Source organism: Molothrus aeneus, chromosome 1 (genome assembly GCF_037042795.1).
Source record: "Molothrus aeneus isolate 106 chromosome 1, BPBGC_Maene_1.0, whole genome shotgun sequence".
NCBI lineage: Eukaryota > Metazoa > Chordata > Aves > Passeriformes > Icteridae > Molothrus > Molothrus aeneus.
The window spans coordinates 43157890-43302068 of NC_089646.1; the positions used below are offsets into that span (position 1 = coordinate 43157890).

The 144179-nt window shown below is 40.5% G+C and overlaps 2 protein-coding genes across 3 annotated transcripts; one reads left to right on the plus strand and one right to left on the minus strand.

Annotated features, from left to right (window-relative positions):
• Positions 1 to 2928: 2928 nt before the first annotated feature.
• SH3BP5 (SH3 domain binding protein 5) lies at positions 2929 to 54216 on the plus strand. The gene is made up of 9 exons (XM_066555878.1): positions 2929 to 3063; positions 5231 to 5293; positions 15340 to 15468; positions 34292 to 34456; positions 42566 to 42696; positions 46560 to 46602; positions 48497 to 48716; positions 51818 to 52078; positions 52764 to 54216. The coding sequence occupies exons 1-9, from the start codon at positions 2983 to 2985 to the stop codon at positions 52943 to 52945; spliced, it is 1275 nt and encodes a 424-aa protein (XP_066411975.1). The 5' UTR covers positions 2929 to 2982; the 3' UTR covers positions 52946 to 54216.
• Positions 54217 to 55308: 1092 nt separating this feature from the next.
• Positions 55309 to 87540, minus strand: CAPN7 (calpain 7). Of its 2 annotated transcripts, XM_066555855.1 has the most exons (21): positions 87415 to 87540; positions 83347 to 83455; positions 82548 to 82705; positions 80235 to 80302; positions 78902 to 79102; positions 78414 to 78500; positions 77591 to 77717; positions 77177 to 77262; positions 75421 to 75514; positions 73703 to 73849; positions 71954 to 72060; positions 70301 to 70421; positions 69896 to 70040; positions 68288 to 68387; positions 66494 to 66629; positions 65957 to 66032; positions 63577 to 63722; positions 62785 to 62847; positions 60305 to 60435; positions 59038 to 59130; positions 55309 to 58957 (listed from the first exon to the last, which is right to left on the minus strand). In XM_066555855.1, exons 1-21 carry the CDS (start codon positions 87514 to 87516, stop codon positions 58813 to 58815), a joined length of 2442 nt encoding a protein of 813 aa, XP_066411952.1. In that variant the 5' UTR covers positions 87517 to 87540; the 3' UTR covers positions 55309 to 58812. The 2 variants fall into 2 exon arrangements, with proteins under 2 accessions (XP_066411952.1, XP_066411961.1); XM_066555864.1 differs by lacking the exons at positions 63577 to 63722; positions 66494 to 66629.
• Positions 87541 to 144179: the final 56639 nt, after the last annotated feature.

Consider the following 144179-nt stretch of genomic DNA (forward strand, 5'->3'; position numbering starts at 1 on the left):
TGGCGCATGTAGGGCCTGTGGGGGAAGGAAAAGGTCAGCATGACTGGCTTTTTGGGAGTGGGGTGGGGCTGGGGAGCAGTCTGGCCTTCAACAGTTAGTGTAGGAGGGATTTACTGGGCTGAGATCACTCATGATTTGGCAAAAGTAGCACCCAAATGCCATCTACTGCAGTTCACTTCTTGCACAGGATTGACCTAAGCAGAGCATAGAATGGTTTGGGCTGGAAGGGACCTGAAATATCCTCTAACCAGGGGAATCAATGGCTTCCATTAGACCAGGATGCACAGAGCCCCATCCAGCCTGGCCTTGAACACTGCCAGGGATGGGGGATCCATAACTTCTCTGGGCAACCTGTGCCAGTGCCTCACTAGCCCCACAGTAAAGAACTTCATCTGATACGCCGTTCCAGAATGGATCATAGTGGGAGAATCGCCTCCGTTAGCTGCTGCTCGTGCTTCTCTTGATGCAGCTGTCCTGGACAGCAGCCCAGGATGTGGTTGGATTTTTAGGCTGCAAGCACACATTCCTGAATCATGTTGAGCTTCTTGTCAACCAACACTCTCATGTCCTTCTCTTCAGGGCTGCTCTCAGTACATTCTCCACCCAGCCTGTATTTTTGCTTGGGATGCCCCAATCCAGGTGCAGCAGCTTGCACTTGGCCTTGTTGAACTCCAAGAGGTTGGTCCAGACCCACCTCTCACACCTGTCAAGGTCCCTCTAGATGGTGTCCCTTCCCTCCAAGCTGTCAATCTCACCACACAGCTTGGTGTCACCAACAAACCTGTGGAGACCATGCCCATGTGTGAGACACAGGTTTGTTCCTTGGGTATTTCTCGGGTCCTGCTGCCCTTTGCACAGGACAGCAGCTTCAGCAAAACCCATTCCATGGCAAAGAGAAGAAAATGAACATGTAAATAATAGCCTTGAGTCTCTTATTGATCTTTATTGTACTGAATAGTCTCCCTTTCATTGTTCTGTCAAATCTTTTCCTTCAGGCTACTTTTCTGTTAATGCCTTGGTGATGTCTGCAGGAATGACAGAGGTGCATTTCTTCACTGAATTTATTATATCCAGATCTGCCCAACGTATTGGCTTGATATAAAATGATCTCAATGGCCTCGGGGCTCTATGAGAGATTTCAGATTCATGGGAAAAGGGGCTTGTGTATCCACACCATCTCTTGCACAGTGCTAAGCTCTGCAGGCAGCTCTCCCAACTTTCTGAATCTAAGGAGAAAGACAGCTTGCTGTGCCTTGATGGTGGCAGATTGAAGAGTTTGGCTGGATGTTTTCGAGCTGCAACAATTACAGGGATTGTCACAGTGGTAATGGAAGAAGAGGGTCCTTTGTGCAAATATAACAAATCTCTTTGGGAGAGCACCTGTGTGCAGGAGCCCTTCTGTACCCCAAGCAGTGGGCAGTGCTTTTTGTGACATCGCCATGGGTCAGCCTGTCCAGGTTTTGGAGGAACAGGGCATGGCTGGAGTGAATCTTTTACATGGTCTTGTTTTTTAGAAATCAAAGTGATAACAGCAGGATTGTCCACACTAAGTCTTCCATGTGCAGCTTTGTGTTTTCTGTGCTGTTTTAGGATGATGGGAGTGTTGGATATTTGACCACTGCAGTTAAATGAGCTTGGCATGAGCCACAGCACACCAGGGAAAAGAAACGCCAAGGTCCTGGGAACCTCTGGCTGTGTGTACACACTGGAATCCCTTAACAGACAGCAGTAAGAGCAAACACTTGGCTTTGGCTAATTTGGTTTTTGGTTTGTTTTTATTTTTCTCCCCCCCTTAACATGATTTTTTTCTGCTGTGAGCAGTGAAGATGTTGCAAACAACCCATCTGCGTTTTTGCAACACCTCCTCTGTTCCTTGATTATTTTAGTTTGTTGGTGTCACTTTGCATGTTTATACTATTTTCAAATGTTTATGTCACTCTCTTCCCATATTTTGTTTTTTTCCCCTTGGTTGCTTTATAGCATTTGGAAGAGCTTGACTGCTTTTCTTTTGCCTCCTTTTTAACCTTAGTTACTTTAGCAATGTTAATTTTTCTCTTCTTATTTTACCTCCCTCTTATTTCTATCTTATAAAGAGATATGAGATTCTTTTTCACCTTCAGTCTCACAAAGGATGCTCCTTTCTTCACTACATCTAAACTTTGAATTTTTTTTACTATCTTTTGGTGATTTTTCAAACAAAAAAAAATGGGGTTAAATTAATAGTGATACTTCAAAGGTGGAAATATATTCCTCATTTGTTCAAAATTACTTGTTATCCACCCCTATGATTAGGGAGACACTAATCTGAAGTGCTCTGCTAGACATGGGCCATGCACGTACATATTTCTTGTACAAAGTTCCTTTTTACTGACAACAAAAGGATGTGTCTTCAGTATGTCTTTTTCTACTGCATGCAGTAGGTACAATAGTTGCCCGCTTAGCTGCCACACAATAGAAATCTGGGGTTCATTTGAATTTTCAAGCTTGTTGAAAGTGCCGTTAGTATTTTTCTCTTTTCCCTTTCTCCCTTTTAAATTTTTTTTCTTTCTCTCCATGGGCATGTCAGCCTCCAGCAGAGCTTGAAAAAGAGGAAAGAAGAAAAGAAGGAGGGGCGGAAAAAAAAATAAATTAAAAAAGCCAGCAAGGTGTCCTTAGCGTTTCCCTGCACCTGGAACTACTCATCCTGCTTTCACGCAGCGCCCTTGCGGGGGGGACCCAGGAATGAGCAGGCCAGAAAAAAAAAAACGGGGCGTGAGGCAGCGTTAAAAGAAAAAAAAGAAAAAGAAGGGGGAAAAAAAAGGAAACCCCGCAATTTGGCGCTGCTTTGCCGGCTGCGCTGCGAAGGCACAAAGAGACGGGGGCGCTGTGGGGAGGGAGGGGTTCCCCCGGAGGCGGGGCCGGGCCGGGCCGGGCCGGGAGCGGCGGCAGCGGCGGCAGCGGGAGCGGGAGGCGCCGGCAGCGGCTGAGGGAGCGGGAGCCGCCATGGAGCCGGGGGGCCGGCGGGGCCGCCCCGCCGAGGAACCAGCGCGGCCCGAGGACGAGGAGGTGGATCCCCGCATCCAGGTGAGGGCCTGCCTGCCTGCCGAGGGGCGGCTGCGTTTCCTTAAGTTCGTTTCAATATGTGTGTTATGGCTGTATGAAGCAATGTAATGTAATGTATGTAATAATGGTTGCCTTTTATTTCATTGCTTTTGCTGCGTATGTGCATACATACATATATATACATATATGCATATATATATATACACATACATATGCTCACGCATACGTCAATACATACACACATATGTGCGTATATATATTTTTATTTTTATATTTTTTTTTCCCGGGTGTCTCGGCGCCCGCCGGGAGCGGGGAAGCGCCCCCGGAGCGCCCCAGCCCTTTGTTACCCCGGGCATCGCTCCGCGCCCGGCTCTTTTGGGCGTCCCTCCTTCTCCTCCTCCTGCTGCTGAAATCCCCCCCTCCCCTTTTTAGTTTTGACCATGACAGCGTGACCTTGCTCGTGGAGCGGGGCTGGTGCTTAGAAATTCATAAATGCGGGAAAATGTGGGGTTAAAATTTTGTCTCATTATTTTTATCCGTATTTTTTTGTTTCTTGTAAAAAGCAGCTTTAGTGGAATATGGTGCTTCCTCTCAGTGAATGCCTTCTGCAATGGTTTTTATTCTTGCATGGTTTCTAACAAAGCTTTTCTCCCCAAAATCGTGTCTCGACCAATAGCACGGTGCAAACTTGCAGCACGCTGTGGTCCCCGAAATTAAATGTATTTTTAGGTCTCTGCAGATTTATGGCTTTTGCCTCCAGCATTGCTGGTACTGTTTGTCATGAATGAATATAACACGTGTGTACAATGCTGAGAGGATCCTTGGCGTAGGTCCCTGCTCGCTGTAATTGTCATTCTTTTCTCCATCGTGAGCATTTTGTTTTCCAGGGCTGTGCAGAGCCATTGCAAAATTCCCAAAACATGGTTACACAGAGCGAGGCCCTCAGCCAAAAGTTAGCCTGGTACTGCCCTGATTTTAAGAGGCTAGGCTTGGTTGGCATCTATTGGTCTAATTTTGGCCTTAGGTTCTTCAGCTTGCTACTTGTTTCCACGTATACGATTTGTGAACTGTTGGCAAAACAATTGTTTTTGTTCAGTTTTTTGTTTGGTTTGAAAAACAAGCTGCTGTGTCTGCATCCGTGAGAGCCATGAGGTTTTGAGCCTTACAGTAAGAGACAATTAGGTAATTTTTGGATGAGTGTTTGTTTCAGACAACATGGATACCCAAGTAGGTGTTTTCCAAGTCCTAGGACTAGGAAACGAAATCTGACCGCTGAGGATAAGAGAGCTAAACTGTTGTAATGAATTCCTTTCTGGTTGTAACCAGAGTCATTCGTGTAGTCCAGTGGGAAGCTGCTCAAGTGACAATCAATTTACAACGTTTGGTTTGTACAGCAAAACATTTCCAGGCGTGTTCTGTTACACTGGTTGACAATTAAATAATGTTTAAATTGGAGAACACTCCTGTTAAAAATCTTATAATCATGTTGCCCAGATAAAGAAAGCTACCACATCTCCTCCTGAGGGTTGCTTTTTGAGGCAAGAAAGTCAGTAAGAATGAGCTTTATTTTTACAGTAACTTCATTCATGCCAATGCCACTTCTACTACATATTTATTCAAGGGATTTAACACCTTTGTTTCTGCTGTTAAGGGATCAAAATGTTGTCAGGAAGGCAAATTATGTTAACATAATTGTATGTCCCATGGACTGGACTTGGGTTAAGAAATGGTTTGCCAAAATCCAAACTAAAATACTTCTCATGCAGCAAGATGTGTTTCTTATCAGCTCTGTCCTTTCACTGCGTGTCTCCTGTGATAGTACAAACTTTGCTAATCTTCTAGGGTGGGTGTGTCTGTCTGTCAAGTACCTCGCTGATATTGACTATATTGATTAATGAGACAGAGCTTACTGTACCTTGTGTTTATTTGTAATAATGAAGAAGTAACCAGAATAGGAAATGTGTTGCCTGTACATAAAACTATAGAGCTTCTCTGATTATTTTTTCTTTTAAGTAGCTAAGTAGAAGACCAGTGGCAAAGTTAAGCTGGGCATCTCAAGGTTTCCTCTTTTCACTAAATTCATTAGCTGCAGCCCTTGTGAGCTTTCAGTGGGGATGCTGAATGAGCCTTCTCAGACATGTTTTTTTCCCTGATTTCTTACTATGTATCTGACTTTCTTTCCTTCTAGGGGGAGCTAGAAAAATTGAATCAATCTACAGATGATATCAATCGCAGAGAGACGGAGCTGGAGGTACAGAATCTATCCTTGCATTTTCCTTTTGTGCATGTTAGATTTTGTGAACAAAAGTACAGTGTTTTTGAGTAGGTTGCCTTCTGAATTTGTGCATCCTGAATCGTAATTTTGCAGCAAGAGTCTGGTGATGATGTTTTTAAAGGTATGAATTGACCTAACAGCTAAATAGAAAGGGAAAAGGTAGAGGTATGTTGACAGTGTAAAAACCCTGTGTGGAGAACCTCACACACAACCACTGCCAGAACCTATTTTTAGGTTTTGACACTAAGCTTAGACAAGTTTTATTTTTACAAGTCACTGTTTTGCATTTGTTGATTATAGACAGGGAAAGTTATTTGGTTAAGAGGTTTTTGCCGTACAGCTGTCTGCCAGGATCTTCTCTTTGGTGGCTCTTTGGGGTTTTTTTAGATTGTTATCTTTGCCTTTTTTGTCATCACTTCCTGAGCAAGGAAGGTGATGAAGGAAAGTTGGAAAATAAGACTTCCTGGTTATACAGAGAGATTTTCAGGGATACTTAAGAATCTAAAGCAAGTTCTGAAGAAATTGTTTCTAAATCCCCAAATTTGAGCTTCATCTACTTGGTAGTTATTCTGGAAGGATCAGCATTATTGATTTAATAGTGAAGCAAAACAAACTATCTTGTGTGTGTCTGAATTTTCTTTTGTTTGCAAAACAAAGAAGATAAACACAATGAAAATATAGGATAAACATGCTGCTAAAGAAAAACTGGCATAAAATATGACTTTACATTCTAAATAATTTTGATATCATTACAAAGTCTTGAATACTGTATTAAAACATTCTGATATTGCAGTGAGGAACATACTATAAAAGTACATCTGTAGATTTCTGTCTGTACCTTCAAAATATCAAAGTATGGTTTGTTTGTTTGTTTCTTTTTAATTTTTTTTTCCTCTTGTATGTCTTTTCATGAGATGGATACCTCAAGCATGGGGTGGTTCTTGGTAGAATTTTAAAATACTGGAGTATCCACTGAAAGCACTGAACAGAAAATGGAGTTATGATCTTTGGACAAGCCTTGTCTTGTAGCTTTTTTCTTATCCCCACTTGTTTGCATATTCTGTCATTGTGGTGTGTAGATTATGAATTCATTGGTTAATAAGCTTAGTTAAATGGGGAACTATTTGCTATGCATAATGAAACAGTATTTTTGCTGTGAGAACTGTTCAGTGTCACTAGCATGATTTAAATTTTATGAGTGAACTTTAAAAATCAGTATTCTAGTCTGCAACAGTGGCAATTAAATGGACTTCAGGAATCTTTATATAGATATATTGAAAAAAATTATCATCCGTATCTTTTCAGTCTCCTTATTGCATGCCGAGGTACTGAAATTGAAAGATGGTGTTATGGATAGTTGCCTGGATTTCATTAATTTTGTCATAACCTTGCACTGAGGACATATTATGAAGCAGATGGAATAGTAATAATAATGCAAAGGCATCCTCATGAAGTAAATCCCAGTGACTTTAAGATGGGATTTTGCTGCTTGATTAAAATTATTCATGTGATCAAGTGTTTGTGGAGCCTGCAGATTTGTAGCTACTGTGTGTGTGGCACATGCTGAGCTGTAGAGGCTGAAAGGCTCCTGGAAATATAACTGTAAATAAAGGAGCAGAATTTCCACATTAGCTTGGTCTTACATTGTTGCTTACTCAGCCTGGTAAATAGCAGGTGTTAGATAGGTAGAAAATCATATAATCATTCTCTGCACTTTGCCATTAAGTGTTTACTGCAGATCTGTCTGTAGTACCTACTGTAAGCAGTTTTTGATGGAATTAAGGTGAAATACCACCAAGAGGATGCTTTCTTGAATGTTTCCTCTTTGCTTTTCCTCCAAAAATCCTATTATTGGATGGATGCCAGTTTGTGGTATCATGCAACTGCATAATTTTTAATCTGTAAAGATTTTCATTACATTTATCTGCTTAAATATCGTCGATAAATGCAGTTGGATGATGTAAGCAAGGCTTAATTTATATACAGGTTGATAAATGCATTTTAAATGGACTTAAAACCTTTTTAGGGGAAAGGAATAAAAAATCCCACCACACCCAACACTTGTGGTTAGTCGAAAATCTCTGCATTCATACTCAGCACAAGAAAAGAAAGATTTGCCAAGCAGCCTTATAGGAAAGTTTGGAAGGAGGAGTTTGGAATTGGGATCATTCTGCTTCAAAGGCTTCCAAAATCCATGAATGCTGTTGAAAATGTGGGCTTCTAGGAGAGCCATGCTGAGTTTCCCTTTGAAGATTTGCACTTTTGCCTCTTATTAGCTGCTTTGGGTCCCTCTTGCTGCCCCTTCCTAGTTTGTGGTGTTCCTGCTATATTTCATTGGAAGAAAGATGTGTGTGGGTGTTTTTTAACCAGACAATGGAGTTATATTTATCCTGTTTTGCTAGCATAATTTTCTTTATCTTTCCAATATCTTTAATGGGAACATAGATGTATCATTACATTATTTCGAGCACAAGTTGCTGACGACCAGCTTCCTGTAATGTTACTTTGTGGTCCATAGATTCCCACTGTTGATTTTTTTCCCAGAATAATCTGGAAAAGCAATGGGAGTGTTTGAGTAGAAGGTATATTTCTTTGAAGGAAGTTCAGAAAAAGACACCCATGTTTTTGTGACTTGATGTACTGTCTGATAAGCAGGAAGGGTAACCTTATGGCATCTGAATTCTGCAAGACTTTTCTGGACTTCCTGTATGTAGCTTTGCATGCGTTGCTCTAATTGAGAATGCTGGCTGTCTCCAGTTCCCATTAACTGGAAAAAAAAGCTGTTAAATCTTTCTAAACCCATGTTTCTGTTCTTGCTGTGCCTCAGGTCTGCTTCTGCAGAATGGAAGTAATAATGCTGTGTTACCCAGTGGAAAATGTTATGGGGCTGAATTCAGTGGAGGCTTCTAGGATTTTGAGGCTGCACTGGCCTGGCCTGGTGTAGCCACAGGAATGTCCTTGTTTGAGCAATGTAGAAAATACTGATGTCTACTGCTTACAGAGGTGATAAAATGGGGAATTCTGTTTTCAGTTGACCAGCCTGCCACTTCTTTAAGTTCTGCACTGAAACTGCTGTATGACCTGTTTTTAAGTTGAACAGCCTGGGTTTTTTTAATCTTTTAAAATAAGTTCTGCACCCATACCGCCTGTGAGAGCACTGGATATACATGCATGGCATGACTTGAACAGATACATTGAAGTTGGATGCATATATTCTTTCACTTGGAAGAATTACTCATTTTTTGCTCTTTTGACCTATCCTATTAAGCCCTGAAGAAACACCCTGACCTGCTGACACTCACTGCCTGTTCAGGAGCTGCAGAGCTGCTGAAGGGCACCGAGTGGCTCGTAGTTATATGTTGCGTTAATGTATTGCCTGTTAATGAATCTTTGATTAGACTTGATTTAAAATCCATAATGCTGCTCATCCTAAGTGCAACACTGAGCATTACTGACACAGCAGAAGGGTGATAAGGGTTCTCTGAGGGATTTAACACTTGGCTTCGCTAATGTCCCTGTTTATGTTTGAAGTGTCTGTGAAGGGCTGGGGGAAACGTCTTGCAGGCGAGATACAAGTGTGTTTTGGCCAAATGCAAGAGGTTTTTTCCTGTTTATTGGAAGTGCATCTCCATCTGAACTCGCATCAGGAGCTTGAATGTCCTTAACAAATGTGCAGGATTTGTCTGTCCAGCCAGCTCACAGAGGGCTTGGACTGGCACTGAAAGTACAACTCAGCTGTAACAAATTAACCCGGGGACCCTCTGGCAGCCTTGTGGGGAGGGGAAATGCAGCACATACCATTAAAGTTACCACTGGAATCCCAGCTATCCCAAATGTGGTTTTTGTTAGAGAGAGCTTTTTGTGTTGCTGGAGCTACAAGCTTGCCAGTGTTTGTTCATGGGAGATACTGCACAGGAAAACTGGAGCTGAACAGTGCTGCTTTCAGCCATGCCCTTATCAGAGGGCCTGGCTGGGATCCTTCTTGTGTGCTTGCCTAGATCTTCTAGTCCTGATTTGCTACACTTTAGTCCTGGGCTTATCATAAAGGTCACCCAGGGTGGTTGTTGGATATAAGGGAAGGGGTAGCTGTGGTGCTCTTTCACTGGTGAGCCTTGTCAGCATTTGAGCCCCTCTCAGAAGGGGAAGGACTTTTTGTCATGGTTTAACCTCAGCTGGCTGCTAACATGACACAGCCCCTTGCTCCCTCCCTGCCTGTGGGGCAGGAGAGAGAACTAGAAGAGTAGATGTGAGAAAACCCATGGGTTGAGATCAAGGCAGTTAAGTAAAGCAAAAGCTGCACACACAAGCAAAGCAAAACAAGGAATTAATTCTCTACTTCCCACTGGCAGGCAGATATTCACCAGTTATTTAGAATTGTTTCTTACTTCTTCACTAAAATACTTGGTTTTAGGAAAAAAACTTGAGCTGTTGACCCTGTCACACATAAAACATGTAAGCAGATTAAAAAAAAAAATCCTCTATCTTTCAGATTTTAGAAAAATGACCTCTCAGTGTCTGGAATCTCATTCTGAGCATGCCTGCTTGGCTTGAGGAAACATCTATCTGTGGAAACATCTGCCACCTTATCAGTATCCCTGTGCAGCATTTTCCAGTGTCCACAAAAGAATGCAGAGATAAAGGCAAAGCAGCTCACTGCCTGGTGCTCCTGCTGGCTTTGGGAGGAGGATGTACATGTGTGATGGATTTGTCCAGCACTATCAGGACAAATCTTTCCACATTTCTTTATGATCTACTTGCTTCCATAGGAAATGGCTCCTGTGTGTGAATTCCTTGTTGTTTTGCCTTCTGCTTTCATCCAAGGATGAGTAAAGGAAGGCTTCTTCCTCTGCTGTGGCTCTGGAAAGATTTTGTCAACCAAGTGAGTCAAAGGGCTTTACTTGATTCATGTTCTTGACGTACAGATGGGTTTCCAGCCTGAGAGAGGAAGGGTTAGGTGGAGAAATCTTGCTTTGGGAGGAGCACCCAGTACCCTTCCATGCCTGCTTTCTTCTCTCTCCTTCGAAGAGAATTAAAAACATTTGTAGTAAAAAGTATTAGTAGTCTCAGTTTGTAACTGTCTGCAAGCAGGAGGTTAGAGCAACATTCAGGTACTGATTTTTTAATTGTTCTTAGATGGCAAATTAGTATCTGCCTAAAAAAAACCAAAGGGAAGGCTTTTCTTATCCCTTAAAAATGGAGATACTGCTTTCCCCCTTCCTTGCACTTTGTTTTTATGATTTGGTTGCCAGTCTGGCTTACTTCAACTGCTCAGGTACCAAAGAGACATTTAAAGTGTCTTTAACTGGTTTGATGCTTGAAGGTGGGTTTCTGAGCACACCTTGTGCATCTGTTTGGCGTGGATGTATGATGCTGATGCTGGTTTAGCTTGGAGATGAGCTTTTGCAGCTGGTAGGTCTTTGTAGCAGAGGAGATGGGTATGGATCTTGTCAGCCTCTTGGAAATAGATGAAGGCTGTCTCTCAGCCAGCAATTCCATTTCCATGCACCTCCCATGCTTGCCAGAGGTTTTGCACACCAGACAGGCAGAACAGTCATGAGACAACCTTTGTAAATGAAATTTAGATGTGCTTGGTACTAGGATGATTCAGACATGGTTGATATGTAAAGCTCATTTTAAAAATAAAATTGTTTGAAAATACATGTTTAGTTTGATGGGCAGAAATAGTTATTTACTTGTCATCTGGCATCTAACACCAGCTCATCACCATCACTCATGAGTGAGGAAAACAGGCATGCTTTTTTCCTCTGACAGGTGCAGTACAGGTTGAAAATTGTATTTTAGTTTTTCAGTTTTTTCCCCACATTTGAGAATGGATCTTCAAAATGCTGCTGTAAGGATGACCTGTCCTTAAGTGTGGTCCCTCTTTCTGGTGCAGTATCAAAAAGCTGCAAAACAAAGTCTGCTTTTAATAATGAACTATTGCAGCAAAACCATATATGGGGTAGAGGTCTGGCATGCTCCTTAAGACAGTGCTAGTGAAATCTCTTTCGAAAGAAAAGTGCTAAGGATTTCCAGAAAGAAAGCTGATGAGCATGGAGCTCTTGCAGCCATAGAACAAGATGTTGAAATGTAAACTGCAGCTGTCCACGTGCTACACTAAGTGCTCTGCCTGCTATAGTGTGTGTATGACAAACACCTAGCTAGTGAGAGTCTACTTGTCAAGGCTGTAATTTAAGTAAGAAGCTTCTCCTGCTACTTTTTTTTTTTTTACCTTGCAATACACATTGAGGATAAATGCCTTAATCGGCTTTTGTCCAGCTTGTAAAAGGTTTATCATCATCTCATTTGAGCAAATAGGAGGGGAAAAAAACATTGAAAGCTGACTGGTTAACATTTTCAATGTCACCTTTCTATTTCTGAAATCAGAAGCAAGGTGTTCTTAAAAATGATCACATAAGATTAGGAATGAGTAGAGGGGAAAAACACACTTTAAAAATGTCAGGGTGTTTGAGATGTCTGGTGTCAGTTGCGTTGCTTCTGTTAGAGTCTGTGTATGCATTCAGTGCAGTGATGAAAAAAACAAAATGTGTTTTTAAAAAAGAAAAAAACCCCAAAACATAAAAACTCACCCAGAAATGGTGAGTGTGACTCACATGTTACCTAAGGCTGCTGTTATCAATGAATAGCATTTCTGCTGGAATGAGTTATCTTTCAAGAAACTGAAATACAGAAACTGGAGATTGAAGACTGTGCTTGAAAATTTCTATGGCATATGCTGCACTGTCTTGGTTTTGCTCACGACTGCAAGTAGCAGGAATTGACATATTTTCCTTTCTCTGTTATCTGTGTGTGCAAGATAAAGGTCTAAATGAAGCAAGAGTTCGGCAGTTAAATAGTAACACTTGTTTGGAGGGGCAAGTCACACCAGAGGGTTTGATAAGTAGCCTGAAAACGTTGTGGTTGTCTTTCTAACATGGATGTAGGACTTACCCTGTGCTGGGGACCACAAATGAGCTGCAGTGATGTGCTGTTCTGAGCCTCTAAGTTCTTGATGTGAGTGTCCTTACAGAAAACAATGTTAAGAGGATTTATAGCTTTGAACCACTTCACATGTGGGTTGAAGTGTCTCATTAACAGTAACATGGGAAGCCAGACATAAAAAGTAGTGAATTAAATCAATTCCCAAGTTACTGCCTTGAGCATAGGCCCATTCATTTCCGTGAGCAACAGATGTGCTTCTCATGTCCCATAAGGAGTAAGTGCAAGCCCAGTCCTGCTGGCTGGTGCAATTGCCTTGGTGCTTCTGACCTCCCCGTTTTCACATGAAGCATAAAATAACTGCTGCACCTGTAGTTCTCACTCAGACTTCCCCAGGGTTATCTGCCAGGGGAGTTCTGTGCTGTCCCAGGCGTGAATGTCTTTTGCAGGTGCTCTGTCAGCACGTGGCAGGGCCCACACCCTGGACCAGGAGCGTGGCTGGGTGTTTGCAGGAGGCAGCTGTGACCCTGCTCTCAGGAGGAGCTGCCGTAGCTCCCAGGTCAGAGGCATGGCCAGGAGAGCCGGGTCAGTTTGGTTGAGGAGGCTGGGTGGTGGGAAGGCGCTGGGTTCCCACAGGAGCACACACATTTGCTTTTGTAGTGTAGTTGGGGCTGGTGGAGTGCTGAAGTGGTGTCGGTAGGGCTGCAGAGGGCGTGGGTTTGGTATCCCACCTCAGAGACCTCGGCATCCTGCTGCTGGGTCTGAAGGGGATGGCTGGAAACCTTTGGTGGCGAACTAATACCAGCAGAGAATTGAGCATCTGCTTGTTCTGTCGTGCAGAAGGCGTTGGAGCCTGCAGGCTTGTGTTCCTGGCAGCCAGGAGCCTGAGAATAAATGTCACTAAAATAAGTTGTGATGGGTGATACAAAGTTCCGGGGTGTTTCGGTTTTCATTATGGTTCTTCGCTGCAAGAATGAGGTGATCAGACCTAAAGTAAGCCTTAAAAGAAGAACCAGTCATCTTTGGAGGAAAATGATAAACTGGGATTTCACATCAGTGTGTTCTTCAGCTGAAGCTTCCTATTCTGTGTAACTAACCACTTTGTGGAGTGGAGTTTGCTCATGGGCAAATGTCTGTTTCACCATTTGTAAGACCTGTGCTTCAGGCACCAGTTAGAGGAGCACTTGGAGTTCAGTAATTTGTATATGCTTCAGAGTTAAAGGGAGATGAATGGGTACAGAAGTTGCTGTTAATTTGACTGCTTTGTTCTTAGTGTCCTTTGTTTTCTTTTGTTTTGTATTTTTAAACTCCAAGTGGGGACTAGTCATCTTTTTCCTATGGGATAAGACTGTGTATAATTATTACATGAGTAAATTTAGGGTAGGTCTCCAAGCACAGATTTGTAGTGATGGTTTCTTTGTTCCAAGTGATCTTACAAACATGGGAACTGAACTTTTGGATGAATCACTGCATAGGGATTTTTTTACTTAAACTATTTTGCCTAACTAATATCCTTAAAGGCAGCTTTCACAAAGAGAGTGAAAAGAAATCTTTTGGCTCATTCATTTAGAAATGAGCTTTTAATTCTGTTCCTACACCTGCAAAGAATTTTTCTCTTTGTTAAATATACTTCAGTACTTATTATTTTTCTTGCAATATAGTCATCATGCTTGGAGTCTTTTTTCAGTTACTTATGAAACTCATTTTGAGCAGTGAACCATGTATGGTCCAGTAACTTAATTGGAAATATTCAAATTCTTCTCACTGAGAAAATCATTGACTCAATAAATATTGTTTAAATGATACATTTCAGACTTTCACTGAGAAATGAGATTATTGACTGGATTTGAGTTAATGAAATAATAAGTTAATGTGCATTTAATTCTCCATTTTTGACCTTGTTACCCATTTAAATAATTCCTTAGAATAAATTGGAGTACCTTGAGAATCTAAAGCTATTTGGCCCGGACTAAGATAATGCTGATGCTGGTTCAGGTTTTACATAACACTAAAAAGGAAGCAAAGAAGCTTTTACGGAAGTATATTGCTTTTTCTGCAAAAACTGATGTATTGTTGCTTTTTTTTCCCACTTCTGAGAGCATAGTGGCAGCTTGCAATGTATTTTAAATCTTCCAGTGAATAAGCAGTTTTGCATTCCAGAAATCGTCAACAATAATGACAAAACCCTCCTGAATTAGGGCACTTCTTGAAGCCAGCTGCTTCCTGATTATCAACATGTCACTCCAGCAGCCTGCATAAATGTTGCACTCTAATTAGAGTTACAAGCCTTGTTGAGAGCTCACATGGCCCTTCCTCTTCATCTCCTTAAATCCTGGGCCAGGTCCCAGCCTGAATTTGCATCAATCTGCAGTAATTTCATATATTTAGAGTCTGTAGTGGATTCTGAGATTGAAATCAGAATCACTTTGCTTACATGTGTGGAAATTTCAGTGGAGCAGAGAAAATATTTTAATTGCTTTAGCTAATCATGTAAGGAGCACAACTCATCCTGTTTGGAAGTGGCTGGGTTTTTTAAATATAGAAAATATTAGCAGTGAAGTGGAATGTAGGTGTCCTTCTCCATTGATAGAAACCACAGCTGAAAAGATGGGTTTTCTGTGCCAGTTCCAGCTGATGTGCCAGCCTGCTGTGGGGGTTTGGCCTGCCTGCTAGCACCATTCTAGTGTTATGTATGTGAGATGTCTTTGCCATTGAAGTCCCTCTCAGAGTTTGTTACACTGCTGTTTGCCTCCTCACAGAGTGAGTAATTTACAAACAATTCCTCTCTGAGAAACCCTGCCAGAGGTAACATCTAGAGCAGGCTGTTGTAGGCTTTATGTAAAAGCTGTCACTGAAAGACAAAGATTTGGTGTCCAGGATGCCGGCTTTAGGATTTGGCTCTGGATTCCAGGGATCCCTGCTGAAAAATTCTGCCTTAATCCAAATGCCAGTAATTGTTCTGAATGCGTCAACTCCTGTGTGAATCTAAAGAGGAACCTGAAGGTAGGAACAAAGAGGTAGAAATAAGTTTTAAAGCTCTAATCTGCCTTTGTCCTTTCTTTCCTTCCTGCAACATTTTGAAGGATGCACGCCAGAAGTTCCGCTCTGTGCTGGTCGAGGCCACAGTAAAACTGGATGAGCTGGTCAAGAAGATTGGAAAAGCTGTAGAAGACTCTAAACCTTACTGGGAAGCTCGGAGGGTGGCCAGGCAGGTAAGAGCTTTCTGCCTTATAAGCTGGAGGGCACACACTGATGGTGTTGCTTTCCTGCTATTAATAACATCCTAGGCACATGCACTTGGCTGACACTGGGCTACGTCTTCAGTTGCATGTCAGCCATGGGAATCAATAGCAAAATGGATTTCTTCACAGCCACAGCTGCACATGCCCTTCAAACCCAGAACAGCTACAGCAGACACAATAGCAAAAAGACTAGCTCTCTTCTCTCATAATAAATGGCCTTTCAGAGCTCTCTCCTATCAGTAGTTGTACTTATTTGAAAATACAGTGTAGACATTGTGTGTGTGTTTTTTCTTCTTAGAGCAAAATGCTCAGCAGCTAAATGGCTGCAGCTGGAAGCTGCAGGGAAAAAGGCTGGAGTGGGGCAGGGTTTGGTGCTGATTGGGTTGTGCTGAAGTAGGAATGTGCTAAATGTGTCTCTAAAGTGTTTTGGTTTGGGGACAAGCTGAGCTTGGCTTTCTCTGTCATCAGGGCCTTACTTCCCATGCCCTAACTACTGCTTGATTACTGATAGGCCTGTGGAGCTCAGGGAGGCATGAGGTGGGGAGGGAAGAGTGTGACCTGCTGGATGAAGAGAAAGTCAGAAAGCTTGTGACATGTCAGGCAGCATCTCATTTTAGGAAAGAAGCTGCTGAGAGTTGAGCATGTGGTGGCTTAGGCAGTGCTTCTGCTGGGTGTTTGTGGTGGTGGGGCTTGAGGGTTTTTTGAGGGTGAGGCTCTTTGGTTTTTCCCCAAGGGAAGCATGTTCCTAGGTGCTATTTCTGTTTTCTCTTGAGGCAGGAAGAGTCAGGAAGAGCTGCCTAGAGCTGCTACTTCTGTGCTTGGCTGGAAGGATGTGTGGGGTGGCATCTGTGGCTGGGTAGCTGGGATGTGACTGTGTTCAAGGGGAGAATGAGAGATAGGGTGGCATCTGTGAAATCCATGAAAACTGCAGAAGGATTTTGTTCATAAAAGTAGGTAGAGGGATGAGAGGAGTCGGTGTGTGCCAGGAGGCAGAGTAAACTCTCAGGGTAAGAGAAGGGGAGGGAGGAGAATGTGTCCTCAGAACAGCACACCGGAAAGGGAGGAATGAGAAAGCTTCATTCCCTTGAAAGCTGGTGGAGCAGGAACTGGGTTGATGGGATGTGGCATGCAAGGTAATATGTGACTGTGTTGATGCTTTAAATTGCATAGCATTGTTCTGGAGGCCCTGTCTCAGGTAATGGGGATGAGGTGTAGGGGGTATTAGGCTTAATCCTGCAGACTAGAAGCAGTGTGGCAAAGAGGTAAACTCTGCCCTGCTTGTTGTGCTTTGAAGTATCTGCCTCTCATCTATAAGTGCTCTGGAACCCTGCTCTTGAGGGCTATGGGGTGTGCTAGAGATAAACCAGTGCTGAGCTACAGAAGTTAGTGATTGTGTAAACTAGTACGTGCAGTTTGGAAAAACAATCACTGTGACCCTGCCTTGAGCATGATCTTATACTTCTGTTACTATAAATAGCTGGGTAAGGCACAGCATGCATAGGACTTCAAGAGTTACACTTGGAAGAGTTAATGGTACAAGCACACACTTTGCAGTACAAAAAAAAAACCATCAAAAGATCAATTGACTTTGAGGTTTGTAACATCACAAACTCAGAGCAGCGAACTTTGCCCTCTGTCCTGAAGCTGGCAGCAGTTTATGTTCTGGAAATGGAATTTTATATTGTTATGTCTCTGCTACCCCTAAAACCCATTCAGTCATTCTGGTTCAAAGGTACTTTGCAAGACCACTAAGAAACCCAAGCTCCTGAAGGTCCTTAAATTAGTAGAATCACTGCTCCAGCAGTAGGCTTGTTAGAGGGAACAGTATTTTTTTCCCCCAATCCATTCTGTCACTAGCTAGATTTAAATGCTATTTATCCCAGATCTGTTTATTTGCTTCACATTCGTTCACATTCGTGTTTTAATTCCTTGATAGCATTTTATTTTAAAGCAGGAGTTGCCCTTCTAACCACTAATTTCCCTTTTTTTCATTTTGTTTAATGGATCTGGTCATGGAACAGAGTTCCCACTTTGTATCTGCTCAGCAGACAGGGATGGTCTCTGGTTTCCCTTTTGCCCTTTGTCTAATAACATCTTAAAATGGAAAATGTGAGGGCCAAGAGGAATGCAAGCTTTGAACAATGGATCTATCTGAAAGCTGGGAGATTGGAAAGATTGGTGCCAATCATCAGTAAAGCATCTGCCTAAAGAGTTTTTCTAGTTTTAATTTAATCTAGAAAAGTTCCACATAACTGGGAGCAAATCCACTGTGATAGAGCATGGAGAAGGGGTGAATAGGTAAGGAAATATGAAACTGAAGGAATGTACCAGAGTATTAACATGGTTAGGTGCCAGTTTGCATTTCTCTTTTTACTTTGATTTGCAAAACTGTAAAGAAATAATGGGAAGAGCTTGTTATTATTTTTTTAATTTAAATTAATAATAACATCTAGCCTGTGAAGAATTGTCTTCCTCCTCCTTTCTTTACACTTATTTTAGAGCCATTAGGCTGCCTCCAGAAATACAGGAACAAGGTTCTTGAGGGCTGAAAGAGCTTTAATTAAACAATAAGGGAAAAATGAGTGACTCTACTGGTAAGAGAAAGGGAAGTGTAAATTCCTGTTCGTTGTTCTCACTAAAGGGAAGTAAAACTATGACCTTGTAAATTTTAAGCCTTTTGGAAACACAAAATTGCATAATTAATGACTCTTAGTTTGGCAGAAATGCAGGAGTTGTCCAGAGTTACTTGAGTTTAAGATGTCAGCTGCAGGGTAAGTTACCTAATGCAAACTGTAGTAAGTCATATTGAGGAGTTTGCTTTCACATGGCACCAGCACGAATCTCTTTTGGAAATGCATGCTTTATCTATCAAGATAAAACCCATTAAAAAAGTTACAAGGGCAGTGATGTGGGGTCACCAAAAACCAGGTCACCAACTGAAGTATAACACTGGAGAAGCTTTAGGATCTTGAGCCCTTTTGTCTACTCACCCTTATCCCCATCTTGTGCAACCCTGTGTTGGCAGAAGATAGGGAATTCAAATTAACTCTCCTATGCAAAGGTCCTGTAGGATCTTGTTTGTGGAATGTTTGCCAAGAGAGCCACGGCTTGGCCTGTCTCAGGGTGAAACTTTGCTTCACCAGAACATTGGTCCCTTGGTGTTACAATCTGAGTACTTTGCCATCTGAAATGGTGGCACAGGGAGTCAGGATGCTGTCTGTTGGTACCAAAGCAGTAAAATTTGGTTTTTGCTGAGACTCAAGTGAGATCTAGCTCATATTCTTGTTCAAGGAAATTTCATGTAACTTCTGCCAAGACAAAACTGTTGTGATTCCTCATTTGGTGCAGCAGTGGGCCTTTTGATTGCAGACAATACCTTACTGTTTTGGAGAAATTTGATTCCAATATGTTGTTTAATTAAATTTTGAGGTACTTGTGCTGTGAGAACATTTTTTGTTTGGCATATTGTCATTTCATGTTGTTCCTTAACTTAAGCAGTAACGCCCATGTTCAGTGGAAGAACCTTGGCTTGTAGAGGATTGTGCATGTACACAAGCAATGCCCACATTGCAGCAATATGAAATTCCTGTAATCCAGAAGATGGCCCAGGTTCTAAATGTTCGGAAAACCAAACTTCCCATGTTTGTTTGGTTTAGATGGTGGTTTATTCTTTTTTCTTTTCTGTTTTTTTTTTGGGTTTTTTTTCCCCGCTACTAGCTGCTTCCCTAGTTGTCTAGTCAAAGAATGAGACTTTTCTACCCAAAGCTAATGGGGAAAAAGGGTGAAGCTGCCAGGAAACATTATTAATGTTAAGAGAAGTCCTGAGCCTCTGAGGTAAGGAGTGTCTTAAGCCACTGTTGACTTAACATTTTGCAGGGCTGAGGCTGGAAAGTGCCTATGCAATGGTGTTCACAGTAGTGTCTGAGCAAGTGACAGCGCTGGGAAGGGTGCTACCTCCCTGGTGACAGGATGCTGTGCAAAAGCAAGTGTGGTCTAATGCATAAATCACTGGGCTGGCAGGAGCTGATTTTGTGTTGCTGCATGGCACAGATGAATGACTTCATCTCTCTCTCAGTTCCCATGTAAAATGAAGCTGTCAAGCTGCTGTGAAGCTGAGTTCATTAAGGGAAGTAAAAGCACTTTGGGGTCACTGGGTGAGAGGTGCCATTTAAACACTGCTGTCCATACATCATCACTTGTGAACCCGTAGACAAATTGAACAGGAGACGTGCCTTTCTGTTTTGCTTCTGCTGGAAAAATAATCTGATAAAAGTGTATTCCCACCCCCACAAATAAAACAATCCATGTGTTTTTCGTGACCCTAACCTGACTAAAAGCCCTGGGAGTATTGTTTTTAATTGAGCTTCAACATTGTTTTGGTTTGGTTTTGGTTCTTTTTTGTTGGTTGGTTTTTATTTGGTGGTGGGCTGGTTTGGTTTGATTTTGTGGCAGGATGAGGGGTTACATTTTATTGGCTCAGATTGGGAGTGAGGATGCTTTGCTCAGCTTTAGTACTGAGCCTATTTGGGAGAGACATCGTTTTGCTTTGTGATATTCCCTTCACCCCTCTGCCCCCCTACCTCATTTAGCTTTTACAAAAAAGTATCAGAAAACTTGCTTCAGGCAAAAATAGGTGAAGGATCTATGCTGGGTCATACCTGTGTGTGTCTCAGTAAAGGACCCACCTGTACCATGTGTTCATACAGCAGTATGTTGCAGGATATAAGTGTTCTGCTTTCTCTTGGGTCAGTCTTCTAAGTTTTACAACTAATTATTTTTTTTCATGTTGTTGGCATACTTAAGCAGCACTCTTGTATCTGAAAAGGCTTGGAAAAACCCACTGGAATGAGTATTCACAGTGGTTCTTCTCCTTTGATGTCCAGGCATACCCAAGAGAAGTGCAGTTGATAGACAAGTAGGGACAGCTGTCCCATCCTGTTCACTGCAACTTTTTATGTTGTAGAGCTCCTTTCTCTCACCTCACTAATAATCTTTTACTCATGTAGTATTTTGTAACTGAATTGCCACATCTGTGTGAAGAAATCAGCAGAGAGAATAAAGAATTATTCGAGGTGAGCTTTCAGATATTTAGATCCTGCACCTCCATTCTGCTTGTCTTCACAAAACTTAGGGGAGCCCAGTTATCACTGGGAAATTATTTCCTCTCTCAAATGTGAGTTTTGATGTGATTCAATGAATTTTTTATTCGAAGTGAATCAGGATGAAAAGTAGCTGCTGTAATCTTGCAGAACAGGAATGGAGGAGGAACTGAGCCACTTGGTGGTGAAGGTGGGAGGGGTATAAGCAGCTAAGAGCTCACCTACCTAGCTGGAAGAGTCTTCCTCAGCAGATGAGACTGGTACCCTTCTTTGTAGAGATCAAGCCAGTAAATGAACAAAACTTTCTGAGGTGGCCATTGCATCTCAGCTGCTAAGTGTTCAGCTTGAGATGTCTGAAAGTAGTGTGGCAAGTGTGGAAAGTTGCAGATGGTGACTTCCTTAGCTCAGGAAACAAAAGCTTTTTAAGTTCATGTAAATTGGAGGTTCAAAACTGCCGAGCATCCTTAAAGATTAATTAGGAACTGGAAACTGTGGTCTTGCCACTTCAATTCCCACAGCACCCAAGTTTTGTATCCAAATTCCCTCAGTGAGTGAGAGCTAATGGGATCACAGCACCAGCAGGCCCTGCTGGGAGAAGGAGGGCAGCATTGAATGTGGATGACAGCTCCTGGGTCCACCAGTGGTAGATAACCAGGTCTTTCCCTCTGGTTCCTAGACACTAAATGTGTTATCCATCAGGATATTGACTTCCCATGTCATAAGGAATCTCCTTCTCCATCCTCCTTTTAGGAGCTGAAGTCCTGATGCTCATGTTTAGGACAACAAGGAGTTAAGACTGATTTGTCTAATCTGGTAAGCTTATCTTGGCAAAAAAAAAAAAAGGTGGAGGGAGAAGGAACTTGAGAAGCAAAAATTAAATGTCAGCAGAACTGTGACAGACTTGCATTCCTGTTTGGAGACTTGCCATGGAGCTAGTAAAAAGCAAAATTATTGGCACAGTTACAGCAAAGCAACGAGCTGACCTTTCCTGGCTGAAGGAGTGTTTCTGGTTAACTGTTCATAAACCAAATAACTACCCAAAATGTGGATTCACATTTTGAAAGGAAGGAATAGAGAGACTTGAAAATAAACTTTGACAAACCTTCTGCAAATTCTCCCAACTGTTTAAGGAAAAAACCAAATGCCCAGAGCACTTGACTGCTTTCTGTGGCTATAGTTCGGTGCTGTTATTGTTTTTAAGTAATCATACAATCATGAAATGGTTTGGGTTAGAAGGGACCTTAGATATCAACAAGTTCCAGCCCACCTGTCATGGGCATAGATGCCACCTCCTAGACTGGGTTGCTCAATGCCCAAGCCATCCTGTCCTTGAGCACTTCCAGGGATGGGTCATTCACAACTGTTCTGGGCAACCTGTTACAGTGCCTCAGTACTCTCTGAGTAAAGAATCTCTTCCTAACATGTAATGTAAATCTCTCCCCTTTTAATTTAAAACTGCTCCCCTTGTCTGATCAGTAGGAAATTTTTTTTTTGCATTTTGTGTTATTTGTATTTTGGATGGATGTTGCTGCTCTGGCCTTTTGCAATAAGCAGTCTAGGCTGGCAGTGTAGGTTGTGTTGTTTGTGCCCTGCCTGTGCTGTTTGCCCTTTGAACTGAGGATGCTGTACTGCAGCTGCCCTGGTGGCTCTCAAGGAGCCTCTTGGCACTGGGAGATGGGAGGGAATGATGCCTGCATTGGGAAGGTGGGATGCATGAGAAGCAGCTCACTCCCTGGGTCTGTAAATCAGCCATGTGGAAGTGGCTGTGATTTTTAGATTAGTAGGTGGAGAGGCAGGGGAGCAGCTCCCTTCCTGAACTGGGGCTTTTTGGTTGAGGAACCTGTCTGTGGGATGGATGCTGATGTGATGGCCTCGGCTGGTGCTGTGGCAGGCACGAGAGGGAGGCAGGCAGGCACAAGCCTTGCTTGGGAACAGATGACTGATGTACTCTGAAGGGAAAAGAGACATGGAACTTGCTGCGTGAGCAGTCAGGAAGCTCAGTGCTATGAAGAAATGGTAAGGGAAGAAAACGTAGGTGAGCTGTGCAAGAAGTGCCTGAAAGGATGAAGCATTGAGGCTGTGTGTTGTACCTGTTTGCCTGAAGTTTCGTGTGTCCTTTTTACCTTTCTGCTCCCTATGGGCCTGCTCTAGGTCTGAACCCCTTCTTCCCACCAATGTTTTTGGTTTTTTTATTACAAAACACATCATTAAATCTTGGGGAAACCATGTCGATGTGACGTCAGTCCTGTGGTGCAATGTGGAGTTCCCACTGCTGTGATCCCAAAGGGCATTCTCACTGTAATAATCTCCCTTCCCACACAAAGCATGGCTGAAGAGGGCATAAGCCAAGCAAGGGAATCTGTAACTTTATTATTGAGGGTGAGGAGTCACTTCCTGGACTTTCACCAGGGAATCCACTGAATTTTGTAAGCTTTTTCTAAGGCAGGATGTACTTTGGATTCAGTCAGGCAAATGTTTTGCCATGCTCAGAGTTTGATGGAGTGTCTCCTGTCGTGTTTGCACAGTTGGGATCTGAAACCCCGTGAGCAGCGTGTGGGGAGTCACTACCCCGCCATCACTGCTGCTGCACAGAGCTTGTGCTTGGTGTGCTGTTTGTTCCTCCTGAATGCTTAGAACTTGAAAACTGTATTTTAAATCTTGAATCATGGTTCTGTTGCATTTTCCTTCAGGCCAAAGTAGCAACAAAGCCTAGGAAGCAGGGAACTCGATCACTTACCTGGGTGAACAAGCTAGGTTTTGCCTGGTTGACTTATTAACATTATTTATTTACTTAAAGCCTGACTTAATGTGGCTTTTGTGTTCTGGCTCTGTCACCTGGTTGAAGAGTGTGATATTGGACTATGTCAAACTGAGTGTCCTTTCACGGTTGAGAAGATGACAGATGTTGCCTGGTCGGCTATGCCAAAGATCTGATCTTTGGAGGAAAGCTCCTTAATGTGTTTGTCTTCCCATCAACCTTACTAATGGGACAGTAGGTCAGTGTGGCTGGCAAGTTTTTACCCTCTTAATCTGTCCAATGTTTGGGAGCACTGACAACTGCTGCTTCTCAGATCAACGGAAAAAAATCCTTACCTGATTCAAATTTAGTGCTCTGTTGCTATTATTTCCTGCAGAAGAGGTGGCATCTGTAACAGTATCTGCAAGTACAATGTTCCTGGCACATTTGGATAGTGGGAACTAATTTTAACCACTTGCTTGTTGAAATACCTATGTCAGTAAGTTCTGTGTGTGTGCATTTCCCTCTCTAAAAGTTAAATCACCCTGCATTTCTGGTTTGTGTGAGCACTATCCTGTTGAGGGATGGTTGTATAAGCCATTGATATAAAAACTGTTTTCTTATGCCTATTTGCTGATGTGCCTTGAAGGGCTCCATCATGTAAATTTGTTGACTGTGCTCTGTAAATTAGAGGTTCTTCCCTCTTCTGCTTTTATTTGCAGAAGAAAATGCTATTTAATCTGTTTTGAAGGATTTATCTAGGAGAGATGAAAAAAAATACTCTTTTGGTGTCTCTCCCACTTTCTCCAACCCTACAAAGCCTCCATCACTTCTCAGCCATAGTGGATGGCAGTAGCTCAAAGCAAGACAGCTGTTCAACCTCCTCTCCATTAATTGTTGGGAATCAAATGACCTAATTATTTTTCCTACCTTCAAGAATGTTTTTTTTTTCTGTTGTGAAATAGTTAAAGTATTGTGCAAGTAGGTCTGAAGTAATGGAATACTGGGTTAAGTTGGTGTGGAAATACCCTCAGTTCTTTGGAGTAACAAGGAGAAGGCTGGTGCAGAAAAATTTGTGGTTTTTTGCAGATGACAGCTGATTTAAGCAGAAAGAAGTGATACAGGTGGTCTGGCTATTATGTTTAGCCACAGATACAATAACAGATGCTGGAACTGTCAGGAAGGTATAAGCAGCTCTCAGAGGGTGCTGGAATGTGAAGATTTTTTCCTCTGCTGTTGTGTGAAGATTTGAGGGACATCATTTTGCATCCTCTCCAATTTGGAAAAACCTGAGGGATTAGGTTGTGCATTCCTTTGTGTGACTGTAGCACTTGCACAGCTATTGCCAGAACACTGATCTACAGGAAAAAAAGAAAACAAAACAAAACAATTTAAAGGAAAGGTTGCTTTGCTTTGTTGTCTGTCACCATTTTCTCCCCTGATTTTTTTTTTTTGTCTGGCCTCTAGTAAAGTCTATTTCAAGAGATTGTAAACCACAGACAGGATCATCTGTTAAAAATAGTAGTTGGCATTTGAGCCTGGGTGGCTTGAGGTCAGGGTGATATCCTGTCTACCTGTTTTGTGTGATAATTGCTCAGGGATGACTGCTGAAGGCAGCACAAGTCTTGCAACTTCGGGGAATTTTTTCAGCCAACCAAGTATTTCTTGTGTACAGTGGTCTAAATAGATGGGAGTTTATTTTGGAGTGATAAATGCTCATGCTGAGGTCTGCTGCCAAAACAGATGTGATATGGATGATGGTTATTGCCTTCTGGATGTGTTTTGGTATGACTTCTAGTAAAACAGTATGAATTTTGCAGCTTTTGTCTGTTCTTGCTGGAAAAAATTATCTGAAGACTCTAATTTCTGTATTAGTAAATTAGCATGTGGGAATGGCTCTGCATTGACTTAGTTTCTATAAGAAATACATCTCAATTGCAGCAAACAAAAAGTTGTACTACTCAACAAGAAATTTTGCTGCCAGGATGTGAGAGAAATGTCCATCTCTTTTAGCTGTGTCTGGTTGTTTGGTTTCTGTTTTGTTGTTGTTGTTTGGTTTGTCTTGGTAGGTTCTTTTAATTTGGTGAAGTGTGCTAATGGCTTGTTCTCAAAGGAGGATTTTATTGCTGTGAAGTATAATTGACATAGTCCCTATTCCTGCTGCTACCTAGACTATTTCCTTCGAGGAATGGACTGAGCCCTTCATTAGTCCAGGACACCGCCTGCAACATTTTTGGTTAAGTGTAGCAGGTGTTATTCACCTGTGCTGTGGAGTTGTGTAATTTGACTAGGAAAAATGTTGAAGGGTCAATAGTTATTTTCAACATGTCCCTTAGGAGGATGACTGTCTAAAAAGTATCTGTGAGCATGCAAAGGTGGACAAGGTCAGCCTAGAACTTTCTTCCAGAGCGTGTTCCTGGTATTGAGGACAGGCTGTGGGTGTGGGGCTTTCTGGGAACTGGGAGAACATGTCCAGAGCAGCCCATCAGCCAGGTGAAACTCCTACCCACATGCCTTGTCTGTGCTTATGCCAGTATGAATGCACAAGATGTGCTTTCAGAACTAGACTGCCAATCCCTTGCCAGCAGTCTGGAAACTTCTGCTTAAGAACATTGGCTGCTTTGGTGGTGATTGCATGAGACAAGGATCCAGTGTTTCTCCTGAACATGCCTGTTGCATCTGTGTGTGCTGAATGTTGATTATCTTGGATCATTAAAAAAAGCCACTAATGCAGGCGGTGTCTCTCTTCCAGGGTGTATTCATGGGAGTTGTTCCTTGCTTCTATATTTAATTCCAGCAAAGCAGGCTGCTGCCAGGTGCAGATGAGCATGTAGAGCCTCTGTAAACCTGGAAGCCAGCTGTAAGCCCTAGACTCGCTGACTCACTGCCTAAGCTCTCAGGATGCAGGTGCATAGAGCAGGGAGGATTACCTCAGTGTTTTTCTCTCTTAATAAGATCTTCTACCTTTGAAATAAAAACCTGGACATATTCTATCATCCCCTCTTCCAGAAAGCAACAGCTTAATAATTTCAGCCACAAACAACTGCAGAGCTAACAAGCAGATGGCGGTGAATGCCCAAGAAGGCTGTGCCTGGATGGTATTAGACTGAACCATGTGTCATGCTCTGGTGCCACAGACTTGTTAATTAGTGTGAGTAACTCCAAACACACCAGCATCTCTCAACAACCACATGAAAAACAAAGGAGGGGCAGAAGGCTTGGGGTAGTGTCTGCCATGCAATCTCTGCACCCAAGTGAGCATCACCTCCCTGTTCCTGTAAGGCAAGGAGCTACATTGATTAAAACCAGCAAGGAGACCAGCTGGTTTCAGATGACTGACTGCACTGTGGCAGTGATCAGCTCAGAGAGAATATCCTTGCCCTCATTTCTCAAGATCCTGGTTACAACCTAGGTGGGAGCTGCCAGAGAACAGAGAAGAGCTGGCAGCTGATTGTTCAGACCCGTTCAGTACTGGCCTTAACAGTGTTTAAGGGAACTGTGTGTTCAGAAATGTTCTTTCTCATTTCCTTCCACAGCTCCCAAAGAAGGGAGGTGGGATTCTGCCTTGAGGAGTCCAGCTGTCTGCATGCTGGTGAAGGAAGCAGCTAATGAATGAGCTCTTGGTTGTGCCCTGAACCTTCTGGCTCTTTGAACACACTCATGACCCTGTCTTAAAGGAGTTGCACATGCCACCTAACTTTAGCACAGAGCTAGATGTCTCTGGAAGCATGCTTTGTAGGTCTGCTCTTATTTCCTGAGCCTTTTTTTAGACTACATAGGAATGTAACACACAACCAGGAGTCAGGTCAGTTCTGCAACAATTTGGCTGTTAGAAGAGAAGGGGTGGATGCATGTGGGGGACCAAAAAGCCCAGCACAAGAATAAAACACCTAATCAAAAGCAGAGACTAAGCTTCACATGGTTTTAGTGTTCCATAGGCATTTCATTAGTTATGCAGCGGGGAGGAAATGGTTTGTGTTTCACAAAACTCTAGCAAGGCTTGTTTTCACCTTTTCCTCCCCTCTGCCTTCTCCATCCAGTTAAAAATCTTTCAATCTGCTTTTGAAAAAACAAATTCTAACTCATGTTCAATTATATAGCTTTATAATAAACTGCTTAAAGAACTAAAGAGTATTTCAGACTCTTGAGAGACTGTATTTTTTGATGTAAACAGTCATCATGATTATATAGCTCAGTCCTTGTAGATGTGTCAAAATGAGGGCACACCCATGGCCTTGGATTTTAGAAGTTGTTTAGAAAAGTATAGCTAGAAGGGGTTTCTGGAGTGTTTTTACTACTTTTCAGTTCTGGTTTGGATCAGAGTTTTTAGGTTGTTGAGAGAGGGGAAAGAAAGGTCATGGTCCTTAAAAAAAGCAAACAGAACCCTTACACCCTCCTCCCCCTGAGTTGCATCACTAGTCTGTTTATTCAGGAAAATAAATGCATCTGAGTATCTAGGAGAACATTCAGCATCACTGCAAAGTTTTTTCAGAAACGTTCTTCAGATTTTGAGAAACTAGGAAAAATATTATGATATTTGATTGAAATAGTGGTTGTACAGGACCTTTGGAGGTCATCAGATCCCAACTTTCTGCTCAAAGCAGAACTGTCACATTGCTGGATTGCATCAGCCATGGTTTTGCCACGTCTTGAAGACTGCCAGAGATGAGGATTTGAAACCTGTCTGTGTAACCTGTCTGCAGGATTGGCAGCCATGGCTCTCTTAGTTTAGCCTAGGACATGGTTTGCATTACTCCCAGTGAGACTGCACCTTCTCAGCTTTCTCAGCCTGACACCTGTTGTAATGTGCAGGTCCTTTTGACAGGGCTGACCATGGGATTGTTCCACCCCAAGTGCAGGAGTCCACAGGTCTCCTTGTAAAGTGCCTTTTGGCCCAGCCAGGTTTCCCAAGGTCCATCTAGGCTGAAGTTCTGCCTTTTCAGCCACCTCCTCTGACTTAGTGTCATTTGCAGATTTGCTGTGGATGGAGCTGTGCCAGTGCCCAGGTTGTTGTTATTTGTTTGGATGTTGAGCATGATGAGCCCTTGTGCTGGCATCTGGGCTGCTGCTCTTGTTCCTTCCTGCCAGCTGAATTAAAACAGGTTGAGGAAAACTGAAGCTGAAGTAGCAGCACTCAGTGGCTGGTTACTGTGAGCTGTGCAATGAGCACTCAGCTGCCTTCACCCCGGGGGCTTCTGAATCTCTGAATCTGCTGCAGGGCTGGGGGAGATGGGGATGCTGTGGTCAATGAGTGATGATCCTGCTGTCCCCATTCCTGCCAGAAGCTTGTGCTGAGTGCCCTGGTGCAGTCCCTGCACTCAGAGGGATCCCTGAAGACAGGCAGTGCCACAGCAGCTCTGGTGGGCGATTGATGGAGTAAAGTTCCTGTTTCAAAACACGTTCCCTGTTGTACTTTGCACAGCAAATTAACGTGGGATGTTGATACAAGAAGGAAAGGGGGCCAGAATGAAAACATCTGAAACTTGATTCCTTCTGGAGAGTGGGACTGGAACACAGTTAATCATTATCTATTTGCTAGTAAGCAAGTACATGCTTGCTGGTGGCAATTAAACTATTGTTTTAAAGATTAATGGGTGGGAGAACATTGGTTTCACAGTAACAAACAAGTGCTTTCTAGAGCAAAGGCCTTGGGCCAGCACGTGGGGTGCTGCTGCCTTGTTCTGACCAGCAGCTGTGTGTTCCCTTCATGTTCCAGCTTATGGTGATTTTATAAACAGAAATTGTTCGTGTCTTTCATTGGCAATAAGTCAGAGATGCTGAAATAAAGTGGATGTCAAGGCCTTGGCAGTGCAGGATGGGACAGATTCACTTGGATAAATAAGAAGCCAATTTTGAAAATATCTGCTCTTTGCTGACTGATGTTTCTAATGGGAAAATTTCTAGTTGTGCTGTGACGTCCTTTTCATTTAATATCAATACTTGAGGTCTGGTCCTCTGGTGAGGCTGGCCAAGGGGAGAAATTCTGCATAGGCTTCTCTCCACAAAATGAGCCCTCTACATCTATTTGGGGAAGCCTGGCTGGGCTGTGAGCTGTGTGCAGGTGTGTTCACGTGTCAGGGGCTGAGCAGTGCCTACCAGGGGTACGTTAGATGTTGGCTAACCTCAGAGGAATGCTATAGCTGTGTTGTACCATGTTTCAGTGTCAGTGATACTGTGCAGAAACAAAAACAAAAATCAGAGATGAGATGAAATGCGAAATGAGATATGTTATAGGTTCAAGATATATGTGGGAAGGTGGAGAAAAATCTTCTATTAGCAACTGGGCAAGATCTTGACTACAAAGAGGGTTTGGGTCAATAGAAGCTAATGTAGACTAATCAGAAAATTGTATTTCATAATTAAAGAGCGCACAATTTTCTGCTTCGAAAGTGGACAAGCAGATGTCAGTATGTTGCTGGCAGTTCCAGAAGGACTACATTTAAAAAGTGCCTGGTTTTGTTTTCTGTTAGCTTGCCATGGCCTAGTGTTTTTTTAATTTCCAGCTGACAACATAAATCTGTCTGTTGTGCTTGGTTCCCTTCTGTGCAAGGCCCTGGGTAGGCTAAGCAGAGGACTGCCTATGGGGATGCAGCTTTTGTCCCCCAAAAGGGATTTGTCAGGACTGAGCATCTTTCAGCAATATATTAATAGCTTGAAGTTATGAATTCTGCCAGTACCCCTTTAATTTTACATAATTTATTTTCTAAGCTGACACATTTTATACCACAGTGCAGGATTTGCTTCTGTGAGTGCTGCTACTGCATGTCACTTCTGGGTCTTTGGGAGCTGCCTGGGAAGTTCAGGGCTGTGCCTGTCAGAGCCAGGGAGATCAGGGATGTGGATGAGCTGGTGAGGGGAGGTCACATGTGCAGAACAGCACAGGGTGGAGAGCGGTGTAAAGAGAGCTCTTGGCCATGAGGAGGGGGCTGAGTGGACAGAGCAGCACTTCTGCATGTGCTGCTGGTTGTAGGGAAGGGATTTAGTGTCATGGGAGATGTGTTTGTAGCTGCTTGCTTGTAGAAGACTGAGTTGCAGAGGAGGGACAAACACAGTGGCAGGAAGAGCTGATGCTCTGTGTGGACAGTGTGTGCCAGATGTGCTGTGACAGTGGGATTCTCCTCAGCTTCATTCTCTGTGGTTGACTAATTGTGTTTCTTTAGGACTCCCATTTTATATTTTCCACTGATGCAGGGAGTGTCTGCAGTGGTGAAGGCACTCAGCTGAGTTTCCTGACAGAAAGTACTGATCATGAATGACAAGGAGCACTGTCACCCTGGCAGTGGGAGCTGGGGCATGGGTACCCCAGTTCCCAAAGTGTCAGGGCTTGCTCATTTTCAAAAAGAGGCTTCACTGGACTGGCTCTTCTGACTGTAATGAAAGAAATCCTCACTTCTGTATTGGGTCGACTCCATCAAACACCAGTGATATGGTTGACAGGCAGAAAGTTGACATCCGGCTTGCCTCCAACCTCCCTCAGCAATTTTTGTCCTCATCCCTAGTACATTTTCTCTCATTCTACCCCAAGGCTAAGCCTCTCTCAACTCAAACACGAGTTTGTGATGAAAGACAGCCTAGTTTTCAGCCGTTCATTTGAATTTTGGATTTTAGTCTTGAGAGAAACAGCCACTGTCTAAAGTGGTGAAGGTTATGTGCAGTACAAGGAGGCTGGATGGAGAGGTGAGCTCCTGCTGGTTTCTCTGTGGTTTTCAAAGCACATAAAGAACATGGCTACTCTCTTTTCCATCAAATGGAATGACCTGAAGGCTTAGGACTGAGAGCAACCTGTTTGGTGATGGTGCAGAACAACTTGTATGTGCTGGAGGCAGTTTTAAATGAGGGCTAATTATTGGGTAACTGTACTAGAAGACAAAAGAAAGTCTTGGAGTATTCTTCTTCACATTGGCAAAGCCACAAACCTGTTGATGTTTTCCTAATGACAAATGTATCATTCTTTACCTGAGCAGTTGTTTTTTTTTTTTTTTTTTCTTTCTCAGACTTTCAATAAGCTGCTTAAAGTAAAGACTGTAGACTGACTTCAGATAACTGTTGGAGCTAAATTGCTATTTGGACTAACTATGTTAGTCCAACTAACCATAGTTAGTCCAACTATGTTAGCCTAACAGTGTTTACAAATTGCCAGTGCAGAGCAGTGTTCAACAAATGCAGCTGGGAGGGAGTGCTTAGGTGTGATTTTGTTTCAGTTTTCCATTTACCCACACAGATAGAGGGCATGAATCTGAATGGATTATGGACCTACAGTTGTGGGCTTGCCTGCTAACAGCTCCAGCTGTCACTGTCCTACAGGTCCAGGTGCAAGCAGAAATCTAACTAAATTGTAAATTTGGCTTCTGGGTTTTTTATCATAAAGACAGTTTTCCTTTTTTAGAGTCAATTGGCCATTAAGGCCTTCATCAGAAGGGCTGCTAGTACTGCAAGCTACCACTAAGTGTTGTTTTCCATGAAGATTAAATATCTCAGCTCCTAATGCTCTGCAGGCTTTTTGCTGGCTCAGATGTCTTGATCCCTGACCCAGGTATGTGTGCCAACAGAAACTTCCAAGTGCTGATGCATTATGGTGAGAAAACTGCACTTCTGTGCTTGCATTGCCACTGGGATCTGGCTGTACTGAGTTTCCAAAGCAGTTGCTCTCTGAGGAGGTTCTGGCTGTGCTTGGAATGGGTCTCCAGTCTGGTTTTGTGTGTTTGTAACTAATTTCTCACATGGGCAGGCCTGCTCATGCAGCAGAAGCTTCACAGCCTTATTGCTAGAAGCTGCTGGGGCCTGGCTCCCTCTCGTAGAGTCTTCATGAAAATTGGTCTTGCTCTTCCTCCAGGCATCCTCATCATTGTTCTGCAGTACTTGGTGCAGGCTCTCACTGGAGCCTTGTATTTTATTTCCTGTCTTAAACCATCTCAAACTACTTCTATGGAAACTTTTGGCCTTTATTTGTATTTGATTTCTTTACTAGCATAGGTCAAATTTACTGGATGGAAAAAAAAAAAGTTGTGAGATTCTACAAAATTTAGTAGATATTTTGGGGACTAAATTCAGACTTTTGGCTGTATTCAGGATTTTTGATGTATTCTTTGTTGGAAGCCCAGGTTGAGCCTTGTTTAAAGATCCTCAAGATGGCTTTTTGGATTGGTGAATTTTTGTGCTTGCTGGGTATCATGGTTTAGGTAAGTTAGTGGCTAAATAAAAATATTCTATGGTCAGGCTTATTCTGAATTTATAAAATGTATTAATATATTTGAAGCAGGCAGCTGATGACTGGGGTGGTGAGGAGGTGTAATGTGGGGTTTTTTTCAGAAAGGATAAGAGATAAAGAGATAACCAGGATGCTGTGCATGCACTAACCTTGGCCCAAAGGATCTATGCTGCCTTGGAATGTGCAGTTCTGCATGGAAATTAACACTTTTAGTGCCCTGCCTCTTCACAGATGCTGTAGGCAGGGTGATATGGTGTAAACTGCCTGGAAAACAACAAAGGGCATGGTTAGATGAACTTCTCTGTGGAAAACATCACCAGCCACTTAAGAAGGAAATGCATCAGGGACCTTGGTTGGAAGGAAATTACTGCTCTGATTGTGATGATTTTGATTTCCCTCTCCAGCTAGTAAGTGAAGGACCTCTGACACATAATTCCTATTTTTGCATGGTTACCTTGGGGTGAAGTACCTCCATGTGAGAGAGGAAAGGAAGTAAGAAGAGCTTGCTGCTATTTCAGGACATGGAGAGGGAAACTTAGTACACTTTATTTCCTTTTGAGACTTGTGTTTAAATTAGGAGTCATCTCCTCTGCCATGGGGCAGGGAGGGAGGGCTTTTTCCATTACCTTTACAAATAACTGTGGTGTCTCAAGTGTGGAGGTATTTGCAACTGGTATTGAGAGGGTGTAGCCAGCTGTTTGCTGAAGAAATACACTGTTGTTCAACTTAATTTATATCAGGAATTTTTAGCCACTTCCCAAATGACCACCATTTCTTCAAGCTAAAACCTCCTCCTTCATTCATAAGACTTTGACATACAGAATACTACACTGAGGAAGATAAAGTCCTTTCTCATGTTTGATTGTCAGACTCCTTCTGCGTATATCATGATACCTAACGTTTTATTCATTATTTTGTTCTGTCAGCCATGTCTGGTCAAAGACATTTTTCATATGTATGTACTGGGTAATTCCAGTTTATTTTTGAAAAATCATTGAAGTGTAAATGAAAACTCTCTTCACAGTGCTGGATGTTCAGTTGATTGTGTGTGAGGCTTACATTGGAAGGGTTGTATTTCTGAGCAAAACAGCTCAAAAATATTCATTTAAATAAAAAATGAAATACCTAATGTATTTCTGTGAATATACCTAATGTAGAAAAATCAGGTAAAGATTTTTTTTTAAATTCCCTTGGTTATTCTTGTGTCTGTGTGCTGGGGACTTACTGTACCAGTTGTGTACCAGAGATAGCAAAGTAAAAAAACACCCAAAGAATTAAGCAATCACCATCTCAGAGAACTTGTTTATTCTTTATAGCATGCTAATAATTCCAAAATATTTCCTCAGCATGATTAATGGCATATCAGATAAAAATCCACCCTGACTAAACTCAGGGAGTGCTGTTCTCAGTGTATTCTTGCCATGCCACTAGTTTGCTATTTCACTTTCTTTTGGTTTGCTCATCAGTGATTAAACCTGCATCATTTGGTATTATCTCTCAGCCAGGTGCTTATTTGTAAGCCATCAGCTACAAATTAAATTTCTTGGCAAATGACCTCTTTGGGTGGGAACTGCTGCTTTGGCAGGACTTACTGCAGTGAGAAATCTGTCATTTCAAATAAAAGTTTGGGAAACAGTGACGCCGGTGTGACTCTTCATAAAAGTCTTGGGATTTGTGTCACAGATCTTCTAAATGTGACTGTGAGGGTTCCTTTGTCTCTAATCCCAGACTTTTTTTTTGCCCCTTTAGGCTCAGCTGGAGGCTCAGAGGGCGACTCAGGACTTCCAGAGGGCCACGGAAGTGCTGCGTGCTGCCAAAGAGACCATTTCCCTTGCAGAGCAGAGGCTGCTGGAGGATGACAAGCGCCAGTTTGACTCTGCCTGGCAGGAGATGCTCAACCACGCTACTCAGAGGGTAACACCAACTTGCCCCAGCACCTGCCTTTTCCATATTTTGTTTCCCCTGTGGTCTATGAGGCCCAGTTTCTGAAAGACCAGATTTTCCTTTTGGTCCAGATACATGAGAGGTAGGAAATGAAGCCATGGAAATGGTGAAGCCTAAGCCTGAGTGGTCTGGGCCTTGGCTGCTTCTGGGACAATTCTAGTTCTCTGCCTGGTGGTGCTGGAGTAGTGGAGTAGCTCTCTACAGAAAATAAAAAAAAAGCTATTACCATCTATTTTACAGGGATAAACAATGTCTTAAGGCATGTCTGCATTTGGAATTGTGCCAGAATAATTGCATGGGGATGCCTATTCCTGAATATGTGTGTTATGGGAGTGTTTACCCTGGCAAAACAGGGACATGTTCCAGTTTTAGTACAACCTGTTGTTTGTATGGACTACATTGAACAAGTCACTTTGCTTCAGAAATGCGTGTTTGAATGTGGAATTACTCAAAATCGTGTGTTGCATTTTAAGCTTGCATGCTGCTTTATCCTGAATTAACTTTGGAATTTAGACAAGGTCCTACCTCCTTTGTAAAGTCTTCTTAAACCTACAGAAGAGATGCACTAACAAAGAAAGACAGTATTCTTTCTAGCAGATGTCAGGAAGAATTTTCCTGTCATTTGTCTTCTCGCTGTTAAAAGAAACCTTTCTGGCTTTTTTTTTAACATAAAAGAACCAAAAATCCAAGTTAAAAACCTTTGTTCTACATATACTTAATATGCCAGTGAAGCTGAACTTGCTATTCCAAACATGCTATCCTGCCATACAATGCTCATATTGTCTTGCAGCCCTCAGTGCAACAGTTGCTCTGTTCTGTTGCAGAAGCGTCTCAGTCATAAAAAAGCGTCTATTTCAGAGTGAATTTTGAAATCCAGCTGCCTGATGAAGAAACAGGGAAGAGAAAGGATGTTGCCTGTGTGTAGGGGGAGAGATAGAAAACCTGGTATATATTAATGAGAAAATGAACTCCAGGGTACTGTTTGTGTTACTGTCCCTGTTATAATTTGGTGTTTGCAGATGTGGTGACCTCTGTGTTTATGAGGGGAGCCCCACCTTTGCAGTGTGTGTGTGCCAGCTGTCATTTTTCCTGGCTGTAATCCCTACTCCATGCGAACAAAGTCCAGAAATAGATAATTTTTGATTCTCAGAATTGATAGATGAGAAAACCAGAAGTGTCTAAGGAGTTGCTTAGAGCTCCTGACTGCTAAACTGCTGAGTTTTGGTGGACAGTGACAGCAATCACATCTGCCACCTACCTCTCTCTAGCTGGCAGAGCAAAAACTTGTGTTGGGGTAGGTGACAAAAGAAACAATGGCAACTTGAGAGTACAAATGAATTCTTCTTTTCCTTGGATATTTCATAGGCATTCTTGAGTCCGTCTACAACCCTTGATCGTTCCCTGACAGCGTGTGAGAGGTGTGCACCTGAGATGAGCAAACCCAGGGATTCAGAGCAGCAGCTGGCAGTGTTTGGTGGAGTCCTGCTGGTGGTGTTGATAGGTGCTGTCAGTGATTGCAGGACAGCTGCTTGTTGGGGGGCTGGTTCAAGCCATAATGCCTCTGAGTTGTTACAGCTGAACAGTAAATGGGGTGCTCAGGTGTACTCACTGCAGCTGTAAAATCTCCTGGGCACTGAGTGGACTGTGTAGAGCAGCTGAGGGCTCCATGAATGGAAAACTTGGAAAGCAACAATTCCCAGTGCTTAAAATAGTCTGGGCAAACTCAGTTCCCAGAAAGCACCCATCTGCACCTTTGCATGGTGCAGCAGGTTTTGGGAGAGTTCCGTGGAAGTTTGTCTTGTGATTTTCACTGGCTGTGGTGGAGGTCTTAAGGCTGAGGCCAGAGCCAAGAAGGGTGAAAATGCTCTTGGAAGTCCTGACTGAGCACACCCAGCATTAGTTTGTTTGGAGTGCTTGACTGAGTTTTGTGTCTTCTCTAAGAGTGGGGTGAAAGCTTCCCTTGGCTTCAGTGCATGCAATTAATGAAGTGCTCAGTGTTCAGTGAGGCAAACAGAATGATTGGGATCTCAGGGAGGAGGAAACATTGGCATTGCCTACCAAGCTATGGGTGAAAAGAGGTTAGAGAATGAAATCTTTTAGAACAAAAGTTCTCCTTGACTGCCACAGTGTTGATGACAACTCAGATCATTAACTATAAATTACATTAGAAATCACTCATGGAAAAAACTGTTTCTGTGGGTGAAGGCTGAGGGTTAAGAAATAGACATCTTCTACTGGCACATATAAAATTGCTCTTGGAGAAAACTTTTGCACTCTGGTTATTTGGATTTTCTAGCTTTTTTTTTGCATGCATTTATAGATGACAATTGTAGTGGGCAGAGAATAATCTTGCTCCAGGCCTTTTACAGCAAGGACTCAAGTGCAGAAAAGCCCCTCTGAGCTAAATGTTAGAAGTGGGCAACTGATTCATTTGTTTCTCTTCTGATAGAAATGTCAGGCCAGAGTCAAGTGGTTTTATTTGCTGTTCTTAGGCTGAGAGAGCAGGCTTTACTGAATGAATCCGAAACTTGGAACCAAACCTGAGCCCTGTAGCTGCTTGGTAGCTGACAAACACTGTAAACAGAAAGCATAAAGAAAAAGGGTAGGCGAGAGAACAAACGAGAAACTGATTTTTTACACAGCTATGTGTGAAGATGTTGCCAGGTTACTTTTGCACTTCACCTGATGGATATAGACAAAGACTTGAGTTCCAGGGTACCGAACAGGAAATGCTGTTTCCAGACCCTCACTGGGAGGAAATAGAGATAAGGGTTGTATGTTGTAATTGCTTTTTGATGTCTTGATAGTCTGAAAAGCTATTAACACTATTTTTAATGTAACAAGCTATTGGGCTTCTGCAAACGAGATTTTTGTAGCCACTGATCTAGAAAATCATACAATTCAACTGTTGCAAAATGGGACAGTTACTGTAATATTGTTTTTCCTGGGTGAGCTGGGAGCATAATGTGTGGAAAATCTTTCTATTCATGGAACAGGCAGAACCAGCATGAACATGTACATGGAGTATAGGCTATCACTCAGAAATTTCTTTGCACCTCACAGTTTGAGCTATGTTTCCAAAGGAGGCTGGGAGCATAAATAGGAGCTGGATTCCTGCCTACCTGCCTGTGAAGATGCAACTAATCCCTGCAAATGTCTGTGCTTGAGCTAAGTGTTCACCACAGAGAAGCACTGGACTGTGGTGCAATCCTGCAAGTCAGGAGGCTGCTTTGCCCACTTCTACTCTTAACTTGATGTGTATTTTGGGGTAAAGTCCTGTGGGTTTTTTTCCTAAATGTCCATTTTTCCAGAGATCTGAGAAGTGTAATGACACTTAGATTGGAATTTAGCTCATGGTGTCATGTCTGGAACCTGGCTGTGTATCACCATTACTTGCCAAATTTCCATTATGATGAAAGGCGATCTGCTCAGTAAGTGGTGTCTGGAGAGCAATTTGTGTGGCCAGAGGGGCAAGTTCATTAAAAGATAAATTCTCTGTTGATTATAATGGAAATGTAGACAGGCTTGATGAGCTCTTAAGCTGCCTGGGGAGGAAGAGTACTGTTCACTCTTAGCCATTGGCTTACCAGGATTTTGGTAACTGCAGTGTCTCTTTAAAATTTGGAGACGATGTTTTTGCTAGTGGTACCAGCCTGTTTGTACCTTGAGTTGTAATGCTGCAGTTTGGGGTGCAGAGAGCAGGGCTATGAAAGAGAGTCCTGTGACAGGACCAAAGGATATTGAATTTTGGAGGGATGGAGGAAAAAGATCTTCACATTTATGCTTCTATTGAAAATAATTCATAAAGATGTACAAAAAGATAGTATTGACAGATGTGTTGCATCTAGTTTGACACAAGCTGGAGCAGAAAGGAAGAGCATCATGAATTTCAAGAGAAATTGCTAATTTCTAATTGCTGATGCAATCTGCAGTCTTAAAAAGGTTCTGCTTTTACAGTCTTTCCTGAGATATGTTGAGTTCATAAATTCTGGCAGGGAGAAGAAATGTTTTGGCTCTTGATCATGAGACATTTTAAAAAGGAGAGGATGAGGGGAGAGTAAAGAGGGAGGAGGCATGCTCCCTCTTGGATTAATTTGGCTTGTGAAGCTCCCTTTGATATTACACAGTGAAGTACCATCTGTCAGTGTAAAATGTGTGGGTGCTTTCGTGATGTAGAGAGGAGAGAGACTTCCTGCAGCTAGAAGAACTTAGAGGAAAAAAGGGGAGAAGAAAAGTCTATGAAAAAAACAACGAACCACATCTTTCCTTGTCCTGATCTCTCTGTCACTTTATCCTGCAAATGCAGTGATTTTTTGTGATCCCTTGTGTGGTTGATTCTCTCCTCCTGGTTTACTGATACTGCATTGTCTCCTTCCTCTCTTATTTTTAATTCTTCCCCTAGAAGAACAATCAATTTAATGTTTTGTGAAAGAAGCAGTCCTTCAGAGTAATTCTCTGGCTTAGATGGTCAGCTTTGCTCAGCTCCACTGATAAAATTTTTCTTTTGAATCTGTTATTATTACTGAAATTTTGCCTGGAGTCCATTTTTACTTCTGATTATGGAAACATTTTGGGTGGAACAAAGCTACTTGTACAGACTTATTGATGGTAAATACATACTCTACACTGACCCTTTTTTTCCAGACGAGGTTTCCAGGGTAGGAAGTAGAGGGTAGGGGAGGAGAGAAGAGGAATTGATCAATCCCTGTGTTGGGGGGTTTTGCCTGCTTTGTTTCCCATTACCTGTATCTTATAGCCTGTGCTGCCTGTGAGAGTGACTTAGTTCTGCCTGGGGTAGGTGATCCAGTAGACAGGCAAGAGCTACAGGAATGTCTGGTGGTTGTGTGGGTATCCTGGAAGTTCATCCATCCTGGTGTTTTTGTCCAAGACTATGTCCCCTGCTGACCTCAAGGGTGAGCTGAAAGGCAGGTACAATGTCAGGAAGCGAGATGTGTCTTGAGCAGCCTTTGTTTGAAGAGGTGTCATCCTCACTTATTTGTCTGCCTTTTTCTAAGTGATGCTGCTGCATCTCTGATGGCTTAAGAGCATCTACAAGGCAAGGTGGGTGGTAGAAGCACTTGGGTTAGACAAACCAGCTTATTTGGCAACTGTGACCGAGAGCTTGTTTACAAGTCCATATGACACTGCAATTTTTTCACCAAATGTATTATTAGCTCTAATAAAAAGGCTAGTGTAGAAAAGAAGTACTATCTGTCTTTTTCTAAGCCTTCTTAAGGAGGTGAGGAGTTAGGCTAGCTGGTCTTACATTGAACTTCCCAGCTGCAGAGGTGGCAGCATCATTTGCAGTTTGTTTCTGTCTGCCAGCCCTGATGGACACTTCTCCATTTAAAGGCTGTTCGGAAGGGAGGATGATCTCTCTTGCTTCTTCTTGTTTGAATGAAGTGCTTAAATGCATTTTGGCAGGTGATGGATCTCTGCAGAGGCACCTTACAATGCCCCAGGTAATATCCTGGCACCTTAAAATCCCCCAGGTCATATCCTCAGCCTCAGGCATGCACCTCGAGCTGCTGTCCCAGGAAAAGGGGACAGGCAGTCTCTGCAGACTTGGGTGGATAACGTGAGCAGGAGGACATAATTCCCACAGGAAAACAAGGCTGTAGGGGGAGAGAGAGATTTTGTTACATCACTGATTTCTCAAAAGCATGAAGTGTATAGCCTTTTCTTTCCCCTTTCTTTCTGAGCAAGGTAATGAATGTGGGTGTATATGGCTGGTAGCAAATTCCACATTTTGTCAGATATTTTGAGGCGTTTGCAATGTGTCATCCTCAAATCCCAGTTCTGCAGGGTTCAGCTTTTCTGTGATGTTTGATATGAGACATTTGAAAAATCAGCACAGTACTGGACACTTAACCTGCTTTATGACTCTGGTGTTGGTCATACTTATCATGTGATTTATCTCAGATATCAAAGTTTATGCTAATTTTGCCCTAAGAATGGATGAGAGGGACTGACACATAACTGAGCATTGGCAAATTCCAGTTGTTCCATTATTTTGTAGCTTGCAGAGTTTTTAAATTGCAGTTTCCTTGCCACACGAGAAAGAAGATGAGCCACCTTCTGTGCAGTCTTTGGAGACTGCAGTTTGATTTAAGGGACTTCCACGTTAAAACCAGCCTTGTCTGACATGTTTCACTAAGGCAAGTCTTTGCACCAACTGACTTTAAAGCAGTTGTTTGAGATAAGAGGCTGCAGTTTATTTTTCAGGATGCAGGAGAGAATATGTTATGAGCCTGATAGATTTTTTCCCCCCTTTCTTTGAAAATAGATGCCTTATATATATGAGAAAGTTGAAGGGTGTTGGGGTTGAGTATATTATTTTATACCTGATCAGAAGATCCTTTGAAAACCTTTATTTCTCACAGTTTAAAGTTCTCCAGCAATTCCTTTCTTCAATAATGAGTAGTGTGTGCAGATGAGCAAAAAGCGTGGCAGCAAGAGCTCCAAGTTGATGCTGATGGCTTTGGCAGTTTCACTCTTTCATTTAGGCATCAGAAAGGACAAATATGACAGTTTTCCTGAGAGGAACAGTGATCTGAGTGAGTCAGAGTTGGACATCTCTTTTCCTTGTTCAGTTCAGCCTGAGGGTTGGGAGGACTAGCACACCTTAAAAAAAAAAAAAATTAAAGCTTTGTGGGTGAGGTTATTTAAAATCAAGATATTTTGAATATTCTCTCTGCATATGTGAGCTCAGATGTAGTCTGGTGGTGGGAGCCAGGAGAAGCAAATTTATGTGAAGTTGTGCAGTAGTTGGTATCACAGCTGAGGCATTTCAAAATCCAGAACTGGGGAGAATCAAGTCCTGCCATTTTTGTGTGAATATCTTTATAGCTGCAAACAGGAAGCTTAAAAAAACCCACCTGCTTTCCCCTCATTGCCAGACCAACAAAGAAGTGTCACCACTTTCCTGACTTCAAAAAAATCGGTCCCCTCCCTGCCCGGATCTTGACTGCTAGCGCCCCAAATAGAACACATTTTCTGGGTTTTAGATGTAATTTCAGTATTTACTGTAAGCAGTAAAGAGTGCTTACAGTACACCTCTGACGTCTCAAATTTGAACAATAAAATACCCTGGATAAAATTACCGGCAAAGCATGGCTGTGGGATACCAGGAGTGCAGCTAATGGAGAGACATTTACTTTCCCAATGCTTGTGACAACCCTTTCAGTGAAAAAAATTTCCTAATATCCAATCTAAACCTCCCCTGGAGCAACTTGGAGCCTTTTCCCTGTAGCTTGTTACTGGGAGGAAGAGGCTGATTCTCACCTGGCTACAGCCTCCTTTCAGGAGGTTTTAGAGAGCAATAAGGTCTCCCTGAGCCTCCTTTTCTCCAGGCTGAACACCCCCAGCTCCCTCAGCTGCTCCTTATCAGACTTGTGTTCTAGATATCTTGATACATGAGGGTAGGAGGCTGGTCATCAGCATAACTCTCCTTGTCTGCATGGTGGGAGTGTCAGCTCAGGGCTTGAACCTTTGCATTTTCAGTGTTGCAACTGTGATTTCAGGCATGTCAGCTGGTTTTAAGAAAAGAGCCATCTTGGACACAGTTTTCTAGTGATTGGTTGTTCAGGCCAAACTGTGTTTGAGTCCTCCCTCTGTGGTGGTTGGTGTCCAGCCCTTTCCAGAGTGGTGGGGCTGCAGCTGGGAGCTGAGCAACCAGCAAGCTCTCTGCTGGGGATGTCAGGTTCCTGGGAGAGGAGCAGGAGGAAACAGAAACATTGCTATGTAACTGAGTGACCTCAGCTAGTGTTGCTCCACTTGTGAATATCTAACTGGGTTAAAAATGGATGTTCCCAAAAGCTTAGGGTCTTCTAAACTTCCTGTGAGAGAGATTGTGTGAAATGCTGTAACACCTTTGTCATAATTTACGCAATATTTGAAGACCTGCTGCTCTTTTTGGGAAAGACTTTTAAGTAGGTTCACTGGAAGTAATATTTTCTATACCCTCACTTTCCTGGCGTGAGCTGATAGGAGAGATTATGAAGTTGCTGTTAATTGAAATGATAAGAAGTGGATCACTGTGTCTTGCTGCTGAACCTGTTTTTTATCCCCCTCTTGAAGGTCATGGAGGCAGAACAGACCAAAACGAGAAGTGAGCTGGTTCACAAGGAGACTGCAGCCAAATACAATGCTGCCATGGGAAGGATGAAACAACTGGAGAAGAAGCTGAAAAGAGCCATCAATAAATCAAAGTATGTTTTATGTTTGGAGAGGAGTTTAGTGGTGAAAACTGTTTGGGGGAAATACCTGTCCTACGGGGTTTTTGGACTTGTGAAAGTGTATTGCTCTTTGGGTTCCTCTCTGTGTGTAGCAGCCTCACAGCACAATTGGCACTGGTATTTGTCCTTTTTGTCCTGAGTGTCTTTTGAAACACCTGACTTGATGGACTGGTGAACTGGGATAAGAAACCTTTTCTGAGCAGCATCTTGGTCTTGTTCTAGTGCACTGAACTCCTTGGTGGTGTGTGATTTGAGGAACAGGCACATGGGATCCACACAAGTGCTGTCTGCAGAGCTCTGTGTGGATGTTTCACAGCCTAGGATTGTTCACAGTTCTTATTTTTAGTTAGGAGAGCAACAAAGCAAGTGGCAGAAAGCTGAAAGGTGCGAGACTGCACGGGTGTAAGGTGCTGCACACAAGGCTTGTTTACTTCCTCCTGCTGCCATGGCAAAGCTGTGTGAGAGCTGTTCTTGGGGAAGGAAACACCCTTCAGTGGGCATAGCTAAGCAGCTTGTGTCATTAATAATTGTGTCTGCATTTACTCTGCAGTTTGGCTCTGTTGCAGAGAAGTGAAACAGCTTTTTGCTCAGAACCCGTTTAAAATTTTGGCCCTGTTTACAACCAATTCTTAATCCTCTTTATATTTCACAGTCTTTTTTTTTCCTAATATTTCCAGACTGTGGCTTGTCTAAACAATCTGCTTGTTGCATTTAGCTTTTAATCCCCTCCATCTAAAAATGACTTTTTGGTGAAATTGGTCCACTAAAAATCTATTTTGATTGGTGTTTGCTCAATTCAAGAAAGGATTAGCACTTCTCAAGCAAGATTCAAGCATGTTTGCTGAAACAGTGTAGTGGTGTGACTTCTAGAATGAGCTGCATGCTGTTTGTCTAGCACTGCACAAGGGCTGTGAAAACCATCATCAGTTCCCTAAATGACAGATCCCTCTGGATAAGGGCAATAGCTGAGAACAGTTTTGGCTGCCAGGAATGCCTTCCTTGCAATAAGATTTAAAATAAAGACCATTATTAACTTGCCAGTGGGGTCCTACACAGCTTTTTATCATGGTGTGGAGCCTGGTGGCCAGCTGCCTCTTGTGTGATGTGCATCTGAGTTTTCATTTCTTTGCTGGAACTTCCCTCAGAGGGGTGTCTTGTGTCATTCTCCTCGGGCCAAGCTGGTTTCCACTTCTGTGGAAGGATCCCAGTGTACTCTTTTGTCTCACAGCAGGGCTGATGGCAGCACAAACCATCTAGGTAGGGTGTTTTGGAGATCCTTTAATAAAGGGTGTACAGAAATGCCAGTTCTAACCTAGTACTGATGTGAAAGATGCCGGGTGGCATAAACAGTCGTGGATGTCTTTGAAGTTATGCTACATAGGGATGCTGGAAAGGTCAGTTGTCTCCCAGCATTGCAATTTTCCCATAAAGGAAAATTGCAGCTGAGCTGAAAACATTAGAGGTGTCAAGTGGCTACAGAAACTGCAAAATGAGGCTGCTGAATTTGCAGCTGTTTGTGTTGTAGGGTGTAGCTGGCCTCTAGCTGCTCTTCAGGAAGGATTTAATACCAGCATCCTGCTCTGACCCCCTCCCTGTGAGGTTTGGCAGCACCGGCTGTAATTTAGGCCTTTCTGACCATTTCTTCATCTTCTCTTTAAACTTATGGATAGACACACTGAATGAGTTGCTCTCTTTTGGGCAGAAAATGATTTGCATTTGCTGCTTGCTTCCGTTGGGATTAAGATGCTTAAAGCATTACTGTTTTGAAAGCAAGACTGGGGCATCCTGAGGAAAGTAATTTAGCTGATTTGCTGGGTAAAGTTGATGAGCAAATGATTATTGGGTAGTTTTGTTTTGGTTTTGCTTTTTAGTTTTTGGGTACTTACTTGCTTGTGATTTATGAATGTGCATAGGCTGCACGTTCTTAACAGTTACCAGATCTTCTGGCTCAATGCCTCTGAGCTGTAGGATAATGAACTTGCCTGTGTTAGCTGTTTTTTGGAAGTCACTTTCTGCTCTGGTGACTTGGGCAAAATGCCTTTCACTCATGCTGTCACTGACTTGAAAAGCACTTTGTCAGTGCAGTGCCCTGGGCTCAGCTGTAGGACACCAGAGAGCAGCTCTCCAGCCCTGCCGAGTTACAGACCAGCCCCCAGTGACTACAGGGCCATGGATGTCAGGGAATGAAGGGACTCTGGGACATGGGAGTGTCTCTGCCAGTGCCCTGGTTCCTGCTGGCACTGGGTGCCCAGCTGTGAGCCATGAGTGAGCAGGAGTGTTCATGTCAGCTCCTGCACACCAGGCTCGTGCTCTCCTTGTGCTGCTGAGCTGGGGTTTCTCTCACCTGTTGCAATGAGACATTCCTGCTCCTGTGTGCACAGGGATGTGTTTGTGTACACACACACATGCATGTGTGGATTGCTTTTTCACACCATGCAAACACACTTGTGCTTGTCACTGATAGAGAGGGGACTTTTCCCAAGGCTTGTGGAAGCTGGTGGGAGGTTAGGACTCGAGCCTGGTTGTTCCATCCCAACTGGCACCAGGGTAAGGAAGGTTGAGAATCAGGTCATTTGAGGTGAGTGGTTTCCACTGCTTTCCCTGTGCATGTTTCCCTGCAACACCATTCTGTCCATATCTGTGTGCTGCCATTGCTTTGGGGTAGGGCTGTAGGAGTCCTTGATCTGTTGGACCCAAATTCTCAACTGCAGTGTTTTATTTGGCCTGGCAGTGCATCTGTGTAGCCTTTGGCAGGGTGACGTCCCACTAAGGGAAGGCAGAGGTGCATTTTGGCTGGATTGGTGTCACTGGAAGCATTGAGACTTGACTGTGTGCTCCTGGTGATGGTGGGAGGGTGCTTAAAAATATCAGAGCTGGAAATAACCTACTCTCATGGAAACACCACTCAGTTATTTTGTCTGTGACCATGTAGTGAATTCAGCCCTTCAAAGAATATAGGATCAGAAAGCCAGTTTCACACTCCTGAACTCTAGTGCACAGTCCAAACTGCAGCTGCAGTAGGGCTTAGAGCTCAGAAGAGCCTTGCTGTCAGGGTAGAAACACAACAGGGGTAGTTCACATTTTTACTTTCATGTAAAGCCATATCTGATTGTTTATCTCTCCCCTACTTTCCAGGAGAGCTTCTGAGAGGGGAGGAGGGTAGTGAGCCCTGCTAAATAACAGGGCTATTTTTTTTTTCCCTGCTCAGAGTTGTATCAGACGATATTGGCTTGTGGGCTTCAAAACTTTGAGGGTGGAAAGTGGTTTCTTGGCTTTGCACTGCACCTCTTGTACCCCTGTCCTCTTACAGCCTTATAAGCAAGTTTGGGGAAGTGCCTGGTGGGCCATGTTGGGAGGTGCTGTGCCCTTGTGTGTGGTGCTCTGACCTCCCTTCACACCCTCTCCTTCACTGAAAAACCCAAGAACTGCCCCTCCACCCCCCACACCTGAACACAGAGAAGGTTCTGTAGGAATTCACATGTGCCGTGGGCTCAGAAAGTAGCTGGGTAGAGAGAGGATGCCTATGCCTGAAGTTGGATGTTACATTTAAATATCTTGCAGAATCTAGGCCTGGAGGAATTATGCTGTCAACTCCAAAAACTGGAATTTTGCAATTTGTATTTAGGTCAAAGGACCCATGAGGAATAGATGCATTAGGGAGTAAGAGAGAGACACTGAGAGCATGTGTAGGTGTTCCATCATCTGGATAGTGGTCTCCTGGGATTGCAGTGAGACACAAAATAGCTGTGTTAATGCTACAAAGAGAGCAACTCCCACGCCAGTACATGGCATTCAGTCCCAGTGATTGTAAACAACTGTTCTTTGTTTTTCCACAGACCTTATTTTGAACTCAAGGCGAAGTACTATGTTCAGCTAGAGGTACGTATGTAATTCACATCCATCTGAAACTCTTTACTGCTTACAGTAAATACTGAAATTACATCTCAAGTGCTCTGACAACTATGTTGTGTTTCTATACAAAACCAATTCAAAACCTCTTGAGTAATTTGCTAAGCACAATTTAAAGATAAAAGACTAAGAGAGTCTTTGTTTCCTTGTGTGAAATAAGAGTGTTTGAACTCTGTCAGAACCAAAAGAGCACAGTCTGACTATCTTTGCTTCTTGTAGTTTAATATGTCTGGGATTTGTTTGTTTGTTGTGGGTTTGATTTTTTTCCCCCCTATGTTTTATGCTTCAGACTGTTTAACTGTACTTGGGGTGCTCTTTCATGTTCACTGACTGGATCAATTAACAGAATAAGTAACCTGCTTGCAGTGCTCCAATACCATGCAGATGTGAATTTCTGATTTGGGGTTTGGCATAAGAGAGATTCGGGGTTTGGCTGGATAGGCTTCCAGGGCTTTTTGGCATCTCTGCACTGCATTCTGTGTGGTGCAGCAATGTCTGGCCAGTGCTTGGGCACAGCACATGCCCTGCAGGGCACAGTGGCCCCGGGCCAGGCATGGCAGCGCTGTGTGGGATGGTAATCCCTGCTGTTACAGCCAGTCTTGGAGCTGCTAGGGATGGGAGGGCAGGGCAGCCATACAAATTCAAATAAAAGAATCACTTTCTCTCTGAGTGACTTTTGCTGCATGTGGCCCCTAAAATGGGGGACTCTGGCTCCTCACAGTTGCAGGGTAGTGGCCCTGCAAGTGGTGCTGTTGTTGTGTGGGATGGGCAGAGGCTTTGAGTGGAGCACATTGCCTTGGATTACTCGCTGGTGTGGTGCTGGGTCAGTAGGACCCTAGCTAGAAAAGGATTCCCATTCCTTGTCTGGGGTGCAAGGCATATCCCATAATGGTTTTGTGAGCCCTTTCCTGCCTGAGATTCAGCAGCATTTTGTAAGCCTCAGAGACTCTGGTGTGTACCTTTTTCCTTGCCAGGTTCCAGGCTCGGGTGTGCTCTCCTCCTCTGCCTTGCCTGCCTGCAGCTGCTGCTGCATCAAGCTGAGCCCTTGCCTGCCCTGGGCTGGCTGCCAGGCCAGTAATCCCTGCTGCCCAGAAGCATCTTTTGAGAAATTCCCTTTTTTCCACGGGCAAAGGCACACTGTTTGTGTGCCTGTTGCTTCTCCATGGCAGCTGCTCAGTGCCCTCCTGAAGCAAGGTGATTGTGTAAAACTGTATGAAGAAAGCACAGATGGTTTTTTTGTGCATTAAAAGCAAGCATTGAAAGAACTACAGACACACAAGCAGTGTTTCCCCTTTGGGAAATAGGATGCACAACACTTCTGCCCTTGCTGTAGGGTGGTGTTTGTGCCTGGGGACACAGGAACTGCTGTGTTACAGCTGTCAGGGTTTGAGGTTTGCTGCTTTCTGCTCTGCAGGTTTAGTGAGCAAAGTGATGGGTTTGATGCTCTGCAGAGAGTGAGGCTCAGCCCCCTCAGGGGTGGCCCCCAGCTCTGCTGTGCCCTGCAGACCAGGGCTGCCAGCAAGCCTTGGGGGTGGCTCTGGGATAAGCAGTGACATAGCTGAGAGCTGCATTCCTGTTAAGGAGAGATCCTGCATGCTCACATCTTAATGGGGCCTCTGCTCTGTGCTTAGCCAAGGGCCGTGACCACACTCCAGAGGCAGTTCCAGCCCCTGGCTCCCATGGTTTGCTTTGCTGTTGCCTCCTTCACAAGTGGCACTGCTTGGGCCAGGGTGCTTCTGAGTTCTGAACTCTGCTGTCCCCTAGATACCAGCCCAGGTGGTGCTTGCCTGGACGTGTAACAGGGAGCTGTGTGCTGTGCCTTGTTTGTAGTGAAGGTCCATCTAATGCCTGTCTCCCTTGTTAGCAACTGAAGAAAACAGTGGATGACCTGCAGGCCAAACTGGCCCTGGCAAAGGGAGAATATAAGACTGCCTTGAAAAATCTGGAGATGATCTCCGATGAGATTCATGAGAGGAGAAGGTCCAGTGCCATAGGGCCCCGAGGGTGTGGCGTGGGTGCCGAGGGGAGCAACGCCTCTGTGGAAGACCTGGCAGCGAGTAAGCCGGAGCCAGACACCGTCTCCAGTGAGTACAGAGCACTCTCCTGCTTGGGAGCATCCTATGGGCATTGTTAGAAATGCTGATGTTAGGGCTGCTCTCTGTGTTCTGCAGTTTTGAAATGTGCTGGCTGTTTTGGGACTGTGGCTAAGTTGTGATGCTTCTTGTTATTGCAGGAGTTGATTACATTCTTTAATAGGCAATTTTCAAGGGAAAGGGTAATGAGTTAAAGTGCATCAGCCATTCCCTTTGCATCCCTGTAGTTTTTTGCACAGTGCTGTATGAAAGGAGCAAAATGAACACACTCCAAAGCTTGTGTCTAATTCTACACCAGTGGTGCTGCTGGCAGTGATGTGCCTGGGGAGGCTGCGGCAGATCATTCAGCCAGTCTGGGAACAGACCTTCTGGATCAAGGGCTTGTCTTCCAGTGCTGGGCCTGTGGCACAGGGACCTAAAGTTGTGGCTACAGTAGTAGAGAAAGGTGTGATGCTCGCAGGGAAGCAAGTAAGGATAAGCTCCTTTGTGCCTAGAGTCTTTTGCCAAGGTGTGATTTCAGCAGAGCATGCGTGCTGTGAGCAAGAGGGGCTCTGTAGGAGAAATGTGGGACAGCAACAACCTCCAAGGAGGTTCCAAACAAGCAAGGCAACCTCTGCTCTCTGCAAGACAAGGTCCCCATGTGCCACCAAAGTCTGTTTTATGGTGAGTTTGCATTTGTCCTGGCTCCGGGTGAAAGTGGATAGATGGACATTACATGTGGCCTACTTTTGCCTCCTTCCTGGACACTTTTTCCCCTTCTTGATGCAGAAGGTCTTTTTCTTGCTGCCCAGTCCCACAAATTACAGTTTAATTTGTATTTCAGCTTCGTTTCTGCAGGGGAAAGTCTAGGTCAGGATTGCAGGAGTTGATGATTGCACAACCCTGGTGCCTACAGGCAGAAGATGCAATTTCCCCATAAACACCAATGTGTACTGGCACTGAGGCCTTGTAGGTACAGCCTTAGGAGCTGGGAAGCAGGCCTGGGCTGGCCTCCACCCTCTGCAATGGCAGGAGTTTCTGCATGATGTGTTGGAGCTCTCAGTACTGTGCAGCTGTGACCTGAGTTGCAGCAGCAAGGGAGTGCTGTGTCTGGACAGCTGATGCAGCCAAGTTTCAGTATGGCTGCTTATCTTCTGCCACCCTTAATTTCTGAGGTGGACCCTTTCCAACCTAGGCAGGAATTGCCTCTTTTGGATATCTGCAAGTCCCCCCTCTCATGCAGAAGGCCTCCTCAAAGCCTTAGGTATTACTGAGTTTTAGGGTATTTTGTGCTGAAGGAGTTCAGGGACCTGGGATATAGGGGCAGAAAGAGCCAGGCAAGTTAATGTTAGTATCAGTTGCTGGCTCACCTGAGGCTGCAGGCAAGGACCAGCAGCGTGGGCTCATCCCTCTCTTTGAACTGTACAGTCTGACATGAGTGGAAGGACATCAGCTTGTGTCTGGTGCCAACACAGAATTGGGTTATGAGAGGGCAGGACTAGCAGACTGGATTAAATAATAAAATAGCCTGGATTAAGTTCTCATTGTAATGTGGGGGGAGCTTTCCACCAAGGTCCTTTTGTATCTTGATTTCTGTCTGCTGGAGTTGGATAACACCTCGTCATCAGCAGGAGTTTCTTGGCCCTTGCAGATGCTCCTGTGCATGATGGTGATTTTTAGACAGTGAAAAGCAAGCTACAGTTTAAGCTGTGCCATGTGTAGACTGCCTGATGTCAGTGCTTCTTGCCAAGCAGAGGATTTTAATTGGAAACACCTTTTTTGCCAAAACTTTTATTGCTTTCTCCCCCACAAAGTTATCTGTACTGCTCACCATATATTGATGAAACACAGCAAGTGAGAAAAAAGGCCCCTCTGCAGTCTTAGATTTGACTTCATTAAAAACAAAACAACTAAACCCAAACCACAAGAGAAGCTGTCTCTGAGTATGAAGTGCCCTGGAGAGAACTCAGAGAGGTGGATAATGTTGTTATCCATTTCATGCTCAAAGCCTTTGGGGTCAGTTTTGCAACTGCTGTGAGTGCAGCAATCTGCAAGTCCAGCAGAAAGAGGCTGAACATCTCTGCCATAGAAATGGCAGGAACAGCCTCTCTTGGCACCTTTGTGTCTGAGTGGTGCCCGCAAGCCCCAGGCTGCCAAGGTGACAGCTGAACTTCTTTGAAGCTTCTCCTTTGAGCCATTTTGTTAACGCCTCTGCTTTGCTCCTGCTGCTCTTCCAAGGTGGTTCTGAGCCTGGCTAACAATGGCAGGAGTCACCAGGAGGAGGAATTGGAGATAACCTCAGGTCACTGTGGATGTCTTGCAGTGTCTGGGACTTCTTCAGGCCAGTGGGATTCCAGCACACTCTTACGTGGTGTTGAGGCTGATGTGTGTAGAGAACCTTCTGATCCCAGTGGGACTGCTTGTGTGCAGAAATCTTTGGTCCCCAGCCTGCAATGAGCCTCTGAAGTGTGTTGAATTTCAGCAAAATCTACACCCTTGTGTTGCACAAAATGGAGCTTTCTTTAATGGTTTTCTGCTCTGGTTGTTCATAAGGACCCTGCAGCTTAACTCAGACAGACAGTTTGGAGCGGGTTTGCTTTAATTAGAATTCAGATCTGAGCAAACACAAGCAGGGAATATATGTTTTGTTTTTTTTTTTTTATTTAGGTGTTGTTTGGTGATCCTCATTCAAAAAGAAATCTTGGGACCTATGTCTTTCTAATTTAGCAGCTTAAATAACCAGGAGGCTGCACAGGGATCAAGATAATGCTGGGGGAGGCAGACACAGGGAATTAGGTTCTATCCTAAGTTGCCTACTGAAAACCACAAATGAACAAGGCCAGCAGGGCTGGTAAAAATCCAAGAGCTTCTTGGCATGAGGAGCAGTAGCTACTGCAGTGCTGGCCTTGCAGGGCCTGGCTGGCAGGTGTGCTGCTGCCCAGGGCAGAACCAGGCTAAGGCTTTGCACAGGGAATGGAAAACCAGAGGGGGCAGCCCATGCGTTAGCAGTGTGTCTGTGTATGGAAGATGAAAACCTGAAAAACTGCCTTTGCCTGGGAAGGTGCAGGACAGGAGGCTGAATTACTGACTGGAATATTCTTTGAACATTGCAGTGGCTTCAGAAGTGTTTGAGGATGACAACGGCAGCAGCTTTGTGTCCGAAGAAGATTCAGAAACTCAGTCAGTGTCCAGCTTCAGCTCTGGTCCTACGAGTCCCTGTGAGGTGCCCACTCAGTTTCCTCCTGCCACACGACCGGGAAGCCTGGACCTGCCCAGCCCTGTCTCCCTCTCTGAGTTCGGGATGATCTTCCCTGTCCTGGGCCCCCGGAGCGAATGCAGTGGGGCCTCCTCCCCCGAGTGTGAAGCTGAGAGAGGTATGCACAGCTGGATACACCCTGGGCCAGTGCTCTTCAGCCTCATCAAGGGAGCAGGAAAACCTTCCCAGCTCCCCTAGGCATATGCCAGGGAATGCTCAGAGCTGCTGCCTGCTTCTATGGGGAAGGCAATTGTGGAAGGCCCTGTGTCTCAGAGTTAACAGCAATGTCTATCATGTATTAATTACTGTTCTCCTGGTTGGGAACATTCCCCAGTTCTGCCTTAGTACAGGGGTTTGAGATTTCTCACTAAATAAGTGATCAGTGGGATTGTCATGGTACATTTATTTGGAGGAAAATCTGAGTTCATTTATTTAAATCACTGTCCTGCTTTTTGAAAATCTTGTTTTCCAGGGGAAAAAAAAATCAAACCAAAATCCCCACAAAAAATAACATGCCAGAAGGAGCTCGTTGCAGGCTCTGCCAGCTCTGGCTGACTAATTCAGACTAGAGGATTACCACTGCCCTTGTCTGCTCCATTTTAAGGCTGTTCTCACTAATTTGCTGATGCAGTGCACAAGATGAGCACGGCTTGGAAGGCCAACTTGGTTTTGTTACAGCATCTTGCTCCTGCTCCTGTAATTTCTATGTGCTTTGGCAAAGGAAGCTGCAGAGGCACCTGCTTGAAGCTTAACTTGCAGAATGAAATCCGGGTTTAACATGCAGTTTAATCCTTTCTTTGCAGGGGATAGGGCGGAAGGGGCTGAGAACAAGACAAGCGACAGAGCAAACAAGAACAGGAGCAGCACCAGGAGCAGCTCCACGGAAGGGCTGGCTCTGGATAACCGAATGAAGCAGCTCTCCCTGCAGTGCATGAAAATCAAAGAGGGAATTTGTGCAGGCAGGAAAGCTGCCCAGATTGGCTGAGGCCTTCTTGTGCCCCGTCCTGAATAATGGGAGTCTAAATATTTATACATGAACTTCTAAGTGTTTGAAGAACGTTGTGCCAATAATATATGCCAAATCTTAAGCGTTTACTCTGAGAATTTAAAAATGCACTAAGAAGTTTAATTGATGTGGAGGGCTGAAGTTTTTATTCAGTAAATCCTTTGTAGGCCGGACGAGTTATCAAATGTTTAAGCTGTGCTCATATTTCACAGACTTTGTAAATTGTTTTGTAGCAGCCTGGCTGAAGCAATAACTAGTAATGTTCCCGTGTAAATTCATGCCAGTCGGGGTCTGAAATTCAAGCCAGACTTTTGCAGAGTGGTTTGGCTTCGGTTTTGTAGAATGAAATGCTCTTTAGATACAACCAGTCTCTTGAGTACAAGTGGCATAATCTTTAAACATCTGTATTGGTCTTTATTATGCTGAAACTGTAGAAATATTTTGTATACAGGAAAGCTGTTGCATGTGGGGGGTCTGAAAGCCTTCACTCTTCCCTTGGTGCTCACAGAAAATAAAATGAGTCATGCCTCTAAAAGCCTATAAAACAGATGGATGACAGGAAGGGGACGGTAATGCCCAGCAGTGGGAGGCCCTTTCTAGACACCTTCCTGAGTCTGGCTTGGACTCTGCAGGTGATTCCAGTGACCAAAAAGAGTTGATTGGCCCCTTGCTCTTCTGCTTCCCTGAGAAGTGAAGAATTATTTTTCAGCACTTTAAGTGTTTTTTGGGTTTTTTTTCCCCCTCAAAAATGGGAGTCATAGATGTTTTCAGGATGATGATGATAAGGGGTTTGCCCTTGAAATATGCATGAAGAAAAGGAATTGCCAGTGTAGATTGACAATGTGTTCTTAAGCTTCTCTGTAGGTTGTACTGTGTGGGGGTTTATAACTGTTAAAGGGACATGGGATTTTAGTATGCCCTAGACAAAGTGTTCAATAAAATTAGAAAGGGCACGGGCATGTTTTGCCAGCAGCTGTTAGGCAGTAGTAGTGTCTGATAATTATGCTAATAAGTGGTAGTAAAAATCCTAGAACTCTTCAGTTTTGGTGACTAAGCATTTCTGAAAGCACCATTTTCTCTAAAATGTCAGTTTATATCGTTGATTTGATGGGAATCTTAGTATTGCCCAAAGTATTTTCTATTCTGTTTTTGCAGTCCTGTTGTATTTCATCCCTGCCACAGCTTGTGTATCTATTCTCAAAGTTAATGTAAAATTCTTCACACTACAGTAAACATTTTTGTTTTCCACATTTTGAGTCTGTGCAAGTGACGTTTATCTCAAGTGCTAGGAACCAATCTTCTCCCACAGCAAGTTTAGCCTCCAAATATCCATTTCCAGCTGAAGACTGCAGGCTGAGGTCACACTGGTGTTAGAATCCATTGAGGTACGTGGGCAACTGGTGCCTCTTTCCAGCTTCCCAAATCCCTGCATACGTGGCTCACAGTTTATTCTGAACTGTGCCACAAGACCAGGGCTTCTGTCAGGCTCTCCAAAACCTCCTTAGTGTGCAGGAGGAGGGAGGTATTCTGTTACATAAGACTTCTGTACTTAATGCATGCTGTAAAGCCATGCAGAATTGGAGGCAAAGAATCCTGTTTTCATAGAAAAATAGATTCATCACATTATAGCTGTTAAGCTGTAACCTTGTTAGACATTTATATGTTTACATCTTCTGAAGACCTTAAGGCTGAAATCTTTCACTGCCAGCAATTCCAAGCACAAAAAATGCTTAGGAAAGAAGTCTGTGGTTCCAGCTTCTGATGTGATCATTACTTAGGAAAAAGCTGGGATAGACAGTATTAAATATGAAAAGCAGTACAGGAGTTGCCACATTGTATTAAGTGTTTTTACTTAAACTGTCATAGCTGAGCTGTTGTCTGTGCTGCATTCAGTTGGTAAACTAGTAGAGGTCTTTGTGGTTGAATCTCACTTCTGCAGACCTCCCAGTCAACACCTGTTAATACAGGTTCCTGGGTTCTCTGAATGGTCGTTTTGGTGGTGATTTTTTTTTCCTTTTATTTTTTTAACCTCTCTTGTTATCAAATTTCTTCTCATCTCGCCAGTTGGGACTGGAAACCCAAACTTCCCGCACTTGGGCACAATTAATTAATTTTGTGTGTGTGCTGCCTTGCCTATGTCCTGATTGGGTTCAGCTCCCAGCTGGGTAAAAACCATTGATCTGGAAGTTTGAAAGGGTGTGGTATCCACTCTGCCCTTCCTTTTCTATCGCCCTGCTGCAAGAGTAGGTGAAAGATCATGGTGCAGCCTTCCTCCTTTGGTGAGCCCCAGACCTGGCAGGTAAATCACCCTTCAAACGTGCAAGCAAACAGGCACAACTGTGTGTCTAATAAATTAATGGAAAACTCATTTTATTTTAAACTTCATAAAAGCCATAATTATAAATATGACAGACTTAAATGAACATACATTGCTATGGAGTACAAGCAAATGAACAAGCTTTCTCCAGTTACTTTTTACTTAAGCTCTTCATGGATTCTGAAGGGTAACATGATGGTAGCTGCCTTCATGGGTATAAAAATAAGCCTCTGGTGTATCAAAGTATACATGATTGCTTCATCTGCCCTGATGTGAGAATGTATAAAGCAAATGTTAACCTAGGAGTTCTACTTCTCTTTGGTATTATCAAACAATTTCAGTCCTTTTCGATGAAGCAATGAAAACCCCTACTGTATGTACACAAACTTAGTTCTAAATAGGTGGCTGTTCAAAGGCTGCAGAGATTGTGTGGTTAAATGCATGATTACTGTACAAAATAGTTACATGAAGCTTGCAGCAGGAGACTAGGACTGAGCTCAGACTCACTGTCTGGGGCAGTTGGGATGGAAGCTGTTGATACCATTCATCCATGGTACTGTGTCTCACTGAATCTTTGGGAACTGAGGGATTGGATCAACCAAGGGCTAACCTGTGTCTTCCTAACAAAACAAACAGAACGAACTATGTTCTCTGTCATATGGCTCAAAAAATGCTACAGTACAGGAGAAAGAAAAGCTTAACTTAGTGGCCTGAGGTCGTGTTAAAATCTAAGGATCAGTTCACTTTGCAATAATTTTTTCAGACTTACTTGTGGAAAATATATGAAAGTATATATTTGACAGAAAATACTAAAGCAAGTCCTAAATGCTTACATCAATGTTTTTTCTTAAGAAAAAAAGGGCAAGAAAATTTTATTGTAAAATTAATTTACCATAACCAGAATCCCTAGGCTGCAATTTATATGGATATTTTGTAGTACCACTTAAATACTTCACCTGAGTGTTCTGTCCTATATCTGAAGGGAAATGCACAGTGATGGCGTTCTAGTACCCAGTGCAGGTGCAATATTTGAATAGACTTTGCTTTATATATATAAGACTGACACTAAACTTAAGTCCTGTGCATTAATGGGGATTAACCCAATCTACTGACTGTTCCAAATGTGTAAGAAATATTGACATATCCTGGTGGGGACAGGTTCCTTTGGCTTTAATGTCTTTGTCTGGCATTAGGAAAGTGAGTACATTTCTTACTTTTCAGTTCAGTTTAAGTTCTGCACAGTATGGAAGCTGAGCCTTATGCTCTCATTTCATGCAGCATAAGCTTTGGCACTAACTTGTGCTCAGGGGGAAAGGGAAAGAAAAACTCCTTCCTGCCGGATAGGAACCAACTACTGAAGAACAACAACAGATTTTCCTCTAGGCAAGTCTACCAGCTTGATCTCAAACAGCGGAGAGTGTGCAAGAACTTGGTGCTGAAAGCTGGCACTTCTGGCATCTGCCTTTTGTACTGCCAAAAAGATACTCAGCTGAGACTTCCTCACTACCTCCAACTCTGGAGGTGATAAGATACATGGAGGACTCCACTGCTACTCTGGTTTAGCCTCAGCTGAAAACTTAACAGAAACGTGTAGGGAAAATGGGAGTTGAATGAAATTTTCATATTCTAGGGGTGGGGCAGTCCTTGGCACATACTCTGAAAGCGAAGCATAACCACAAAGAACTTAATCTGTTTTATTCTCAGCTTGCACCCATGCTGCTCCTTCTGTTGATTTATTGCAATAGCCATCAGAAACTTCCCTGCAAAAGAAGGTAAGTCACTCTGTGACAAACTTGTCACAAATTCCCTAGCCCAGATGGTCTCTGTGAGAACTGCAGTCAGCAAGGCATGTGTTCTCCAAGGCAGGAGCTATCCCTGCCCTTTCAGTGCCAGACACTTGTTAAGCAGCTGTCTGATGAAGGAAATGAAACAAAAGGTTCTTCTACTTTCTGGAGAGGACTAATAGCAGATTTCTGTGGGAATAATTTTAGCCCACAGCTATTTCTGGTGCCACTGTAGAATATATGTTCAGTTTCCCAATGGCCAAGTGACACCTGTAACCTAAAGCAAGATTTAAATGCTACCTTTTTGCTTGGAAAACTGCCAAACCAGTATGAATGGCAGCAAAATTCCCATGGCTGCTTTAAAAATACCCTCTCTCCCCTTGTGAAATACTGTAAATTTTGTAAAAATGACAAAATTTAATCCATTTCAGAATCTGTGAGGCAGTTGGTATTAAAAAAAAAAAAACAACAACTCATCTTGAATCCTCTTCAGATACAATGTATACAGATGTAGAGGAAGAACACAGGGTAGGGGGGTCCACTAAAAAAATAACTTGTTCTGCATTAATCTCACCTCCACTATTTTCTTAAGAACTCTGACCCTGCTTCTATTGATGTCACTGACCTCGTGCTCAATTCCTTCACTGCTTTCAACTTAAAAGGAAAAAGTATCTTTTCAAAGATGTTTTGCATAATGGAATCAGCAAGTGCATTCCTTGCAGCTGTGGTGTATTGGGAGAAAGGTTTATATGATCCTTCCCTACATGATGCATACTTACAAAAGTGATGAAAATAAAATATTTCTTTGCAGAGTTGCTGATGGTGGGCAGTTCTGCATCTCCCTGCACCAGCAACTGAGACTACCCTCAGCAGATATAGTGAATCTTACAGGGAGGGGATCTTCAGGTGAAAACCTTTCACAGCTGCTCAGGGAAGGCTGTGCTGCACTGCCTGGTCACCTCTGCTGGATAACCTCCTGTCCTTCCTGCTCGTCAGGATCAGCCTAGCTCTGGCAGATGGCAGGAAGAAAGCCACAGACCCTCCTCCTGTATTATGTACTAAAGTCATACAGATATGAAGTTACAGCTCTCAAGGTACACATAACATGAGCAAAGCAATTGCTTTGCTTTTAGAATTAGCTAAAGCTGGAAGCTTCCTTTTCCTATACTCTTAGATACATATTCCAGAGAAGATGACACATGGAATACTACTGGCTCAGCAGTAGTACATTTACATTTAGATGGGAGAACCAGTTCAGTGCTGAAAACATAGACAGCAGCACAAATATGTAATGAAAGCTATTTGGTCCTGAGACTGAATAAGCAGAATACACAAGAATATTTTTTTCTTATATGTTTACTTTTAAGAATAGAATCTTTAGCCCATATACCCTGTATGTGGGGAGGAGGGAATTTCAATGTTAGTTTTTCTTGTAACCCCCTAGACTTTGATTCAAAGTGTGGAACAACTGCAATAAATTGAATTCTTCTTCTGCTGGTTCATTTGAATATATGACTTTTAGCCTATTCCCAAGCCTGTTGAACAGTGCTCACTCCTGGACCATAGCAGCAAACTCAGCTAACTGCCTGCCACAATTACCTGGCAATCTGTCATTCCATGCTTTTGGTTGTAACTCGGGATGTAATTCTCTTTTGTGCAGGTGTAATAAGGGTTCTTCACCTGTTCTCAGGCTGTAGGACAGATCAAAACCATCTCCTTAAACAGCACTGCACAGTTCTGTCTCCTCACTGCAGCTGTGACACCTTAAGAGGAGTAGTACTGTTAAAATCTAAGAAAAAAGGCCCCTCTTGTTGAGGCAGGAATGTGGTGGGGATAATGTTGTAAACTCCAGCAAATGTGTTCTCCACCTCCAAGTAGCAAAATCCACACCTATGATAAAGAAAACTACCTGTTAGAAATGGGATCTAAAGTATGTTTCAAACCTCTGTACAGACTTTATTAAGTGTTACCTGTAGTCACCACTGCTTTTTTTCTGAAAGCCATAGGAACCAGGATCTCCCACTGTTGAGACGGTGACAAGTTCAAAACCAACACTGTATTGCCTGCAAGTGACATGACAGGCTTCCTTTAGATACTTGGTTCATCAGGATTATCATGAAGAGGACTAGTTATTAAAAACTATACAGTATAACTGAAAGACATCTAGAAGTTTTGCCACATTTGTGACAAAAATGAAAAGTCAAATTTACCATGACATGAATGTGGTATTTGGAGGAAGACAGAACTCAGTTCAGGTTTAGAACTAGACTGTAGGGAAAATGCCTGCTAGAAGCCTGCCTGTGCACTCAAGCAGAATTCAAGTAGTTAAGCTTGTGACACACTCCTGTGCCACATGGCAGAGATCCTGGCCTCTGATCAGGTTGCTATTGGAAGACTTAGTGTCAGTGATCTCAGCAGAATTTCTCATGTTGCAATACAACTTGGGACACTTTGTCTGCTCCTGTTAATGCATGTGACAGGCACCATTGCCTCTGTCCTTCAAACTACCCAAATGATGTACAAGTGCAGGAAAAAATGCAAACAAAGAACTGCTCAATTCATGGAACCGTGCAGCCGCACCTCTGCCTTCATCTTCATTTCATGAGAGAAGGAGTTTCCTCAAAGAGGGGAAGAGAGATAGAAAAGTTCTGCCATTTTGTAGGGCCCACTGTGCAGCTTTGCAAAGGACAAACAGTTGACTCCAGGTCAGGAGATGTTGCTATTCAGAAGTACTGAATACTGGTATTTTGAGGTAATCATTAATTGTGCCAAAGGAATTTGGCATGCCTAAGTCTACTTTATGGGACATTGACATCCAGCACTTCTCCTGGCCTGCTAGTTGCAGAGTAAATGCACTTTCAGAGGTGTTTGAGAGCTGTAAGGGTTTAGTATCTTGCATATTAGCTCTACTACGAAATAAAAGGAATTATGATCATAATTAGTTTTAAGAAGAAATCCTTTATACCTTCTTCCCTAGCTCTGCTCAGACCCCAAAACTTAAATGAAGGCTGCTGCTTTCCTTATAGGTCAAGGATTTCCCTCAGTAGTTAATTGTAGATTTAAAACACTATTGATGGTAAAGATAGAAACAAATAGTACTAAACCTGAGTCAACTCCCACACCTTGTTTTCTGGAGTTTCCATGAGCTTGCCACCCTCCCCAAGGGGATACTGACAAAGCTTTATCTTTGGCATGCAATGCTTTCACTGTATTGATGCACAATTATTTTCTACAAACCTCGGTCCCCGTAGTTCAATTAGCAATGGCCCATTCTTGTCTAGCTGGAATTGATAAATGGGGTTATTTTTGTAGGTGTCTCTGAAGTTTCCACATCCTCCAGCACTGTGACCTTTCCACTGTCCATTAACCTGAAAGAAGTCAAAATACAGAAAACAGTTCCTGAGGATTTTTATTGCTTATATATACACACAGACAAGACAAGAAGGTCCTCTCACTTTAATAGTTACTGACTTTAGTGACCTCTCCTAATTTTTAAAGTGAAGTGCAAGATGGGGTTAAGCATTCATGAAGTCTCGTGCAGTTCCCCCTCCCCCTCGATCAAAGCTTACATCCCATCCCTGTACTGTATTTTTCCAGCTTACATTAAACAAGCACTGAGTGACTGTTTCTGACTGTGACAAACTGCAGCTAACAGAAGACTCACATTCCCATCTATTCCATGCCTACTAGACTACAGAGGTTTTTTTTTTTTTGTCCTCAGACACTCCCCTGTCGGATTAAATGAGAAACAGCAGTGATACAGGCAGTACAACACCAATAGTGTTGTAACCTTTGCTTTTAAAGATCTCTGCCTCCAGCCTGTCCATCACCTCTGTGTGCTCTGAGAACCAGCACTGCAATGACAAGATAACTACAAGGACAGATTCTGCAAGGATAAAGACACGCAAGGGGAAAAATGCTGCTCAGACTTTGAGAAGCAGCCCATCTGTTTCCAAGTTCCTCTTGCTAGTCATTAAACTGAAAGGTTAGACTCATAAGGCATGCCAGGCATTCCCACAGATTTATAGCTGAGATCCATGTCTCCTGCCTTTGTCAAAGCACCAAGGGACAGCATTTTCCCTTTTGATTTAATTTCTCCACTCAGTGCCCAAACCCCTCAAACCTGGTAAGTACAGAAGCAAGGGCAATTTTGCCCCCGTACCAAGCTACTACCCAGGAACCTAAAACTGCTGTGTGCTGTGGAGCTTTCTAGCCCTTTCCCACTTCTGCTGCACTTAATTCCAGGCATCACATCAGGGCTTGGTGAGCTCCAGAGGTGACCACTTGATTCCAGTATTGGACATCTAACAGAATTTGTTTTTACTGCTAAACTGTCATTTAGTTCTCTGCTTGTTTTTGAGTGTGATGACTGCTAAGCAATCAGCAAAGGGGCATTAAATACAGGTAACTAACTTTTTGTGTTCAATCCTAAAGACAGAACTGGCATTGGATAGCTACATTTTTTTTTTTTGAATACTAGAGAGACATGTTCAAATAATCAACAGGAGTTTTCTACATACTTAATTCTCTTTTCAAACGTATTACAACATAAAATGCATGTCCCTCCTCAAACAGGCTTTTCACCTTGAATATGTTTTTAACCTCTTAAAACACTTCCTCAAAGTAAGCCTGGTTTTTAACAGCTATATAGGACAATGGTTTCTGGAAGAACCAAACAAACCCTCTTGCTGTTCCCAGGAATCTCTCTATTCACTCACCGTTCTCTAGAACAGGTTTCAAGGGACTGTTCCAGAAATACCAGCTGGTATGGAACATTGTCTGAACCTGAGAGCCAAGCTGCAAGCCAGCATGTCGCCCTGAGCACACAAAGTAATGCAGTCCTGGCCTTCAGGCATGAGTGTCCAAGCAAATGGACTGTTCCAAACTCCCTTGCTTCTCTCTTCCTGAACAAGTTGCTGTTTGGACACAAGACTTCTGACTACAGTAGGATTCCCCAGGGTATGCATGGTAGGTACAGAGGTAAAGCTGCTGGTTTATTCTATCCTGAGGATAAAACTGCTAAAACGTGAAAATACATGCAAGTTCCTTTATCCTGTGAGCTCTTGGCTATATTTATACTTCAGCTGAAGGTGTAACTGCAGCCCATGTTGACAGCTGAAATATGAAGAGCAGCTGGCCCCAAAACTGCCTGAGCTTCTGACCTAGTTTCAGTCAAGTTTTTCACTCTCCTCCTGTTCCTATACTCTCAGGGAGTGTACAATGGATATACTTCCTTGATCCTGTCTGGCAACAGGAGTGCTTATTCCAGTTGTTACAGACCCTTGAGGTATCTTTGAAAAATTTAGGAACAGTAATGTGTTGTGATATTGCCATCCTAGGTTTGTTTCTTATGGTCTTGCTACTGGTGCCTTTTGTTTGGCATTGCTGATTTTGTCCCATCATGCCAAGAGTTTTTCCAAGAAAATCATGCAATTCTCCCAAGGGGAAATGAGCAACACTTCTGGGGAGTTTTCATTCTGCACCATTACTAGCACAACCTGATTTCTGCAGAGTGATGACTTATTAGGTTATGGGTTGTTGTTCCAAAGGCCAGTCTGTTCTAAAAAGGCTTTGCAGCATGTCTGCAATGGCACAGCTGCAACGACACACTCTGTGCTGGAGGTGGGGCAGTAGTATCAAAATATATTTTAAAACCTTGTACATCTCAAATATGGAAAAGCTAAACCAGTGATGCATAAAATAAAATGTTTCTTTACCCGTTTGGAAATGGTGTAAGGTGTAGGAATCTTGGAAAAGGTGAACTTGCACAAGGAATACACCTGTGTTGTAAAAAGAAGCAGCAGGTCACACATTTCATCTTGCACTTTTCAAATGAAATCACGACAAATTAAAGAAAGGAGAATTGCCCACACAACATTTTCAGATACTTGTTCACTTCATGCCTGTATTACCAACCAGATGACCATGTGTCAGACTCAAAATTCAGAACAGTGCTGGGATTAAGACTTAGTTCTATTTCATTTTCTAAACAATCCTGCTCCCCACCCCCCAAAAAAAACCCCAACCAACCAAACAAAACCCAACCAAAAAAACCAACCAACAAAAAAAGCAAGATGGAAACAATCTGCATTTTACTCTTTTTTCAGTGAAAAAAAAATCTAGCATTGATCATTATGAGATTCAACAGTTAAGAGAAAAACCCAAATCCTAAGTCAAGACCTAGAGAAGTCAAAAACCTTTAAATCTTAACCAGGATCTAAAATAGGTTTATTTTGGATACATAGAGAGCCAATGATCTGCCTGTACATAGATACTTTTTTATTCTAGAAACTAGGAGTATTTTTCAGCTGATTTTTGTTACTAAAATTTTGTTACTACAAATAGAAAACATTATCAAACACATCATCCAGTGGTTCTGCTCCATCACTCATAGCTTCCCTCCCCAAGATAGCAATATTAATTCAGAAATACCCTTTTTATAAAATTTAAAAGCAAAGGAAACTTTACAGTTTAATTGCTTACATTCATTATGGAACAACAGCACATACCCTGATGGTGTAGTGGATGGTGTTTTGTTTCTCATACTGGGACACCACTAAGGTGAATGTATGGGAACCTGGAGAGGTCAGCTTTATCTTGGTCAGATAATGAGGACTGTTGATCCGAATACCATCAATATAAGGAGGAGGATCAGCTGAAAAAGAAAAGGATGAACATTTTTTCCTGACCAAAAAACCCCCCAGCTTGGCAAACTTCTAAGATTAGAATGAACAGACCTGAGTGCTCTGAACAGATGAGAGCCTCAAGATTTACATAAAGAAAGGACAGTCTTAACATCAGCTACTGTTTTCAGGAGGGGTACATCACACATGACAAGACACAAATTCCATCCTTGAAAGTACAGCTTAAATCCCAAGACGTGCAAGGACTGCTTATCCATCTCCCACCAATGCCAATGCTCAAAGAAGACTGCTGTAATTATGTTGAAATTTCAAGACAAAGATAATGAATGTTTAAGCACTCTTTGAAAATCTGTGAAGTGTCTGCTCTTTCTCCATTGGCTGGACAGTTCCAGAATGCCAGCTGCCAGAACTTTGGCCACCTTGTAAACAATACTCCAAAACATGTTAATTCCTGTAACTAAATCACACACACTTTCTGCCCCTCTCTCTTCAAATCCCTGTGATGATTAAACAGATGTAGCTGCATCCCAATACCAATGCACATGTGGTACTCAGAAAGATCCCAAATGTTTGCTTTTATAATTAGACAGTGTAATTTGTTATTTGGCCTCTAATTGGTTCTTTCCAGACTTCTTTTAATTTCAGTGAAGCAGGACCAAGTCTAGCCAATTACTTCAATAGGTCCAAGATCAGGTCCTTTTATTTTCTTCCACAAAGCAACATGGGAGAGGGGAAAGGATTAATATAAAACAATAAGAAGCTTAGGAATGGGAAATCTCGGCCTTGCTGCCAAAGGATTAAGCTTTTTTGTTCTCATCTCATTTTAACAGATGGTTAAAGATAATAGTGCAGCTTGACCAATCTATTTCCATGGAAAAAGGTTTTAAACAAGTTTGAGCTCGTGAGATCAGAAGTTTTTAAGAGTTTGTGTAGCAAGACAAAACATACAAATTGTTCAGTTTTTGGTGCTGGTCTTGCTAGGCTGTCTCTTTCAAGCACAACTGAACAATTCCCTCTACTATACAATTGTGTTTGGGTTTGCTCACTTAAGAACATTTTCAGTGAGACACACGTGTGAAATAAGCACTGCTCCAACCACCAGGAACACCAGAAGCAACTTGGGAGTTTACTTCTCCTCACAGAGGACCTCTTGCAAAATCAGATGATGTCAGGTGTCAAGAGATCTTTCCACAGAAGGACTTGGGTTCTCAGGGAAGCTTGGATTCTGGGGGAACTGGACAGCAGAGTTCACTGAACAAGATCAGATGCAAACAATGCAATGCTCATTAGCCATTCCAATAGAAAAAGTCTCACAAATTCCACTCTTGGATGAAAAAGGCTTTAAAATCTACGGAGGGGGCTGTTGCACGAGCAGCTACCTGAATGCAAACCTGGTTGTAAAGAGATTCCTATCTGTAAAAGCAACCAGCCAAATTCCACTTGTTTTAGGATGCACCTCCACTGAATAATTCCAAGGAATATTTCTAGCAATCTCTAACTTAAAAGAAAGAATAAATAAAAATATTATCTTCCTAGCTCTACCTTAAAGTTTCAGTCTATCCATTCAACCTGGGCATTACCTTTACACCCTGTGTCTCAGCCTGTGTCTCAGTTCTGCTGTCTCTCTTGAAATAAAGCATACTTGGTTATGTCACAGCTACAGCAAACCACTTCTCCTCAAGGTGAAAAGAATCTGACATATAACGACCAAGAGTGACATTTTGATGAAATTTGAACATTTTTAATATTCCGTACCTGATACTTGGAAATATGATGAAGTGTTTACCTGTATTTCATAAGCTTGCTTAGGTATTTTACTAAGCCAAATTCATGGGACAATTAACCCTGATTATTTTCATTTTGTGGAAGCTGTAGACCTTTAAAAATTTCACAAATGTAGGAATAATTATGCTATCAGAGAAAATAACACACAACATCTGTTCCCTCTAAGCATTAACTACTGGCACTGAAAAATAATCAGAAAAAATAAAGAAAATGTTGCAGCAAAGTAAGTGTCAGCAGGACTATGTAGACCTCTTAAGAGTGCTAACAACATGTTTAGAATAGCCTATTCCTTCAGTGTAGACTTTAAGTAGGATCAAACAGAGCAAAACAATGATTTCAGAAGACTGACCTCTTAATGAGGCATCTAGTTTTAAAGAAAAAAGGGCCTTTCCTCTCCACAAAATTCTGTGTCCTTCATTTATTTATAAAATCAGCTTCCTGACAATGAAGGCACACTAACCTGGATAGTAAACTTTTTTGCCATCAGTCTTGTATACAACCATTGTAATGAATTCCCGATTGTGTGCAAAGTCATCCTATTAAAAAAAAACAAACACAAAAAGCCACAAATCAGAATTGTGATATTCTGTGAAACCTCATGAATGCTTAATCAGAGTCAAGAACACCTTCTACCATCCCTTTTAATCAGCACACAATATGATGTGATATTTGTATTTATTGGGATACCCAACAGAATCCTTTTTCAAATGCCTGAAGTAAACAAACATCCACTAATTGAACTTATTCAGGCCTTAGGATTCAAAGTTACTTCACAGAATCTTTACAGTGGAATAGAATTGCTTAGCTCAAATTTTACTCTGTTTCAATTGGAGGTACACGTACCTGCTGAATTAAAAATTTCAAATGTACACAGGCATACACACCTGAACACAGGCAGTAATATACTGCCTATGAAATAATAAGAGAAATAATAAGAGAAAGCCATACAGAAAGATTGATAGAAGCTGTGGCAGAGCTTGCAGTGCAGAACCAGCACCTTGTCAGTGATGTGCCTGCTGAGCAGGACCCAGACAGCAGCACCACCCTGTGGACACTGCACCTCCAGCTTGTACTGAGGGTTGTTGGCCAGGCTGTAGGCATCCTTCACCGGGCCCTGCTTTGCATCCCACGTGCTGAAAGTGATACAGACACGTTATTAGACCAGTAAGAAATTAATTTGTGCTCTGAAATGAACTCCAAATCCTACACATATGCAGAGTGTGATATTATCAGTAACAAGTTACCAAAGCCTAGTTTTCTACTGGAATCTATGGCAGTGGTTACATAACACAGTCACATCAGAAGCATTATCTTAGAACCTTGTTTTATAAATGAGTTCATCACAATACATGTATGATAATAAAAAATGTTAAATACAAACAGCTTGGCTGGTGACTGCAATCACACAAAGCACAGAAAAAGCTGAGCCATTTAAGCAGCCTGGGCTACACAACCATAGCCATGATTGCACCCACCAATATTAAATGAAAAAACACCTACACTTTTGTAATTGTAGAAAACTATCTATCCATCTATCCATTTGCTATGGTTGGTTTCAAAAGCTTGCCAAATATTTTTCCTCCTTTTTATTTTTTTCCTGGTGTAATTTTATTTTAAAATGTGCCCTGTTTCATGCTTGGAAGGGTGCCCTGCAGATCTTTGAGGTGCCCTACTGCAGAATCTTCCTGCTGCCTTGTGAAGTGTCTAGACAAGAAAAATACAGTGAGAAAAAACAAAAAGTGCTGATGACTGAACACAAAGTGTGGCACACTGGAAGCAGAAATGTACACAGAGATTCCTAAGTCTCCTTGTCCCTCTCACACTTGTAAAACTGAACAGCATGTGTGGAAGGCTGCATTAAAAAAGTTTCAAATTATCACCATTGTTACTTTCCATTTTATGGCAACCGCCACTGCGCTAAGGCTTTTCCCTACACAGAGAGAAGACAATCACTGATAATGTAAGGACAGACAGACCAGTAGGTGAGCTCTGACATTAGCAGACACATTATCTCATCTTGCTGCATCACCACAGTGTACTTTAGAAATAATTGGAGTGCAAAGATGGAAGGAGCCTTTACAGATAAGCTCAGCAGTCACACTGTGGATGGAGGAGCTTGTGCAGAGCTAACACAGGCAGGGACAGTGTGGAAGCAGTGGTGAAATGCAGTCTAGTGGAGTGGGAAAGAATAGAAAGCATTGTCTTCCAAAACTGAGACACAGATACACACACTTATCCCCAAACTGGGAGACAAACCCCCTGAATGTAATGGATATTCAGTAAGAGACACTCAGACTCAGAAAACAAATCAGCAAGCAAGGAAGATTATTTATGACAACTACAACTGCTAAAACCCAGAACTGGTTAAACTACCCTGATGTCAGTGAACACACCCTGTAAAGACAACACACACCACAGAGCTCACTTGCAACTGGCCAAAAAATTAATTTCAAATAATAACTAGGTCACTTAAGCACTGTCTGGGCACTGCTTAGAGATGGACTGCACAAAAAAACTGATTTTTATTCTGATAGGGAGATGTGGGACTGAGGTCAGGATCTGGTTACACAGCTGTAGTTCCACAGAAACATCACAAGGGTCACTGAGCTCCACTGATGTTACAGAATTAGTCAAAAACAAAGCCTGGGCTGAGAAACTGTAAAGTCAGGCTCAACAGAACTGGGTTGGAATTCAAGCCCCTAGCTATAACCTGGAAGAACTGAAGGAAGGAAACATCACAACAGAACACTTACTGAGATTTTGAAACAAAAATTTTATCTTTTGGACCAACCTGTGAATACATGTAGATTCTTTAAAAAGACTTGGGTTCCAACTCAAATAAATAACATCATAGTACTGGCACAGGTCCTCCCAGGAAATCCAGAAAATGCCTGAAAAGGAAATGCTGTTATTATTTTCTTACCAGATACCTTTATTTTACTTATTTCTCAAAAGTCTCTTTCTGCAAATGATACAGCTTATATAAGGACACATTTCTGCAAAATGTAGTAGTAATGTCTGCACTGCCTAAATTGCTAAATTTAAACTTGCCCCCCAAACCAAGTTAAAGAAAGGAAAAGCAATTTAGTCTCTTGTTATCAGAGCTTCACTTTCTGAAGCTGTCAGAATGCTTTTCCATTCTCAAGCACTCAGCAGAAGGTATAAGAAAATCTGCTATTTTGAAAGAGACATCATTAGGTGATTCTGACCTGATTTCCCCTTTCCTGGGTTTCTAAAGCCAAAAAAATAAAATACACAGTCAAACAGGTTCCTGCAATTCAACAACCTACTTCAGCAGTCATCCAGCACAATCAAATATTCAACCAACACGTGAGTATATTCAAATGTATTTCTAAGGTACTTCATCCAACACCTATGTCACTGGTTTTTGCACCCTAAATTTGCTTTATCTTTGCAACATTCTCATGCATTTATTCTAGTTCTCCATAGCTCCCTTAATTGCAACTCCAGCCAACAACAGTCCCTTCAAGCCAACGAATTCCTAGTGGAGTGAACTTTTAAAATGATAGCAGCCTTATAAATCATGTGTCTGACAAAGGCAGTTGCAGATCTTTCAGCACTAAAAAGCAGTAATAATAACTACACAAAAACAAGAAGGCCAAAGTGTAAATCCAATTAGAAGAAATAATTCCATTAGAATTACTAAGGTAATTTCATATAAAATTTTAACAACCAGATGCTACAAATTACTTACTAAATGAATTGGGAACTAAGTAATAAGCTATTATAACTGTCACAAATCCAGGGCTGCTATTTTTATGTTTGAATCAAAAGTTTTCATCACGCACTTGCACGAAGCTTATCAATAAATGCTATAATCTAATGGATTTGGAGGCATAGTGTTGTAAAAACAGTGGCACTGAACAAAGGGGCTCCCTCAGAGATTTGCAGGCAGCAACTAGGACACAGCAAAAAGCAGAAACATCTTTCTGAAAGTAAAATGCAGCTGATGCACCAGAAAGAATGATTTAAATACTGATTACAGTAAGCATGTTGATATATATTTGAAAACGTTGGAGAGGAAAAAACCCCACAGAAAGTCCATTCACATATTAAAAAGCAGCATTACACAGCTTATTGTCAGAATGTTCTTTCTGCACTGAACTCCCACATACTGACACAGCACACTTTGACAAGGAGGTACTTTCTTGTCAATGAATTTGAGATATATATTTAACAGTCTAGATTACTTAAACCCCAAATAAACCTGAAATGACAGATCTAAATGCAAAAATACTTCCTAAACTTTTGGACTATTTAGTTTCTAGTATTTGTTTTACTCTCCTTGTGCTTAAGCATTCCTTTCCACCCTCCTGCAGGGATTCACCACAAAGGTCTATACTATTTGAAAAGATAATGACTTTTAAAACCTTATTACCATTGTCTATTTTCTGAGCTGTTCTGGGATCAAAGTTCAAGTATTTTTGTAAGTCTGGGGTCCAGTTTCTTGTGTCATTTTCACTGTATCGTCCCTTCCAACGTAAGTGGCTCCAGGGATTTTTTAGCTGAAGAAATCGAAGTCCCTAATAAAAACACAAAGGAAAATTGTCAATTCAGCTTGTCACGGTTATTTTTACATATTGAAAGCGCTTTCATATGGATCACAAAAACACAGAATCATTAAGTTTTCTGAAATTTCCCAGTGGAGCTCAATTCCAAGACAAAATAAAATAAATTAGCCATTAGAGCAAAAAAAAACAGTAGCTACCCATCTAGGGTAAACCTAGAAACATAGGTAGGTTTCAAACAGGAGTTTGTAAATACCCCCAGCTTCATTTGATACCTTATATTCTCTTATATCCAAAACTGCATATGCATGGGTTGGAACTAAACCCCACTTTTCTCCTTCCTCTTCAGACATCACCCCTGTTGCTGTTGTGATAAGGACATCTCCCTTGTGAAATCTGTTCAAAAAGAGGTGAAAAAATAGCTTAATTAACTCCCACAAGTTGCAATCTAACATTTGCCAGACACTGCAATAGCATGTTTATACACTGCCCATTAGCATGACCCTGCTTTATAAAAACTGGGATATAGGGGTTTTTGTCAACAGAAATCATTCCTGAAAAAAAATTGAGAAAGTGGAACTATTTTTCTTTCACAATTAAGTATACAGTTTAAACTAAAAATTATTCTTTTAGATATAATTTCATATTTTCATAAACAAAATTCAGCATTTATCAACCTGAAGCTCAGCCTGTGTCACTTTAAAGACACTCTTCACAGATCCACGGCTGAGCACAAATGTGGTTTCATCACCACTCAGTCAATGACTGCATATAGCAAATTATTAAGTCTGTCACACCCCCAGGATTTTGAAGAAGGAGAAGTTCATGCTTCTGTACTTTTGCAAGTGTTTATACTCAAGTTTAGTGTTCTGAATAGCAATTGCTAATTTTGGAACAATTACTGTTGTGAAAACACACTAACATGTTTCTATCCTACACTAAAAATCCAAGTACATACTCAGTGTCCCTAGACAGATTACAGGATAACTCGACTGCATGGATCAACACATTTCCAGGTGGACAAGAGCAATATTCCAATGGCTAGATCCCATCCTAACTTTAGTCATACCTTCAAATTACAACACCAGAACATCTGAAAAATTGCTGACAGCTCTGAGAGCTCCTAAGCAACTGAAAAAAATCTGTAGAAAGACTCTTTTTATTGTGGATGCAGATGTTTCAGTCAACAGAATAACCCCCTTCTACTGCATTGAAATACATACAACACTGGCTGCACAAAACCATTTGGAAAGAAATCAAAGTACTTGGTATACCTGGCATTTATAATTTACAGCTGTATCTTTCACCATAAGCAAAAGAATAGAATCATTTACTTTGGACCCTTAAGACCATAAAATGCAACTGCTATGGTAGGTCTGAAAAGCAGTATTGCAGTTTTGATAGACTTTTGCTGCTCCTCCAGGAGATTTACTGATGGGGCATAACCTTGTGATACAATTATATGTATTATATCTGCTTATCTGCTTGCCAAGGACAGCAGATATAGTTCTGGGGAACTGTGTGGAAAAACAGAACACATATCCTTCTTCTTTTTAAACACTTAACTGGTATATATTATAACGGGTACCAGTTAGAATATAACTGGTATATTGGTTCCAAACTGCTCTTCTCTGATTTTATATTCTGTTTTCTTTATCAAGGAAAGGGATATTTATTTTTTATTCATACATATAGACAAAGAATTCCATTACACAAAATTCCCCAGAACTTTAATCTTCTGTTCTAACAAAGCCACCAATATCTCATTTTTCTTCTTCCAGAAAGCACATGGAGGTTTTATAAAGCACAATTTGTAGCAGTACCAAAATGCTGTTGAAGTATCTGTGGTGACTGTATTGCTCTTAGAGTGGTAACACAGCTACTACACAGCAAGAATTTTAATTACTTAGGAAAGAACAATTGTCTACCTCTGATAAAGCATTCTGAAAGTGCTGTCTTTATTGAAGGCTTGATTGTCAGAGTGCATTGCAATTCTTTCAGGTATCCAGCCTGTCAGTGCATGGAGATCAATATTCTGAAATGCAAGTATTCAAAAGAAATCAGAACAGATAATCCACATATAAACATATGATGTCTGTACACAACTTATAAAACACCTTGAAAGAAATTAAGTACACATAAGTTACAGTACAGCTCTACACATAAAAGGGTCAAGATTAAGACTAACAAACAAAAAATTCTTTGATTATACAAGGACAACGTTTCCAAGTATCTTAAAAAAAGAGCTGGAAAGTGAACTGATGAAATAAACTGGAATTCCAGAGCAATGGAAGCATATCAGAATTATCAGTCATGTTTAACTGTGTGATGTGTTCTATTTATTTCATTGATTTACAGACTTTTAAAGCATAGTCAGAAGCACTATTTGGTACCTTGCTATTATATATGCATTTTAAATAATTTATGATTTATTTCTAAAGCTCAGGGTTTGGGTTTTTTATTCTTTTTGGTAAAGCTGACACTGACATGTATTTCCATAAAAAGATGCTTTAATCTCCCAACTCCTTGAAATATTGCTTAATTCCTATTCTTTTGCTTTGTACTCCTCAAAGCAAAAGCAGAGACTGTAAATGCTTGAAGTGTCAATAACCAGCACTAGGGGGCTGGGAACTTGAGGAATTACAAATACAACCCAGCCTGATTGTAAGTAACCCTGAGATTACAGAAGGAAGCTGGAATACAGTGGAAAGTGGAGGGGGCAGGAAGGGTGGAGATTAAATGTCACCAGTCAAGCTGTTTTTCCAGATAGCAAGTTAGAGGATGACAATGGGAATTAAATAACGTTATTCTCACCAGCTTTTGTCCTTCAAAACAAATATTTTTAAGTGTCCTGACACTTAAAAATATGTGCTACATTTACCCCTTACACAAAGCCACATTTGTCTCCATAACAATTTTTCAAGAGGTGATGATTACTAAGTATATCCACCAAGAATGTGATTGTCAAGACACCAATTAGCACCATGAATTTTAAAAAAATCTTTAAAATTATAATAGTATAAAGTTCAAATCAGAAAGGCTTCCTAAGTAACAAATTATGTGGGCTACTCATTTCAGCAAACCATTCCTCTTTAAAGAATAACTTGCATGTCACTTGTATGATGTATGTTGACTGTTTCTTTAGTAACCACATTATAGAAACCCAATGCATATTTATGGAGATGAGTGGAACAATCTGATAAACAAACTTACACAGATCAAAGCACTTGCTCCCTCTATACAGACCTAAATTTCTAGACTGCTCCTTTCCTAGCTGACTCCACTACCTAATGAGGAAGAACTGCCCTATTTATTGAAAGAGTTAGAAACCAAAATCAGCAGTATTGATATAGGCAAAGAGAATTTGACTTCATCCAACACGTCCATCTAGACTCTATAGAAACACTTCCTACCCACAAACATCAATACTGAAATCTGAGAGTTAAGATTAACTTTGACCATCAAGATGTCTTGCTCATTCTATTTTGATGGACTAATTTCATTAAGTACAGCTAAAAATAATTGTGAAAAAAAGAAACAGAAAAAAAAATTAAGAAAATGTCATACCAAATACTTGTCTCCCTAAGCTGCTCACTTTGATTTCACTAGAATGAAATTATTTTACCCATTATTATTTAAGTGGATTTTTTTCCTCTTATAAATAATCTCATACTTACAGAATTTGATCCAGGAAAATCATATCCTCCCATGACTTTCATGTAAGCCTTTTCTATTAGTGACACCCATAATTCATTCTTATTATTGGAATAAGAGCAGAGAAGTTCCCCACTATGATCAACAGGTAACTGGTCATCTATGATTACCTGTGTGAAATGAATGAAGTAAAGTATTATGAAAAAAGTATTTTGAAAGTAATCAGAAAATCAAACAAAACCCTCATTAATACAAAGCTTTTCAGACACAGCCAGACCTGACCATTATTCTCACATATGGACACCTCTATCAACCCTGCAGTGGTCTGCCCAAGTGAACAAGAAATTCCACTGTCAGCTCTTGATTGCACAGGCCTAATTGGGTGACATGTGAGTGGCTGCCTTGACTGATGGTGACAGTACACTCTTATAAAGTGTGCAATAGCTACTGCAAAAGGCACTTGCAGAAAGGTTCCATGCAATTACAAACATAAAAAGTAAAGAAAAGCCTAACAATATTCCTCATCTAATTAGGAATCAGAGCATGGATGATGCTTGGTAGCCAGCAGAGAAATAAGTATTTATTTATCTTTAAGGAAACTGTGTCATATCACTTTCATAGCCTCTAGTTCCAGATTTAAGTTTCTTCTCTCTGAAAAGGAAGAACACCTCAAAAGCAGCAGCTCTGACAGTATTAACATTTCTTCTTTAAATTAGGTACTATATATTCATCATCACTACAGATTCTTACTGCATATTTGCAGTAATCTGAAACAGTTTCTGTGAATAGATGTTTCAGTTTTCTGTTGGCACTGGTCCATTACAAATACAGGCTACCAGCACAGCACATTCTCTGGTCAAATCCTGTCTGTGCAGGAATGAATAGACCTTTTCATAGGAGAGCAAATGGCCATTCATCCTAACAAAAGGCAACCCTTAGGAGATATTTTGGGAAGAATATTAAGAGCAAGGCAGATACAAAAATTATACTTTCCTGGAACATTCAGATTCCAGAATTTTGCAGCTCAAGGACTTCCTCACCCAGAGGTTATATTTTAACAATTAAGACCTTTGAGGAGTTTCCCCTACTTCCCCACCCCATGAATATGACCACTCAACTTCTGGACTCTCATAGGCATTCATCAGTCACTATGATCTGTGCTACAGTTAAGTATGATGTGGAGAAATACATTATTTTATGTTCTTATTTATTGCACTGAAAAGAAAATGAAATTGTTCGTGAGTTTGCAAAGTTTTATCTTCAGGCATTTCCTCTTCTTACTAAAAATCTGTAGTTGACCAAGGCCTTGCTTGAATTATCAGTCAAGTTATTCCACTGTGGTCATTTCATATCTACACTCTTCCTGATATCCCCCTCTATAATTTTTAATTCTAAGATGGAGTGGAAGAGTGCACATCTAATTCATAAATAGGGGATACATAGCTTTGTTCCTATTTGGTTTTCACAATTCTGTTAAGTAATATAAGGCATTTTTTAACATGAATGTAATGTAAGGCTGTTTTTATTAATGTTCATAGAAGTATAGAAGTACAGAAGAAGTATGTGGTTGCATACTTCAAAACCAAAAATGAATCTCAAAAAGGATTAACAATTAAAAAATACTTTCCAAAAACACCGGCCTAAAGTTTTTGCTATGCAAACACTTCATAGTGAAGCTGATCAAGCCTTTAAAACACATGACTTTTGTAGTAACAGCAGTAAGTTCCCCCAAAAACTTTACCTTTCTAGGAACACCATTGATATGAAGCTTCACCATGTATTTACCACATGGATTATATTCTGGTTCTCCTTTCTTATTCTGAGGGTAAATTATACTGTTAACAGAAAAAAAAAAAAGAAGGAAATTATGACATAAATGACTTGGCTGTACCTACACTTATAAAGATAAAAGTGTGATTAACACAGTCTGTTTAAGGAATTTACACTGAACAGAAATATTGCATTTTTAATGAAGAGCAACTCAAATTTAGTAAAAATAATCATGCTTAAATAGGTTTTATTTTTTCAGGCCCTGGTCTTGCTGCAGCTTTCTACTTAATATAGTAGCAAAAAGAACATAAGTAACCTAACTGTTTCTCAAACAGAAGCAAGGCAAATAAATTTATCTTATGATTAAACAAGCAGTATTTACAAATCTATAATATAAATACAGTATTTGCCTGAATGACAAGTCAAACTTTTAAAGGAGAAGGCTGTGCAGAACTTTGAAAAGATTACAAATTCAGTTCCAAAAAGAATAGATTAAAACAAAACAATCCAAAAACATTCACACACTGGTCTGGCAAGAGCCTCCCAGCAAAGTCCAGAAAATCCATGGCAAATTTATCATAGGATGCCAATTGACTGGAGCTGAGATAGTGTTAACATTAATTCCACAATGAGTTGTAAAATGGACCACCTGCTGCACAGCAGCCAACAAAGTAGACAAATGAAACCAGAGTGCATTATAAAGTTTATATTTAAAAAATCCCAAACAAATACAAAATCCTTCCAAATTATTTCTTACTCCTCAAAACACATCAGTAGTTAGACTCCAGTGTCTGTATTCATACCTATATTGATAGCAAGTTATATCTTAGCTAGGAGTTCTGTGATTTTTTAAAAAATTGTAATTAACTATGACTAATTAGTTAAGGAATGCTTGACTCTGATTTTAGCTGGCTTTGATTTAGATCTATGTTGGCTGAGTGTCAGAAGAAAACCCTGAGAAACTATCTCACAGCACCTGCAGAAAGGAACTCCATGAACCCATACCCCTAAGAGAACTCAATCAGCAGTTGAAGAACAAAATTCAATAAAGAATCATTCAATGGTTATCATATAACTAGAGATAAATAAGATGTCATGGAAAAAGAAAGCTATCTTGAGCAAGTTAAGGAGTCAAAGGCCTATACACCCCAGAAAACCTGATTAATACACTGCAGGTACAGTAAGGGAGCCAGTTCATAGGCTTGTTACACCCCAGAAAACTTAATCAATGATAATTGTCTAACCAGGACAGCAAATTTAATAAAGTGCTGCTTGGCTGGATAAAATTTGGGTTATCCATTAAACAAAAATAGATGAGATGTTCTGGAAGAAATAAAAGAAGCAAAACACCTATACCATGATGCAATAAATTGTGCAGACTTTGGGGGGTATCTGTAAAAAATCTTGGATATTAGAGCATAAATAAATGTCTGAAAACTGTTGTTTCTTTGAACATGTCTATGGTGAATAAATTCATTATCTGTTCCCAATTTTGACTCAAAATATTTATTAAGAATGTTTGTATAACAGCTTTTTGCTGTTAAACTTAAAACCCTTTGATCCAATATAAAGTTGGCTTCCTGCTTAGAAGTGCTGAAACCATGAGTCCAAGGGAGATGAAGGTGAAACAAATGCTGGTTTTGACTGTGTACAGCTGTCACAGAAGATATTGCAAAAGCTGGGCAGTGTTAAATCTGAAAAGATCTTGCAAAGCAACAGCTACTTACCTCGTGATCAATTTTTTGTTGTATCTTCTTTCATACGCTGCACTGATAGCTAGTGATGCCACAAAAGAACAATCTGACACTATTGTCTACAAAGAGAAGAAAACCAGTGAGGACATTTAGTAATAATTCAGCTACTGAGAGATGAATGCAGTAGATGGAGGGAAGGAAAACAGCCAGTTAGTAATTCCCTTCAAAAGGGAAGGATTTAGACCAAAAGAAGCAAAGCCACTATTAAAGAGGCAGAAAATGTATTCTTGTTCAACATGAGGCCCCTACAGAGCAAAACTTTTTCCATTTATTTAACCTCACAAGAGCCAAGGAAAGCACTCTCCTATTTGGGGATTCCTTTTTGAACAACAAGCTCCCCCATGATAAACCACTAGCAGCACACATTTTTCCTTAGGAACAATTTACCTGCTTTATGCTGAAACTTGATACGGTATAGATCATCGTAGGGTTATTTGTTATGTCATCTGGTCTCACCCACTTGGCAAACATTGCTTTCTGTTTGGGGGATAATGGTAGCTTCCCACATTTATCACTAGATTTAAGAGAGAAAAAAAAGTAGAAATAAATCAGTAGCAGTTTAGAAGTGCTTTTTATGGTATGTGCAGTCTTAAATATGTCAGATGGTGCAAAATATGCACAGAACAATTACAAAGCTGTAAAACAAATCTAAGGAACACTGCTTTGAAGTTTGTGATTTTTAAGGGGGGGGAAAGGAAAAAAATTTAAAAAGAAAAAAAGTCAACCAACCCCAAATGTCTTTGTCTACTATGGCTGTATCATCTTAACTTATTATTATTGCTTATGAATTAAAATCTAGCTGTTATATATCACTCTTACTTGGAATAGCCCTTTACAGAAGAACAGCTATGACCTGCATTTTACAGGCAACAGAGCTAAATTCATTAGCATGGAGCAGCATCAGAAAACAGACTCAAGCTGCCAGCCCAGCCTGATAATCCAAAAACCCAAATGTAATATTATCCTTATAGGCTTGAAGACACAAGTGCAAAAGCACTACAGAGCAGGATCAGCTTACAATAAAGTTTTAAGTTCAAAGTGGAAGAAGGAAGTGGTAGTATTTAAATATCTCTGCCTGAATTATGCTTAAAAGCCCACGTAAATGATTTTAAACACTGAAAAATAAAATACAGAAATACTAAATATGGAAGCTTTGAAAATAAAAACAAAACTGAAGTTCAGTAAAGTTCAGTAACTGACGCATACTTACGAAAAAGGCATAGGGAAGGCAAAACGTTCCCTCAGATCAACACTCATGAAAGGTACATATTCAATGCCATTAATCTTTGAAGTCTTCCTGCAAGTCAGAAGAAAAACAACAAAAAAGAGCTACAAACTTATCAATCATCTTCTGAAAATTAACTTGCAGAAGGTAACAATGAAATAAGTTTTTAAAAAAGACTAGTAATACACAGTGCTTCTGAAAACAAGATCACTACCTCTTGAACATTATATATTTGATAGTTTTCAAAAGTCACAATTTAGGTTAATGATTTTATAAATTATTTGTAGCTTATTTCACCTATAATAAAAACCAAAGTAAAAGGACCTGGATGGAATAGAAGGCTGAGTAATATAAAATATTATGCTTTTATTTCCAGTGAAATAGCAGTTGTGCAATCTATAAAAACAACTTTGCACTTTGGCTTCTCAGTGTCAGACCTTCCATGAACTCATTTTGGAAAATCTTAGACTTACCTGAGTACTTCAATCTCCTCTGCAGTGTATCTCTGACCTTGAGATTCACTAGCTTGTACTGCTCTGATTGTCTGTGGTTTATCATTTAAAGAAAAATCAGGTCCCAATGGAAAGAATGCTCTGACTGGCTGATTTGGTTTGGCTGCAGTTGACTTTTCTTTCTGAGATGACTTTGACATAGATTCCTTCAGTGCTTCTGCTCTAAAGCAAATAAAGAATGTATTTTCTTTACAACAGTGATAAAAATATAATTACAGTTCAATTATTGATTTTCTTTGTTCATGTTCCCACATATATTAAATGGAATGAGCAAATGCCCCAGTTGACCAACACTACTTTTTCTTAAAAAAAAAAAAAATCAAATCGATTTCTGATGTTGGTGCTTCTTTATTTTTCTGTTCTTGAATCAATTAAAATACAGCATTTCCAACTCTTACAAGCTACTTTTGACAGAACTCATTAGATTTTTATTGCCTCTAAATTATGCTAATAGGAGAATTTCTGTAAGTGTTCATCATGTGGAATCTCAGAACAAGATCACTGAAACACAGAGAAAAAATTTTTCTGCATCCTCTCATACCTTCCAGATTTATTTTGTCTAGCAGGTACAATAGTAGTAAAACCCATGGGCATTCTCACAACCCAGGCTTTCAACTGCTTGAACATCGTGTATGCAGGAGCCATATTTTGTTACTGCTGCATTAAACTTCTGTAAAGTGACACACATGCAAAATATTGGGATTTTTTTTCTGAACACAGACTGAGAAATACTAAAACCCAGTTTATACTGAAACTTAGCCCAACACAGCCTGGGATCCACCATCATAGAGCTGATTTAAAAAGACGTACATTGACCTTATACTTGTGTAAATTGTTTCAGAGATTTCACTACACATATCCTATGTAATTAGATTGCTATTGTAAAGAAAAACGTTTCCAGTTTCCAAGCTGTCTTCCTTATGGAGGGACATTGACACCTTGACTTCATGCTAGCCTGAATTCAGCAACTTCTATAGAGGCCAATAATTATAGTACTCTGGATTGTATCTCTGAAGTACTGCATTTGTTCTAACAAGCACACAGTCCTTTCCTAATTCTGCATGTCCCAAGATTCCCAAGGGTTGGCACAACAGCTGCCACATTCAGCAGTGAAGCAGCTGGCAACTGGCTCCAAGGTGAACTCTGCAGGAGTTTAGTCTACACAGAATCCACACAGACATGTTAGACTGAGAATCCAACTCAGAGGGTGCACTCAGAACTGACAGCAAGTATGTTTACTAACATTAGTATGTTTACTTACATTAGTATGTTTAGTAACATCAGCAGTACTCACCTATCCAGTGCTTGTCGAGCCAGCTGTTTCAGTTTGGACTGGAGTCCTGCTTCTGAGGTTTCAGTAGCCTAAAGTGCAAAATTAAAGAAAAATCTACACATCCAAAAACCACCAACATGTTTCATTAGCTCAGTTGTCATACTTCTAGATTACAGCAAAGAGTAACCAGCTATTTATTCCAATTCTCTTTTTGAAATGAGCAAATATTTTGCTTTGTTTGTTGTTGTTTCTTTTTTTAAACTCAGCATAAAAAAATACTATGTAAGCAAATACCATTTTGCTGTTCTAGTGAAATTTTGATAGAATGGAAGTTATGTCTAAAATTCTTCACATGAAAAACAGTCCATACACAAAGAGAATTGCCAGAATTAATTGTGTTCAAACACTGTTGGCAGAAAGAAGACACAACAAAACGCTGCACATACTGCTGAGCTTGAATGTGTTCAGATTCTTTTCTCCAAATGTGTTAAAATGATCATGGTAATTTAGGAAAAAGATTTTAAATGTTTACTTTCATAAGATAAGTGTTTTCAAACTAACAACATAGTGGTGCAAGAACAACATTTTTAACTTGCAATCAAAAGCATAAAATAACCTAGGACAGGGTGACAAAGATGTGACGAGTGTTAACTTCTGCTCTCATTTGGGAGGTCATTTTTGACAGTTTATACTTTTGTCTTCCTTACAGATGAAGCATAGCTTCTGCAGCCAAACAATCTGCAGGAGGCACAAGATGAGGTGCGGCCTCTCCTGTGGCATCTAAAAGCAGGTTTCAGGTTCTAGCTTTGTGCCTTGAACAATTATTTCAGGTCAGGGATGTCAAGTGAGGATACAAAAAGCAATCTACTTTCACCCGAAGAAACAAAACTAGAAACACCCTCTGTAAGAAACTAATTTCATTTGCAAACAAATAACATTCTGGGGTTCCTGGCTGGAAAACACTTTAAAAGATTTATGAAGGTAAGTAATGGAGATGGAACACCAGCACATTCATCTAGGAATCAGCCACAGAAGAGAAGTAATGGCTGAGTACTTCAAGGGTAAGGAAGAAACAAATCTCTCCCTCTGAATATACTGAGAAAAACAGGAGTAAACTTCAAGATAGCAGAGTCCCTTAAATCTCCTTTCATCCTGGGAAGAAGAAAGGACTTTTGGGTCACCCTGAGGGACAAACCTTACCATCATGTCAACAAAAGATTATGCTAGTCAAGATTAAAAGAAACTTCAGCAGTATCTTGTACCTAATGAAATACCCAATAAATGCAGCTGTTAATATGAGATATTTTCAGACTAACTTCAGTAATATTTGCATGCACTGACACAACAGAAGGAGGAACACAGCAGAGAAAAAGGAGCATGCTGCTGCAGTAAGTGTTATGTAATAGACTGAAAATGTTCTGCTCCAACAGCTCAAGTGGAAAAACTAGAGCAGCTCTACTAACTCTTGATCTGGTTACACTGTACCACCAGGGGTTTTAGCCTAGGTAAAACCTGTTAACATAATTTAGAGGAAAGGATTTACTCAAGCATGTAGCAACAGTAACATAACACCCTCAACAACCCACAAATATTTTTACATTATAACATTGAAAAGAAGAGAAAAAGAAAAACAGACTTGGTGGAGTTACATTATGATGGTGAGCTCTTCTTGTAATGAGTTAGTTAAGGCAACTGGACTTAAGGGAGAAAAGCAGTACCTGTAGTTATATTGTTTATTGTTTATGTAATGGCCAATTAATCCTTATTAATTGCAGTGTGAATTGAATTCACTCATAACAGCTTTAGTGTTAAACACTTGAGTAATCAAGTAGTATTTGAATAGTTATGGCATCACTGTTAACGTCTTCAAAAAATGTTACACACACAAATTTCCCTTAAATGACTTCCTTTAATGTAGTCAGAAATTAATACAGCTGACACATTGGCAAGTCAGCTATTCATTTTTAACAGTTTTTAATTTCTGTTTTTGTGGTATTTGCTCCAGGACAAAAATCAACACAAAAAATATTCCAGAATATTTCTAGCTTTTAGTATAATCCAGTTCAGAAAAAGAATCTACATAAATGACAAGTCCCCATAAATTTACAGTGTTGTATAGAACGTAATAAAGACTGTAAGAAACACTGAAAAAAAAACCAAACCAAAACCAAACCAAAAACAGTGAAACAAACAAACAAAAAAATTTAAAAGGGAGTTTTTACAAATACAGGTACTCCGTTTTCAAGCCAGCCTTTAAGGGTCAGTCATTTGTGAGAGTGGAAGAATTTCTTACCATCACATAATTCCACCAAGTTACCCTGTAGCTTAACATACTGTTTTCAAACAGAGTTCCACTGCTTCTGTGTACAACTCTATAGCTTCTTCTGCATTGCCTTTATCATCTTCATCAAAAGCCTGAGTAACTAGGAAGTGTGCACGCTCCAAGTCCAACTGTTGTTTTGACTTCAGAGGGTCTGTCTTCTGTGATTGAACTAAAAGAAAAAAACTGTCTTTAGCCTTCTATAGCAGCAGACATGTAAAAACATCCTGAACATGTCACCAAAACACTAGCAGCTCTAATCAGATGGGTAATGTCTATTTCTTGTCTGCTAACAAAATCTTTCCAAACTTTGCTAAAAACATCTATGCAAGGGCAAAGAAACACCATCACAATTCCTGAAGCAGAGGTTAGCTCTCGGGATATTTCAGATTTGAAATAATGTAAGTAAAATTTCTTTCATACTACATGGAGAACAAGGATGTTTAATTATGTAAAATATTTTATCATTTGTGAAAATACATCACCTATAATAATATACTTCAGTGTCCATCTCACTTAATACCTTTACTAATGACCTTTCTCACATTTGCTCTGCAGATGTGGTTCCTCAGAATATTTAAAACCAAAGAACACCCACACCCAAGTCCTTAGAAAGTAATGCTCCACTTAATTTATGGTCTATCAGAATTCAAAGCATTGATGTGCTCATTGTATTTGTGATTCTTCACAAAGGGCAAGAAAATCAGAATAATAAAAACAGAGCAAACACCATTGATATGTATTTCACAGCAGCAAACAACTTTCCACTCAATTAATTTAAGCAGAGGTTTAATTAGAAAGCTCCTTACCCACCTGCTGAATGGAGAGCTTGAACTCTCTCCAAGTACTCATTTATTTTTTCTTGAATATTTTCCAAGTTGGACCCAGCCATCCCAGCATAAATCAAGGCTTGTGCAGCTTCCTGCAGGGAGAAGAATTGGAGACAAAGTTAATGTTTGCTGCCTAGAAAATTACTTACCATAAACAGAGGGCCTACAGCAGCCATGAGTTGCATGAAAGCAAGCCATTACATCTGCAAAAAGACTCAGTGGCTGCAGGGAAATTCTGCTCAAAAGAAAAAGTTTCAAGTTATAAGCTAGATCATGTTTAATTTCTCACATCTGGGACAACCTATAAGACTATAAAAACATTCAGAAGTTCTGTAACATCAGATCTTAGGCCTGTTTATATAGTAATGTATGAAATCAGGAGATTTTAAGTAAAACTCTTCACGCATGCACTGAAACAGTTTGGTTTCAAAGTTGAGGATTTAAGGTTAGGAGAAAAAAGTAGCTATTCCAGTTATTTGCATTTAATCTGGTAATAACAAAAGTAAACAAATATATAAGCTTTTTAAAATCAAATGCCAAGAATTTTTGTTTAGTAAGCATTTTTAAAAATTATTATTACTCAGATAAAGCTATCCAATCTGGAACATGTGCAAATGTGAGGCTTCCTAGCTTCTCCAACTTGTTTTTTTTAAATGTTTGTATGCATACAAAATACTGGGTGGAAGCCTGCTTCCAGGAGGGAGCACAGGCCTCTGGCTCAGAAGCACAGTACATTACCCACATTAAGGCTTTTTCCATCCTCTACAAATCTATTAAGAAAAAACGCCTTCAGTTGCATAAGCTGTCTATCCCTTCACTGAATTTATGAAAAACACCTAAGGTTTGGCAGGATTGCAATAAATAGCCAGAGCTGACACAGTCTCCAAACCACATGGAGAATCAACATTTGTCACCCCACAAAAATGAGGACAGAAACCTTGTTTTGTCCCCATTACTGACATGGAAAACCCCCCAGTTTTGTGGCAGCACTCGCCTTCCCAGCAGCAGCAGAGGAGAGGAGGTGGTGGGGTAGCAGGCAGGCTGGGAAGGCACAAAGCAGAAGAGTAACTAGAGAAGAAGGCAGAAAGCAGAAGAGTAACTGGAGAGCTGCTTCACAGAGATGGTGCTCAGAGAGGCTGCCCTGCACAGGGCAAGCACAGATCCATGGCCAGGGCTCCCTTGTGTGTTTTATGGCCACTATTTTGGTCAAGCTGAGCAGTTTGCTCCCATATCCATCTGTTTAGTTTGCCCAAACTTAAAACTGATCCTGACACAGCCTGTATTTGTTAACAGGATAAATTTTCACTGAGAAACATCCCAGAACTAAGTACTGCATGCTCCCTGCCAGCATCCATCTCCATACTACATCACACAAAATATCCACAGCCACTGAAGGGTAAGCAGAAGTACCATTTATATGTAGCAATTAACTACCACTAAGGTCTAGCACACAACTATTTTTTGCAGGGGAAAAAAGTGCACTACAGCTGTGTGCTCAAGGGATGGGTATATTTGTCTGTGACATACTGCAAGTACAGACTGACAAAACAGGTGCTGTATCACAAAGGTATGTGCTCTACATATGATGCAAAGAACAAATGTGGATTTCCAAACCAGTGCTACAAAATCAGTCTATAATTGATGTTGCTTCTGTGATTTCAAGCACAATTGTTTTTGCCTGGTTTTAAGATGTAAACATAATGGAAACAAGTCTTTTATAAACCAAATCTGCAAAGGACTGAAGCAGTTGACAGAAGAGTGCTAGTGGAGCCAGCATGGCAGCTGTTTCCAGTGACCAGATGGATGTGCAATTCAGACTCAGCATTTATGATTTCTCCAATGTCACTACTGTTTGTCACAAGTAGTGTGCCACAGTCACACTAAGCTAACTACAGCTCATCAGTCTGCAAGCTGCTAACAGCTGGTCAAGAGCCAGACTTAGCAACAGCCTTCAGCAGTTTTGGCTGAAGTCATAGGTGTCCAAATATGATCCTGACATTTCTGCAGAGCACCATTAATTAGCAATCTGCCTGAAGCTGGCTCACACGCAGCACTCCCCATGGCATCTATCAAAGTTACATGGTAGCAGGAAGCCAAGCATACTTGCTAACCATAGGAACTCCATTCACACATTTTGGTGTTGTCTACAGCAACAACTGTAGCATTTTCCATATTTCATCCTTAAGGTCAAGTTCCTACAGAAGCCAGTTCAGTACCCAAGCTTTCCCACGTGCTTATTAATTGCACCAGTGGGCTCTGAACTTCTTAGAGCAGTTGATAAGAAAGCTGCTGACAGGCCAGAGCTTACTTCTACTGTGCTGGAATATATAAATGAATAAATAAATAAAGTATCCCTGAAATAATAAATGACATTTTGTAATTATTTTGTATAATCTAACATGGCAGTGATTCTTCAGGCAACATCTGGAAAGCCAAACATATCTAGGTTACCCTCTTGTCTCATGTAGTTTCAAGTGCACCAAGACTGACAGGGGTGCATTTTTCCACTTAGCAAGAATATCACCTGTATACAGCATGTGAAAAAGATTTTCCACACAGATGTATGCTCAAAAGCATACAGGGGTGACTATTTGCACAAAAAGATACTTTCATTCTGAATAGCACTGAGTAATTTCTGCCAGATGAAAGGAGAGATACACGGTGCTAAAGCAGTACTGCACGTGGTTATCAGACCATGCACACATGCTGCTCCTGATGAACACAGAGCCTATCGGCGTTATTATGGGCAACTAAAACTGCTCCATATATAAGGTTTACATATATAAATTTAGCCCTCTAAAAATTAACAACTGGGATAAAAAAAAAAAGAAAAAAAGACTCTTCTTCCTATTCTTTCACACTTACACGCATAGGCCACCAAGATATTAACACTATGCTTTTTAAACGTTTCACAGACACCTTGTACTCATGAAATAAAAGGCCAGCTACAGATCCCTTAACAAATTATTGGAAGAGAATCACTTTGTCAGGATAACAGAATCTGTGGAATGATTACTGTGATAAGGATAAACAGAGGCTTCAAAGAGACTTCTCGCAGGTGAGAAGTCAATGCGATATGGAACTTTAATGTAACTTTACAACACATAAAACAACAATTTACATAGGTGAAAAATGCCTAATGGTTGCACAAAAACGACTAAATACTAGTAGTAAACCTAGAGATATTGAGTAAGACACTGAATCAACCTCATTATACCCTTAGCTACACCAACCTGACACTCTATGGAAACAATAAAATCTGGTCCCTAACAGAAAGAATATTCACACGAGATAAAAACCTGTCACTGACAGCTTGTGATCTGAAGCTGTGTTACTGCCGAGCATCTTGTATTTCACCACAGACCTCTCTATTTGGTGGCTGTAGAAGAGAGTTGCTTCCAGCTGCACACCCAGGAGCAGTAGTATGCCCACTTGTGGTTCTCCAAAATGCCCAGCATAAAACTGATCAGTCTTTCTGGCCTGGCAGGGTTTGGGGAGAGGCCAGGAATGAACGCGTAAAACCAGCGGGGCAGAGACGTTTTTAGGTTACGATGAATCTTCCCAGCAGCACTGAAGGGGCTGTGTCTCCAGCAGCTGGAAGAAGCCGAGTACCTGCAGTGCTTTCCCTAAGCCTGTCGGTAAATATCAGCGCCCGGGCAGCGCTCGTTCCCACCTAAAAGCAGGACGCAGGCAAAAGGCGTTTCGCGACCCGCCCTGAAGGACGCGGCTCCTCCGAAGACTGACAAACTTTCCACGCTCACGCACGGCCTTCCGCTCTCGTCTCGGCGGGCACCGCCTCGCCTTCCCCGGGCCGAGCTCGCTCCCGGGGCACACCCGCCGGGGGAGGGCGGGGGCGGCCGCGCTGACCCAGCGCGTCTCCCTCCGCCTGCAGGGCCGTGCCGGGCCGCGGGTGTGCCGCGCACTCCTCTCCGGCCCTCGGGGGGCCAAGGGGAGAGCGCGAACCCTCCGGCAGCTCAAGAGCATCATGCAGCCCGCGGCGCGAGGAAGGAGACGGCGGCGCCCCGAGGAAACCGGCGCGTCCCCGCCGTACCTTGTAGTAGAAGACCGCTTCCTGGTAGCGCCCGCTCTGGTCCCGCTGCACCGCCAGCTTCGCGAACTTCACCGCGTCCAGCTCCAGCGTGGTGGCGTCCATGGCCAGCGCCCTCCCGGTGCCGGCGGCAGCTCCTGTCGAAGCCCACCCTGTCCCTGTCCCCGCGCCCGCCCGGCCGCCTTCCCCGCCTCCTTGACCCCGCCGCGCCCGTCGGCCGCGCCCCCATGTCTGGCCACGCCCCCACGTCTGACCGCGCCCCCCGCCCGCGCCGCCGCGTATGTGGCCACGCCCACCGCGCCCGAAAGCGCCCGGTCCTCCTCGTTTGGCCACGCCCACCGCGCGCCCACGCCCGCGCGCCCCGGCAGACCTGCGCGTGCTCGGGCGCGCGGGGGTGGCGGGGCCGGTGAGGTGGTGGGCGGGAACGGCGCGCTCCCACCTGAGGCGCTGGAGGCGTGAGCGCGCGCCGGGCGGTGATAACAGAATGACAAAATTACAGAATCACAGAACGAGTTAGGTTGGAAAAGATCCCCGAGATCATCGAATACAACCCATGGCTGAACACCACCGTGTCAATCAGACACTAAGTGCCACGTCTAACCTTAAACATCCCTGGGGACCGGTGACTCCACCACCTCCTTGGGCAGCGCATTCCAATGTCTAATCTCTCCTTCCGTGAAGAAATTCCTCCTAATGTCCAACCTGGACCTCTCCTAACACAGGTTAAGACTGCGTTCTCTTGTCCTGTCACTGAGATAACCCTCCTTTCAGGCAGTTGTAGAGAGCAGTGAGGTCTCCCTGGAGAGAGGAGAGGCTCCCTTCCTTTTCTCCAGGCTGAACACCCGCAGCTCCCTCAGCTGCTCCTCACAGGATTTGTGCGCCAGACCTTTCACCAGCTCCATTGCTCCATTGTCTGTCTGGACTCACTCCAGCACCTCAATGTCCTTCCTGAACTGATGGGCCCAGAACTGGACACAGCACTCAAGGTGTGGCCTGACCAGTGCTGAGTACAGGTGAAGAATCACTTCCCTGGATTCTCTTCCATCCCTTCTCTCCCATGGTTGTCAGCCACGGGCGAAAGAAGCAGGTGGAGCCCAGGGGTTGCAGAGTGGGGTTGTTCTTTTTTTTCCATTTCTCAATTTTTAATAGAGGTGGACATGGCTAATCCCCTGAGGTTGGGTTTTCTAGCCTTAAAAAGAGAGTGTTTTCAGTGTGCATCTGTTTTCATATAGGTGTAAAATGGAAAACAAACAAAAACCCCCATTTTATTGTATTGATCCTCATTAAAACAAAAAAAAAAAAAAAAGTCGGGCTAGCAGTTTTGTAACCTAGATTGCTTAGCTAGGATGTTCAGGATTTTCTCTTTTTTTCCTACCATAAGAGGCAGTCAGGGGAAATCTGAGGGGTGGGATGCTTGAGGAGTGGGGTCTGTGCACAAGGAGCCACATGGCAAGGGGTAATGGGAACAGGTTGCACTGGGAGAGGTTTCATCTTGACATAAGAAAGAAAATTTTTATGGAAGCATTGACCATTTGTTGGAACAGCCTCCCTAGGGACATTGCTGGAGGTTTTCAAGAGGGTATAGGCAGGGTGCTCCATGCTCCCCTTCCCACAGAAGGCTGGACGAGGTTCCTTCTCCCCTGGACAATTCTGTGATTCTACAAGCTTTTATTTCTGCTTGAAAATACAGCTTATTGCAAGGCATTGTTTTCATGAGATATAAAAATACTCTCTGGCAAGTTGTTCTGCAGCTCTTTTTCATGTGTGTCTTTTCAGCCTGTTTTCTGATTATAAATTTAGTTGGAGATGCAGCTAAACGCAGGAGTATTAGGTACTGAAATACTGAAATCTGTTATTTTCCCTGTAATTTTCTTAAGTGCAGAGTTAAGTGTTCCCAATCCATCTTGTTCTCTTCTTTATCCCTTTTGTGCTTTACTGACTGCATTTATATAAATACAGTAATGTTTAGTGCAAAAAGAAACTTTGTTTTTGTGATCTGCCAGGTACGGGGAAGTTCTTGTGTTCTTCATGGCTTTCCTTTTTGGTTGTGCTCCTTATAAAGTTACTTTTTTCTTTCAAAGTATATTTTACGGTTTTGTCTGAGGAAAGATTCACATTACCCTAAAGGGTTTTTCTGAATAAAGCTCTATTTGTTCCATATTTCCCTAATGACACCATGAAAATGAAGGAGTTTCAGTCAAGGTCTGCTTCAATTTGATGTTGAGGCATAGTGGTGTAACTTGCATCGCCTAAAATTAATTTGTGTATCGTGTGTATCAGTGTTTATCATTTTGCTTCAGACTAAACCATTAATGGATCAAATGCAACTTTGCAGTATTCAGAGTGACATGCCTGATGCAAAGGAGGCTGAACTGGGCAGAACAACAGATAATGCTGTTCCTTACTTAAATCTACATGCCCAAACCACCTATTCTGTAACATAAGCTAGGACCTCTTCCAGCTAATCGGGATTCAAAAATGTCACTTTGAAGAATTATATTTTTAACTATTTGATGGTCACTGGGATTGGCCCTTTTCACATAATAAATGTCTTGTGTGTTTCTGTTTCTTACTAATCCTGTCTAAAATTCTACAAAAGGCTTTTAAATGTACAGAAAGTACAGTAAGTTATTAAGGTTATGACTGTAGCTAAGACTTCACACATATAAATTTTTTGCCTTTTGCATGTAGTGGTGTTTTACTTTTGGAGCCAGATATTAAAATTGGCCCGTTTTCTTTCTAGATGAGGAAGAATATTTTCTTTCAATTGATGTTGATGTATCCTAGACATTTAAATTTTTGTATGGTTAACTCTTGTCTCCCAAGATACTGTGCAGAAAACCACTTCCACTAACTAAGATTGTTAAACCCCTTTTTCCACTGTCACAAATCCCAATTCCACATCCAGGTCCTCTTCTGCCTCAGTTTTTCTTCCCTTTGGTGATATTTGTTCTGAGTATCCCTTACTTCCCACCTTCTACTTGCCTTATGTACCTACCTTCCTAATCTCATCTAATGCTTGCTTTCTTTCCTTCCTGGCTGCCTTTTACAGTCAATATTCTCTGGGAAGATCATAGCTCTGTATGTTAGCTTAATATTATTCCATCCAGCCCATGTCTTTTTGCAGAGGCAGTATCAGATGAAGAAATTCAGGTCTCTGTTTCTGTGTCATAGTTTTTCATTACTAACAAGACAGAATCAGTTCATTCTCATTTGTTCTTCCTCTGAAGATACTTTCATCCCTCTTTTCCTTTTGTCTCACATAATACTGTAATTTGCTATCTCCCAACTCCTCTCTCTGCCTCCCGATTTTGATTCTTGCTTCTCTGCCTCTTCTCCTCATTTTTTCAAACATATGTTGTAAGGATGGATGTTTGCATGATGATGAGGCTTCTTACTTAAATTTTGTCTATTGCCATACCTATTTTCATTTGACTGCAGCCAAAGCTTTTTCGTGTTTTATAATGTTTTCAGTGCTTCCCCTGCCCCTGGCACTGAAAACCCCAAAGATACAAACCTTGGATATGATCTGGTCTGTGAATTCCTCCACAGTTACTTTCACTCTGTTGAGGCAATACAGAGTCAGAACAGGAGTTACTCTGGTCCTTTATTCCTCTGACTGGAGTGCAGTTGGTGCTTGTTGAAAGAGTACAGGAACAAGATAAAGTCAAAGTAGTGTTTTGTCTCAGCTTCCCGTAGGCTGTGGGTTGAACTCACATTATTGCCTCTGATACTGCTTGCTGGGCTTATTTTCAATTAATTAGTCTAATTGTTGCTTTAGCACATTTTGATTTTGGCATTCAAAATATTTTGTGGGAATGTTTAAATTTGTTGTATAACATTCCATTAAAAAAAAAAAAACAAACCAAAACCCAAAATAATAAATCAATTTCCATGCTGTTTCTCAGTGCATTTTCCCACCCTTTCTCCCCTTCTTATAAAAATTATGATCCTATCACTCACATCTTTTATTTTTTCCATAAATTTATGTTCTTTACTATATCTTCCTACCATTATTTTTTGTCACGCATTTAATCTCTTTTTAATCTCACAATGTTTCCTTTGACATGGAGTGACCAGAATAGTGTGCAGTATTAGAATTGTCTTATTACTTTTGTATCCTTTTGCATTGTTTTCTTCTGTTTCATAATGATTTCTAACACTCTATTTGCACTTTTAACCACTGCTTAGCATTGACCTAAGTTCTGAGCACTCTCCAGAATGACTCAGCTTTTCTGAGAAAGGATTAATGGTTTTGCATCTGTCATTATGTACCTAATGTGGTGTGTTTTCCCCTGTGATTTACCAGCATTTAATTTCACAGGCTGCATACACAGGAGAGATCCTTGCACAACTTTCTGTAGCAGGCTTTCACAAACCAGACTATTTGTATCAGTGGCTGTGGAAAATTGCCAGGCTTGCTGCAGAGAATTGTTGAGGCTGCTTGAGCCAGCGTGAGCTGAGACACTTTTTCTTGCAGCTGGATAGAGCAAGGCTTACCAACATAATGTGTGGGGTGAAGCAGAGGTCTCCCAGCCCAGTGTTGTCTCAGTGAAGCACAGAAGAGCACTGACACCTCTGTACAGGGGTGTTGACCCTGAGATGTGAATCCTGCTCACCCAGGTGTAACAGGCCTTGTTAGAAGTGTGTATCTGGTCCTTTGAGGAGACAACGATGTATGGTTTTAACATGCTGATAGAAGCAGACTGCTGGGCAGAGATCAGACAGCCTTTACTGCTGCTTTGACTTTTTTGGAGAGGAAGCAATGCTGCTCTCTCAAGGTTCTATTCTGCCTTTCATTCATCTGTAAGTCCTATAGCTCAGCTTGACCAAAGGTCAAAAAGCCCCTCATCATCCTTCCTTTGGATGTGAAAAAATACACCCATCAATATGAAAATGAGAAAGGGGCTGCCCCCCCCACTTATGGCAGCAGCAACATTTGACCAATTATATTTGACTATAGTCCCACCCCCATTTACCCAAAAATATAACACTGACATTTGGAATCCTCCATGGAGAGGATGAAAATATGATCCCAGTTCACAGACAAGTTGTTGGGCTTGCTCCTCTCTCCTCCCCAAAACTGGTAGGCCTTTTTTGGTAAGATTTGTGATTCTGACTTGTGTCAGAGCATACTCTGGTGAAACTGAGCTAATGAGCAGTGAAGTTAAGCATAATGAAAAGCTGAATTTGTTGCTTTAGCTTGAGTTGTTAATTTAGCTTAATTAATCGCCAGCTAGCCTTGATATATTTATCACTAATGCAATAAGTGCATTTATCAATGGCTGCTCCAAATCTTTATTTCTGTTGCTCCAATAATCTGCACCAGTCATGAATTTGTGATTTTGAAAGTTCTTATTGAATGTGGCTGGACTTACAGGACCAAACTGGTTATAATCAGAAATTCAGCCTACCTGCAGCCAGCACCTCTGATCTCTGAAGACTAGAGATCAAGGTGAAATACAAGCGAGTTTATTTTCTCCCAGGTTGCATACTCTAATGCACCACTGGCTCTTCACCTTATTATTTCTTGCCATTTTTAGGTGACTTGTGAATTTTTGCAATAGGTGACCACCTTGTTCAGAAACAGAAGTTGGAAATGCTGTGTTCAGGTTCCATAGGGGCCTCCCCCTTCACCATTTGAAGAATCAGCATCCTCTATATTTTACCAATGGTTACTTCTTCCTCTATTTGTTAAAGAAGAACACTGTGTGGTAAGCTTTTAAGTGCCCCTGTATGGAGCTGTCATCCAGATTTCTCCTCTCTTATGAGTGACATCCTTTCCCAAGTGCTCTCCTCTCCTTTTACAAGTTGTTTTCCAAACATTCTACCTGAGATGCTGTTCATATTTTGACACTGTTGCTTAGCCAGGCAGTGTTTTCTCATTGCTTCCATGGGCTGTGCTGTTTCATGTCTAGTCAGACTACAGGTATTCTCTTCCTTTTTTTTAGTTCCAAGTAGAGCAAGGTTATGGTAGTTGTCACTACTTTAAAATAAATAAAACTAATCACTGTATTTGCCTCCTCCCCCTTCATGTAATTTGTATTATTTTAGTCATTGAAGTATGTTGAATAATCTCTTTATCCTACACAAAAAGATTGTGGGTTTGTGTTTTGCAGTTTGATTCAATACATAATTTGTCAGGTTAATTTATGTTAGACATGTGATGGTTTATATTTTAAAGACTTGGGGACATCTAGGACTTAGAGGAATGGAAAAAAGTGACAAGAAGCTAAGGATGGTAAAATAGCTCACTAAAGAATGGCTGCTGTTTGTTCAGAACATCTTTGAATATCAATACCTCTTTCATCAATAACTTGTTGAATGTGTATACACAAGTGTTAAATGGATTCTGCAATAATTTAGGGAAACTTTGCCCACATTTTCCCACTACGTAGGAGCAACTCCTTATATCTATATTTGTGGGCCTGGTTTGCTTGGCTGTTCCAGAGTAACTCTGTTTATATTCTCCAGTGCATAAAATGTTTTCTTAAACAGACTAACTGATCTTGGTTTACTTTTGTGCGAAGAACCACAAATTTATTTTTACATAGGCTATCTAAGTATTCTATTTTAAGGACTGAACCCCCTACCCATTGATTATATTAAAATCTTTTGGTACAAAATTAAATTTTCCTTGATTAAAGGCTTCTGAATATGAATCCAGACCCCTGATTGCTGCAGATGGTACTTTTATGAAAATAAGATGTCAGGAAAAGCATAGGTGAAAATAAAGTCTTTAAGATTGCATATGATACTTTAATTTTTAATAAGCTAGAAATCCCTTCTATTCACAAGGATTTGGATTTTTGAAACTATTTGAATAAAGGAATCAATTATATTATACCACTAGGTGTCCATCTATGATTAGCTTGAAGCTAGAATTTTTTGTATGGTTAAAGGAACAGAAATTTTAAAAATACATTTTTAGTTTGATTTACCTATGAGTATGGTTAAAGTTGCTTGATTTATTTTTGTTTTTAAGTTTTCTTGACTCCCTCACAGAGAATTAGATTTGGTTTTTATAGTCAAACATCCAGTATTCAGACTGGTCAGAAATATTGGTCCCCCAAACACTAGAGAAATAAAAGCATGAAATACAAAATTATTTTACTAAAGATTCTGTTGATTTTTTTAGTAAGTAACGCAGTTTCAGCATAGATCATTGCAGTCCTCCAAAATTTATTTGTTAGTTTATTGCAAAAAGTAATACAACTTTCTAAAAGCAAAATGTTCCTCCTTACACTTTTAAAACACTGGTTCTCAGCTTTCTAGGCTGTAATTTGTGGCATCTGTTTCAAAACAGTCATGGTGACAGGGACTGTGTTCCTTATTATAGAAAGAGGGAAGAAAAGAGACAAATATATCTTGATAATAATATATCAAAATATTTAACATAGCCTTAGTTAATTTTCTCAATTTCAAGGACAGTAAAGTTATAAAATAGATGCTCAAATGGGTCTCTGTCATCTGTTGAAAAACATTTCTGTAAAGAAAGCCTTATTCTTTATAGGATATCAAATTTTTACCAGAAACAACTCCTAAAGGGTTAGTATTGGCTGATATTTTATTTCCTCTTTGAAGAAAAATTAAAATTCAGACTCCATGCATTGGGCGAGGAGGGCCTTTTTTAAAGGTTCCTTTGGTGCTATTTATTTTCTCATTTCCGATGAAGGCATTTTAATTAGCATGAATAATGTTATTTGCAAGAAACTTGAATTTGATCAAGGAAGTCCTTTACTGAAACAGCTTGTTATACTGCCGAATTTGTACTCCCGGGTAATTAAAAATTTAAAACTCTAGACACATTCCTCTTCGTGATGGGTTGGCTTCAGCTGGCAGCCAAGCTCTCACACTTCTATCTCCACAACAGGACAGGGCTGGGGGAGGAACAGAGAAAACAGATGAACAGGAGTGAGAAAACTCATGAGTCAAGATCAATACAAGGAAAGCATTCACCCTTTACTGTTGACAAAACAGACTCCAGCTGGGGATTAAATTAATTTATTGCCCATTAACATAAACATTTAGTTAATGATTTGGGCATTGGGAAACAAAGATAACAAACATTTAAACACTTTGTGAAAACACTTTTCCTCCCCCTATTCTGGGCTTAACTTCACTCCAGACACCTCCCCTCCCCTCTTGTAACTGGTGCAAGTTACGCGTAGGATTTTAAGAGAGGGTGATGTATGATGCAGGAGTTAGAGGTCAGTGCATGACAGTTTCTCTTTGTTCCTCCTTGTTTCTCTATTCTTCTGCTGTGTTTACTTGTGTGCTTTGCTCAGGTGTGAGTTCTCCACTGACTCTAGTCCCTTTGGGGTTGTCCCTCTTGCAGCATGAAGTGCCTCTTTTCTGTTTTGGCCTTCAATAGGGTTCAGTTTTGACAAGCTTTGGTGCATGTCCCTGCACTTGATGGCATGTGGCATGCCTTTTGATGGCTTTGACTGTGAGGAAGATTTTTTTGGTTTTTTTTCCTTTATTTTAGGTGTCCATGCCATGTCCCTCATATCTTCCCCTGCAAGTTGTGTCTTCCTCCTTGTTTTTTTCCCCTGCTTTTGCAACATCTGTGAAGTTAGTTTTGGCCTGGTTTGGTCCTTTGCACTGCAGCTCATTTCCCCACAGATCATTTTTTGAAGGTACTGAATCTCCCTATTTCCTGGGGTTTTTTTGGGTTTTTTTCAATTGCATTTCATTTGATCTTATCTCCTTTCCAGAGTGTTTGTTAGCCTTTCTTTTCTGTTTCACAAGATCCCGTTTCCCATCTCAAAAGGAAATGAAATTTCCTTTGGGGAAGGGAAATGAAATCTTGAAATTTCAATGGGGATCATTTGGGCAACCTTTGGTGCATGTCCCTGCACTTGATGACATGCTGTGCCTTTTGATGGCTTTCATATCACCTACTATTTTTCTTTTCTTTTTTTCTTTTTTTTTAAGCATCCCTGCCATGTCTTTCATATCTTCCCCTGCAAGTTGTGTCTTCCTCCTTGATTTTTTCCCCTGCTTTTGCAACATCTGTGAGGTTAGTTTTGGCCTGGTTTGGGACTTTGCACTGCACCTGATGTAATCCCTGTCCATTTTCTTGTAGTGCCCAAATTTCCCAATTTTCTTTTTTTTTTTTTCCCTGCAATTCCACTTCCTTTGATGGTATGTCAATTCCAGAGTGTTTGTAAGTCCTTCTTTTCTGTTTTGGCCTTCAATGGGGATCGGTTTGGGCAAGCTTTGGTGCATGTCCCTGCACTTGATGGTATGCCATGCTTTTTCATGGCTTTCCCTTCACTAAAGATTTGTTTGGGTTTTTTTTGGTTTTTTTTTTTAAGTATCCATGCCATGTTGCTCATATCTTCCCTTCCAAATTTTTTGTTCCTCCTTGATTTTTTCCCCTGCTTTTGCAACATCTGTGAAGTTAGTTTTGGCCTGGTTTGGTCATTTGCACTGCAGCTCATTTCCTCAGAGACCATTTTTTGAAGGCACTAAATCTCCCGATTTTCTGGGTTTTTTTGGTTTTTTTTCAATTGCATTTCATTTGATCCTATCTCCATTCCAGAGTGTTTGTAAGCCTTTCTTTTCTGTTTCGCAAGATTCCATTTTCATTTCCTTTGGGGAAGGGAAACAGAATCTTGCGATTTCAATGGGGATCAATTGGGCACGTCCCTGCACTTGATGGCATGCCATGACCTTGTTGCTCACCATACACTGGTACTCCCAGTGTTAGATTTTTCTGCCCTTTTTAAAAATATTTTTCGGAGAGGTGTTACAAACTTTTTCTGTCTCACCTTCATTGTGCTGTGGGTCCATTGCTGGTTCAGCTACTTTTGACACATGCAGCCCCATACCTCTTTTTACTGAGACCACTCCTGCAACCCCCTCCCACCACCACTAAAACCCAGTTCTTTATAGCCCAGTGTCTTCATAAAGAGATGAGCTTGAGGAGAAAGAAGAGATTATTACAAATAGAGATTTTTCCTCCTCAAATTTTTTAACAGGCAAGTTAATACAACTAAGGCACTCAGTTGCACTGGGTTAGTTACTGCTTGATATTACATATGTAAGGCACAACTGAAAACCTGTTGGAAGGTAACAAGACCCCTACAGAGGATACATGGATTTCAAGTTCCCTTTCTAGGGTTACCCTCTTCTTTTTGCAGAGGGTGTACCCTGGGCTAAGCTAAATCCACAGTTGCAGAAGGAAACAATCCCTACTGCCTCAGCTGGTGGTTGCTGAATCTGGCTGGGAAGACCCTTGTTGAAGATCCTTGTTGCTGATCAAGGAGACATTGGTCAGAAACCACTGATGGCTCCTATGGGTTGTCCTTCATGTACAGTTTGTATGTTCCTGTGGTTGCTGCTCTCATGTTTGGATATTAGAGTGTTGTCTTCTCCTGTTGGAAGCAGGTTCATGTAAGAACATATTTTTGCTGTTTTACAAGCAAAATTAAATTTCTGAACTTGATATGTATCAGCTGTGCTGTGCCAAGTACTGTCTGAAAGCAATGCTAAATAGTGAGATCAGTGAGAAGGTAAAACTGCTTTGTGCATATTGTCTTTTAGAGGGTAATGTACATGGGACAACTGTTCATTGACTTTGTACTTGACCTTCCCTAACAGTAATTTTGCTTGCATGTCATACCCTTATTTGAGACTTTCTCAAATGTCTTTCAGGTGCATGATTGGTCTCTTTTGACTACAATCTTCACACCCCCACCCACCCCCCCAAATCTCACATTGCACTCAGGTTCTGATTGCACTCTCTGATTTGTTAGCAAGTTTAACAGTTCTAATAAATATAGATATATCAAAGTGGGTTAAATTTCAACTTTCATCCTAGTATGGAAATGCCCAACAATGGTGAAAGTTTGAAGAACATTCACATCCATTGGACTTGATTAACAAGGTCAGCTCAGTGGACTGTGGGAGGCTGATTATTTGGGGAAATTCTTGAGATCACAGTAATGGTTTATGTGGCTTTTAAATAAGATGGTTTGATACAGGACTGCATAGTTTATCCTCCTGCCAATACTGCTAATGAAGTTGGTCTGTAAAAATTCGATTATTTTGCTTTATGTGCTTACTCTAATTAAAAACTAAAATTTTGCTTTAATTAAAGTAATGCTTCTTCATTAAAGTACATTATTGCAGGATTTCATCAAATAACCATATTCTTTATAACTGTCTTCCAGGTGAGAAAGATACTGGATGCTTGAAGAACCTTTTCCTTCATGAATGAACTTCATTACTGTACTAATGACATCTGACTGAATTTTGGAGATAGCTTTGTGGTAAAAACATTTTCATGTCCTTAAGCTATATAATCTAGGTGAAAAGAACAAATGTATATGAAGGAATGGGGAAATGTACATGAAGGAATGAGGAAAAACAGCTCCAAATAATTGTAATGGGAGGATGGAGTACAATTGCTCCGAGACAGTTTTGACCCATCTTGGTAATTGCCACTTTTCTGAGAAAATTTTTCCTCATAAATTGATGCAGAGAACAAATTTGATAGCATTTGGAGTAGATACCAAGTGTACATCTTCAGCTTTCTCCAGTCTTTCCCTGTGTGCATAAATACACTTGTACTCAGTCAAGCCAGTTTTTACTACAGATTTTTTCCATTTTTAAGTCAAATGACATGATTTCATCAATCATGAAATTACATTATTTGTTTGAGTTTGTATTTTTAAAGGAGGCCAGAAATATTGTTCTAAGCAGTTATTAGGCAGGCAGCAGGCAGATTCCATGATGAGTGCTAAAATAATGCCATTTATATTGCATAGGAATGCAGCAGAAAAAAAAAAAGACATTGAAGTCCTGAGGAGACCAATGTGTATGTAATGGTGGGCCTCATTCAGTTATTGCAAATCCTAAACTTTTACTTTACTCTTGAAAATTTCACTAGGATTAAATTGCTCATGGGGCTAAGTGTTTGTACAGCTGGAACAAGAGAAAAGTGTAGATACACTGCATGTGAATCTCTTAACCTAACCATAACTCTCCAGATATTAATAAAAAAATAGCATGCCAAAAATCTAGTCCATTTTTCAAATGCAAACCTAATTATTAATTTTTTTCCTTCTGCACAGAGTCTCCCTTTAGTCCTGTGAGACCATTGTACAGGATTTAACTGTGTGATAAAACAATACTAAATAAAGTCTAGCATGTAGTGGGTTTTATAATCTGCATTGCTGCAGCATGTCTGCTCTGAGCTACCAAAATAAAATGGCTGAGTACAATCAGAAGGAATTAAGGACAGAAAACCATGACCTGGAAATGTCACTTCCGATCTGGCTGTCATATCCTATAACCTTTCCACATAGTAGTGGCTTTGCATGTGATGGTCTCATTTTTATTATGTTTTTACTTATACATTGAATTTTTCAAGGTTAAAAGGCAATAAAGTATTTGGTTTTTAACTAAATTGTGTCTTTCTCAGAAAAATGAGCAGCATAATGATATGAAAATGTCCCTCAGAACTAAGACAATTCCTGTGCTTTATTTCTTTTTAAAGTACTGCAGGCAAGGAAGTTGGCAGTGAGCACTGTCTGGAAAACAGAACTAGACCTCCAACAGTATTGGTAGGTGAACATTTCTTTGACTGTTTTGCTGCCTAGAAACAAAGAAGCAGTTTAGAACTGGAACTGGAGCAGCCTGGAAGTTATAACTGTTTTGGGCAAAAAATCCCCAGTGTATCTTGCAGGAAATTGTCTTTCTGCTGTGTTTTATAAGTGGCATGTGCGTACACTTTTTTTAAAGTGGATCCTGTTGTTAGAGCTTAACTTCAGGCTCTCTGCAATGATCTTTAACTTGAGTCCCAAGAGGAATCCTTGTGTTCTAATTTTATCTATGAAGATAAAATTTTCATCAAAAAATTGAGCCAATCCTCGGTTCATAAAATTTTTTTCAAATAATTTTTCCACTATCCCTGAAAGTCTGTGTGAGAGAACAGTAAAAGAACCCAGCAGAAATGTAGTAATGCTCTAGGATCAGAGACTTCTAGAGATAAAAGGTGGATTTTTAATGCCTTCTGATTAATTTACTTTCAATTCATTGGCTCTTTGTGCATATATGATGTTTTAGCAATCCCAGCACCCTGCTGCAAAGCATTCCACAACTTAAGCACCCAGTACTTGAGCCTCCATTCAGCTTGCTGTGAATCTGCCAGCATCTAGCTTCAGTTGATATCCTGTCCTTTCGTTGACAAGCCACTGTCTCCAAGTTGCTCATGGCTTTATAAGCACCCATCATATCTTCACTCAGTTGTCTATTTTTTTCCAGTAGTCTGCATAGTCACTTTATGCTTGGATGTCTTTCCATACCTTTCATTTATCCTTTTTATCCTGCTTTGTGCTTGGATGAAGCTGCAAAGTTATTGCTGATCTCTGAAAACACTGTTATTTTACTTCAATGGAGACATGAGTATTTGATCATATGAGAGAAAAAAAGAAGAGGAAAAGAAATACATGGGCTTGAGGGGTCTGTGCTGTCCAGTCAAATGTAAACATTGCTGCTTCTTTCTGTGTCTCATATGATGCCCTGCAATGAAGTTAGGCTCTTCAATAGATCAAAATCTTCAAAACCAAACAGTATGTCACAAGAACAAAAGAAAAACCCAAACAAAACAAATGTTTAGTGGAGAATGATATGTGTTATGAAGTAATAAAGGGAAATCAAGAGAAGTAGTAAAGGTGTGCAACTGTGCATATTTTATTAACTTGATCTCGTCTCATCTTTATGTACCAGCCAAGTGGGAAGTATTCCAGTTAAACAGATCTCAATGAACTCTCCATTCTTAGGAACATAGCAGAGTTCACTTTGCCAGATGTTCTAATTTCCTTTCTTTGTATGAAAACTGGTGTTTGCCAGAGGAGGAAAACATATCTCCATGGAAGGTGGGGGTGTAGTTGAGGATTTTCTTCATGTGTCCTCTTGTTGAAATCCAAGTAATTTTCACTCAATACCAAAACTGCCACAGCAAGACTTGAGTTCAGTAATGACCTGTGTCAAAAGCCAGGGATGTAGAGATCATGCAGAATCTATAGCCTTAACGTTTATATTATTTCCTTTGAGTGTTAAAGCTTTAGAGGTTTTACCTTTTTTGCATTGCCTGTTTTTAAATACTCAGAATTTTCAATATCTGTAGTAGGTCACAAAACTAATGTAACAGAAATAGAGCCTATTTAAAGCTCACTGTGTGTTCTTCTAGACAGTGCACACACATTCAGATCAAGACCCTGAAGACATGATGAAGATTTAAGCCACTGGAGTAAAGAATGAATGATGCAAGGGTGGCATGCTGGGACAGTGGAGTTTTCACCATAAGCCTGAGTCTGATCCCTTTAAAAATAATTACACAAAAACTGTATTGTGCTCAAAAACTACCCTCAGCTACAATGAGGTAAGCCTGCCTCAAACATTTCTTTCCCTCTACCTCCCCAGTTTGTTTCCGTTTATGAAGTACCTTAATGTTCCCAGCACTGGAAAAAAAACCCCAAAACAGGTTCCTAAGAGACCTAGTTAAAAGCTCTGCTATTCATCATGAGAGAATAAATTATACAGTAGTTTCTTTTGACCTGGGAAATGATATTGTGCTTTGAGTTTATAAAGGAATAAAGACTGATCTTGCATTAAATTTTGAAAAGGTATACAGATGCAGTGATTGATTAGACTGGAATGGGTTTAGTCCTCAGTTTTGACTGAGCATTTTAATAGTTTTTCTTTGTAAGAAAATGTCAGCTTTATTAATACATGGAATTGATTCACCTCTTGCTGGCTTCTGCAATGCAGGTATGAAGCTCCCTGTAATGATATTCATGTGATGGCTCCAGGCTTCTTAAACTAAGAGACTGTCTTTTTTTTTTTTTTTCCTTTGAAACAGGTGGCTACCTAAGGCATTGACCTCTTGGCATGGTGGCTTGTCTGTGTTAGGAAGGGTAGGAATCAATTTTTCCAGCAGCAGTAGCTGCTCCTCTGACCCTGCTCCTTCACTACTCCCTGCCTAGTTTCTTGTAATTTTATTTTTCACATCCCTTTCATCCTTTTATTTAAAACTGGCATGCTTGACATGGGATGCAGCCTGTATACAAACGGATGTAAGTATCCTGTAACAGGCAGTATTTTGTATTAGGTTTATTTGGGAGCATAAATGAGTCTGGTGCTACCAGCTAATGGGGTTAGATCATCCCATAGCAATGGCAGCTACCCAGTTTTCTACATGTAGATATTTGTGTTCCTCAGTTTTGTCAGTGTTCTCTGCCAGCACGTGTTCACTGCTGGAACTATTAGGGAGCCATGAGATGTCACTGCAGGGTTGTAAGCTAAGCCCGAGATATTTGTAAGAATATGTAAGAAGTTTGTAAGAACTTGTAAGAAGTTTTGAAAGTCAGGCTTTTAAAATTTGTTTTTATGAAGAATTTTTGCCTTCCTAGGAAGTGAGGATTTTTTAACTGTACAGGATTAAGTACACTACCTGTCTACTCTCATCATGTGAATGTGCTACAGGATCAGGATGATCCAGAAGCTTTTCCAGATATTCTGCAAGTAGGTTTAGTTTGAATGTTGGATCGGGCAAACATTCAGCAGTGTCTGTCTCATTTTCTGACCATTGGGCTCCCTACCCCAAAATGTAGGAGACACTAGCAAAACATTACAGTATTTGATGCTGGAAATCAGTTTTTCAGTAAAAGGTTAAAAAAAATAGAATTAAAGCCACTACATCCCTAAAACCATCCCAAATTGTGCAATTGCCCCATTAGTTGGTGTGATGTTGTCCATACTATATAGAACTCCTTGTGATCGGAGCAGGGATAGATCCACATGAATCGTTTCTCATGTGATCTCTGTTCCAGTTTAGCCTTGCATACCATGGCATTATTAGCTCATCCTACTTTTAGCTTTTGCATCTTTTCCAGTTACTCTGTTCAGAAGAGATGGACTTTCCTACTAAATCTATCTTTCACTGGAAATAAGGCAAAAGATCTCTCTTCTATCTTGAAGCGGTGTGACCTGTAGAGTCACTCTCACAATAGGTGGTCATTGCCTGTGCCGGGCAGTCCAAGTGCATTAGCTTTTCCTTTTCCTTCTAAGGAAAGACATTACTGGAGAGGTTGCAATAAAAGCCCCATCTGTACACCAGATCCTTATCTACTGTAAACTGTGCTAATGAAGTCTGTGGTTCTTTGTTGATTTTTATCCCAAGGGATATGTAGAATAGGAAATAAATTCGGAAAAAAAAAGCGAAGTTGCTGCCTGTCTTTCCTGAGACACCTGATTGCTATAAAACAGAACAAAAATTGTATGGGTTTTGAGACTGTATGATACTTAGAAGATGTTTCCTAGGGAAATAACAACAATAACAAAAAAACTGATGGCACAGCTGAAGGTTAAAGCAATTTGAAAATAAAATGAAATACTGAAGAGAAAAAGTCGGGGTGCATGGAAGGACTCAGGCAAGCCAAGACACATCTGGAACTGAACCTGGCTAGGGAAAATAAAAATAACAAATAGTTTTTCTTCAGGTACTTAGGACAAAAAAGGAAGAGAAAGAGACTGTGCCCTGCCTGATCAGTGGGAAACAGGGGACCTGTCTGTGACTGACACATACAAAACTGAGATACTCAACAACATTTTTTCCTTCAGTCCTCACTAGCAAGTGCTCCAGTCATGTCACCCAATTCCAGAATCTAAAGGTAGGGACTGGGAAAATGCCCTCTTAAATGCCCCTTAAGAGAAGATCAGGTTTAAGACCAGCTAAGGAACCTGAATGTGCACAAATCCCATCTTTTCCAGGTGTTCTTGCTTTCTCTCCCTCCCTTTCCAGATGCCCTTGCACAATACATGTGAGGCTCTACAAGTGGAAATGAACAATTACAAAGATAATGATTCATCTTACTCGGGGGTGTCCCTGAGGTTAAGTTGCTCTACTCCCTGCATCAAAACTGCTTCCATAAAGAAAAAAATGTGAATGAGACTCCCTCCTGAAGGGAACAGAAAACCCAATGTCTTAGATGTGGGCAATTGAGCTTTCAGCGTGTGGTGTTTTTTTTCCCATTTAAGTTTGAGACATCTCAAACATTTCTGTAACATGAAGAAGCATTTTTCTTGCCTACAACTCCAGATAAATTTGGTAACATAGTGGTTGCTGTCTCCCTCTTATTGAAGGGAATGAATTGTCTGTTGAGGCCAATGTCTCTGGGTGGTATTTTGACCCACTTGTCAATATTCAGAGGATCCCAGGAGCTCTGGTTGCAGTGCTTGGAAGTAATTAGCATGTTTTAAAAACAGGACCGAACTGCAGCTACATTATCTGTATGTCACTATGTTGTGCAGGACAGCGTGCAAGATTCCACTTCTTTTCAGCTTTTCTGACACCAGACAAAGTAAAAGCATTTGTTTAGAAGCGCTTTTACATCTGAACTGAACCTACAACCTTCCAAAGCAAAATTAGAATGTAGAAGCATAATGGCTCATGCAAGAATTCTAATCAGTAAATAATTAGAGGCATATGGTAGTCTTGAACTGAAACATTGTCCAGGAAATGTTAGTAATGCTCAGGGAAAAAACATTGATGCTATACTTGTTTTCTTTTGTGTGGTCCTAGGGAGACAGAAGGTTCTTTTTGTAGATGATGCTGTAGAGGCCAAATTCCATGACTATTATTAATTGTATGTTATCTCAAAATACATTTTCTATGTAGGTTATTCAGTGTGCATAAAGTGAATTTCAGTGGGAATTGTCATTATAAAAAATGTGGTGAAAGAGTTTATGTGCACAATTCTTGCTGGATTGGAACATCAGAGACAAGGCTTTGAAGGAAGAGAACCCAACACCTTCATCAGTAGTTTGGAGATTCAAGTGATATTCTTTCATCTGCCAAGACAGTTCTATGTAGTACTGACTAATCATGTATGACAAACACTCATTTTGCAAGTGTGATGTAGCTCATTTCAGCATTCAAAAGCTTATCATTATAGCATTAAAAAAAAATAAATTGGAGAACACTGATTTTTGAGAAACTGCAACACTTCAGAGGTGCCAAATTGTATTTAAATTTATTTACCTTTGGGGAAAAATTGGAATTTTGGTCTTATTTTGATTCTGTACGAAGCTACATTTTTAAGTTTCTTAGCTCCTCACAAAACTGTTTTTCAAGATCTGCTATAGTGAGATAGCATTTCTGAGGATTATTAATGAATGTTTGCATATGGATGAGCTTACATTTTATCCGGTGCATTGTGACTTTAGTGCATGGCGAGTGTCACAAAATGCATTCTCTAAGTTACCTGTATAGGCATGCAGACACCCGAGAAAGTGTCAGATTTCCACACTTGCTTTGCAGAATTTATTATGGGTTATTCTCTCGATGTGGCAATATATAAAACATGCTGTTCAATTTTCATTGGTTTTACAACAGCTGCAGTTTTAAAGCTGATTGCCACAAATTTACTCAGCTCTAATTGGCTTGCATACAATCATTTACATAATTCTTCCAAATACAGTATCATTCAGTCAAACAAATCTCCTTCATGTCAACGAATAAGAAAAGAGCCTTTGGATAAACAAAATTTATTCCAAATGATTCAAAGTAAAATAAGCACCTAGTAATAATATCAGGATGCTTCAGAAATGTGTATGTCTCTTTGCTTTGTTCATTTTACAAAGATGTTTCATTTGACAACGTGAGCCTCGAACTAATTATGGGTGATATTGTAGTCTTGTGAAGATATTCACAAGCAGAAGTCTTGATTCTACCTAGCTTCATGTTTTTCTGCCATCAAAAGTGGTAGATTCTGGTAAAAATGCATAATTTGCAGTACTAGAAACGAGAGGATAATTAGTTGGGCTTTTAAGCAAGTATGTTGGCAGAAGTTTTACTCCTATTGACTATTGCAAGATAAGATTTTTCTAGCATTAGGTTTTCATAAAGCAAGAATCTGCATCTTGCCACCACCAGGAAGCTCCTATTTTTAGAATCCTATCCCAAAGGTACATCTAGCATATGTTAGTGAATAATTGATGGTTTAAAAATTGTGTAACGTTGCATACAAACTGTTGTCCTCAATTTTAAATTCCCCATTTTATGGTCGTTTAGCATGAGGGGACTTATACTATTTTTATTCTAAAACAAGAATTGTTATAAAATTAATTTGTTCCAGATGAATTTGAGTACTTACTCATGTGGATAGGATGCTTTCCCACTCAATATTCCTGGAAGTAGGAGAGTCACATCTGCCTGGTTTTCTTAAGAACTTTTGGCTTTGAGAAGCTGCTTTCATGAATGAAATGTTTGTGTTTAGTTCACTTAATATCCTCTACTCAATGAGTCAGTGAAGCACATGTGGGTAAGGTTTTGCATTTATGCTGTTGACATTTGTCTACTTTCCAGTCAAAGGGACTAGCAAGTATATGAAAAGTTACTTGTATCATCCTCCAGGTTTAGCTGACCCATTTTACAAGGTCTGTGAAATGTTTTTGGTTTGCTGCTTTAATGCTTTTTATTGATCAATTTTATACTCTTTTCTGCATGTAAACAAACTTGATCTGTGGCACTGCCATGATATTTCTTTGGCTCTGACATGCTACTACAACAAAGTAAGTCTAAGGCCAGAACAGATAGGAAAGAGAGAGAGAAACAATAACAAATGTCTAGTTCCATGAGAACTTTCTGATGTGGGAAAACTGCTCATCCATATGAAGGAGCTCTTTTGGCCTCCTTTACCCCTTTTAACAAATCCCTTAGTAGGAGATACATTACCTTGCTGTGAACTATGTATATACAGGTTATTGGTTACAGTCCCAAATTGTTGTATGAGGCTTCTGCTCTTCTTTTATTGAGTGCAAAGAACAGAGTGTTTAGGAGTTTGAAAGTGAGCTAGTTCTGGGTCAAAATGAGTCGTTGCTAAGTAAGAACTCATTTGAATCAAGGTTTAAAGACTCTAAAGTTTCACAGCTCCATTTAATGGGTTTGGTTTTAAGATTCTTTCCCCCATCTGGGATGAAAGGTTAAATGTAACCTTCAGCTTGACCTCTTTCTAGAGGAAACTAAAACATGAGTGTCTAAAGCCATAGTAATGTGCATAGTTATGTTCATTACTGACAACTTGGGATAGTCTAGTTGAATTTATACACTTAAAGGCAAGCTTTAATTAATTTCAACTGAATATACCAGTTTAAATTAGGGTGTGATTAGTAAATAGCTAATTACAGTGTGTTCAATGTGAGGAAGTGAAAGCTTATCAGGCTCTCAGAATAGCTAACTGTGGTCTTAGATGTTGTAAGTATTCTGGTTAGATTTAATTTTCATCTAGTGAGGTTTTCAGCCATTTGTTTTATTTTATTCTGTGTTAAAAATAGCTTTCTGAATAAAAACCACAGACTTTTCAGTGAAGATTTCCCGGAAGCAAAGTACTGGGAGTTGGGGCAAGCAAAATAGCAGTGTCAGAAAATTTGTTATCTGAGTCTTACAAAGTTTTTACTTCTGACACCTGGCAGGCAGCAAGGACAGCTCTGCTTGTCTCATTATCATGCATTATGGGAGTTGCAGGTTGCTCATGATGAGCAAAGGAAAGGTGTAAAATAGAGAGGTTTTTTTAGAGGATGCTCAGGACTTCTCAGGGAATTGTCCTGATCCTAAGGGAATATACATATGTACTTGATACATTCAACACATTTAACTTCAGGGGACACTATGATTATGGTTATATATGTTAAGGTATATGGTATGGTTACTTCAGATATGGAGATGTCAAAAAAAGCTGTCTGACAGAAGATTTGTTTTTGAGGGATCTTCTGGACTGAAGAGAGAAACTGTAATTTTATTTTTAATTTCATGGTAGGTTAAGAACTGTTTGAGACTGCCAGGATACTAGGGTCTACTTATAAAATTTTGTTAATGTGTACTTATTGCAATTTGCTCTGTTTAAACCATCAGGAATATAGAAGTATGAATGATAAGGAATTTACTTATAGGATCATAATGTGCTAATTACTAAGCTGTACTCAGAAATGGAAAAATATGCAATAGGCTTATAAAAGGTGCACCAAATACTGAAATAGAAACTCATTTTGTCTCTTCTTTCTTTAAAATGAAGTCGGCAAATAAACATCCATCCCGTTTGCTCACAGACAGGCAGACACTGATTTTGATGGTAAATGAAACTGAATTTCAGTGTCAGTCAGTTTTTCCTTGTAAGACTGGGTGTAGACTCCTCATGGGCTGGTTTTGTGCTTGTTTGTACTTACGTCTGTCTGTGGGGGTGTTGCTGTCCTTGTGGCCACGTCCTTTCCAGCTGTGTCTGCATGTCCTTCTAAACAAAACCCTTCCTTGAAGCTTCCTCATGTTGTTCACACTGACTTCTTAAGTCAGGTAAGTCACCCAGGGTCTCCTTGCTTGAATCAATGCCTGGCCCTGTGATTATACCTGGAATCATTAGGAAACTCCTTTTTCTCCTGGAAACCTGCGATGAGTAAAGCAGCAACTTTCTTCCTGCAGCATTTCAGTGCTAACAAAAAGATAATGTACTTGTAGGAAAAAATATGTGGCTGTAGAGAGGAGATTAACTAAAAAAAAATTTATTCCTTTGCATAAAGATCTGACACCTAGAAAGTATTTTGCATTATGCTTACAGCAGCATTTATCTTTCTTCTGGTACTATGATTTCTCAGTGTTTAAAGTTCAGTAGGTGGATATATGAGGAGAGTTGTAGTGGGATGGACTCCTCCTCTTATACTGTTTGGTAAAACCAGGAAATTCTGCAGTTTAAAGCCAGGCTTCAAATTTGCTTTAGGGAGAGGAAAGAAATAACTAAGTGGGGCATGTAAGTTGAAGCTTTCTCTCCCCTGTATTCCAGGACTTGATCTTATTTCAAAGACTTCAGAAGGAATGAAATCAGCATGTAGAAGTTGAAGTAATCTAACTGGAGTACTTCAGTAGGTAGGAGAAAACTACGTGATCGCATTTATTTGCACTGGTAGAGATGGGAGTTTAAGTTAAAAGAAGAAAGATTGTGTTCCTTCTGTTAGTATATACCAACACAAAAGGGAAAATGTTCCCAGTCAGGTGTGCAGAGAGAATCCTGTATGCAAGATGCTTATAAATCCTATGTGAAAAGAGATGTTGCTTCAAGATCTCCATGCTTTTGACAGCGTGCTTAAGAAACATATTTTCATTTCAGAGTGCATTTGGCTCTGGCAGCAAAAATCTACAGAAATCCTTTTTTACCTGCCAAAGGATGTAGCTTGTATTGAATCAGCTGAAGATAAGACTGGGACATTAGTTGGTTAAAAAAGAAAAACAAAATATATGGGCAAGCAATCTTTGTGAAGCATTTAAAGGATTCAGGAGTACTGTTGATATTTTTCTTCTTTTGAGATTTATATACATATATGTGTATATCTGGGAACAAATATGTAAAAATGCTGGCAGTTTTTTGTTTGTTTTTTTAAATTGTATTTTATTTATATAATACAATAAAATGTGTATTTTAAAATGTGTAAATTTTAAAATACACATTTTAAAGCTCATATACACATTTGAGCTTTAAAATGTGTATTATTTTATACTGTTTTCTAAGGACTTTCAATAAACTTTTATCTCCTAATACAGAATTAAAGTGGAAAGATGTCTTAGATTTTGGAGAATTGCTGCCTTAGCACCTTGCATAATTATGCTTATATATATATTTATATAAGCAACTACAGATATGCAAATATAAGTACCTTATGCTAAGGCCTTGTATATACTATTTTACATTCAAATAAATTTTAGAATGAAGATATTGGCAGTGTAATGCTCTGTAGCACTGCATGTTTCTGAGAGAGTTTATTTAGGGTTTGATCCATAGTATCTATGAGCTGTATGATTTGAATTTTCCATTAAATTACTTCTCATTTTGCATTAGTAAGTAATGAAGAATACACATAGAAGGCCTAAAGCACCTCTGTGCAGCTTGCACTGCATGATTGGAATTTTGTATGTGAAGATAAAGCAAAATAAATAGTACAATAGGAAAATCAGTCTGCACATGTTTCTAAATTGCAGTGCTTCTGTGTATTTAAAGAAGCTGCCTGATGTCAGTAGGGACTAATTAAGGGAAAACCAAAGCAAGTGGTAAATAGGTTCCCATTTGCATGCACTGTTAGGAAGAGTGGGAGAGATTTTTCAGTTCTTGGGTATCTGACCTGAAGAACTGGGAACATTCTAAAGGAACATTCTTGAGTCATGGGGCTGGAAGAAGCTAAAGGAGGCAGAGACCACAGCTGTTGGGAGGCATGGAAATAGATGCCTAGCTAAACAGTCACAGATTATTTTATATATTATGATAGCAAGAGCTAGATTTTGGTATGATATCTGAATATTTACATAATTGAGGAAAGTCTAGCCCCTTGCTAAAACACCAACTGTATTTTACTCATCTGAGTGTGAGCAGCCACATATACTTTGGAAGCTTGCTATTTGGTGCTCTTGAGTTTTTCACATACTCATAGTCATGGAAATTTCTAGAGCAAAACACTAATTGGAGGCTTTAGAAATACTGGCAGCAACTTACTTATCTGCCCTTAAATATGTACATGTCTAGTTGGGTCTGTAGATCTGTGTGCAATTTATTCAAACAAGACAGTTTAAGGTGTTAACACTGCTCTGGCATAATAAGTGTGCTATCAAAGCAGGAACTGTGTAACACCGTAATGCAAATTAGAAATCCTAATTATTTTTTGGGGCTACCATTAAAATATTTAGTTGTCTCTCAGCATAAAGTTTTAGCTTATTAACATCTAAAAAATAGGCTCATATAATTAGGTGTAGTAGTGAAAATAGATAACAGGATTAAATCTCTGTCAAAGTGATCAAGGGGAACTCTTAAGAGATTCATTAACTCTCAGGAATATATGCAGAAAAATTAATTAAATCCAAGATCAAATTTAATTATGGACACAGCATGCAAAATGGTTACCAAACAGTTTCCTTTATGTTAGTAATGCTTATAGAAGAAAATTGTGGTGTGCAGAGGCATGAAGGAGGTTTTCTCAATGCACCAACCCCAGCATTGCTGTCTGTTCTTGTTGAGGACTACATAATACCTAGAACCTCTTTGGTTGCATAGGGACCTCAGTTGCAGCAGGAATTTCTGTGTTACTGCAGTTGTAATAAAAGTGAAAAGTGCCAGTATCTGATAAATGTCTTGAGATATAGGAAATGTGGTGCTTTTTCCCCTAAGGGTTGCAAAGAACTCTTCAAGAACTTCAGCGCAGCTTGGTGTGGCAATACTTGGAAATGAAGTTTTGCTCTTGCCTGAGGTTAGAATATAGATTGAATCAGATAATTTCGATTCATTGCCTTTTGTTATTTTCAAGACCCAGGGTAATATTACATGCTGTTACCCTAAGAACCTGGTCTGAGCCCTGTGCTGTAATGTTAGACCAGCTGAAATCTTTCTACTAAGTTGTCTTTGCAGATCTAAGACACAGAATAAACAGTGCAATGAGTTGTTAAAGGCAGAATCAAGTGTGCTTGTGTCCTAGAATAGAAAGTTATACAAAACTGTTTTGTTCTCATTTGTTTAGTGTGCTTAAGCTCAACATGCTTTAATTTTGTATTTTCTGAGAGATTTTCATTCCCATTATCCACAGCATTGAGTTTTGGCTTATGGGAGATTTTTATACTGTATTTCCATTTTTCTATGACAACTGTCTTTATTACTGGCCCACTGGTGTATTTAAATTGTAAATGAGTACTTGTTCTTATCTATGTGTATCATATATAGATAACACTACCAAGCTTTCCTTTAAATTGATGTGGGGGTGGGAAATTTCAAGGCTAGAAGGTAATCTTAAAGGCATAACTCCCATTACTCTTACACTGTGAATAGCTTGCTTTTAGTTGAATTTTAGATCATTGTAAATATAGCTGTGTGAATCAGAACAAAACGATTGTGAGAGCAAAGCATTGAAGTGTTCCTTTTGGTTATATGCTGTACATCAGTGTCAAACTCCTACAGCTCTCTGTTCAAAGCCTGTATGTTAAAAACTAAGGGGAAAAATTATGAATTTAAAGTGCTGCTTTAAATTGCATACAGCTAGAAAGCCTGCAAGGTGTTAATAAAATGCACTTATTCCATTCCTCCACAATTAAAAGTCTCTTTTTTAGGGAATTATGCTCTGTATTTCTTATATCTTTTGCTTTGATTTTTTTTTTCCCCTAGGAAGGTTTTCAAAATGGATGCCTGGAAACCACTTCTTCTTCTCTACATTTTCACCTTCTCTACAGAGGCAGAGGAGTCTGGTAATACACTAAAGAAATTACTCTTCAAGTTGATGGCAATATTGCTTTTTTACATTTGCACCCAATGTCAGAGGGAGATGAAAAATTGAAGAACATTCTAGCTATTAATTATAATTAGGGATAATGTGGTCAGTTTATGAAACTTATAACTACAATAGGATAGTTTTCCTAAAAAATGCAAAAATTAATGAAACAGCTCATTACATTTTGTTTGTTCATGCATGCTGAAGTTTCATGTTTGCAAAAGTAACATAAAGCTCTTACCGTTGTAAGACTGCCAAAAGCAAGGTAAGTCACAGTATTTAGCAGTTCCATTTTGGTAGTCAGGTCTTCTGGAAGACCTGTTTGGGAAGAGTTCTGCCCAGCTGCAGGATATTTTCTGCATGACTGTCAATTTGAGGAAATAATTACTGTTCCATTCATGCTCTGCTAGTGTTATATGCTTCTGGAATTTGTGGAAACGCATGAGTTTCACATCTACTACAAAGAAATGTGCTTAGTACTCCTTAAGTTAGTGTGAACTTATTTTTTTTTTCCCTCAGAAAATAAATATTGATTAGTAATGTATGCATGCAGAATGGAGCTCAAAGTGCATGACTAACTTTTCCTTTGCACTCTTGAGAGCAGGCCAACATTCCAATGGTTGTGTTTCACATACAGAAGTGTTTAATATGCATTAACTGCAGATAAGTTCTGAGCAGACTGTTAATGAAAATCATGTTGTGGATTTGAGCATCTCTCCTTTTCCCATGAATGGTGTTGCAGAAGGAGGTAGCTTCTGACCCTCTGTATGATAATCAGGGGAAAAGAAGGAACTAGTGGGTGACAGCAATTTAACAGAATAGATGGAAGTCTGCAAAAGGCCAATAGGTCTTGGATTCTGAAAAGCAATTAGGATTCAAAATTACTTTTCTATTAGATTACACAACCTTTAAGGAAAGAGGAAATTTACAATATATTTCTTCAGTCAGCAGGAAAGCTTCCATGACAGACATAATTTTCCTGGTAGATGGATTCTGCAGTATAGGGACAAAGAACTTCATGATCATGCACACTGATCAATGGGAGGACAAAATCTGTGTTGGTGTGATTCAGCACAATGATGTGACATCCACTGAATGCTTGTTGGACACTTCTTAAAAAAAAAATGATTCCTTATTGAAGATACAAAAATTACATTACAAAGAAGGAGGCACCAAAACAGGGCAGAGCCTCCAGTGCTAGAGAATCACTTCATAGCAAGTGCTGGTAGCCAAAAAGGGGCTTGTCCCAAGCCTTTTTCAGTGAGTACTCTGCTGATAGGGTAGAGGATGCAGCAAGGCTTTAAGGAGCAATGGGATCTATGTCTTTGAAGCTAACATAAGGATGATAAAATCCCCCTTGAGAACCGTTTTTAATAGCTGATGATGCAGGGAGAGTTCACAGTGGAAAATCTTGATGCACTGAAAACCATCATAAATAATGTCAATCAGGTCTGTTAATGCAAACATCTCCCTGGTCAGGGTAAGGAACAAACCTTTTGTTGGGTGTGTAATGACAAATATCCACACAGCTTTCTGCAGTCCCTGATAAAAGTACCTGAGCTAACTGCACAGCAGTGCAACTGTTTTACCAAAGAGTACTGCCCATATTTAAAATTTGCAGTTAGTACTTTGCTTCAATCAAAAGCCACTACACTCCTTGCTATGGTAACTTCTGAAGTAAGACAGTGCTTCGCCCTCATTAAGCCCTCATAGTTCTTCAGTGTCTGAAAGGAGCCAGAGCAGATACCCCCAGCAGGTATCTTAATAAACAAGAGGGAAATAGGCAATTCAGTGATACTTTAAAAAGAACCTCCTAGAAACTTTGCTTTGCCATCTCCAGCTGACCATACTGCTTCAGTGGGACTGTCAGCAGCCACTGTCTGTCAACAAAACTGAAGTCTCACAGAGCCACTGTGCAGCGAGTGTGTCAGAAAATCCATCCATGGATTTGTAGGAGGTATTGGCAAGATGTGAATAACAAATCCATGGTAATAGTAAGGTGCTACCCAAAAGTTTTTCCTAGATGAGAAACAGAAAGTGGTATCTCTTATTACATCTTTTAGATGGCAAGTGTGACTGTGGTCACAAGGGTTTTCAGGATGAAGAAGAGACGAGAATGTTGACTCCATGATCAGAAGGCTTGATTTATTATTTTATGATATATGTTACATTAGACTATACTAAAAAGCAATAGAAAGGAAAAGTTTCTTCAGATGCTAGCTAAGCTAAGAATAGAAAAGAATGAATAACAAGGATCTGTGTCTCAGACAGAGCAAGAGCCAGCTCTGCCATGAGTGGTCAAGAAATCCAAACACCCACAGGAGACCAATCACCTGTTGCATTCCACAGCAGCAGATAACCATTGTTTACTTTGGTTGCTGAACTGCAGCTTGTCACAAGGAAAAATCCTAAGAAAGGATTTTTCATGAAAGATGTCTGCGACATGTCACCTTTTTTTATTTAGTTAAATTAAAAGGAAAAAGTGTTTGTAATTTTCTCTGCTGTACTCATGCCGAAGAAAAAGACAAACACTTGACAGGTTATCTGTTGCCAATCAAACTCCACTCAAGTGCTCCTGTGGAATGCACTGGGAATTTCTTCACCTGTAGAACATAAAATTCTATCATATTACTAAAACAATTCTATAATATAAGAAAATGCAAAAACAATGCAAAGAAAATTCAAGTCCAAGCAGCTGAGTTTCAGGAAAAGTCCATGGCTTGAAGATGTTCCTCTTTGCCATATCTGAAAGTTTCTTTTGGTCCTGAAACAGGCTTGCTACAGAAAAAGGTCCATCAATATTTATCAAAAGTCCATTGACAGTCTTCAAACAATTTTGAGAAAATTAGAAAATTTCTGAAACGTCTTGCCACAGCCCTTCATTGAACAACTTGGGCTGAAGCCAATCCCTGGCTCCTCAATGCCTCTGAGCTGCTGCCAGCTCTTTCACCCTTTTTTATTCAATTTTTTTTTTTTTTTTTTTTTTTTTTTTTTTTTTTTTTTTTTTTTGTCTTGTCGGAAAGAGCAGCAGCAGCAGCAGAGGAGCCAGAGAGAGGCCCTTGGGGGCCCTGGCCCATGTGGAAGGATCAGGAACCCCAGACCTGGCCCACTGAAAGGTGGCCCAGGACCAGAAGGGGGAAGCAAAGCCCCCAAACTCAACAGGAGGCTGGGAGGTGGCCCTGGCCCAAGCAACCAAGGCAGACAGCCCAGGCCCAGGCCCCGAGGCAGGCTCTGCATTGGCACAGACCCGCACCCTGCTGCCAGTACAATGGCAGAAGGGGTGACCAAACGCTTCCTTTCCCCAAAATCACCGAGGCATGCCGGCAATGGGAAGACAGAAGCTGTCCCGAGAAACTTCGTCTCGGGTCTGGGGATGTCCTTTCCCCACAGCAGACAAGCGATGCTCGCTTCCTGCTGTGCCCTCTGCTTCTGCAATGCAAATGCACCAGGTGTTCCTCCCATCTGCCTCACGGCACCACCTCCACCCGCTCTGGGCTGGGGACCAGGGGCAGAACTTTCGGGACCCACCTCCCCCTCGCCGCTGGGGCGCGCGAGGGGCGGCAGAGAGATTCGCATCCCCCAGGGGGAAACCCCGGACCAAACACCCCCCAACCCGCCAAGAATGCTGATCTTGAAAACAGGCAGTCGCGCTGCGCCCACAGCCAGCTGTCGGGCCATGCCTCCTCCACGGAAGGACAGGCTGACGCCCTCTTCCCCTGTCCCAGCTCCCCCCGTAGGGGCAGCCCCGGGACAACCCGAAAAACTCGGGGAGGAAGTCACGCTGGATGCAGGAGGCGCCTCTGCTGCTGCCGCCGGCTCCAAGGCAGCCTCTGACGCAGACATGGAGAACGGAGTCCCCGCAGGGGCGGGCAGCGGGGCCGCCTGGGGAGGCGGCGGGGGCGGCGGGGGCGGCACGGGGTCAGCAGCTTCTTCTGCGCCGGACTCTGACATCGGCCGCGGAACCGCAGTCGCAGAAGGCGGCGGGACGGCCGGGGGGAGCGGTGGATCGCTGTTGCCCAGCAACATCGGCGCAGCCGCGGGAAGCGGTGTCTCTGAGATAGATGCAGGCAGGGAAGCCGGTGGAACCGCGGCCGGAGCGCCCACAGGCTCCCCCGGAGGGGCGGCCGCGGGAGGGGCCGCGCGGGGAACCGCCCGCACCCGCGGGGCGGGTTGGGGCGGTGCCCGTGGCGCTGGCCGGGGCGGTGCCCGTGGCGCTGGCCGGGGCGGTGCCCGTGGCGCTGGCCGGGGTGGTGCTCGCGGCGCTGGCCGGGGCGGTGCCGCCCACTCCCATCCCCCCTGAGAGCAACCGGAGGGGGGAACAAACGGCTCCGTCTGAGCATGCTCCGAAGGCGCGGTAAAAAAAACTTCGGCTGCGGGCGAAACTTCGCCCCCCCACTGTGGTTCAGGGGGGCTGGAAAGCAGCAGATCGTCCCCCTCCAAAAGGTCTTCCCCCGGAATTGGGGGGAACGGGGCTTTGCCCTTGCAGTTAGCAATCCAGGGAAAAACAGCTGCTCTCCGTTTCAAGACTAGAAAGAGCTTCAAAAAGGTTGGATAAATCGAGGGGCATCCGAACCCCCGGTATAAAAAGAATTGGAAAATGGAGCCCATACACTCCCAGACAAACACATCGAGGGCATATAGCACATTCGTAAAAAACCCAAAGAGCTTCGCCCATCGAAAAAACTCATAGAGATCTGCCTCCAACAGGAGAATTCTGTCCTCTTCACCCCATTTTTGCCAGAGGGCAATAAGTTTCTCCTCTGAAGGGGAGAATGGAACCTCATCCTCTAGGGGAGGAGTCCTCCAGATGAGCAGCCACAAACTGCGAATGACCTCATCTTTAGGAGGGGAAAAACCAACAGTACCTTGTGACAGTGTCCAGGACTCTCTGGCTATCTGCATGGTTCTGCTGAGCTTTCCGAACATCTTCCTGGAGGCTTTTCAGAAGGTTCTCTTTGTGGTCAGCCTTGCTGTGAACTCTGTCCAAATTCGGATCTTCAGTTCTTCAGCTCCTGGCTAGAATCCACTTCTGTGGTCACTTGTGAAGCAACCATCAATGCCACACATTCAGGGTTTACCCAGTGCAGCAATGCTCCTCTGGTGGTCTCACCAAGTGATGATTGTCCTCCTCAGTCGGGGGTCACCAATTGTGACTGCAGTCACAAGGGTTTTCAGGATGAAGAAGAGACGAGAATGTTGACTCCATGATCAGAAGGCTTGATTTATTATTTTATGATATATGTTACATTAGACTATACTAAAAAGCAATAGAAAGGAAAAGTTTCTTCAGATGCTAGCTAAGCTAAGAATAGAAAAGAATGAATAACAAGGATCTGTGTCTCAGACAGAGCAAGAGCCAGCTCTGCCATGAGTGGTCAAGAAATCCAAACACCCACAGGAGACCAATCACCTGTTGCATTCCACGGCAGCAGATAACCATTGTTTACTTTGGTTGCTGAACTGCAGCTTGTCACAAGGAAAAATCCTAAGAAAGGATTTTTCATGAAAGATGTCTGCGACAGGCAAGAGTGGATTGGATGCCACACAGCCTGAGAGGCTGCCAACCCCAGAGAAAATAAAGGTTCAGTGATGCTTTAGTTAACATAGCAACTTTTATCAAATATCACATGCTGGTTTTGGGTCTGAGTTTATTCTAACTTGGTGCTGCATTGCCAGTTGCCTTATCATGTGGGAAGACTGAAGTACAGAACAAACACAGTTGCTCTTTAACATTGCATATTCATACCAGTTATGTAGTTTGATAATACTGTAGATGTGTTTGTTAAGTTGCAAAAAAGAAAAATGGAGTGCATGACAAATCAAAAAGCTGGTCTCTTCTGACTGGAATAAGTGCATGACATTGGTTGGGTATGGCAAGAAGAGAGAGTTCTGGAGCATTTCTTCTCTCTTTGCTCATCCTTATAAGGACTATGACTGTCCTTTAAAGCTCCTTGTTGTTTTCCTGTGTGTTGTGTTTGCATAGATGTGATATTTTACACGTGTTGGATGCATGCTCTTTGTTCTCCTTGTTATGCCATAAAATTGATCCAACCCAGTTCTCCAGGTTTTGTTCCCTTTATGATCAGAAACTTACTAAGAAAGGAACACTGGGATGACCACACTGCTTGTCCAAGGTGTTTTGTAACAACAGCTGAACATCCTAGGCTAGTGAGATCTTGAACACCCCAAAACTCGCTAGTGTTTGCCAGGGTGTTGGGGACCAAAATGAAGAGCTGAGCTTTTCTTCCTAAAGGCAGAAGAAACTTCGTGTGAATTGTATCTGCTCAGGTGGTTTGCAGAGAGAACAGCTGGGTCCGATTGAGTATGAGCTCTGTACTTCCACCCACTCTTTATCCCATCAAGAGCTGAGCAGACTCCCAGATGAAAAAGCATTCCCTGGCTCCTGCAAGCCGAGAGAGAGGGCTGCTGTGGAAGGGGAAAGTGCTGCCATGGAGCAGTATGACCATAGCTGAGGCAGTAGCACCTCCTGGTGTTTCATGGCAGGGAACAGGGAGATTTAATGGGAGATACAGCAGTAAACTTTGTACATATATATATACACACAGTTACACACTTGTTTAGAGAGAGAGAAGTTAAGGAAAGAATATTGGTTCCATCTCAGTGATCTACATATTTATTGCTAAGATCTGCATAAATTTGTCTCATAAAATGAAAATCAGCTTTCTGTGAAGCCTGTTTTATCTTGTCCTGTCATCTGCTTTAATATATTCACTGACCTTCTTTCCTGTAATAAATCTATTAATTCCCTTATCTCCAGTCACCTTCTCTTAAACTGACAGATTTTTCAATTTAAAGATTTTCATTTCAGGGACAGCATGTTGGCAGCAGAAAAAAGATATCTTTGCAGCAGTAAGATAGAACAGTTTAACAATGTGGATGTATGTAGGAGAGCAGGTGGTGAGAAAAAGAGTTTGGCAACACAGAGGTGTTTATTCCTGAAAATAAATAGAGATTTTCAACAAGGTATAGGATACCTACCAGTAGATGTTTTACACATCCCCATGCACAACATAGTAACACAAAAAGTTACTGCTGTTCTGTTGCTCTTGCTGGTACAATGAGGACTTGACAGAGAACATTTAAAGAGCTGACCAGTGTGGATGACCAACTGTAAGTGCAAAATTGTTGAGTTCATGCTTACCCTTCACACTACCTCCAAACTGTATGGCTAAAAAGACTCAGGTCTTAGAAGAATCTCACTGTGAATGCACACTCTGTGTCCTGTACAAGAACACATACTGGAAGAAATATCCATTAGATTTTGTGTTCACATGTATGTGTAGGCATGTATACATGTAGGCATGTATACATAGATATATTTAACTGATTGTTTTGTTGTGAGCTAAAAAGATAAGAGGCATAGAGTTTTGATGTTGCTCTGAGGTCTTTTTAGCCATAAAATCTTGTTCAATGGGACCTTTTACATTCAAAGATTTTCACACTGCTTTCTGGCAGATCATACCCTCTAGGGGGCAGTTTGTACCACAAGTGAAAATATTGAAACATAATGATGATCCCTCTGAGATTAAATTATTTCTAGAAGTATTTGGTTAAAGAACTGAAGACATTTATCTCTTCCATGAGAGAGGGAAAACTCAGAAAAATTATGTGGAATAATAGGAACAAGCCCAAACTAGCAAACACAGAAAGCAATCTTGTGATTGCTAAGTGCTTCAGAGTCAATGAGTGAAAAGAGAATAAAATTAGGTAGAGTGCTGTTATAAAGCTAAAATTGCATGCCTCTGACTTCCTTGCAGAGGTACAACAATGAATAATAATGCATCTAGGATCACAGAATAAAATTCAACATGAGAAATTAGTAATCAAGGTAGAGAAGAAAAAAACATGTAGTTTAGCTGAGGTTTTAATGAAGGCAAGATGATTGGGACAGGAGGAGGAATTAACCACGTCACACTTTTAATTGTTATTACAAGGAACAATGCAAGCAATTCCATAACTGAGGTAGCCATCACCTTACAGCAGCTGTTTTCAACAATGGTTATGACATTTCATGTAGGCCATGCTGCCTCTCTCTCTCATGTTTGTTTCTTTGGCCTGTTTTATGCTTGCATGTATCACTTGGTCTTGTGACAAAGCACAGTCAGTCATTAAGGTTCCCTTCACAATTGGAATTTGTGTTGTACATTCTCAGTTGGTAGCAAAGCTCATAGAGACATTTTCAAGATTAGTCCCTTTGAGGACACTGGGCAGCTGGAGAACAGACATGTTTTGCAGTTTGGGAATGTGCAGGTGTTGAGTAATTTAGTATTTGCAAGTTCATATGGCCACCTGTGGGTTGATGATGTTTTATGTGTATGGAAAATCTATCTCACTGATTCTGACTTCTGGCTGTAAATCTACTGTGTTGAATTTTGTTCCATGATTCTGACAGAAAACTAGATCACAAACCATGTATGTTTATAGTTCCTTGTTTCCTGTATTTTTTTTTTTCAGAATGCAGTATAGATCTTTCTATAGCAATTGATATTTCAAAGAGCATGCAGCCAGCAGCCAAAATGCTCCTGAAACAGAGATTGCAAGCATTCCTCCCCAGACTTCTACTCCAGATGAAGTCACTGCCAAATACCAGCTGCGATGCTCCAGTCGAAATTGGGTTCAAGTTCCAAGTACTGGCACAGAACAAACAATTAATCTTTGACTCTGGTTTTGAAGACTATAATGAAGAGATCATCCAGAAGTTCTTAGGTGCACAGACCACTGTGGACTCCTACATGAATGCAGACTTTTTGCAGGCACTTGAGGAGAACTTCTTTAATGTCACTTCTGCTAAAGTTAAGGTAACTTAATGGTATGAATGTATATCTTGGAAAAATTAGGCAGTGTAATATTTACAGACTCTGATGCTGAGTACTCCAGGAAGACAAAAAGAAGTTCAGGAATAGATGACGCTAATAAACAGAATCACAGAATGGTAGAGATTAGAAGGAATCCCTGGAAGTCACCTTCTTCAATCCCTCTGCTCAAGTAGGGTCAACTAAAGCAGGCTGTCCAGGGCCATGTCCTGATGGCTTTTGTGTATGTCCAAGAATGGAGACTCCTCAATGTCTTCAGACAGCCAGTGCCAGTGCTCAGTCACCCTTGTCTTTTTTTAAGTTTATACAGAACCTCCAGTTATTTGTTGACCTGATATAACCTGATATATCAATTCCAGTTCCCTAGGCACTCCTGTAGTGAGATGGTACCCAGAACTTTGTCCAGAATAGTGACAGCTCGAAACAGAAGTCACAGAAAAAGGTCATCTGAGAAATTTGTTTACAGAAGTTTATTCATGTCATTACTTGTCAAATAATTTCAAAACCAAAGGTGGGTTCTACTTACAGATAACTGATGATCAGGAAATTCTGCCTAGATGCTGCAGGTAATTTATCCATCTTGAAGTGAAGGGAGAAGCACAAAGCTTCATCTAATCTCTCCTGAAATGAATGGTAATTCTTTCAACTCGAGTTCAAGAAATTCAGATCTCATTAGATTGTTTCAGGGTCAATGCCTTGACAGTTTATTCTTGATAAGGCACTGACTCTGTAAAGCACTGATTATGTCCTGTAGTAGCTGTTTGAATATTAGCACTTACTAAGGTCTCCATGCAGGGAGACCTTCCTACTAAGGAAGGACTGGTTAGTTCTTGCTACATACATGAGGGGTTTCCTCCTCCAACTTTATTTTCGCTTTTATGAAACACCAATTTTAATCTGGCATGGAGTGAGGAAGCCATAGTACAAATTCCTCTGCTTTCAGATGCAAGCTGGCATTCCATTTTTTACAGCATTTGCATAGATGTGTTTGATTTACCAACTTGGGTTGCACCAATTTAGTGCACATTTAATGAGGTTTTTTTCCAAAGATTTCTTAAAATGTCTGAACAGGGAACATGACCACATGAGATTTTATTTGTTTTGAGTCTCAAAGAAAGAACTTGTTTGACATAAAAGTAAAAGCAGTGCTTTTTTCCTCCTAATTGCCAGTTCTGGAGATCAGTGTTAAGCAAGCCTTCTTTCTACTTAGACATTATTATTATAAATAAATATGCTGCATATTTCAGCACTTTACCAGTGGATTAATATTCTTCTCTGACACTGTTTATGTACAAATTGAAAGTGCAAGACTTTAGAATGCACATGAAATCACAATTTAATCTTCCTAGCATCCTGAGCAATAACATGCTTGTTCTGTAAAGATTATTAGTTATAAAACTCATCAGGGACCATGATTATCTGCTGGTTGATTTTCTTCTTTTCTTTGTTATATGTTTGCTTAGCATCAAAAAAGTTGGACCTAATTCCAGCATTTTTCCACAATGGATATGTTTCAACAAGAGCTTGATATAAACAAATGCTTTGTAAACATAATAATATATCTTTACATACATTTACATATAATGCCTGCAGTAACACCCCACATTCCCTGTTCCCCATGTTTTTAAAATGGAAAGATCATAAAAAAAACAACCAAACCCAGGCCTACAGTGTTGTCTCTAACAATCTCCCCTCTGTATCACACAGTGCTTGAGCAAGCATAGAATTTGTACCAATGCCTCCATATTGTATGTTTGGTAACTTAACAGTTAGCTCCAGCTTGATTTCTTGTCTCCTAACTGCTTTAGTACAGAAGTAGGATGTTTGATGTGGCAGTCACTTCATTTGCTTTTGTCACCTGTGGAAAAATTTACCTTAACAGAAGTAACAGGTTTTGCATTGATCAAAGCTCTGCCTTGCACAGGGAATGTAAAATATGAAGAGTGGGAGGGAAGAAGCTCTAGCTGTCCTTGTGCACTTGCTGGTCAGAGAGTTTAGGAGGAGTTTAAGTCATTGCCATTGGGGATAGGACAAAATTTACTTGTGCAGCTTCTTTCCGGGCAAACTAAGCCACTCAGTGAGTGGGACCTGAGAAGTCTTGTGTTGGTTTGAAGAGGGAATCGGAGATGAGAAATGGGAAGAGACTGGTAGCTTGAAGGGGAACTAAGAGATTGTGCTTTTCCTCCATCCTGGAAGAGCCTTAACTATAACTCTTTGGCCTGAAAAGATGGAAATGTATCCAATACAAATTATTAGCATCCTGAGGTAAGCTAAACATTATGTCTTAAGAAGGAAACATAGGGCAGAGAATGGAGAAGGGTGATGACCTTCTATGTGGAAGGACAAAAGTCATAAATATCTGCATGGGGGGAAGATTAGACCCAGAGAGGATGCACTTCCTGGTGTGGCAGCCAACAGTATCTGCTCTTGCAGAAATGGGAGAATTTGCTCTTAATTCTTCTCCACATTCACATACAAGAGAACTCTTCAGACATCAGAAAGTTTTTCAGTGGGTAAGTTAAAAAAGAATTTGTCTCCTACCTCACATGCTAGGATGACAGATATAATATAATAGCTATGCTATATTCACCAAGAAAAATCCCTCAAATGGAATGCTATCAGTGAAGAGAGGCTTTTGTGTTCTGTTCTCATTGTTCCTCACTACCATTTTCCAGCACATATTTCAGGTCTACCACAGTGTAGTGCAATTTGACCATCTCATAGCCATTTCTCTATGTGAGCTGTAATTCTTACAAAGACTGAACTTTCCATTTCTTTGCAATTGACTTGTCATTACACCCTTTCCTGCCAGGTTCTGTTAGTATTTTCAGATGGGCTGGATGATTCACTGGAAGACCTGAAGAAAGCAGCAGACTCACTTCGCTTTAAAGGTATTTCAGTACCACTTTGATGCTCCTGCCTCCTAGTATCACAGGCCTGAGGAACAGCTCCCCCATTGCAACTTTTCCACTTAACACTGCCTTTCCATGCTCATGTGGAATTGCCCAGGAGTCCCTGGGAGAATATTTGCTTCTCCATGTGAAGCAGTGTACATGTTGGCTTGTCACTATATGGCAGATGATGCCAGACATGCCTAGGGGTGGAGAGGTTCTAGTTTCTGGAGTCCAGCTCCAACAGCTGGAGCAATTTGGGATGGACCATTCTCACTGATGAGAATAGCACCAGATGTTAGATACAACTCTGACTTCTCTAGGAAAAAGCAGGTATGAACTTGTGTTTGGGCACTGAGTAACTTTCTGGTCTGACAGCTGGGGAGAAAAGTCAGTTGGAAAATTACTGCTCTGGATTTTTCTCTTACACATTTTTCTCAATAGCTTGATTTCTTTTAACATATTGTATTGAAGACATAAAATGTAAGTCTTTCAGGGGATTGCTGCTATTCAAGTTTATATTGTTGGTTAAATTGTATGTTTCAGATATTCACTAATTTAAATTTGTTCTTATGTTGAAGGTCTTGATGCACTTCTGTTAGTTGGCCTGGACAATACACAGAATTTGACTGAATTTTGGGAGATAGAGTTTGGCAGAGGGTTTGGATACAATGAACCTCTGAGCATTGGGTTTGCAGATATTGCAAATATTTTGCAGAGAAATCTTGTAAGTCCTTCTGTGATATAAATAAAAGGCAGGGGAAATCAGTCTTTGTTTATGATTAGTATATGTAAATTAAATGTTTCTTGTAATTTTTCAGGATACTGTTGCAGAGAGAAAATGCTGTAAGGTTATTTGTAAGTGTCTTGGAGAAAATGGTGATCATGGTGTCCGGGGAAATCCTGGAAGGAAGGTAGGAGGTCTAAGATAGACATTACATAAGAACTTCTTCATTTTTCAAAGTGTTTCTGGCCTTTTGTAGTATTTCAGAGCATGCATGTGTGTCTCCATAACATTTAATATTAGGACAGATGAAGGAGAAACATTAAATGTGATACTTTCTCTGCTGCATTCTCCTGTGCAAAATATTTTTATAATGAAAATGATTTGTACATATAAAAATCATTAAGCACTGTACTGCACCAATTCAGCAGAAAATGGAGAGGGATTAAAAAAAAAGTCTGATTAATCAAGAGGCTTATTATCTATTGGGAATGAGAAACTTCCAACTGACAAGCTGAGAGCAGAAAATAACCCTTTTTCACTCGGTATGTGCCTTACCCTTTTGTGACTGGTTATTCCAAATGTCCTCTTCTATAAGTCTGTTTTGATCCAAAAGGATTACTTCTTTTATGATTTAAAATTGGATTTCTTAAGCCTTTTTGAATATTACAGATACCACTACTTCTACAGCATATTAGTAGAATTAATTATTAAAGTTTTTAATATATGTAGTCTCCATTTAACTACTATTCATTCCGTTAATTCTACTTATTCCAGCAGCATGTGAGATAAATGATATCTGCAGTTCACACTCTTCAGTTATATGGTTGCAGTTAAATGAAATTTTGGTTATCTCTTAAGAAAAGTATAGTCTTCTAAGACTTCATAAACTCATTTATTGTTTGTTTCCATTGCTCTTGTTGCTTTTCTTATACCTTTCTGTTTTACTAAAAGACTAGATTAAGGTGCTTAGACAGTTTAGAATGTAAACATAGTTGTTTTGCAACTAGAAATTCCCTGTCTTCCAGTTTCTCTCTGCTCAAATTTTGTCTTAAGAGTAATGATATTTGCATGACTTCCAATATAAAGTTGAAACGTTCTTATGTGTTTGCAAGGCATTTCAATAACTTGGTCCTAACAAGTTTCCAACTCCATATATTTTTCATTTCACCTTAGGATTTCATTACTGTAATGCTTTCTTTTCCAAATCACTAGAAAGATGTTTAATTTGACCAGGTATCACAATGAGCTTTGTTAAGCCATCAGAGAGTTTCCTGAAATAACAGCTGAAACTGTATATTAACCATTTTTCTTTTCTTGGGTTTATATTTGGGGTTTTTTTTCCAGCCATGTCAAATACACAGGACTGTACAGAGTGTCTGTGTAAATGCAGAGAGCTGCCCTCCTTAGCATAACCAGATCTAATTTTCAGGGAATGTTTTCTATCTCTATGTGCAGAATAATCTGATAGAGATTAACCCAGTGCGCTTGGAGAAGAGTGTTACTTTTAAATTTTCCTTTTTCAGGGAAGTACAGGTTACAGAGGATCTCCTGGCCATCCTGGTGAGGAAGGTGGAATTGTAAGTAAACATTTCTCTTCCTGCTATGATGATGTTAGATGGTGCCTGAACCTGTCTGCACTTATTCACTGAATACCCATCAATGTTAACCCAAAATATGTTAGAGGAACAGGTAAATAGACAGATCTGTTTCTCTGTGCCTCTGCACCTCACCATAGGTAGTTATGCAGTTAAAAAAGCAAAGTGAGTTAGTTATTCAGTTAAAAAAAAACCAACCCACCTTGAAGTACAGACAATTGAGTTAGAGATTGGTAATGCAGTATAAACATGGCCTGATAGTGAGAGCAAAGAACCAGATGCAACTCAGATTAGTAATTGATGTTCTCTTATGGCCTGAATTAAATTTTCCAGGAGACTTGCATGGTGCAGTGAGTGGTGATACAGTTCTGTCTTGATTTAGTCTTGTGTGATAAATTAACCAGTAATCATCATTGTATAGATGAGATTGAACATTTTCCTTTGTTTCCTAGGGGGAGAGAGGCCCAGCTGGTTTCAGTGGGACTCAAGGAGACAGGGGATGCCCTGGTATCAGAGGCCATAAGGCAAGTGTGTAACTTTGAAACATTTCCTAATTTGTTTCCCATAAACCTGTTTTCTGTACTGGGAACAAATCCCTGTGCTGTCTCTCTGAAGCATGGATGAGCATCAAGATCCCGCTGTAGGAATGGCAGACAGTGTTTGCTGTCTAATTTTGAGAAGTATTTTTATGTAACCTGAGCATGGTTGAATGGCTCAGGATTTTGCTGACTAAACAACTTGATGATGACTTTTTCACCATCAGCTCCAGACTGACCTTAGTTAAAGCTATAAAACTTTATGGAGTGGGAATGAAAATTAAGCCTGTACTGTCTTCCCAGAGGAAAGGAAATCCCATATGTGACAGTAGAAGGTTTTACAGTAGGGACTACCAATACTGAGCTCAGCATACCTCTGCACAACAAGCTATTGTGCACTGCTTTTCAAGCTCAATAAAAACACTTTTACCAAATTTCATCTATATTTATTTTCAATTTCAGGGGGCCAGAGGCTATAGAGGAAGTCAGGTATGTGTTTTCATGTGTGATCCATTTTCTTTGAGAACAGAGTTCAGCTCCCTTTCACATTACCCTGTAAATTAATCAACAAGGAAGGCAAATAGCGTAAAAATTTAATGTAAAAATAGTGTAAAAACTTAGTGTGAAAATAGTGTGAAAACAGCATTCAATTTACTTTTGCTATGGTTCTATAAGGATGGATTTAAGGTACCTATCACATTAATCAAAATCAGCAGTCATAATTGTATTTTCATATGATTGCCGTCTATTAGTCTAACTGACAGGAAAAGGATTTATTGACTGACTAGTCTGATAATCTGTTAAGGTGGTAATTATGGTTATCTGAATCTCACTCTAATTGTGAGGAGGAGCAGAGGGAAAAAAAAGGTTGTAACTAATACTTATTGGGGATTTGAACATCATTTTCCCTAGATCATTATTGACATGTTTTCAATATCCAAACTTCTTTTCAAGCTGTGTTTTTCATCTCATCTGTTGATATTTCAAGTCTGCTTGTTTAACCTTTCAAACATGAAGAAGATATGGTCACTAATTCAATAATAAAAAGTGAAGCCTGGAAGACAATGATCTATAACAGTAATAGCTTCTTAGCTACAGTGATTAAAATGAAATTAACTTGTATTGAATGCTTTGATACAAAACCACTTCTAAAAATGAGTTATGAGCCTCAAAGATTCAGATGTTTGCCTCCATAACTGAGCAGCTTGGAGAAAGTTCAGAGAGTGTTTCTGAAACCTCAACTCTATTTAAAGTACTGCTCTGTAGTAACTTTTTAATCTTCTCACATGTTTCTCTTTTCTTTTCCTTTTTTCCTCCGTTCTCTGAAGTAATTTGTCCTTCTTACAATGTTCAAAATGTCTGATTATAGAGGAGGGAGAGTACTTGCTGATGATTTCAATTTGTCAAAGTTAAATAGTGCAGTAGGTCTTACCAGTTGCACACACCCTACTGAAATCCAGTGAATATGTGAATATCTTCATTATGTTGTGTCATTATATCCACAGGGTTTTTTTAATAAAAATATGAAACTTTCAGGACATAAAAAAGGGATTCAATAGTGCCAACTTAGTAAGGTTGAAGCAGTTTATTGAGGTTACTGAAGTCTGGAAGGCATTTTATTGTAGCTATTTGAATAAAAGGAAATGCTGAATGTTTAATAGTATGAAGTTTGGCTCAGGTTTTCTGAGGTAGGAAATGACTGATAGAAAAAACAGCACCTCAGTAAAAGTCATGATTACTTACTTAGTGCTCAAAATTTTTCTGGAATGCTTATTCAAGAAATTCTTCTTTGTGACGTATTAATCTAATCAAAATGTACAGCCAGCTGTTTTTTTCTTGTAGTAGGTACAGAACTGTTTTAAATGAAAGAAGTCCTTCCTCAGGAATTTTAACTAGGAGGTTTTGCAAACTCAATTTAGCATCAAAACCTACAAAGCAATTATATCTGTGGTCTCTATCAGAGTGAGACTGCTGATGGTTTTAACTTCTTCTTGTGCCACTTTCAGTGTTTGTTGAATATCGTTTCAGCTTTCTGGTTAGTTGTCTCTGCTAAATTAATTTCTCACTACAAATTAAGCCAACACAGTTAATTCCTTCATTTTTATCCTAGTAAAGAAAGATGGAAGAAGATTCAAAATATCCTGTAAAAACTGAGTTTGTTATTTGGCTGAGTCTGAAACATCGTGGAGCATACTTAAATGAAATAAGAGTCTCACAGTCATAACTTTATTTAGATGCCTCACACAAGTTAACACTGCAAACTCCTTAAGTCTGGGATGAGTATTTTGTAGGAAAATGACTTCCATAAGTGTTTGATACACCCCATAAATGGGGTGTATAATTTTTGCAGGCAAAGGGAAGAGAAAACCAATGTGAATTTGAAAGTGAAGGTGACTGATATTCATGTAGCCCTGATATTTATGTACTCTTGCTGAAAGAGTTATGAAGTTTCTTAAAAATCCTAAAGTCTAAGATCAGTGTTCTGTAATTACTTTTTAATCATGGCTATTCTTTCTGGTTTTTCAATCCACTGTTCATGTTATAAAATGATGTAAAAAAGCAAAAAAGCACAGTACAAACGCATATGATGACTGAAATCAAAATGACAAGGTTATCAGCATGATAGATCAAATACTAGTAATTTATTTTGGAATATATTTGGATTTTGAAGGTGCTGCAGCTGGGAAAAGATTTGAAAGCTAAAACAAGGAAAAGCAGAATTTAAATCCTGATGGAAATCTAAAATTTAAATATCTGGGTTTTTATTTAGCGTCCTTAACAGTTACTTGTTTTAGACAGTGTTATGGTAATTAAAATTTATTATTCTTGCTAACCATTAAAACCATAGGTCTTATTCAAGTTCTCAAATGCAGGGTGAACACTTTCTTTGCTCAAACAGACAAGTGGACTAATGCTAACTGGCTTCTTTTTTTGCTTATTGCTACAGGGTGAACATGGTGAGAGTGGATTTGATGGCACTGATGGAGAGCAGGTAAACAATACTTTAAATGTGCAGTGCTACTAAAGACAACAACCTCAGGGTTCAAAGGTGCAGATTTTGTGCTTTGAATGGGCTTTAATGCTGAACAGTAGTTCTGTTGTTGGGAGTCTAGAATTGTATATCTGATTGAAGTTGGATTCTGCCAGAAAAATTTGAGAACCTGATTTAGCAGAAAGAGCAAATATTAATTTTTATTCTTTTTCTCCCCTTTCTGAGTCTAGGGAGAACGTGGATTTCCTGGACCTTCTGGAGAGAAAGGCAGCAGAGGGAAACGGGTGATGTACCCCTTAAAGTTTAGATTTTATGGAAACATCTTTCCAAAGTGTAATGCTGTCTGTAATGACTGTGAGTTGGTTTTAATAGCTGCCTGTTCTCTAATATGCTGTCACTCCTGCTCTAATCATTGTAGCTCCACTGACTTCAACAGATCTGGCCCTCTGCTGCCACAGATACTATTTATACTTGTACCTGAATTGTTTGTGCTCTTTTTATGAATTTAGGGCAGAAAAGGCCCCAGAGGAGAACCAGGTGAACGAGGAGAATCTGGTCTAAGAGGAGATCATGTAAGTGCATTCCTTTATTTTTACTGTATTTCATTGATTTGCTCCTTGATTTTATGATGGCGAGGTCTAAAATATTTGAGGATTTGAAGAGTTTTTCCCAGTCCTAGAAAATGCAGTACTCTGCAAGAAGAATAGCATATTCTAGGAGTCCTGAACTCTTTAGATGTAGATGGTCTGATATGTTTTGATGTGTTGCTTGGAAGCAGATGTTTAAGCCTCAGGACTCCTGCTTGTTTATGATTTGTTTGTTTGTTTGTTTGTTTGTTTGTTTTCAGTGTAGGCAACATAACTCCTTTTGGAGCTGCTTATCATAGAATTTTAGAATGGCTTGGACTGAAAGGGACTTTAAAGATCAACTAGTTAGTTCCACCCCCCCTGCCATGGGCAGGGACACCTCACACTAGACCAGACAGTCTGATGGAAAGACCAGGACTAAGTCAGTCTTCCCTGTTTGTTCCCACCCTACAGAGGAATTCTGGATCACTTGAAAGCCCTATGCACTGACTCTTGGTTAGCAATTTATAATGGTGCAAAGGCAGGTTACTTCTTTATATTCATATTTTTTCTTTGCATGTTCCGGAGATGTACATAAATGCATTCCCTGGACTAAAATTCCAGTGCAGATACCACAATTCTTGTACTGAAAAGACACAACTTTGTCTTTTCACATATATTTCAAATACTTTGTTCCAGTCATATATTGCGCTGACTCCTGTCTTTAAAGCTTATTTGGAAAAAAAAAAAGAGTTCAAGTGACATGGTAATTTGCCTCTTTGAGAGATCAGGATTTCACCTGATCTAGCATTAAGTGGCTAAATGGAACTCCATTCTAGTGTAAGCCCCAAATGAAAGTCATGAGTTATGATCGTAACTCAATTAACTATACCAAATCAACCAGAACAATTTCACATTTTCAGTTTAATTTGTTGTCCTTTAGAAATTTTGCTTTTAATCCCTGTGGAAAAGAACTTGGTGGACTTTGCAGAACTTCCTATATTGAGATCTTACAAGCATCATCATTTAAAATAGCCTTTTTATTCCTTGCTCTCTGCAATTACAAATCTAATTAATTCTATTTCTGTATCCTTCTGCTGTAGTCAAAGTAATAAAGGTATGGTAACAGAAAATGCTGAGCTTTCTATTGATCTTTTTCAGGGAGATCCTGGGGCTAACAGTAATGTTACTGGCCCTAAGGGTGAAAAAGGAAACCTAGCATCACAGGTGAGCAAGCTGTTTTATTTTGTGGAGAGAGGATTTGCAAAATGGTTAATTTCTACTGGCTGTCCAGTGAACAAGCAGGTTTTTGTTTGTTTGCAACACAGAAAGCTTTAGGAACTCCTTGATACAAGAAAAATGAAAAAAAAAAGAATGTTTACAAAGACTATGGAAATATTCTCACAATGTAGAACTAATGGAAAACACAGATTTAGTATAAATATGTTATTCTTCCACAAATTGACATCAGTAGCCTGAAAGGCTTCAAGTAATGGGTTGTAAGGATACTGTTAAAAACTGTGCTGGGAAAAATGCATGGGGTATCAACAGGCTATACTCATTTTGTTATGGAACTGCTATTGCCTCAGGGTGTAAAAACTCAAATATCACCATATATCCTAGCTCTTATATTTTATTTACAGATCAAAATACCCATTTTGATCTGTAAATAAAATATAAGAGCTGGGATATATGGTGATATTTGAGTTTTTAACAGGTGTTTTAGCAAGACTGTGAGGAAAGAAGCATAACAGAAAAGCATGGCTTGCATTACCATTAAAATTTGTTTGGAAAGAGTAAACAAAGCTAATAAGTAGTTGGACAGTAGCAAAAAAATGATGGTGAATGAAAGCTTAAGAGGATGGCAAACATGTGGGAAAAATCCACTGCTTCAGAAGTCTGTTTCTCTCTGAACAAGTAGGATTTTATGCATACATGTATGTCTATGCAGAATGTGTTGAAAGCAGTAGAAAAATTCAGAGGGTTACTTTTGGAAGAATAATTGGGATTGATGACGCTTTGGAAGCAAATCTCAAGTAGTCCAGTTGAAAGGCTGAAGTCAACAGAAGTGATTTCACAGAAGCCTTTACTTAGTATTGGCTGTTAGTAACTGGAAATCCAAAACAGACATGATCTGTCTGGTTTATCATTTTTGAGTATAAATGATTTCTAAAAAGCAAGAATTTACATTAGTATGACACAACTGATTGCAATGAAAATTCTTAGCAGAAGAAACAAAGAAGAAATGTATAAAGAAGAATGTGCATGTACAAGAAAAAGGAGAGTGTTTAAAGAGCTTGGTCATTACTTTGTTTTGCAGGGAGACCCAGGCCCACAAGGACCCCAAGGAGAGCAGGGTGATGCTGGCCTAGAGGTAAGAATAGCAATCAATAGGGGGTGGAAATAACTAATAAAACACACTGTGGGGTTCCCACCAAGAAAACCCATTTTTGTCTTCTTCCTTTTAAACCACCCTTCAAACTCCTGCAAGGAGAGAGAAGAAAAATCTTCTAAAGTTTCCAAGGAGAAACGCATTTGGCTTCAAATCTGGTAGTTTATATATATTGCAATGTGTTTTCTTTTCTTTAAAATCAGGAATTTGCATTCCTGTTAATTCCAGGTCTGATTCATGTGAAGTAACAAACCTTAAACTCAATTTCTTTTTCAATGAGCCTTAAATGCTTCAAGATTCCACCCTAGATTAATCAATCTCTTCTTTCTGCCCTTGGCTACAAGTTTTCTATGTCTGTTCAAGCATATAGATAAGCTCACTGGCAGCTGAGCTCCTCTTTTTTAGTTCACTGGAGATTGGAAATTGTGAAGGACCCTCTTCTAGTCTGTCAGCATTGTGCCTAATGCCAAAGTCTGGCATGATCACTTCTCAATCAGGCTGCAAAAACATCCTAAAGGTTTAGCAGTAACATTCACAAGACCTGCTGAGCAGTGTGCAGCAGTAAGTGGTGCAAACCTCTGGGCTCATAGGGGGAGAAAAGGGCTTTTGTTCTCTTCATTTTAGCCAAAGGGTAAACTGGTAAGATGTTTTCCAGAATTTTGTTGAAATGTCTTCTCTCTGCACTCATAGAGGATCTAAACTCTTTTTTCTTTTTGGAAAGACTTACTTGTGTAAGAATTTCTGTCCCAAATCTACCTTTTTCTCATTTTTTTTTTTAAACCTTAAATCTTTCTGTGGAAATAATCTCTGCTTTCTTTGAGCTGTATTTGGTTTTATTGGATGTATAATGTGTTTTATGATAAGCTGCTGTTTCACACATTGCTCAGTATTCTGGATGTAATCTCTCATGCCACTCCTTCCTAGGGTGCAGCAGGTCGAAGAGGCCCTCCAGGTATAAAGGTGAGTGGCTGACACTGCTGCTACCTATTTAAATGCAGCTACATGTCCAGCCTGAGTGTTTGCTCCTCTTAAGGGAAAAATTTCATTGTGAGCCAAGACACAAGTGTTTAACAATCAAAAGTTTATTTCAAGCCAAGGCAGCTTCTCGGGTGGGTGTAGTAGAGACCCTCCTGACTTGAAGGATTTAGAATTGGAAGGGATAAAAGGACAGTCAAAATAAAAGGACAGTTACTTTTACTATTAGGGCAAGTATGGGAATGTAGCTAGAGAAAAGACTGTCACTAAAGATGACAGGAATGAGAAGTCAGGCTGCAAATCTGACAGTTTATTCCTCCTTTGCTGCATGCACAGAGATTTGTATGATACACATGTGGAGCACAGATAAAATTAGGGCATTAGGGCAAGTCCTACACAATGCTTTGCTCAAAATAAAGAGTGTTAACTGCAGCTCTGACAATGGGTTCAAACATATAACATAATCAAGAGTTTGGAAATAATTTCCCAAGTCAATATCTAGAAGAATGTACAGAATAGGTAAAACCCACTGCATGCTGTCTGATCATTCCAGGAAGATCCTCTGGTAGAAAAATCTCTCGTGTAATTGAGAGATGACAAAATCTCTCTCATTGTTAGATGGTAGTCCTGGTTTTCCTAGCCTTATACCCCACAGAGTCACAATGAAAGAAAACTTTCCTGAGATGTACCTAGTGAAGACATCACTGCAATTCTCTTAAATGATGATCCAGATAATGTTCTTGGAAAAGAAAACTTGTTTTCTTTGTTTTCTTTCACCCAGGGTATGGATTACAAAATACAGTTATCAAAGTAGATCTAAAAGCAGCTATATTCAAGGGTGGGTTAGTGCAAGTAAAAATTAAATTCTAGGTATTCTCAAGTATAGGTTACATGATTGTTCTAGAAAATCTTGCTTTAGCACAAGCGGTTTACATTTGACCCAATCTCTTTGCCAAGTTGCTAACCCTGATAAGAAAGATGGTATATGCCATGATACAGTATTTCCCTCTTTGTCTTAGTGCATATAAATCCAAGGAAGCGTTGCAATTTTGTGTACAACATTGTCAGTACCAACAGGGTGGAATATATCTTGAAGTTCCACTGTGTGTTGGAGTCTGGGGAATGGGTAGAGTTGCAGCTTCTGAATCAAAGGGTCAACCAGCATTTTGAGTAGGTCAGGTGTAAAATGTTAATAAATAATAGCAAGAATAACCCTAGTGATGCAATATAGAACAAAAATTTCAGTGAAGGAAAAGGACTGTCTTTTATGACAATAATATTTCTTCAGCAGCACAGTGTTGGATTTGTCTCTGATTTCTGGGCTTCCTGTCCCTCTCCTGTTGAGAGGTTTTGCTATACCTTTATTACTTTTTTCCTCTGTGTGACAGCCCAGTAACACAGTTTTTTTACATTTAGAATGATTTAAATTGATATTTCACTAGGAAATGTCAATCAGAAGGGAGAGTCCTGCAAGTTCCCTAAACTACAGTCTGGTCACTTCCCAGGTTTTTGCAATACACATGTATGCTATGTGCCAAAACCCTTTTCCCTACCTGGTTTCTGAAAGCCCCAATTTGGATTTCACTTTGAGAATCCAAAATTTTCACTGAGGCATTGTAGATAGGAATAGACTGGAAGATTTTGATACTATCTGCCAGCAGGGAGAAAGCACCATGCTTTGGCTATTGCCAGGATCAACATAAGTTGAAAGAATATGAGCATTTTGCAGTTTTTTCCTATTTCTATCTCAGAAATTCTTTATAGGGTTTATGAAGACATTTTAGATTAAAATATTGAAGAATATTCATCAAGTCTGCCTCTTAATTATCCCAGTCATTGCTTGATCACTCAGAAATCAATTTCTTGGGTAATTAGGAAACTTGGTGTGTTTTTTTTCTTTTCCCTCTTGGATTGCAGCTGATATCTCATGAATGTTTGCATTATTCTGTCACCTACCAACAAAAAGAAATAGTCCCACTAAGATATGGTTGGTAACAGGACCAAAACTGAAGTCAGTAGAAATGGATCTTTACTATATCTTGGCTGTACTAACAAGCAGAAGAACCTTATGTGGTTAGAAAATAAGAATGTTCAACTTGTTTAGTAAATTCACAGAGTACAGAGTTAGTTAAACCTTTTCAACTCATTGAATCTTAGTTCAGACAACTCTCTTCATGTCCATGGAAGCCCCCTCAGCCAGTGATGCAGCCACACTTTTGTAAAATGACAGGGAACAAGAGAAATGACTGAAACTCACAGCAACAGAGAACTTTCAACCTGTTTTCATTCAAGTACTTGATGATCAGCTTTTGTGACAGTGGTCACAGGGGTCTTTGGATGAGGGAAGAGACGAGGATTCGACTCTATATTCAGAAGGCTTGATTTATTATTTTATGATATATACATTACATTATAGCTATAGTAAAAAGAATAGAAAGGAAAGTTTCATCTCAGAAGGCTGGCTAAGCTAAGAATAGAATAGAAAAGAATGATAACAAAGGCAGCTGGCTTGGACAGAAAGAGAGAGCCAGCTCTGCTGTGACTGGTCACTAAATCCAAACATCCACACGAGACCAATCACGGATCCACCTGATGCATTCCACAGCAGCAGATAAACATTGTTTACATTTTGTTCCTGGAGCTTCTCAGCTTCTCAAGAAGAAAAAATCCTAAGAAAGGATTTTCATAAAAAGATGTCTGCGACAAGCTTTGACTTCTAAAAGCATGTAAAAAATATTTGCCTGGGTCAGTTGAGCATTGAAAGGTAGGCACCAATCAATGATCAAATGCAGGTAATGTAGGTATCACTGAAAAGCTGCAAAAAGTAAATGGAAAAGAGAATTGCACACTTCTATCTTCCACATCCCTGGAGAAGCAAGATGGAACAGTAAACCCTGCAATACAACAGTGGCATCCATCCTTGGGTAAGATTGTGGGTGTTGTGTCCATCCACTGAGATCTCTTTCATGGCAGGATGTTACAAAGCTGCCACAGGGCATAGCTCTATCAGCAGAAGTTACGAGAGCTTCACTGTGAAGCTCTCCTGGTGTCCCTGGTCCAGGAGGCAGATCTATTTAGTCTTGACATTTGTGGGGTCTTCAAGGGCCCTTCTATGGAGCACAGTATCCTGCTTTGTAGGGAAATTAGATATGGCCAGTCCCTCTAGAGGAGGAAGGTTTTGTGCTGAAATGGGATAAAGAAGAATCCCTCTTTCAGGTAGATAAGAGGGATATTGGTGGTGATGTACTCAGAGACGAATAATCAAGTTAGAGACAGTGAGCCAGAATTCACCCACCTAACACAAAAGGACTTGGTTTAGCTTCAGCTGTTAATAAAAGGCACTGAAATAACATCCTCTTTAACAAAGTAATTTACTTCTCTTGCAGTCAGCATGAACACACTTCTGTTCACCATATCCTAAAAAGGACTCCTCCCAGGACTTGCAGTTCCAATTGACTGTGCCTTTCTGTGATAAAAGGAGGCTAATTTTTTCAAATAGTTAAAAGAACATAAAGAAGCATAGCTAGCCATTCTTAACAGTCAGAAGTAGTCAGCAGGCAGAAGGAATAGAAGGCGTGATGTGGTATCAGGTGTTTGTCACAGACAAGAACTGCAATATATGTGATGGAAATAAAGCAAAATAGTGAGGAGAAAAAGGAGATTAACTTATAGAAGGGAAAGCGAGAGAGGAAAAGGCAGGGGAGAAAAAAGGACAGCAATTTTTCTAGGTTTTGATTCAAAGTAAATTTAAGTAGCCGAAAACTTTAAATTGGTTTTAAATTTTAGTAGATATGTATCCATTTTTATTATAGTCAAAATTATTTTTGTGGGAATCTATTTCAATTTTATTTTTTACATCTGTCAATATCATATACTTGCTGATGTTCTATTTTACAGTGTTCTTACTCTGGATATAAATTAACATTCTTTTTTGCTTTCAGCTTTTTTTTTCTGTTGTTATCTTTTGTTTCATTCATATGGTGCAGCATGAAATTTCAGCCTTTAAAATTCATTTTTCCTCAGAAGATTCTTTCCAGAACCATCTGTTTCCCAAGAATCTTCAGGCATATGTTTATGATTTCTCCAGTGAAAGGGGATCTACAAGGCCTGTAGTATCTTGATGCTAATTGTCACCATTTTACTCAATCCAGAAGTCAGTGAGTATTTCTTATGGACATCAGCTAAACTGACTCATCCTCAGATGGCAACTTTATGGAGATGGGAGCAGGAAATTTTTTTTTCCATCATCAAGGCAGATTTTATTTGCCTCACTGAATAACCAGAGTGAAAGATGGGGAGTAAAAAGAAGTCTAATTCTAGTGTGATTGTGAAGTCATGATTCCCCCCCAAAAGCCATTTCCCATGGATAAGGGGAAAGAGGATCTGGCCTTGTGGCCTGGCTTTATGACTTCTGGTCTCCACAGTGGACAAAGGTAATGCACAAATATTGCTGAGACATGGTGTAAATGTATTCAGCAAAATAAAACTGATCTCTTCTGCTGCAGCTTTTATATTCATCACACCCTCCAAAAAACCAAAGAAAAGCTACTCCTCTGCTTTTTATTTGAGTTTTCTTCAATAGGAATTTGAAGCTGTTTGAAAATTGTTTGAGAGCATTGAAAAGCATTCTATCAACTGTTACTCTGTACAGATACTAGATTATTACCTTTTGATGTACAAATGAGAGATACTAATTTGTCTGTGTTCACTGTTGTTTTCTTGGGTTTTGTTCTGGCAGGGTGAGCAAGGAGATCTGGGAGAAACAGGTTACTCAGGAGAAACTGGTCTTCCAGGCCCCCAGGTAACTAATAGAACTTCTGAGTTGTTTTTATGTTAGTTATGGAGAAAATAAATTTTCTGCCTTGATGTTTTGTTTGTATTTTGGAAAGCTTTGCTAATTTCAACTAATGAATATTATGAGTAAGACTCCTTCTTGGCAAATCTTTTCTGTAAGCCTAAGGAATTAAATGTGACAAGTTACATGGCTGCAACTTCTAGTGAAATTAAAAGAGGAGCATAGGTAGCAAAAAAAAGTAATTTAGCCAACACATCTCCAACTTACATGATATTATCAAGCAGAAACTGTCAAAATGAATTCATTAGAAATTGCCAACAATAAATACATAAAACCTATTGCATTGACAAAACCAGTGAGAAAAGCCTTGTGTTTAAAAAATTTGCTAGGTGGAGTAATTTTGAACAGAATTATTGTGATAGACTTCTTATAGTAGCTTTGAGTTTAAAGATGCTCTTAGATGCTTCTAACTTTTAAAGATGTTTAAGTTTAAAGATGCTTTTAACTTGCATTTTAGGATGGAGAAAGCATGACTGGTTGATAGGAGGCTGTTTATGGCTCCATTGGTATCCTTAGACACAGCAGTGGGTCTCTGAATCAGACTGTCAGGCCATCTCAGGTGCTTCAAACAGGCAAATCCTTACAGCAAAACAGAAAGAAGTTTCACCTGTAAAATAAAGCTTGTGAAACAGGCACTGGGATTCTGGTCATTGCAGCAATATGATAGTCATTGAAGGGCTGTTAGCATTGATCTGACTTTGTGTTTCAATGTCTTCTTTACATCAGGGCCCAAGAGGACCACAAGGGATCAGAGGACCTCCTGGACCGCAAGGCATGCCAGGCCCTCTGGTTAGTTTTAAATAATATATTCCACCTGTACCCTTTTTTTCATTATCAGTGATGGGTTGTTCTTATAAAGAGTTTTCAAAAAGCTTATAAAAAGTAGAAACAGGGATTTTTGGTGTAATACTTAAGGAAACTGATTTGCAGTCTCATATGGTAAAATAACAGCCTTGAAAATAAATTTAGGTGTGTGAATAGCAAGTGCTAGGGTGTGATGAGGTTGTAACTATTGAGCTGCTGAACTGTCTGCTGAACTTCTCACTTTTGTGATGCTGTTGATTTTGGGGATTCTTGTTCTGAAATTGCACCATTGTAACCCAGGAATGAATATCCTATGCTGTCAGCCTTGATCATCTGTTTCAGTCAATTAATGATGCTCATACTTACATAACCAATTATATATGTACATTAATATTTTTACACATATGTGTGTATTCACTAGATGTCTATGTAGATAGAAAATAACATTTATGTCATAATTGATAAAATTTTGAAAATTTTATGGCAGTTGTACAGATGACAGGAAATAAGTAGAATGATAGTTTGACCAGTAACTCTTACTTGTGGTCCTCAAAAGCCCAATATTTTTACTGATTCTATAGTAATTTGAAGCGACAATGAATCCTTGAGTGCAGTGAGCCCTTGATTTTTTCATTGTGCACCTTTTAACTGATGCTTCTTATTACAGGGTAGTCTGGGGATGCCTGGTTCACCTGGCTCTGTTGGAAAGTTAGGTGTAAGAGGAGCAAAGGTAAAGATTTTCAAAGTATCTTATTGCAGCAATCTAACGGTGTCATTCATTCAAGACTGACCAAAGAAGCATGGACTAACAAAGAGTTCAGTGCTCTGAGATGTGTGTGGAATGTTACATTTTTAAGATATTTTTCACTTGCATGGCAAGACAAGTGATGTACTTAGGGTAATCTTACACATATCAGAACTACACTAAGAAGTTTTTAGTGTTGCCATGATCACTGTCATTAATTGCACTTGTAGTAATGGTTCTGAATGGGACCTGCCTTCTCACAAAATGGAGCAGAAATATGGCAGGGCCGACCCTTGTGGTTTTTTTATGATTCCTAGGATGTGTCCAATCCATTGAAAATACTCACCAGTGAATCATAGAATATCTCATCTTGGAAGGGATCCATGAGAATCAAGTTCTACTCCTTGCTTCTTGCAGGACTACCTAAAACTAAACCATAAATAGGATCATTCAGATGCTGCTTGAAGTCTGACAGGCTTTGTGCCATGACCACTTTTCTGGGGAGCCTGTTCCAGTGACAAACACTGGATCGGTGACTTCACCCTTAGGTGAAGAACTTTTTCCTACTGTCCAATCTGACCTTCTCAGTTCAAAGAACCATAGCTGCTTATTTTAACTTTGTTTTTCTAAAGATTCCAAACCAGTCCAAGGAACTTTTGCTGTTATGGTGTCTATTTTGAAGGAATGCACATATTGAGAAGAACTGAATAAACATGAAGGCAAACAGAAAGGCTTATACTAACAGGTTGTTGACACTGGAGTTCCCTTACTTATAATAAATGTTATCCTTACTTACCTTTCCTTTATGTTTGTTGATATGTGAGATTTTATTTAATCAAAATAACTAAATTTAGGTGTTGTTGTATATTTGAATCTAAAAATCACAAATAATACCAGCCAGCTAAGCCTTTCCATCTCTTTCAAGGGTTGTAACCTTTAGCGACAGAGAGGTATCAGAAGGTCAAAGTGCTGCCATGAAAAGAATCACTGTGTGAAAACATAATTAAAACAGTGACTAACATTGGGAAGATATATGGGAATTTCCATCATACATACCATTTTTTCAGTCTGGTTTTGTGCTGTTTAATATTAGGGCCTTTGTTAGAAAAATGTTCAGTTAGAAAGTGAAAACTAAAGTGGAACTGAAGAAAAGAAACCCTGCAAGAGGGCTAAGAGCACAATGCAGACAGCCTGCCTGTGAAATATCATTTGCTATCAATAGGTGTTTCAGACTGGTAGAATTCCAGAATATGTCCTGCTACCATTAATATAATTTTTTCCAAACCCTACTTTTTTTTTTAATTTGTAATTCTTTATTACAATGGGAGTTTTATTGAACTTTGGGGTTAGCTGCATGAATGCTCAGCATATTCTGATTTGCCAAGTCCTTTCCAGTTCTACCACCAGGAACAGTCCATGAAACATGGTCTGTAATGGAATGCTTTTGCCCAGCATCAAGTAGTCTATAAAATGTATAGGCACACTTCAGTTTAACAGGCAGGTTTGCATTTCAGAAAGAAGAATTCTCTTGAATGAGGCAAACTAATGGCTTCTGTGTTTCAATTATAACAGGGTGAACCTGGTGACCCTGGAGAGAAGGGCTTAGCTGGACCCCCTGGACAGAGAGGCATTCCTGTGAGTTTTCTTTCTAATTCAGGACCCCTGTATTTTAATACCTATCCATCTGAGTCAGGAATGTCCATTCCCTTCTATTTTCTCTATTTGATACAATTAAAATTATTTCACGTTTGGTTCTCAGTTTCCTTATAGACACCAGATTTCTTGTGGGCTAGAGAAATATCTTTCCTCTCAAATTCTTTAGAAGAGAGAAAGTATGTAAAAGGTAGGGCATTCAGTGGAAAGGAATTATGACCTCTATCTTTGTTTTTCCTCTACAGTTTTTGCCACTGTTTGCTAGTGTTTTTTGATTGTGTTTTGATGGCTTGTCCAACGTCATCAGTCTTAGTAACTTGGGCAGGTCATTGTAATGGGACAATCTTAATTCCAAAATGAAATTGGATCTAAACCTAATCCTCAATTAAAAGCTAATTCATAGCATATTTAACTTACACAGGGCATGGATGGCAGAGATGTCTATGGTCCTGCAGGAAGCAAAGGAGCAAAGGTATGTGGTTTAAGTCAGAGAGTCTCTCAGGCTCCATTCTACTGTGTTACCAAACATGATCATTCATATTTGATTAAAAAGAAATGTAGGACATGCAAACTGCATTTCTAAGGTTCAGTAAGAGGCTCAGGATTACCACAGTCCTTGTGAGACATTCTTCCATAGGACATTCTTTTGAGGACTACTCACTCTTACTCTTTCCCTGATATATATATATGTGTGTGTATACATATGTGGAGGATTGTACTTGCAGTGCACAGTGCTTTCTTCCCACTACAGCCTGCCTGACTGAACGTTGCTATTGGCAAGTGTTGGTGGGCTGGACACTATGGGCTCTTTTAATTTTTCTTGTTTCAGAAGAGGGATTCCCTAACTACCAAGGTGGGGGTGGTACTCTCCAAACATCGTCACTATTTTCATGTGAATTTTTTTCCTTGTGTTCCTACTGTCAGCAGTCAAATCTGTGGATTAACCTCTGGATTGTTAAAAAATTCTTATAATTCCCTTCACAGTGCTGAAAAAAAAAAAGAAATGCCTTCATCTCTAAAATTGTACAAGAATTCAGCTAAAATAAAAAGTATACAGAAAGTATGAGGTCAAAATCATGATACCAGGGGATCAGTCTATGAGCAAAGTGGTCAGGATATTGGAAACAGCTGCAGTTCTCCTTTCAAAGAGTTTGTGCAATATTGCAACATTAGTCCTTTCTTGTTGCTTGTGAAACAGAAAGGGTCCAGTGAATCTCACTGGTAGGCCCATCTGTTTCATTCTCCCTTTCTGTGAGAGAATCAGAGTGCAGCAGAAAGCTACAGAAAAGATATGAAAGGCTTTCTAGGAGCCTCTCCAATAGATGAACTCCTTTTTTTAAAATGGCTTTTTAGTAAAGTGGCTCTTGATACTTCTTATTTTCCAATCTCTTTTCTTACCTTCTTAGCTCTAACAATTTTCTTTGATAGCAGAATTTCACAGGTTACACATATGTTATATGCAAGAGGACAAGGAAATATATAAGTAGTGTGAATTCCAATGTTTAGAAAAGATACACTTCACTTCTGATTGGTTTTTGTGAGAGTTTCCCTATTTCTCATGGGGGAACAAAGAACACACTAGAAACTGAAGTAACTGAAAACAGTTGATGAATTGACTTCTAATAAGCCAAGGAAATATTATGGTATCAGTGTTTAATCTGGGTGGTATAAAATTTTGAAACTACATTCAAACACTGGGTTCTGAATCTGAATTCACATGCTACATGGGAATTCCTCTGCATGTTGTTAGGAGACATGAATAAGTTTTGATAAAACACTTCCTGAGAAATGGAATATTCTTGAAAATTTAGAAACTGATGGAAATTCTTAAAATGCCCTTCCCTTAGATGAACAAGGTATTAATCTAAAATTACATAATTCGAGACCAGAGTAACAGCCACTAT

Bases quoted from the DNA above. Each gene is read 5' to 3' on its own strand.
- CAPN7 (XM_066555855.1), bottom strand. From the start codon at position 87,516: ATGGACGCCACCACGCTGGAGCTGGACGCGGTGAAGTTCGCGAAGCTG. The intron at 83,456-87,414 runs GTACGGCGGGGA...TTCTCCCTGCAG, and splicing joins AAGCGGTCTTCTACTACAAG to GAAGCTGCACAAGCCTTGAT. The intron at 59,131-60,304 runs GTTTGTAGAAAA...TGTCACTTGCAG, and splicing joins ATTGAACTACGGGGACCGAG to GCAATACAGTGTTGGTTTTG.
- SH3BP5 (XM_066555878.1), top strand. From the start codon at position 2,983: ATGGAGCCGGGGGGCCGGCGGGGCCGCCCCGCCGAGGAACCAGCGCGG. The intron at 42,697-46,559 runs GTATGTTTTATG...GTTTTTCCACAG, and splicing joins AGAGCCATCAATAAATCAAA to ACCTTATTTTGAACTCAAGG. The intron at 52,079-52,763 runs GTATGCACAGCT...CTTTCTTTGCAG, and splicing joins CGAGTGTGAAGCTGAGAGAG to GGGATAGGGCGGAAGGGGCT.